At 42.5% G+C, this 144,179-nt stretch overlaps 1 protein-coding gene, 2 long non-coding RNA genes, 1 other non-coding gene and 1 pseudogene across 4 annotated transcripts in view; 3 read left to right on the top strand and 2 right to left on the bottom strand.

Moving 5' to 3' along the window:
- Positions 1-6,759, top strand: part of LOC122451181 — an 8,393-nt gene extending 1,634 nt beyond the window's left edge. The window contains exons 1-4 of the long non-coding RNA XR_006272333.1: positions 1-934; positions 1,119-1,254; positions 3,850-4,126; positions 6,330-6,759. The exon at positions 1-934 is cut by the window's left edge and continues 1,634 nt beyond it. This is a non-coding gene — a long non-coding RNA (uncharacterized LOC122451181). The remainder of the gene's footprint in view (positions 935-1,118; positions 1,255-3,849; positions 4,127-6,329) is intronic.
- A 16,523-nt stretch (positions 6,760-23,282) lies between these two features.
- Positions 23,283-28,648, bottom strand: LOC122451177 (protein LRATD2-like). Its single transcript, XM_043483779.1, is given in 2 exon segments — positions 23,283-27,622; positions 28,239-28,648. A coding segment is annotated over 1 exon segment (939 nt). The 5' UTR covers positions 27,527-27,622; positions 28,239-28,648; the 3' UTR covers positions 23,283-26,587.
- A 16,377-nt stretch (positions 28,649-45,025) lies between these two features.
- LOC122451564 lies at positions 45,026-45,132 on the top strand. The gene has a single exon (XR_006272458.1). It is a non-coding gene; the product is annotated as a U6 spliceosomal RNA (small nuclear RNA).
- Positions 45,133-49,021: 3,889 nt separating this feature from the next.
- On the top strand, positions 49,022-93,812 carry LOC122451183. The gene is made up of 4 exons (XR_006272335.1): positions 49,022-49,237; positions 50,005-50,081; positions 80,958-81,116; positions 93,366-93,812. It is a non-coding gene; the product is annotated as an uncharacterized LOC122451183 (long non-coding RNA).
- A 4,388-nt stretch (positions 93,813-98,200) lies between these two features.
- Positions 98,201-101,052, bottom strand: LOC122451178 (annotated as a pseudogene).
- Positions 101,053-144,179: the final 43,127 nt, after the last annotated feature.

Genomic DNA, 144,179 nt, shown 5'->3' with positions numbered 1-144,179 from the left:
AGAGGGGACTGGGGATCTTTTGGCTGACGTAGAATGCGCAGGGTGAGAAAACTTGGGAACTGTGAGGCTGAGGAAATCGGGGGTTTCTTATTAAGGGACTTTAGGGCTCCGACAGGCAGGACAGTTAGGGTCTTGAGGAGGAAGAGTTTTAAGAGCTCGCAGGCGGAGGGATTCAGGGCTGCGAGGTTGAGGAAATTGGGTCTCTCTGCGGGTGCTATTTTTAGGGTGCCTTAGGCTGAGGGGAACTGGGGTTAATCTAGGTATTTGAGGGTCGCAGCACTAAGGGGTTTGGTGTTTCTGTGGGTGAAGGGACTTGTAATCCCTGAAGCTGACGAGATCAAGCCCCCTTCAGATTAGGACTCAGGTTACTCAAAGTTGACAGGATTTCTGGCCTCCCACCCTGGAATTTGAAGCCATCAGGCTAAGGGTTTATGAGGGCTGCGCAGGGTGCGTTTCCGTCAGCCTCCCCGCTGTCCTGCCACGCTGCCCACCCTGTCCCCAGGAGAGCTAGAGGTTAAGCGAAGTCCAGTCCTTCTGCGCTGAGGTGAAGTGAAGGGCCAGCAGCCGGCCTGTACCCTGTCAGGCACAAGCGACCAATCGGCGTTGTGACTGAGGCAGACTGGCCAATAGGCGCCCGGAGGGTGGGGAGCGCGATGGAGGCCCCGCCCCACCGCTCGGGGATTGGCTGCTCTGTGGGCGTGTCTGTCAAGCCTCCAGCGTGCAGGCGCATCGTGGCTGGTTTGTTTGTTTTCAGGCCTGGCCTCTTAGGCTTGGATCCTCAAGTGGTCGGGTTGTCCTCAGGCTGAATGTTTCTTTCCAGTGCCCTCAACTGGTATATCGGCTCCACCAGACTTTAACCGTGCTCCCGGAGTGTATCCTAGGTCCCCCTGTGCCCTACCTTATCAAATCCAGTTTTGGCAAGAACTCTTATGTGGTGAGTACTGCATTATTCAAGGGAAACTGTGTAATTAACTGCATTCTGATGAGACACAAGATAAACACCGTGTGGTCAAAGATTTAAACACAACGCATGGAATAAGGATGTTAGAAAAAACTTGGAGGATTTTTAACCCTAAAGTAGAAGTGGCACTGATGAGCCATCTGTATATTTAATGTAGGTATGAGAAGCCTTCAGAAATGAGGTATAAATAAAACCTCAAAGCCTTGCAAGTGTTTTCTGTAAGCCGAGGCATCGATCTGGAGGACTGTGGATCCACTGAGCTGAGTTTGCCTGACACCTACTGGCTTCACAAGGTAAAACAGGGACACTGTTCCTGGCCCTTAGGTAGCTTTGCTCACAGAAAAACAATGTGATTTCCATGTATTGGAAGCAAAGCGACTGACTGTAGAATTAGTGTCAAGTGGTGGTTGGGAGTCTGGTTGGAGATGTGTTATAAGAAAAGTGAGTTTACCTCTTGGTGGATGTAGAGCCAGAAGGTACAACCCAGCCAAAGCTCATGGGAAGGAAAAGTGTATTACTTGCAGAACTATGGAGAACACCATGGAGCTTTCCAGAGCAGGGTCTCTGTAAACCACAAAGTTGGGTTAGCTTTAATCTATGAGTACAGGCATGTTCCGGCTTCTGTGGTGACTCAGATGGTAAACAGTCTGTGCATAGCAGAAGACCCGGGTTCAACCCCTAAGTGAGGAAGATCCCAAGAGGAGGGCGGGGCAGTCCACTCCAGTATTCTTGCCTGGAGAATCCCATGGACAGAGGAGGCTGGTGGTCCATGGGGTTGCAAAGAGTCAGACATGAGTGAGTGACTAACACTTTAACTTTACAGGCATGTTCATTAAGGGTCTTGGGCTGTGGGAGACTCCAAGCTTCAGTCGATTAAAGTCTTGAGAGTCAGAACCAGTCACCATCAGCATCCCTTACATTCCAGCTGGTGTGGTATACATATAGATATCTATTCTTGATATAGATATAGATATCTATTCTTCTTCATATTCTTTCCCCTTATCAGTTCAATTCAGTCTCTGAATCACGTCTGACTCTTTGCAGCCCCATGGAGTGTAGCACGCCAGGCCTCCTTGTCTATCAGTAACTCCCGGAGTTTACTCAAACTCGTGTCCATTGATTCAGTGATGCCATCCAACCTTCTCATCCTCTGTCGTCCCCTTCTCCTCCTGCCCTCAATCTTTCTCAGCATCAGGGTCTTTTCAAATGAGTCAACTCTTCACATCAGGTGGCCAAAGCGTTGGAGTTTCAGCTTCAACATGAGTCTTTCCAATGAACACTCAGGTCTAATCTCATTTAGAATGGACTGTTTGGATCCCCTTGCAATCCAAGGGACTCTCGAGTCTTCTCCAACACCACAGTTCAAAAGCGTCCATTCTTCAGCATTCAGTTTTCCTTATAGTCCAACTCTCCCATCCATACATGACCACTGGAAAAACCATAGCCTTGACTAGAGAGACATTTGTTAGCAAAGTAACATCTCTGCTTTTTAATATACTGTCTAGGTTGGTAATAACTTTTCTTCCAAGGAATAAGTGTCTTTTAATTTCATGGCTGCAGTCACCATCTGCAGTGATTTTGGAGCCCCCCGAAATAATGTCAGCCACTGTTTCCCCATCTATTTGCCATGAAGTGATGGGACCAGATGCCATGATCTTAGTTTTCTGAATGTTGTGCTTTAAGCCAACATTTTCAGTCTCGGCTTTCACTTTCATCAGGAGGCTCTTTAGTTCTTCTTCACTTTCTGCCAAAAGGGTTGTGCCATCAGCATTGCTGATATTTCTCCTGGCAATCTTGAATCTAGTTTGTGCTTCATCCATGTGCTACATCATTTCTCATGATGTACTCTGCATAGAAGTTAAATAAGCGGGGTGACTATATATTGCCTTGATATGCTCCTTTCCCGATTTGAAACCAGTCAGTTGTTCCATGTCTGGTTCTGACTGTTGCTTCTTGAACTGCATACAGATTTCTCAAGAGGCAGGTCAGGTGGTCTGGTATTCCAATCTCTTTTAATTTTCCAGTTTATTGTGACCCACACAGTCAAAGGCTTTGGCATAATCTATAAAGCAGAAATAGATATTTTTTCTGGAACTCTCTTGCTTTTTCGATGATCCAGTGGATGTTGGCAATTTGATCTCTGGTTTCTCTGCCTTTTCTAAAACCAGCTTGAAGATCTGGAAGTTCACAGTGCATGTATTGCTCAAGCCTGGCTTGGAGAATTTTGAGCATTATTTTGCTAGTGTATGAGATGAGTGCAATTGTGCAGTAGTTTGAGCAATCTTTGGCATTGCCTTTCTTTGGGATTGGAATGAAAACTGACCTTTTCCAGTCCTGTGGCCACCTCTGAGTTTTCCAAATTTGCTGACAGATTGAGTGCAGCACTTTCACAGCATCATCTTTTAGGATCTGAAATAGCTCAAGTGGAATTCCATCTCCTCTACTAGCTTTGTTTGTAGTGATGTCTCCTAAGGCCCACCTGACTTCACATTCCAGGATGTCTGGCTCTAGATGAGTGATCACACCATCGTGATTATCTGGTTCATGAAGATCTTTTTTGTACAGTTCTTCTGTGTTTTCTTGCCACCCCTTCTTAATATCTTCTTCTTCTGTTAGGTCCATACCATTTCTGTCCTTTACTGAGCCCATCTTTGCGTGAAATGTTCTTATAAGCATAAATTTTAAGGTTGCTATTGCAGGAAATGGCCACAAGGCGTCAGGACTTTATCATGCCCAGTTGTGACTACCTTGAAAGTGAAAACTTTCAAGTTTTAACTCAAGACTGTAATTCAATATGGAATGTACTTGAAGAAACACCCAAAAGCTTGTGTGTTCTTTCTGAACTTTCTTATTTATTTATTGTAATAATTTTTTTAATTTACTGGCAGGTCCATGTGGCATGTGGGATTTTTAGTTCCTTGACCAAGTGTCGAACCCTCGCCCCCTGCATTTGAAGCACAGAATCTTAACCACTGGACTGCAGGGAAGTCCCCCTAAGCATTATTTTTTTAAAGTAACCTTTATTTCATATTGTAGTAACATTGATATATCACGTGTTGTTGGTGGCAGGTGAACCGAATGTATTTTCTATTTTTGTTGTTGTCCGGTTGCAGAGTCAGATCTTTTTGTAGGAGCGTTCCTTTTTCTACAGGCCCTGTTGTACTGGTAAGACATCTATTTGTATATACATAAGTGTACATAAATGTAAATATCTAGGTACATAGATATGTAAATGTCCAGAGAGAGATATAAATGTCTACGTTTATAGATATACAAATGTCTATATGCATAGAAATATACATTCTAGGTACATAGATGTATAAATACCCAGGTTCATAGAGGCATAAATATCTATAAACATAGACATATAAATATACATGTACATATAGACATAACTATCTATGCAAAACAGAAAAAGAGACACAGATGTACAGAACAGACTTTTGGACTCTGTGGGAGAAGGCGAGTGTGGGATGTTTCGAGAGAACAGCATCGAAACATGTATATTATCTAGGGTGAAACAGATCACCAGCCCAGGTTGGATGCATGAGACAAGTGCTCGGGCCTGGTGCACTGGGAAGACCCAGAGGGAGCGGGTAGAGAGGGAGGTAGGAGGGGGGATCGGGATGGGAAATACATGTAAATCCATGGCTGATTCATGTCAATGTATGACAAAAACCACTACAATATTGTAGAGTAATAGCGTCCAACTAATAAAAAAAAAAAAAAAAAAAGAAGTATTCAATTTGTTGTAAACCATGGGCCCCACCCAAACCTAATGAATCAGAAAATTTTGAAGTGGGGCCCTGCAATTCATGTTTTCTAAGCAAGATTTTCAGTTGATTATGATGCACATGAAATTTTAGAACCTCAGTGGCTGTTTTTTAAAGTCACCTTGGAAAGGGAACCCTCTTACACTGTTGGTGGGAATGGAAACTAGTATAGCCGCTATGGAGAACAGTGAGGAGATTTCTTAAAAAACTGGAATTAGAACTGCCATATGACCCAGCAATCCCATGTCTGGGCATACACACTGAGGAAGCCAGATCTGAAAGAGACACGTACACCCCAATGTTCATCACAGCACTGTTTATAATAGCCAGGACATGGAAGCAACCTAGATGCCCATCAGCAGATGAATGGATAAGGAAGCTGTGGTACATATACACCATGGAATATTACTCAGCCATTAAAAAGAATTCATCTGAATCAGTTCTAATGAGATGGATGAAACTGGAGCCCATCATACAGAGTGAAGTAAGCCAGAAAGATAAAGACCAATACAGTATACTAATGCATATATATGGAATTTAGAAAGATGGTAATGATAACCCTATATGAAAAACAGAAAAAGAGACACAGATGTACAGAACAGAATTTTGGACTCTGTGGGAGAAGGCGAGGGTGGGATGTTTTGAGAGCACAGCATCAAAATATGTATATTATCTAGGGTGAAAGAGATCACCAGCCCAGGCTGGATGCATGAGACAAGTGCTCAGGCCTGGTGCATTGGGAAGACCCAGAGGGATTGGGTAGAGAGGGAGGTGGGAGTGGGGATCGGGATGGGGAACACAGGTAAATCCATGGCTAATTCATGTCAATGTATGACAAAACCCACTACAATATTGTAAAGTAATTAGCCTCCAACTAATAAAAATAAGTGGAAAAAAAAAAGAAATATACATTCTAGGTACATAGAGTATAAATACCTAGGTTCATAGAGACATAAATATCTATACAGATAGACATATAAATACATATGTACATATAAACATAACTATCTATGTATATACAGATATAAATATCTATTATAGATACATATAGACATAGATATCTGTATACATAGACATGTAAATATCTGTATACACGGAGGATGGTTACATAGTGGGCAATGAAGGAGACCACCTTATAGACAAAATAAGTGATACAGATAGTGGCATTTATAAGAGCATACTAGGAGAGAGAAACATAAACAATTTCAAACAAAGAGAACACAGCTAAGCCAGATGCATGTGACTAGTTTTAATCTGAGGGCACTAAACCAACAAGTCCACAGGGGGTCAGTAGATGATGGCAAAGTCTGGAAGGGTGAGATAGTGAAAACAAGTTAAATGTTTCACCTTTGTTTACAAAGCATACCTTATACATTTTTGGATTCATACTTGTTACCTCCTTAAGTATGTATCATCCTATATATCCTCATATGCCCACATACAAACTGTTTCAAATAAAATCAATAATAACTCCAACTTCTTGCAACTCTATTTAGTCAACTGTTGCAATTTCATGAAAAAGACACATTGTGATTCTTTTGTATAGACCAGCAATGGTTAGGATTTCTAATGTTTTTTTTTTTTTTTTTTTTTAGGGTCCTTAGAGATCATTTAAAATTTCAACACTTCTCCCTGCTTCACCTTGTTCTGGTTCAATTGACATTGGAAAAGTTATGGAAAGAGTGTTTAATATAATCTGAACTCACCAGGTATCTATTGTTTGGTGTACATAAAGATCTGAGAAGTAGACTTCGATGGATGTAAAAATAAATATTGTGGATATAGAACATAATTAGAAATTGCGAGAGTCATTTGACCAGAGAGCAATCACAATGGATCCACTTCATCTCCCACACCCATGAGGACAAGTTTATCTTGGTTATAATATCAGCAACTGAAGAGTTAAAGTGTTGAAAGGTTGTTGCTGAACCATAAGACGCTGGAATTCTTGGCCTCCGGAGGAGACGAATTCAATCCAGGGTCAGAGAAGAGGCTGGATCGCTCACAGCTTTTGTGTAATAAAGTTTTATTAAAGTATAAAGGAGATAGAAATAGCTTCTGACATAGGTATCAGAAGGGGGCAAAAGAGTACACCCCTCCTTGTCTTTAGCTGTATGTTATATAGTCACTCACAGTCTGTTAATGAAAAGAAAGGAGTGTCATAAAATTTAGAATGGTACCAGATAATTCATCCCTGGCCATAAAACGATTGACTTGAATCTTGTAGAAGGGCAGAATACCAACAAATAGTTTCGTTTACATAGATTAGGGGAATAATACCTGAGTAAGTAGGTTGGGCCATTTGGCAAAACCAGCTTGGAGATAGAATCTGGGGTACATTAACATAGCTTAAGACAACATTTCCATAAGAAAAAGCAATGTATTGATTAACTCAAGGTTTGAGAGTAGTTAGCTTCAGGTGAAATCAGGTGTCATGGCAACACAGCATTTTCAGAGAAACCTCCTTTTAAATTTGTATAGAGAAGAAAAATATCGCTGGTTTTTTTCCTCCTGCCTCTTAAGAGAAATAAAAATATCTGGCACTTGCAGCCTCTTTCCTCCATTTGGAGACCCCTGGCCTTCCTGCCTGTTACCCTCTCAGTGTTATCACTGTGAAAAATTATTATGTAAAGAAATCTATGGAATGTTTTCATAGATAGGATGCAACTTTCCAAGAGGCTTTAAATTTTAGGTGAATGTTTTATTATTTGAAATCTTGAGTGGATTACAGACTCTGCAAATTTTACAGACTGTTCAAAGTTACATTCTATCCCATCCCGGAATGAATCCATTACCTTTTGGTTCATGCACTTGTGACGGACTTAATCAGCTTAGAGGCAATCTGTGTTGGAGAGTGTTCTAAACCAATGTGTGCATACCAGCTGCAGGTCTGTCAAGAAACATTTATTCTCATGTTGTTGTAGTTGCTGTTCTGTTGCTAAGTTGTGTCTGACTCTTTGTGACCCCATGGACTGCAGCACGCCAGGAATCCCTGCGCATCACCAACTCCCGAAGCTTGCTCAAATTCATGACAGTTGAGTCAGTGATGCCATCCAACCATCTCTTCCTCTGTCATCCCCTTCTCCATTTGCCTTCAGTCTTTCCCAGCATCAGGGTCTTTTCCAGTGGGTCGGCTCTTCACATCAGGGGGCCAAAGGATTGGAGCTTTCTTTCAGCGTCAGTTCTTCCTATGAATGTTCAGGACTGATTTCCTTTAGGATTGACTGGTTTGATCTCCTCGCAGACCCAGGGACTCTCAAGAGTCTTCTCTAGCACCACAGGTCAAAAGCATTAGTTCTTCAGTGCTCTGCCTTCTTTGTGGTCCTACTCTCACATCCGTACGTGACTACTGCAAAAACCAGTAGCGTTTACTCTCGCATATGGGATATCAAACTTGTTTTTACATATTGCCTGCTATACTTAGGCTCTTGGTTCATACTTCATGTACCCATGTAGTGTTGTATTTAAATCCAGTTTGAAACAGAGCTTTGTTTGAAGAACGTTATGCCCACCAGCAGTGTTCTATTCTCACCAGCACCTCTTACCTTGGTGTGACATCTCAAAACTCAGAAACTCTTACCTGTTATATGAATATCAATTTCATTTTAGCAGAGTTTAAACAGAGAAGTGACAAAATCAGGGTGCCTATTTTATCAGGTTTCTCCAGGCAGAAAATTGAAGCTTGATGTGGTTCAGTTGCTCAGTCATTTCCAACTGTTTGCAACCCCATAGACTGCAGCATGCTGGGCTTCCCTGTCCTTCACCATCTACCAGAGTTTGCTCAAAGTCCTGTTCATTATGTTGGTGATGCTATCCAACCATCTCGTCCTCTGTCATCCCCTTCTCCTCCTGCCCTCAGTCTTTGAAATTGAAATTGTTAGAAGGCAGAGTTCATACAGCTTATGGGCTCCTTGACTCCATTTTTTCTTGCAAGAATTATCTTAGGTATATTTCAAGTGTGACCTTTCATTCATATAGTAGCAAATAACAGAATTAGAAGAAACCAATTTGAAACAACAGATCGTTTCTCTCCTGACAATCTGAACACAAAGGAACCATTGGGAACCGCAAAGATCTGGGGGCCAAGCTTTTAAGAATATTTTAGGTTGGCAAATACTAACTAGTATGCTTTCCATTTCAACAATTCTTATTCTGATAAAGAGTATCCTTTTCTAGAAGGCTTCCAGTGTGGCTGCCTCCTGCTGGAAGCATGGGAGAAGGAATCAGGGCACTGTCTGTCTGTCTTTACAAGACACTGGACTCAACTCTAAGAAGTCCCTGGATCTTCCCTGGATCCTGACCACCACATGGCGAAAGATACTGGTGACAGTTTTGTTTTGCCTGTTAAAGTGTTTAATGGCAAAGATTCTTTTGGTTTCCTGATGTGGGTGACATGTGGGGCCCAGTGATGGTTTTTTCTTTAAGAAACTTACATGCTAGTTCCCACATGAGGGTGAGGCCCCTGTCCAATGATGAGAGACCCTGCGTGTGCATGACCTGTGCCTCCAGGAGAGCAACTTTACTCTAGTTTAAACCTGGCCAAGTTCTGTCTGCATGGTAGATTTAGACCTCTCTGTCTTGTCTGGGATTTTCCCTGGTGGCTTAGATGGTAAAGAATCTGCATGCAGTGCAGGAGAACTGGGTTCATCTCTGGATTGGGAAGATCCCCTGGAGAAGGGAATGGCAACTGAATCCAGTATTCTTGCCTGCAGAATCCCATGGACAGAGGAGGCTGGAGGGCTACAGTCCATGTGGTCAGAAATAGTCAGACATGTCTGAATGATGAATACTTTGACTTTTCAATCCTGTCTGCACTGACTATGTTTAGACAAGACTTCTTGCTTTCTGCAATGAGAATATTGACACCTGACCATGTTCTGTGTGCACGGGGACGTGGAGACCTGGGTGCGGACTGGGCCTGGCCTCCATCCTGGAAAACTCCGTGCCTGTGTCTGAAAGTCAGTGCTCAGAGGTCTGGGGTCTGGAGCTGAGGGGGGCTTCTCTGGGTAATGTGCCCTCCTCTGAGTGGGGTTCCATGGACCTCCCAATGTCAGTGGTGCAGTAGGGCTCTTAGTCTTTCCTCCTGCCAGACTCCCCTGCCCTGAGGCTCATGGAGACTCCTCAGGTGGGCTACTTGGTAATTATTCCAGTTTTTCAGCGCATTCAGTTTGAGTAGGGAGGCAGGTTCACCTGGCTAATTGATTCCAGGGTACAGGGATCAGGCAAAAAACCATCGGGCAGCAGGTGAGGTTGCTATGTGATCGCCTTCCCGTCGCCTGTCCCTGCTCTGCAAACACTAGACCTGCCCCCCCCCCCGCCCCCGCCATCTTCTAGCCCCGCGCCTGGTGTGTTTTCTCAACACCTCAGTGGGAAAACAAAGAACGGAGCCCTCTGGAACCAAGGCAGTGTGTTCAACATTATCGTGACAGCTGTCAAAACAGTTAGTATCAGACAGAACCGAAGGGCAGGAGAGGGGGACTTCTCTGGGATGAGAGAAGGTTCCAGGAACCCAGTCGTTTCTGCCTTTGGGGCCTAGCCATCAGGGACCTGGTGTCCTAACCAAGAGTCATGCGTCCCCAGAAGCAGGGTTCGGGGACTGTGTGGGTCTCACCCCGTCCACATGTGTCCGAATCCTGTGCCCAGAGACCCCGTGTCTGCTATTCACCTCTGTGTGTCTTGCCCCTTGGTGATTCCCGACATCTGAATTGAGGGTGTTTCCCTGATTAACCTGTGGTCCTTTCTCTTCTCTTCATCTTGGGACATTCACATGAGGTCAGGCACCTTTGAATGGGTTGCTGCTCTGTGTTCTGCTGGGTGAAAACCTTTGGCGGTGTCATATTAACATCATAGTGTATCACAGGCCTAATCTGTAGGGTCGCCACTGTCTGGGGTCCCCTAGATGGATTTTCTGTAATTTAATTTTTATTTTGTATTATAGTCAAGTTGATTTCCATTGTTTTATTAGTTTTAGCTGTACAGGAACTTTATTTGATTTTACATAGAAGTGAATCTATTCTTTTTCCATTTTTTTCCTCATATTGATTATTACAGTCTCTCTAGTAGAGTTCCCTGTTCTTTTCAGTAGGTCCTATTTGCTTATCAGATTGTTAGATCTTAGTGTGTATATAAATCCTAAACTCTTTATCCCTTCTTTCTTTCTTTTGATACTCATAATTTGATTTTCGCAACCTGTGAAGTCCGTTTTGTACATTAGTCATTGGTATGAATTTATAGATTTTGCCCGTAAGTGATATCTCATGATATTTGTCTTTGTGTCTCTGAGTTGCCTCACCTGGTGTGATGATGTCTTAGCACACCCATGCTGCTGACAGCATCCTTGTTTCACTCTGTTTTACGGTTGAGTGGTGTTCCAGTGTAGATGTACCGCCTTGTCCTCACTTTTCTTCCACTGGACCTTTTGGTGGATTCCATGTCTTGCCTATTGAAGGAGTGCTGCCCTGAAAATCAAGGTGCACGTGTCTTTTTGAATGGTGATTTTCTGTGGACCTGCGCTTCCCTTTATAGCTCAGTTGGTAAAGAATCCGCCTGCAATGCAGGAGATCCCAGTTCAATTCCTGGGACAGGAAGATCCACTGGAGACGAGATGGGCTACCCACACCAGTTTGCTTGGGCTTCCTTTGTGGCTCAGCTGGTAAACCATCTGCCTGCAATGCGGGAGACCTGGACTTGATCCCTGGGTTGGTAAGATCCCCTGGAGAAGGGAAAGGTTACCCACTCCAGTATTTTGGCCTAGAGGATTCCATGGACTGTATAGTCCATAGTGTTGCAAAGTGTTGGACACGACTGAGTGACTTTCACTTCACATTCTCTGGACCTAGGCCCATGAGTGGGATTGCAGGGTCATATGGTACCTCTATGTCTTGTATTTCTTGGAAGCTCCATGCTGTTTTCCATAGCACCTTCAACATTTACATTCCCAAAAAGATTGTAGGAGGATTTCATTTTCCGTATATCCTTTGCAGATGTTTTATTTTATTTATTTATTTATTCTTTATGCTTTGTACATCATTTTAATGATGGCCACTGTGACCAGCGTGAGGTGATACCTTATTGTAGTTTTGATTGGCATTGATTTAATAATTATTGGTGTGGACTATCTATCCATGTGCTTTTATTATTTTATACTTTGTGAGTACAATTTATCTCTTGAAACTGGCCTCTTGAAACTTGGCCCTGTTTGGAATTCTTTTCTGATGAAATACCCCAGGACATTTCTTGAGGGCAGATGTCATTTAAAGCCCTGTCAAACTTGTGACTATTTAGAGCCCTTCAGCACCTGTTTTATGGCTTCCCTGCTCACTCGGTGGTAAAAGAATCCACCTGCAATGCAGGAGACTTTCAGGAGACCTGGGCTCGATCCCTGGGTTGGGAAGATTCCCTGAAGAAGGAAATGGCAAGCCACTCCACTATTCTTGCCTGGAGAATCCCATGGACATCCTTTGTCCTGCCAGGCTACACTCCATGGGGTTGCAAAGAGTCGGACATGACTGAGCAACTAAACAACAAAAACCGCACCAGTTTTGACATGTAAATATTGATCTGACCAGCTAATTACTCCCCCCCACCCCTTGCCACCTTTCCATTTTGATAAGGGTAAGTTTCTGAGTCTGTGAATCTGTTTGCATTTTGTAATAACGTTCATTTGTATCCATGTTTAGATTCCACAGAAGTGATTCTCTCTATTATCTTTCCCTTTCTCAGTTATTTCACTTATTTTGATCACCTCTAGTTTCTTCCCTGTAACTGGAAATGGCATAATTTCATCCTTTTTTATGTCTGAGCCATATTGCATTGTGTATATGTACCTCATTTTCTGTATCCATGCGTCTGTCCTTGTACACTTAAGTTGCTCCCCTGTCTTGGCTGTTGTACCTAGTGCTGCCATGATTTTTGGAGCGTCAGTGTCTTTTAAAATTTTGCTTTTTATTCTGGATCTACTCCTAGGTATTGGATTTCTGGGTCACTGGGTACTTCTGTGCTTAGTTTTTAAAAGAACCTCCATATGTTCTACCTAATGGGTGTACCAATTTACATTCCCACCAACAGTGTAGGAGGGTTTCTTTATTTCCACACCCTTTGCAGAATTTATTGTTGTAGGTTTTTGATGTGGCCATTCTGACCAATGTGAAGTGATACCTCATGGTACACTTGATTTGCCTTTCTCAAAAACTAGTGATGCTGAGCATCTTTACATGTGCTTTTATCACCGTCTGTATGACCTCTTTAGAGAAACATGCATTTAGACCTTTGCCTGATTGTTTTTTGTTGAGTTTTTTAATTTAATTGATTTGTACTAAATATTTGTATGTGTTAAAGAGAAAGTTCTTGTGAAATCAACCCTGAATATTCATTGGAAGGACTGAAGCTCCAATCTTTTGGCCACCTGATGCAAAGAGTTGACTCATTGGAAAAGACCTTGATGCTGCAAAAGATTGAGGACAGGAGGAGAAGTGGGCAGCAGAGGATGAGATGGTTGGATGGCTTTACCCACTCAACAGACGTGAGTTTGAGCAAACTCCCAGAGATAGTCAAGGACAGCGAGGCCTGGCGTGCTGCAGTCCATGGGGTCACAAAGAGTCAGACAGGACTTAGCAACTGAACAACTACAAAAACCTGAATCGTCCTGAATATTAACTGCCTAGCAATTCAGATAGCATTTAACATTCAGTTGTCCAGTATGAAAAGACAAAAAGATATGACACTGAAAGATGAATTCCCCTGGTTGGTAGATGCCCAATATGCTACCGGAGAAGAGTGAAGAAATAAATCCAGAAGGAATGAAAAGGCTAAGTCAAAACGGAAATAGTTGTGGGTGTGTATGGTGGTATAAGTAAAGTCTGATGCTGTAAAGAGCAATATTGCATAGGAACGTGGAATGTTAGGTCTATGAATCCAGGTGAATTAGAAGTGGTCAAGAAGAAGAAAGCAAGAGTGAACATTGACATTGAGGAATAAGTGAACTAAGATGTGTGGGTTAGGGTTAGGGTTAGAATGTCGTCAACTGGAGAGGGGAATGGCAAACCGCTTCAGTATTCTTGCCTTGAGAACCCCATAAACAGTGTGAAAAGGCAAAAAGATAAGACACTGAAAGATGAACTCCCCAGGTGGGTAGTTGCCCAATTTGTTACCGAAGATCAGTGGAGAAATACCTCCAGAAATAATGAAGGGATGGAGCCAAAGCAAAAACAACACACAGTTGTGGATGGGACTGGTGATAGAAGCACGGTTCGTTGCTATCAAGAGCAATATTGCAAAGGAACCTGGAATGTTAAGTCCATGAATCAAGGCAAATTGGAAGTGGTCAAACAGGAGATGACAAGAGTCAACATCGACATTATAGGAATCAACAAACTAAGGTGGACTGGAATGGGTGAATTTAACACAGAAGAGCATTTTATCTACTACTGTGGGCAGGAATCCCTTAGAAGAAGTGGAGTAGCCGTCATAGTCAACAAACGAGTCTGAGATGCAGTAACTGGATGCAATCTCAAAAACATCAGAATGATTCCTGTTAGTTTCCAAGGCAAACCATTCAATGTTACAGTAATCCAAGTCTATGGCCAAACCAGTAATGCTGAAGAAGCTGAAGTTGAACAGTTCTTTGAAGACATACAAGACCTTCAAGAACTAACACCCCCAAAAAGATGTCCTTTTCATTAAAGGGGACTGGAATGCAAAAGTAGGAAGTCAAGAAACACCTGGAGTAACAGGCAAATTTGGCCTTGGAGTACAGAATGAAGCAGGGTAAAGGCTAATAGAGTTTTGCCAAGAAAATGAATCGGTCATAGCAAACACCGTCTTCCAACAACACAAGAGAAGACGCTACACATGGACATCAACAGATGGACGACTCCGAAATCAGGTTGATTATATTCTTTGCAGCCAAAGATGGAGAGCCTCTATACAGTCAGCAAAAACAAGACCAGGAGCCAACTATGGCTCAGATCATGAACTCCTTATTGCCAAATTCAGAGTGGAAATAGAAGAAAATAAGGAAAACCACTAGATCATTCAGGTATGACCTAAATCAAATCCCTTATGACTATACAGTGGAAGAGAGAAATAGATTTAAGGGACTAGATCTGATAGAGTGCCTGATGAACTATGGGTGGAGGTTCATGGCACTGTAGAGGAGATAGAAATCAAGACCATCTCCAAAAATACAGAAAAGAAAAAGAAATAAAAAAAATCAAAATGGCTGTCTGAGGAGGCCTTACAAATAGCTGTGAAAAGAGGGAAGTGAACAGGAAAGATATTCCCATTTGAATGCACAGTTCCAAAGAATAGCAAGGAGAGAGAAGAAAGCCTTCCTCAGTGATCACTGCAAAGAAATGGAGGAAAACAATAAAATGGGAAAGACTAGAGATCTCTTCAAGAAAATCAGAGATACCAAGGGAACACTTTATGCAAAGATGGGCTCAATAAAGGACAGAAATGGTAGAGACTTAACAGAAGCAGAAGATATTAAGAAGAGGTGGCAAGAATACACAGAAGAACTGTACAAAAAAGATCTTCATGGCCCAGATAATCATGATATTGTGATCACTCACCTAGAGCCAGATATCCTGGAATGTGAAATCAAGTGGGCCTTAGGAAGCATCACTGTGAACAAAACTAGTGGAGTTATGGAATTCCAGTTGAGCTAGTTAAAATCCTAAAAGATGATGCTGTGAAAGTGCTGCACTCAATATGCCAGCAAATTTGGAAAACTCAGCAGTGGCCACAGGACTGGGAAGGTCAGTTTTCATTCCAATCCCAAAGAAAGACAATGCCAAAGAATGCTCAAACTACCCCACGATTGCACACATCTCACACGGCTAGTAAAGTGATGCTTAAAATTCTCTAAGCCAGGCTCAGGAAGACGTGAACCGTGAACTTCCAGGTGTTCAAACTGGATTTAAAAAGGCAGAGGAAGCAGAGATCAAATTGTCAACATCTGCTGGATCATCAAAAAAGCAAGAGAGTTCCAGAAATAGATCTATTCCTGTTTTATTGAGTATGCCAAAGCCTTTGTGGGTCACAATAAACTGTGGAAAATTCTGAAAGAGATGGGAATACCAGGCCACCTGATCTGTCTCTTGAGAAACCCATATGCAGGTCAGGAAGGAAGAGTTAGAACTGGACATAGAACAACAGGCTGGCTCCAAATAGAAAAAGGAGTACATCAAGGCTGTATATTATCACCCTGCTTATTTACCTTATATGGGGAGTACATTATAAGAAATGCTGGGTTGGAGGAAGCACATGCTGGAATCAAGTTTGCTGGGAGCAATATCAATAACCTCAGATATGCAGATGACACCACCCTTATGGCAGAATGAGAAGAAGAACTAAAGAGCCTCTTGATGAAAGTGAAATAGGAGAGTGAAAATATTGGCTTAAAGCTTAACATTCAGAAAACTAAGATCATGGCATCTGGTCCCATCACTTCATGTTAAATAGATGGGGAAACAGTGGTTGACTTTATTTTTCTAGGCTCCAAAATCACTGCAGATGGTGATTGCAGCCATGAAATTAAAAGACACTTCCTCCTTGGAAGGAACGTTATGAGCAATCTAGACAGCATATTAAAAAGCAGAGACATTACTTTGTCAACAAAAGTCTGTCTAGTCAAGTGTATCCTTTTCCCAGTGGTTAAGCATGAATGTGAGTATTGGGCTATAAAGCAAACTGAGCACAGAAGAATTGATGCTTTTGAACTGTGGTGTTGGAGAAAACTCTTGAGAGTCCCTTGGACTGCAAGGAGATCCATCCAGTCCATCCTAAAGGAGATCAGTCCTGGCTGTTCATTGGAAGGACTGATGCTGAAGCCGAAACTCCAATACTTTGGCCACCTCATGCAAAGAGCTGACTCATTTGAAAAAACCGTGATGCTGGGAGGGATTGAGAGCAGAAGGATAAGGGGACGACAGAAGATGAGATGGTTGGATGGCATCACCGACTTGATGGACACGGGTTTGGGTGGACTCCGGGAGTTGGTGATGGACTGGGAGGTGTGGTGTGCTGCAGTTCACGGGATTGCAAAGAGTCAGACAGGACTGAGTGAACTGAACAGAATTAGTGTTAGAAAAATTGTTTGGTATAGGTGCCCTGGGATCGCATCTGATTTTTGTCCTAGAGAAGTCACAGCTCATGAGCGTAGCACATCTTCTATGGAAATTAACATTCATTTAACTATCGCTATAAGTAAAACAACCCAATCATCTACTTCCAAATACCCTGGCTTTAACTCTGATATTGGAATTATATAGGAGTCAAATTCAAGTCTTCATAAACTGTATATTCATAGCTTCAATATCTTTGGTGACTGATAGTTTATACCATAAGGCATGGAGTGTTAATTTTGTCCATTATGTATAAAATTTATAGGGATAGAAAGGCAATTAAGATGAAAATAATAGCTTGTAATATTGTTCGGATAGTCTACTTCTTGTGTGTCTATAGTGCTAGTGTGTGTGAGTTTTGTTGTCAGAATAAGTGAGATAATGTGAACTACTAGTGAGCTGATTAAGAAAACAATTACTAATGTGTTATCATGAAGTGTAAGAATTCTTGGATGATGGCTGGTGTTGCATCTTGAAAGTCTAGTTGTAGAGGATATGCCATTGATATATACAGATTTTTCACCTATAACTTAACTTCAACAAAGTGATATAATATTTCACTAACATCTCCTAAATAGAGAAAGAAATCATGGTTATGATTTTGGCTTGAAATCAGTAGTTGGGGGTTCGATTCCTTCATTCTTTATTTTAAAATGATGTGCATAGGTTCTTTGAGTGTGTGATATGGTTGGTCTACTGTTAAGACCTCGTCTTGATGCAAATGCTTCTCAGGTAATAAGAATTATTGGTATTACTGTGGTTAAAGAAATGAATGGGCCTATAGATGAAATAGTCTTTCATACTGTGTATGCATCTGGGTAGTCAGAATATTGTTGTGGTATTCCAAACAGGCCTAGAAAGTGGTTTTGAAAAAGGTTATGTTAACGTCTACAAATCCATTTATGAAGTGCATTTTTGTTCATGTAAATTTGAGTATAGCCTGAGAATAATGAGATTCAGTGCAGAATGCCCCCTATAATAGCAAATCTCCCACTGAAAGTTCATAATGCAAGTATGTAACTACATAGTATATATCATGAAGAAAATATCTGAAGGTGAATTAGCCAGGAAAATTCCTGTTAACCCTCTGACTGTGAAAAGAAATACAAAACCTAGGCCTCACATTATAGCTGGGGTCATTTAATGTTACTGTCATGAGGCATTGCTAATCAACTGAACATTTTTACTCTTGTTGGCCTGGTAATAATTATATTGGCTGATGTGAAATAGGCTTGTGTGCCAACATACATCCTTACTGTGAATATACGGTGTTCTCATACAATAAATCCTAAGAATCCAGTTGACACTATAGCTCAGACCATTCCCATGCACCTGAAAGTTTCTTTTCCCCTAAGTAATAGGTTACAATATGTGAAATCATCCTAAATCCTGGCAAAATCAAAAGATATACTTCAGACTGTCAGAAAAATCAGATCAATGTGGATACAGTATTGGATCCTCTCCTCCTTCAGGATCAAAGAAAGCTGTATTTAGAGTTCAGTCTGTTAATAGCACAGTAAAAATACCAGCTGCCAATACAGGTAGTGATAGTAATATGGCTGTGATTAGGACTAATCACATGAATAACAGTGTTTGATATTGGGATATGGCAGGGGTTTATATTAATAGTTGTAGTAATAAAATTGATAACACCTAAGACAGAAGAAACACCTGTGAGGTGTAGAGAACAAATAGTAAAGTCTACTTAAGCTCCAGCATGAGCTAGATTTCTGGCTAAAGGTGTAGACAGCTCAGCCTGTGCCAGTGCCTGCTTCAGCTATTAGTGATGCAAGCAGTAAGAGGAAAGAGGGAGGGAGAGGTCAGAAGCTTATTTATTCAGGGAAAACTATGTCATTAGCTCCAGATATCAGGGAAACTAATCAGTTACCAAAGCCTCCAATCATCATAGGGAGTACTATAATGAAAATTATTACAAATGCATGAGCTGTTACAAGTACATTGTAAATTTGGTCATCTCCAAGTCGAGTTCCAGGTTGGCCCAACCCAGCACAGATTAAGAACCTTGGGGCTGTGCCTACTGTTGCCAGCCAAAATCTTGGCCTTCTTTGCCCACTGACGCTGAACGAAAAATATGGAGACCGGGTTTGGAGGAAACAGAAAGGTGGCTTTTATTCTTAGTTGGCAGAGAGGAGAAACGCAGTAGGCTTATGCCTCGAGAGCTGTGCCCTGCCCCCGAGATGAATCTAGGGGCTTATAGAAGGTGAGAGCTCACAGTCAGGAATCAGTGATGAGGAGCAAAGGGAATAGGATCTTGATTTCTTCCTTTTGCATTGTTTCAAAGACAGTAGGAGACTGACATCAATAACCTAGTAATTGTGTCTGGCACTCGGTGACTCTGTGGCCTTCTTTCTGATACGTAACCTCAAGCGAAAGAGTATTCTGAGGGTAAACAGCAGATGGGGATATATTTAGCGCAGAGTCAAAGGAAAATAGGTGCCAAGTGTAGCTTCTGCAGAGTTTAGGGACAGAAAAGCAAACTTAGTCACAGACATTCAGCGTGAGGAGCAGTTACAGGAAAAAGAAAAGTTAGGAATGTTCAGGCCTGCTCACTCTTCTCTTTATCTTCTTTGTTGTCAGAAAAGAAAGGAGAGAAACTCATTCCTCCTTTTTCCCTTTCACTGCAACACTGCCTTCCCGGCTCAAGCACCAAATCATAAGTATATAGTACCGATATCTTATGGTTAGCTGAAAATAATAGGCAGTTAATGAACATAGGCAGAATGGCTGAGTAAGTTTTAGACTATAAATCTAAAGAGAGGGGTTTAATCCACTTTTTCTTTTTACTAAGTCCTGTGATGAATATTTCACGTTGAATTGCAAATTCAAAGAAGCCAGTTCAATTTGCTGGACTTATACCACTTTTTTTTTTTTTTTTCCTATTTTCCTTTTGCAATAGAAGTAGGTTGAAGTCAGTTGACCAGGGTATTTAGCTGTTAACTAAAAGTTCATGGGGTTATAGCCCACCAATCTAGAGAGGGTTCAGCTTGAGGTGGCTTGTTTGCATTCAATTGATGTAAGATATAATCTTGCAAACCTTATGAACAGGCATTAAGTAAATTATACTTGCTTAGGGCTTTGAAGTATAAGGAACATCCCTGTAGTACAGGAATTTTCCTGTATTTCATACAATAAAGAATCTGCTTGCAATGCAGGTGACCTGAGTTCCATCCGTGGGTCAGGAAGATCCTCTGGAGAAGGGAATGGCAATCCACTCCAGGATTCTTGCCTGGAGAATCCCATGGAGAGAGGAGCCTGGTGGGCTACAGTCTATGGGATCGCAAAGAGTCGGACATGACTGAGCGACTAAGCCCACAAGCCTTAACCACTATTTGATTCTATGGGCCCAAGATCAGACCCTCGGCCTCCAGTTTAGCCTAACAACTGAGAAGACTCAAAGTTGTCAGGTTTAAAAGAATGCGCAGAAAATTGATACTCCAACTTTGGGAGTTAATTACATTGCTGCACTAGTTTCCCAAATGAAAAGGGCAGAGAGCTCATCCTTTGAGTTATTATGGCCACACTAGACAAGGCAAGAGAGACTGTATTATAGTAGTGGCTTGTGTTGGTTTACTATACAGAAGAACCTCTTTCTCAATCATGGCTCCAAGGCTATGACAAGCAGGATGTAAAACCTCTTGCTCCCACTTACCTCTGCTCCCATCTAGCCTGGCCTGGCCACTTCTCCTTTCATTTGCACTATACAAAGGCCCGAATTCAAATTCCACATCACTACCTAACTGGCAGTATGAGCCATCAGTAGTATAAGCAGCACAACCTCTAGTTCTGGGAGGTGGGAGGAGAGTCACATTTGCTCTCCCTTTAATCCATCCTAAAAGCCTCTGCTACTTTACCTCTCCAAAACCACAGTCCTGACATCACCTCTCGATAACAAGGCTTTCCAGTCTAGCACTTCCCAGGGGGCTCAGATGGTAAAGAATCCACCTGCAGTGCAGGCGACTGGCAATGCAGGAGACTGGGGTTTGATCCTTGAGTTGGGAAGGTCCCCTGGAGAAGGAAATGACAACCCACTCCAGTATTCTTGCCTGGGAAATCCCATGGACAGAGTAGCCTGGCGGGCTACAGTCCATGAGGTCACAGAGTTAGATACGACTGAGCAACTAAGTTTTCCAGTCTAGAAAATCACAACCTCCAAATTCATTCACTCACTCAAAACACTGAGTATCTCTGCCTGTTCCTGTGTTAAATGTCAGATACACTGAATTAGACAACAGGTTGCAGAAGGGAACCCCAAGAAGAAATGGCTATCACCGGAGCATGAAGCAAAGACATTTTGAGAGCACTCAATATTCATTTATTCACTCCCCATTCTTCTTCCCTGAAATAATATAATCTGTGTGCACTCCAAAGCACCTGGCTTTCCCCTCTACCTCTTCTAAAGTTCAGCATAAATTCACCTTCAGGAAGCCTTCCTGACTTGATGGAGAGAGATCCTCTCCCAACACCCAGCACATTTTTCACTGCACCTATCATAATTCTAAATTTCCTCTTGTAAAGTGGTTTTTTTTTTTTTTTTGGTAGTAAGTAGTTTTAGAAAGTAAATTACTGGAGGACAGACATCACGGATCTGGTTTATCTTTACATGTTAGGCAATGGAATTTAGGAGACTCCCACTTAAGTGCTGTTGTCATGGTTCAGTCGCTAGGTCATGCCCCACTCTGTGACCCCATGGGCTGTGTAGCGCACCAGGCCTCCCTGTCCTTCACAATCTCCCAGTTTGCTCAAACTCATGTTCATTGAGTCAGGGATGCCATCCAACCATCTCATCCTCTGTTGCCAGTTAAGTACTTCATGAATATTAGTTGTATTAGTTACATCCTTTCCTCTATCATCATTGCACTTTCAGGGCTTTAATCTGACTTCTCCAATTTCTTTGAGCACTCGAGTTACACCTGCACACATCTGCTTTATTTGAATACTGACCAACTGTCAGTGCTTCACAGGGCCACCTTTCATTATATTTGCTCTGTATGTATGAAATTTTATTTCCCCTTAGAAACAAGCTAGATGGCACACCGGTAAAGAATCCACCTGTCAACACAGGAGATGTAGGAGAGGCGGGTTCGATCCCTGAATGGGGAAGGAGGAAATGGCAACCCACTCCAGTATTCTTGCCTGGGAAGTTCCATGGAAAGAGAAGCCTGGTGAGCTAGTCTATGGGGTCGAAAAGAGTCAGACACGACTCGGCACACACGATTACTAGAAACAAGATCAGGGGATTATCTAAGGTTTCGTCTGTAAACTTTTTATGTTCCAGTATTTCATCTGAGGCTCAGCGTCATGGAGCCCTTCATACTTAGTGCCTTGCTGTGATTGCAAACATAGGTACTAACCTTTTTTTGCATCTACTCTGCAGATAAAAGTGCTATATCTGTCTAATAAGTAGTTTTTCCAGGAAATTCAATAAAAGGAAATAGAAGCCCTTTTGCACACTTTCAGGGCCTGTTCCTTTCGGAGGTCCTTTAAAACACCTCCTAACATGTCATTTTCCTACATTAAGCAAACTAAATCCACTTAAGAGAAACATGAACAGCAGCCTCCACCAAAATTACCCCAAAACTGATGCATATTCCACCTTCGGCTCTCCTCCCTTCACTTTCTTGTGCAATAAGAACCTCGATCAATTAAGGACTACTGCTCCAAGGAAAAACAGTCTCACTGCTGTTTCAACTTTCGATAACCTTCACCATTCAATAATCTTCCTATCTAAAACCCTCATGGAAGCCCACTGGTAGAGCCCAGATTTTTGAGCCTCACAGGACTGTGGTAGTGGCTACAGGTGCTGGCCTAAAGATCACCGCTGGTCTCCTGCACGCCAGTCCCAGAGGCCACATCTGCTCCGTATCTACTGCTGACACCTGCATCCTTTATCATGTCTGCCTGTTTTCTGTCATTAAAATCACTCAGCAAACCCATTCTCTGTTTGGGATTCTGAAACCACCTAAGACAAAACACGGTCACTGATTTTATTACTGAACCTTCCCCAATATAGATTACAAAATGTGAGTGTGGTTTCCAGCAAAGTTTGCACTGATTCTGAAAAATCAACGTGTACTGAAAATTTATGTTTATGAGACATTCTTCACGAACAAGGAGCCTAGAAGCAAAGGGTGATTAATTCTCACATGGTAAATGCAGGGAGGGTTTTCAGTCACTAAATGAATTCATCAAAATTATTTACTGAGCAATGCAAGAATTGTAGTTAAGCTGAGGAGCTTGGCTTTGGACCAAAAAAAAAAAAAAATGGCAGGAAAAAAGTACACAAAAAGAAAAAAATAGAAATAAATGCAGTTAACACTAATAGATGGTTTACTGGAAACCCTCAGAGCATTTTTCAAAAGGATTTGACAGGTTTTATTGTAATGAGACATAGTGAGGAAGAAATGGTTTAAAAGATGTCATCAATCTTTTATTTAACTAAGCACTTGCCCTTCATTTTGAAGGAAATGATACAGTTTCAAATTAGAACCTCCTTCTCAAGAAGTGGTATGAGAACGTAACATTGATTTAACATATAATCATCAACAAAAATAAAGTTTACACAATTCACTAGGAAATAAAATGCACGTGGAATTTATCAAGTTAACCGATATAATTCTCCATGGGTTACAGGTATTATCAGTAAGAACAAGACAATATAATGAAGTTGAATAAACCAGTTGTTTAGTTACCTTGATTAAAAAAAAAAAAACAAAACCTCACAAATAAAACATAACTTGCCAAACAAACCCTTTCAATGATCATGATCACAATAGATTTTATTCTAATTTCAAAAAAAAAAGGTTAGACAATCACATCATATCAAGTCTTCAACACAATGGATTCCACTCTAAGGAAAAAAAATATAGGAAACAAGTAGTCCTTAAATTTTCATTATCCATAGTATATGTTGTAGAAAATTAAAGTTTTGCTTCCAAAAATATGTTTCCATGTGGTTGTGGTGTTGTTGACTGGTGCTATTAGGGACAGAAGCACCAAAGATGTGAGAAATGTAACCACTGAAGTATCATTTTTTCATAAAAACTAAAAATTTCCTTAAAGGTCTGGAGTAAAGTCTTCTGCTAGGTGTGTTAGTGCTATAGTCATTTTAAATTAAATGTGGAATAAAAGCTACAAAAAGTTTGAGTTCTTTCAATACAAAAAGTTGTGTAGCTGAAGTTGTGGGCTCCTTTGCTATACATAAGCAGTCTCAATAAAATATTTGCTTAAGAAAATAGAATTTGTCTGATTACATTTAGCATCCGTTCCAGTTGAGTGTCTTGCTTATCCCTGCCAGAGCTTCTGAAGAACATTAGAATCAATATTCCTTGTCTTCAAAGAGCATCCGTAATTCACAGTACAAAACAGTTCTAGAGTCTTAGTCCTAAGGAGAAACAAAAATTAAATATATATATATGTATATTTTAAAGTGCCAGATGTAGCCACTGTCTGGACAGTCAAAACTCTTATCCACATCTTCAAGAAAGATGCCAACAGTTGATTCAATCCCCTTTCTTTGAAACTTTCACTGGTTGGTTGATGCTTTACTTTAACTATGACGACCCTAATAAAACTTCCAACAGAATCACGGTTCCAAAAGCATTATGTACGTACTTCACATCTCTGTTGCTCTGTAAAAACACACGAAAAAGCCGCATCGGAAGATCTCTTAACTCTTCCAGCTCATTTTCAAGTCCTGTTATCAAAAACCTCTTCCTGAGAGGCAGAATTGCTACTGTGGATGTGGATTTTATAGTTCTTCCTTCCAGTTGAGATTTCTCACAAAGCTGTAACAAAGAGTCATTGCTATCCCGGTGCCTGGCGACATTCACTTTCCACTGAAGCTTGAAAGAGGGAGACAGAGATCCGAGAGCGGAAGAGAGAGCTGGCCCAGAGCTGCTAGCCGGTGCTGCTCTGCTCTTCCCTCCTGCTGCCTACACAGTGGTCACTACATTCAACTTTCTCTTGACTGTGTTCGACACAAAAGACAATTCAAATCTAACAGGCTCTCCCAAATGTCTTTACCCACTTTACCTTGCTCCACTTTTCCACGAGCAAAAGAATACAAACACAAAGCTGTGAGATTATTAAAGAAGGAAACTGGATTAACATTTTCAACAGGAGACGGATGTTTCTCTAAAGTCCTGGACTAGAGCTGACTGTGGTTCATCTTTAACAATCAAAGTGATAGGACATGTCTGGGGATTCTTGTGACAACAGGGAACATAGCCTACACCCTTGTAATTAAATGAATTCGTGTTGTGGTGCTATGAAGGTCTAGGCTTTTAAAACTTATGGCCTCGCCTTCCTAAGTTTGAAAAAAAAAAAAAGTAATAACACAAGAAAATCCTTCAAGTTTTGCTGCCTTGATTTAAAGATCTCCAGGCAGGATGCCTGAGGATGGCCATGGCTGTATCACTTAAATATGGATCATTCAAATATGATCCTACTCTAAGGGTAAAAACTGGGTCACAAAATAACTGTATAGTCCACGGGGTCACAAAGTGACTGAGCAACAGCTCAGTGACAGGACTGAGCGACTTTCACTTACATACATATTGTATCAAGCGTGGCTAGCAATACCTTATCATTGAAATATGCCTCAAGCCAAAAATTCGACCTCCAGCAAAACGAGTGAGTGAAGGGGGTGAGACAGTAAAGGGAAAAAAAAAAAAAAAATCACAGGACCACCACCAAAGCCTTAAATTAAGAAAACAAGTTACCTTCACTATATCAGAAGGGGGTCGGCTGGGGGATTGACAGGAAATTGACCTGAGGATGAACATGGCCACGCAGGTTTTAATTAGATCAGAGACACAAAGGGCTCTGCCCTCCTTTGATGACAAACACAGCAGCTCTTAAGTGCCTACAATTGCAGGCTATAAACAAAGGCGGCAAAACAGAACCAGAATAGAATCCTTCCCTTAGCTGGCCTGTGACAACAATTTACTTGAAACCTGGGAACCAGTGGGCCGCTCAGGAGACTCAGCCGGAAGCCAGCTCCAAAAGACACATCGTTGGGGGATGGGGCGGGCTGAGGTAGCCAAGTCTTTGTTTTGCAGCCCAAGTTTACTCAACTATTTGTTATACTTCACAGGGGGTTGTTTGGTTTCAGTCTGCTGATCCCAGATCTGATCCAGGTTTCACCAGCCTTGCACCCCAGGAAAACCATAAAATAAATAAATCACCCCAGCTTCCCAGACCCCTCACACTGCCCCTCGGGGGGTGCCGCGGGGGGGGGGGGCGGTGTGGAAGCACACCACAAACCTCCTCTGGCCTTACTACGGGGCATCCTCCAAGCCCAGGGTAGGAGGGGAAGCGCGGGCAGAAGGCAGCGGCAGGCATTGGCATTCCGAACTTGTCTTCATCCCTAAATTCAGAAGAGCTGATTTTTGGACCCAAGTCCAGCAGGGATTCAAGTGTCTGGCAAGTCCACAGCTTGCCTCACCTCGGGAAAAGAAGGCGGATTGAGCCAGTGGGCAAGAGGCCGAGAAGCGCCCCCGGCCAAAGTGCTCCTACCTGCTCCCTCTTCCTCCTCCGTCCAAGATAACAAACTCAAGCCACAGCTGGCTACGCTTTGCGCCAACTCTCCGTTTTCCAAATGGCCCAGGAGCCCAGATGGGGCCCAGAAGGCGGTGGAGGAGGGAGTGAGAGGAGGGAGCGGGCACGGGCAGCGGCTGCTGCAAACAGCTCCTCTCTCAGCTCCCCCGTCAGTGCACCACCGCCTCTCGGTCCTCCTCCTCCCGGCCCGGCGCGGGGGGGGGGCGCCCGGGAGGCGGCGTAGTCCGCGCAGCGTCGCTGTCGCCCTCGTCCGGCTCGGGGTGCAGGTGCGTGGCCAGCTCCTGCAGGACCGCGGTGCGCCCGATCTGGTCGTTGCGCCGCTTCTCCATGATCAGGTCCTCCAGGCTCTGGAACTCGAGCGTGTGGCTGCGCTGCGCAGAGAGCTGGATTTGCAGTCGGTAGGGCTGCTTGCCGATGCGCAGCTCGCCGCCGATCTTGAACTCGCGCTTGCCGTAGCGGCACCAGGCGGCGAAGCTCTACGAGTTGCGCCAGCTCAGCTCGCGCTCCTTGGCGCCCACGTGCGCCAGCGCGTTGCGCACCACGGCGCTGGGACTCAGCGGCTTGTAGCGGTACAGATCGTTCACCACGCGACCGCGCCGGCCCTGACTTGCGTCCGTCAGGAAGCTGTTGCTCACCTCTAGCCGGTGCAAATGCACCACCTGGAAGTTGCCCACGTAGACGGCCCAGTGTGGGTACTGCGCCTGCGACACGAACTCCACCAGATCGCCAGGCCTGCACTTGTTGAGCAGGTTCTCGGGGGTGTAGGTGCTCAGCGCCGCGGAACCCGGCGAGAAGCTTTTCTGGTAGATGCATTCATCGCGGTAGAACACGGAGCACTCCACCTCGTGCAGTCGAGGGTCATAGGGCTGCGGCCGGGGCAGAGACGGCCCGTCCCCGCCGTCGGGCAAACCCACGCCCCCGCCATTCGGCCCCTGGGGCGGCGGCTGCGGCTCCATGTCCTCGTCGTCATTGGAGAAGATGTAGGAGACCCCGATGCGGGGCCCATCCTCCCGATCCACGCCCGTCGGGTCGGCGGTGGGCACTTCCTTGTAGCTTAGGTGGGTCAGTTTCTCCACCTGGTTGCCCATCACGCTGCGGGCACACGTTCACGCCGCCGGCAGAGGAGAAAGCGAAACCACCACTAGGGTCATTGGCACCGGTCCCCGGACAGGGGTTGAGACCACCTGTTGGGAGAGGAAGGCAAGGAAACCGTGTAGGAGGCGCTCCTCCGTAATATAGGCGATCTGTTCTTAAAGAGGAGGAAGAAACATTGGGGGCCGGGCACCTGGAGTCATTTTACGGGGAAATCTCAGACGCAGCGAGCTTTCTCTCTCACTTATCTGCCTCCAGGGCCATGGTCACAGGAGGCTGGGCAACTCCAGCTCGCCCCTGCCCCCAGCCCTTGACCTCGCCCCGGCAGAAGCCCGTTGCATCAGCGACTCCTACTGCTTCCGCCAGGGCCCTACCTGCCAATGCCAAGCAGGAAGGGGGCAAAGAAACTTTACTCCAATTCCCCTTTCCTATTTCCCCCTCCCCCCTTCATCTCAAGGTCCTAAGTCGGTTCCAGAGACGTCCCCGCCCCCCCTCCATCGCTAAGGAAACCGGCGAGGATCCCGCAGCGCAGCCTGGGCAGGTGAGCCGCCCTACCTGGCTCACCTGCGGCGCTTCCTCCTACCGTCTCGCCCGCCCCTCCCCCCGCGCACCCGCCCTCCGGCTCGGGTTACCTGCGCAAACTCACCCGCCTAGAAGTGGAGGCCGTGAGGAATTGGGAGACCCCCCCCGCCCCCTACCCCGCCGCACCCTGAGACTTCTAGGGCGAGTTTGAAGGTGTGGACTCCGCAGTCTCTTCTCTACGGGCGCCGGCGGCTGCGAAGCTGGGCGGGAGGGAGCAGAGCATGTCTTGCCCCCCGGGGCTACGTAGCGCCTCAAGACTTGAAGGCGGGGAGCGGCGCCTCTTCACGCCGCACCCCTTCCCTCCTGCTGGGGCTGCTTCACCCCCTCAACCGGATCTCGGGGGGGGGCGAAGTGGGGTTCTCTAGAAAAAGAAGGAAGCAGCCTCGGTGCCCGGCGGCGGCAGCTCCCGCTCGGGCCGGGCGAGCAACAAGCGCCGGAGCCGGAGGGACGGGATTGTAGATCCGGCTCCGGGCTCCCAGGGCGGGAGCGCAGCCCCTAGCATTTAAAGAGACAGGCGCTTGTTCCCAGAGCTCCGGTCTTTCTCGCAAGGCGCTGAGCCTCTGGCATCCCCGCCTCCGCCCCGCCCACCCAGGCCGCGGGGCTCCGCCCAGGCCACGCCCCCGCTTCCGAGCGGGTTTAAATCCCGCTGGTAAATAACCGAAGGGCTTGAGTGGGCTGGCAGTCTTCGCGGGCTTGAGTGTACTTAAGTAATGGGGACCTTACTTACCTTCTTAGAATAAGACCTGTAGTGGAGTCCGCGCTGCTTACTCTGGTCATGTTTTTCGGAGCTGTGAGCTTTAAAATGAAGTTGGAAAAAAATAAAAAATAAAAAATAAAATGAAGTTGGAAAAAAAAAAAAATGAAGTTGGAAAGCACTGGCCACCTGCCAGTGTAGAGAGAAGAGAGGGGTGAAGAGTTTGGTGTTCTGCCTCTTCATCCCCAGAGTACCTGGAGAGGTGAGGAACAGTCACTAGAAAGCAAACAGACTTTTGCTTCTTTCTTTTCTTCCCTGGAGTCAATTTCTTGCCAAAGGTCACAGAAAATAATTTTTTGCTAGGACACCTGGAGAAGTACTTCTGTTTAGAGATATTTCCAGAATAAGTCCCATGAAACTTTCCGGTAGGAAAAAAAAAAAAATTCTCAGAAAGGAAACAAAGCAGAACGAAGGCTTGGCTAGGGACTTAATTCCAAGACCTAGGCTGTTACTAATGTCCTTCTAAGTTAGTACAAAGTAGATTTTTCATAACCTCCATTGTTGTTTTGAGAATTACCGGTTCATCCAGTAGATAGTGAAAGAGGGCATTCAGCTCTGGTGGTTTATCTTGAGGATAGAGGATGTAGGAATTGCCTAATTGTCTTTAAATTAAGGACATATTAGCAGAGGCCCTCAGTGAATGTGTTTCCTTCCTGCTAACTTAAAGAAGGAAGTGACAGGAGGCCAGTACTGCCTATTAACCTAGACTCCAGGAGGGTACTTCCTCCCTCTCCCCTCCAGGTTGGTTTTGTTTCTTGTATCTAAGATGAAAGTTACCAAAGTGTTTTGTTTTGTTTTGTTTTTTTAATAATGGATCAGATTGGGTGGTGGAGAGTTGACACTAAACAGACTTTCACTGAAAACCCAGAGTAATTCTTGGTGGAATTAAGAATGCGACTCAAGACCTCCTCTACTCTGCTTTCCATCACTGTTTCTTTTGACTCAGTTTTTTCCAGGTAACGCAATTACTTATTCAGTGTGTATTCCAGCCAGTGGAAACAGGAGTATACTAACACTACTGCTAGCTTTTTTAGTTTGGAGTGTGGAGGAGGAGAAATCAGTCTACTTATGTACTTTTGAACACCACCAGTCAATATTGGCAGGGCTGTGATGGGAGTTAGTCCTTCAGCAAGTCTAAGATCACAGTATCAGTTCGATCAAAAACAGACTTCTGTGTGTCTGCTGTGTAGATTAGGTATGTTTTAATTAGCCTCAGTCATGTGTGACCAGATGAGTCCCCTCCCTGGACTTTTTGATAACACATGCTCTGGGAGGTGCTGTTTTACCTGAATAGTATTTGCCACCACCATAAGTGAAAGTGAAAGTGAAGTCATTCAGTCTTCTCCGACTCTGCGACCCCAGGGACTGTAGCCTACCAGGCTCCTCCGTCCAAGGGGTTTTCCAGGCAAGAATACTGGAGTGGGTTGCCATTTCCTTCTCCAGGAGATCTTCCCAACCTAGGGATTGAACCCAGGTCTCCCGCATTGTAGACAGACGCTTTACCGTTTGAGCCACCAGGGAAGTCACCACCATAAGAGCTCATGTAAATACGCATTTTATAAGGGAGGAGGGAGAGGGAGTGTTAGACTATGAGAACCAATGGACAATCATCTCATGTCTGTTAGACTGTGAAACCTCTGCTACCATCAGCTAGGGTAGGCCACTTTGTCCCTAGGTGGTACTAGGTAGTCTCCAGGATGGAGAATCCATAGAAGGACACAGTAGTATGGTGGTTTGCTACCAGCACCCCAGGGCACAGATCTAATGAGTCACAAGCAATACCTAGTTGTCCAGGTGTCTAGCCTACTACCTTGATGAGCTCTGTTCGCAACAGTGACTCAACAACAGTTCTTCTGTTTTGTTTTGTTTTTTTAAATAATAAAGGGTCCAATTATTGGACTTTACATAAAACATTCTTTAAACCTTAAGGGAAGCAAAACAATATTCTTGACATAACCTGAATACAAAACGTTATCTGCGTTTTAAGATACAATCATCTTGAATACAAGCTTGAAAACTTCAATTGATTTTTTAAAAAGTACTGATAGTTTTATCATCAAAATAGATATTCAATAAATTCCAAAATGCATAGAACCATCACAGTGTAATGAACTGATATTACTGTATTTCAACCATGCATTTCTAGTTTATTTATCTGAGTATAATTGCTTTAAAATGCTGTGCTAGTTTCTGCTGAACAACAAAGTGAACTAGCTGTATGAATATACCCCTGCCTCTTGAACCTCTCTCCCAACCCTCCCATCCCACCCCTCAACAACAGCTCTTGAATTGACCAGCTATAAAGTCTCAGAGGGAACAGGTTCTGAGTTATCTTTATATCCCGATACCTGGCACTCAGTAAGTGCTCTATAAATGCTTGACAGATGCTTGAGGGGAATTCTTGGACATATCAATAGCCTGTTTCCTGTGTAGCTTCTTCCATAAATGCCTGGTTAGGACCTCCATCTGATCCCTGAGGGCTCTTGGTCAGAGGTTGCAGAATGGCTCCCAGACTTGCTTTGCTCATCTCAAATGCTTGTTTAATAAACTTAGATTAATCGATAATTTGGAGACTTGGGAAATCTCACCTAAAAAATTCAGAGTTCCAGTTTCACTTGAAAGTGTCAGTGATATGAGACCACTGGGCCCACATTCCAGGATGGCAACAAAAAGCTAGACCTGAGCAGAAATTGCCTTTGAGATGAGATGTCGCCTCCAGTTGGCCCCAGTCTCTTTCCTGTTCATTTCACATTCCTAGTGCCTTGACTGGCCCTGGGAACCTCTGTGTTGGCCACCACTGGCATCCAGTTTTATGCTATACATTGTGTCACTTGATTATATGTAATTCAGCACTTGAACACATAGCATCTGGTATTATCCTTTAATTCATGTATTTAAAATGTCTTTGCTAACTTAAACTATATTTTTTGAAAATCTGCTAGGTACCTGTTAAACACCATTCATTTATTCTACAAGTACAATAGGCACTGTGTTAGGTTTTGCAGGTATTCATGTCCCTATGAGATACACAGACTCCTTAGAACAATATAAGATGTACTACAGGACAGGAAAGTAGAGGATGCTCAGGGGAAGTTTCAAGGCATGCAGATACAAAGGTGAATGTTAAAGTGTCTGCCATCAGGAGCTTGCACTAGAGAGGGTGACCAGCCCTAAAATCAACAATGGCATCTACCACTGAGTGACCTGTTCATTCTGTTATAGAGGACGATTCAATTTAAAGAAGCTAAGTGACTTCTTCCAGCTGGTAAGTAGGACCATCTCACAAGCCTGCTTGACTTCAAGCCCCATACTCATAACCTCTTTGTTTTAAATAGGGACAAATACATCATTCAATATTTAAAAATATCTGAGTGTCTGGCTTTACTGGGCTCCAGAGAAAAAGCCATGGACACAGTAGACAAAGTCCTTTCTCTTCATGGCTTTTCTATGTTGATGGAAGGAGACAATTGACAAGTTCAAGTAAATGTGTATTCATTTCTGAGAGCGATAAAGGCCATCAAAAAATAGACTAGGGTGATGGGGTTGAGTGTGGCTACAGAGAGGGTGGGGGTTGGGATGGGGAGGTGGGAGGGCCTTTTTTTAAAATGGTCAGAGGTAGGCTTCTGAAGGAATGAAACTTGAGCTGGGACTTAAAGGATGAGAAGGAGGTGGCCTTGGCATTCCCTCCATGAGGAGCGCCAAGAGCAGAGGCTCGAGGTGAGGAATTGGAGCACTCAGGAAAAAAGGTTGCGACTAGAGCATGGTTGTCTTCCCATGTAGCTCAGTGGTAAAGTAGCCACCTGCCAAAGCAGGAGACTTGGGTTCAGTCCTTGGGTCAGGAGGACCCCCTGGAGAAGGAAATGGCAACACACTCTAGTATTCTTGCCTGGGAAATCCCATGGGCGGAGAAGCCTGAACGACAGGAAGAGAGCACCGTCAGCGAGAAGGTCTGTGAGACGGGTGCAGTTAGAGCCGTGGGAAAGCTCTGGGGGTTTTGGGCTGTCACTGGCTGCTCTATGGGAAGTGGACCCTACAGCGATGAGAGGAAGCAGGTCCTGTGTGGAGAGGAGAGGCCTTCCAGCAGATGGAGCCTAGTGAACAGAGGGTGAAGCCCCCGAGGAACCTTCTCTGGGAACAGCCATAAAGTAACTTGAGTTAGATTTCAATTCTCAGCCATCCGGTGGCTTCATCTTCCCTCACCAGTGATCCAAGTATCACATTCCACACACTTGGGAGGAGGAGGAGGAGGAAGCACTCAATAAAAACAAGCTGTGTCAAATGCCAGTTAGTCATTCTCACAGGATTCCTGTCCTGAGCCAAGGGGAATAATTGAGAATTGTTTCTACCTGACAAATTTCCCTGGAGTAGGAAATGGCAACCCACTCCAGTATTCTTGCCTGGGAAATCCTGTAGACAGAGGAGCCTAGTGGGCAACAGTCCATGGGGTCACAAAGAGTTGGACACGACCGAGGCAACTAAACAGCCACCTGACAAGGCTCAGCCTCCCTGACTCTGCACGTGTAGTGGTTGGTATCGATTTAAACAGCCCAATCCAAGAAGGCACAAAACAAGCGCACAAGGGCAATCATCTGACGGGGCAGTCTGGAACTCTGTTGCGAGGGCTGAGCCCCAGGTTCCTGGCAGGCGCAGATAGCTGAAAGAGTTTGCTGGAAAACAGGTTCCTCCACACCTTCCTTGTGTTGGAAAGCTTCCAGACTTCCCTGTGCCTCTGACCCTCTGCTGGGGTTTTGTTGAGACATAGGAGGTGAGAGGCAGCAGAGTGAAAACATATGATCTGGGTTGACGTGCTGTTTGCTAGGTTCTCTCACCTGCTCTCGGCCTCCTCTTCTGATCTCTAAAGTGGGGCTCATGTTACTGTTTTCCCTCAACTGGGAATCCTCATATGAGACAGTGTATGTGGAAGTGCCTGGAAAATCCTAAAGGCCATGTAGATGCCACATGTTATTTAAAGCCACCAAACCCTAGATTAGAGGCATGTTAGGGCCAGATGATTTTAATATGGGGAGCCAAAGGATAGATAGCCATTTGTTATGGATATCAACTTACCAAATCTCCAGTGTGTGCTTATTCGCTCAGTCGTGTCCGACTCTTTGTGACCCCATGGACTGTAGCCCACCAGGCTCCTCTGTCCATGGGGATTCTCCAGGCAAGAATACTGGAATAGGTTGTCATGCCCTCCTCTAGGGGATCTTCCCAACCCAGGGAGAGAACCCAGGTCTCCCTCATGGAAGGCAGAGCCACCAGGGAAGCCCAAATCTCCAATGCCAGTACTAAATCCCCATACCAATGCTGCTTTTTACCAGTCCTCTTCTTTTACAGATAGCAAGTCAATGAAGGGGCTTCCCAGATGGCACTAGTGGTAAAGAATCCATCTGCCAATGCAGGAGACCAAGAGACATAAATTGGATCCCTGGGTTGGGAAGACCCCCTGAAGAAGGAAATGGCAACCCACTCCAGTATTCTTGCCTGGGAAATCCCATGGACAGATGAGCCTGGTGGGCTACAGTCCACGGGGTCATAGAGTCGGACACGACTGAGCGCACGCAGCACAGCAGATCGAAATATAAAGGCCCAGGGCTAGGAGTACTATGGATTGTGAGTGGGAGAAGCTGGATACAAATCCAAATCTGGCTGGCTTCAAGCCCATAGTTTTCACACCACACCAAGTTGCCTAAGGAGGACCAGCATATGTGTTGTTCATCCAGATGCTGGCTAGTGTGAGGACCAGGGGGCTGATATATCTTCCAGGTGTAGAGTGACCACCTTGTCCTAGTTTGTCCTGGATTAGCACCGAAAGCCCCACATGCTCGGCAGACTGGGCTGCTTAGCTGCTCTACCTGGGTGGCCCCATATCTTAGTCATTGCTTTCTGTGCACCAGAGGGGAGGCAGAAGTGTTCAGGGGGATCAAGGAAGGAAGAGGGGGGAAAGGAGAGTCAGGTGTTTTAGTCCAGACCTCACTCTGAGGGCCGCCATCCCCAAGAAGGTTATACATACAGCATTAGCTGTGCAAACTGGGGCATCCTATAAAAGAGACGATAAATGTGACAACCTGCTTTGGGCATTCATTATTTTTCTTCTTTTTTTTACTTGGATTCTTTCCAAGAGGTGAGGACAGGGCCTGTCTTCCCTTTAAGAGGACTGGCCTTCAGCCATTCCCTCTTTCTTCACCACTGTCCCCCCAGCCTGCCTGACTTAGACTTTAAAACCTGCAGAAAGAGTTTTGCACATTGGCTGCATGATTCCTCCATCTTTAGAGTAAAGAAGGGAGCTCAGAGGCTGCTGAGTGTCATCCTTTATCTTGACTTCTGCACTTTATTGCCTTTCCCCCTTTGTATCCCCAAGACAGGCTGTGTCTAGCAGGCTGGGTCAGAGCTAGTCTGCCCTGTGGGTTAGGGTGTGGAGGAGATGCCCTGAGAAGGGGTCAGGGACTGTTACCCACCCCAAACCATCAGCTCTCCCTGCATTAATTCTGTGCCTAAATGGTGAGAAAGCTTTTAACCCTTTCCTGGAAGATGGCTCAGGAGTTGGAAAAACACCAAGGCTTGTGCCTCCTGGAAGCTGGCTGTTTTAGGATGCCCCTGATATCATACGGTTGATGTTGAATCGGAGTTTGATTTGTGCTCGGGAGTCTGAGCTGGAAGCTGGGCTCCTGCAGAAGCCTCATGAAAGATGCATTTCAACCAGGCAGTTCCAGGGGAGAAACCAGCTTAAATTACAGCTCTACAAATCCAAATATTGGCATATCTGCAAATCCAAATGTAGGGAATTAAAAAAAAAAATCTAAAGTCTAAGAATCTTATTTTGCACTTCCTGTGCAAGAAGGAAAGGATGAGCTATTCAGAGAAGAGGCAAGGCTGTCAATAACAAGAGAAGCTTCAGCAGAGCAAACCCCACCTTCTTTTCTCTCTTTGGCCATTTTTCAAGTGGCTCAGATAGTAAAGAATCTGCCTGCAATGCAGGAGACCTGAGTTCGATCCCTGGGTTAGGAAGATCCCCTGGAGGAGGGCATGGCAACCCACTCCAGTATTCTTGCCTGGAGAACCCCCTTGGACAGAGGTGCCTGGTAGGCTACAGTCCATGTGGTCACAAAGAGGCACGGCTGAGAATGAGCAGCTAAGCACAGCACATGCTTCCAGGGAAGAAGAGCCTCAATGAGAGAGGAAGACAGTGTTTGTTCAGCACAGTTTTCTGCAGGACGGTCTAAAGAGACCACCCCACCCAGTAATTGGGATGTTGGGCTCACCGAATCTGGTTGGTCTATTTCTGTCTACTTTCCTCAAATCACTTCTAGGCCTGGGGCCAAGGGATTCGCATTGAGGACTGACCTCCCCATAGTCTGTTCACAACACAGCAGCCCCCAGCAGTCTTGTGAGACTGGGAACCTAGCCATGTCACTCTTCTGCTCAAAACTCTCTCATGGCTCCCCATTTCCCTTGGAGGAAAGCCAAAGTCCTAAAGCTGAACCTGGCCTCTGTACTCTAATACCCAGTTAAATCTCAGAGACAGATTTGGGGTGAAGTAGAAAAGAATGGCTTTATTGCTTTGCCAAGCAAAGGGGGCCATGGCAGACTAATGCCCGGGGTAGCGAGGAGTTTTATAGCAGTGGTTCAAAGAGCACATGATCAGCTGGTGGACAGTCTTCTGATTGGTGGGGTGGAGGTAAGTGAGAGTCAGCATCATCAACCTTCTAGTTCCAACCAGTCTGGGTTCTGTGTGCTTGCGGATAGCACACTGTCACTTCAGTGTCTCCAAAACAGCTCAAAGATGTGTGTATCCCTTGATGGAGAATGAGGACCCTGCCCCGTTGTTTCTCTTGACTGCTGGTTCTTCCCTTGCTTCTGCATCTCTTCTTTTCCTTAATTAGCTTCTGCTTGAATCTTCCCATTGGAACTCACGGAAGATCATGGAGGCTGAATGAAGCCTATTTCCTGTAATCAAAGAAATGGGGGACACAGAAAGGTTTTTGTGCCCGGGAGCCCCACAGGGTCTTGCTTAGTTTGAGTCCCTGAAATAGCCCCACAGTCCTGCCTGCCTCCCTCATTACCTCTCTGATGCCCCCTTGCTCACACCTGCAGACACACTGTCCCCTTGCTGTTCCTCCCCCATTGGCTGGCATGCTTTTCCCCCATGTCCTCAGCATACGCTGTTCCTTCTGCCTGGAACAGTCTTCCCTCAGAAAACTTCATGGCATGCTCTTCAGTCTTGACTCGGGTGTTAGCTTCTTGGTGAGCTTTCCCTGACAGCCCTATTTAAAATTCCAAACGTCCTTTTATACATACTGTCCCCTGGAAAAAAAAAAAAAGGTACAACCTAAAAGTTGAGAATTAGGTTTTATTCCACAGACTTGCTGAGGACTTAAGCCTGGGAGACAACTTCTCATATAGCTCTGAGGGATGGTTACAAAAATGATAAAAGTGGAGCCAAACTAGATAGGAACTTTTGCAACAAAACCTAGGTAGTCAAAAACCAAAAGATTACTGTTAATTAAAGAAAAACTGAACATCTCAAGTTAATGAATTTCACATTTTTCTATTTATGGGAAGATGCAAGAGCCTGGGCTCATTGAGATCCTTCCTTTAATATGCACCTTAACTATGTAGGGACAATATCTCATTTTTGGGGGGTTTGTTTTTTGTTTTCATTCCTGAATCCCCTCAGGGTGCAGAGCAGAGCAGCTGCAGTGGCTGATGGCTTGATCACTGCAATATCCTTTGTTTACTGATATGGCAGGAGACATTTTTCATCCACAATACCCTTTTCTCCTTTCCTTCTCTCTCTCTCTCTCACTTATTCAACTCACTTATCACCTTTTAGTATTTTATATATTCTATCTATTTTGGGATTTCTGAACCTTCATGCTTGAGGATCTGGGCTCAAGTTCAGAGAATTCATGGGGGTGTTACTAAACAAACGGGATAGCACTAGCTAATATTTACTCAGTGCTTACTGTATCTAGTACCATCCTGATAGCTTTATATGCATTCACTCATCTAATCCTCACCTATGAGGTAGGCATTTTAGGAATCATATTTTAAGAATCAGTGAACTAAAATGGACAAGAATGGGCAAATTTAATTCAGATGACATTATATCTACTACTCTGGGCAAGAATCCCTTAGAAGAAATGGAGTAGCCCTCAAGAGTCAACAAAAGAGTCCAAAATTCAGTACTTGGATGCAGCCTCAAAAACAACCGAATGATCTCAGTTTGTTTCCAAGGCAAACCATCGAATATCGCAGTAATCCAAGTCTATGCCCCAACCACTAATGCTGAAGAAGATGAAGTTCAATGGTTGTAAGAGCAACATTTTACAGAATCAAAAGCAGAGAAATAGTCACTTTAAGCATCTTGTAGATGGCAAGACCACTAGTGATTTGCAGAGCCAAAATTCAGGTATAGGACAGTGCCCTGGGAGGGTAACCTCCCACTACCACCTTGCCCGAGATAGCAACCCTTATGGCTGAGTTCCCCTCTCTTCATGCTCCACACTTCTCTTGGTCCCATCTGTGGGTGATGAAGCCATTGCCTTTGCATTCATTCACAAGTCTGATTTTCATCATCCATCTGGCCTTATTTTCTGCCAGTTTCCCAATCACCCTCTATATCTTAGCCACTCCAGTCCTTGGTTTATCTCACTCTTTACAAAGATAAATTTCTCTCATTCTTTCTGCATCCAATTAAGTCTTCAGAGCAGTGGTACCCAAACTTTTTGGCACTGGGGACCAGTTTCATGGAAGAAAATTTCTCCACAGACTGGAGTTGGGGGTAGGGATGGTTACAGAATGATTCAAGTACGTTACATTTATTGTGCACTTCATTATTACTATTACATCAGCTCCATCTCAGATCATCAGACATTAGATTCTAGAGGTTGGGAACCCCTCCTTTAGAGAGAGCTTTGCTAACCAGCCTGCTACCCATCTCACTCTTCTTCAGCCTCTTCTTGTTTCCTATACAGGCCTATTACAGTACCAATAGTGAGTGCTTAGTCGCTCAGTCATGTCCAACTCTGTGTGACCCTGTGTACTGTGGCCCGCCAGCCTCCTCTGTCCATGGAATTTCCCAGGCAAGAATACTGGAGTGGGTTGCCATTTCCTCCTCCAGGGGATCTTCCTGACCCAGGGATCGAACCCCGCTCTCTTGTGTCTTGTGCAATGGCAGGCGGGTTCTTCAGCACTTTGTACCACCTGGGAAGCCCATCAGAGTAGTGATGCTGTTTGCTTATTCGCTCATCATTGCCTGTTTCTCCAGGAACGCAGACTTTGACATGTCACTGTCACACCCTCAGGGTCCAATGTCATGTCCTGCACACAGTAGAGACTTAACAAATATGTACTGAATAAATGAATTCTTCTTTGGGTTAGCCTGATATTCTCATCCTGTATGTTTCAAGAGAAATATTTCTTCAAAAAGTGATTTTGAGTTTCAGGGATGTGCTCAGGTTTGCAAAACTAAGGTGTTAAGTAGAACCAGGAGGAAGCTTGATGGAGTAAAGTGGGTCAAGGAAGAGAAATTAAAAAAAAAAAAAAGAGGAAGAGGAAAGCAATAAGGGCCTATTAACAAGAACAAAGAAAAGAATTTGCTAAAGTTCATTGCATGAGGCGTTGATACCAGTTGACTAAATGAGTTATTTGACTGCCTTCAATTCAAAATAATCCTTGTACCAAAGTGGCCTATTTGGGGGTAGTGTATTCTGTCACTCTTCATTATGAACTAGCAAAAAGATGAGGTTCTATTCTCCAAGATGGCAGGGGGATTTATTCTGTGCCAGATACCGTGCTAACTACTTGTAATCATTACCTGGCCGACATTCCTCACAACTTCACAGGGTGGGTTCTATTATCACCCTAACTCCCATTTTAGAGCTGGGGAAGGTGACACGTCAGAGGTGACTTGTGCCTACCACAGAGCTGGCAAGTTAATGCAAATTCATAGGTCTGATGCACAGTGAGGTCAAACAAACCGAAACATCCAAAATTGGAGCAGAGAAAGGTTTATTGCAGGGCCAGGCAAGGAGATGGCTCATATTCTAAAAAGCCTCATATGACAGTTCTATTTCCAGTTTTTTAGCCAGCAATCCCACTCCTGGGCATACACACCGAGGAAACCAGATCTGAAAGAGACATGTGCACCCCAATGTTCATCACAGCACTGTTTATAATTGCCAGGACATGGAAGCAACCTAGATGTCCATCAGCAGACAAATGGATAAGGAAGCTATGGTACATATACACAATGGAATATTACTCAGCCATTAAAAAGAATTCATTTGAATCAGTTCCAATGAGAAGGATGAAACTGGAGCCCATTATACAGAGTGAAGTAAGCCAGAAAGATAAAGACCAATACAGTATACTAATGCATATATATGGAATTTAAAAAGATGGTAATGATAACCCTATATGCAAAACAGAAAAAGAGACACAGATGTACAGAACAGACTTTGGGACTCGGTGGGAGAAGGCGAGGGTGGGGTGTTCTGAGAGAACAGCACTGAAACAAGTATACTATCAAGGGTGAAACAGATCACCAGCCCAGGTTGGGTGCATGAGACGGGTGCTCAGGGCTGGTGCACTGGGAAGACCCAGAGGGATGGGATGGGGAGGGAGGCAGGAGGGGGGATCAGGGTGGGGAACACATGTAAATCCATGGCTGATTCATGTCAATGTATGGCAAAAACCACTACAGTATTGTAAAGTAATTAGCCTGCAACTAATAAAAATAAATGGAAAATAAAATAAAATAAAATAAGAAGCCTCCAGCTCCCCCAAAGGGTTTTGGCAAAGCATTTTCAAAAGCCAGGTGAGGGAGGGATGGTCACAGGGTACCAGAAATGATTGTGCACAATTCTCTGATTGGCTGATAAGGAAATGGGGTGGTGTCACAGAGGTGAACTTTATCAGTCCTTAGGCTACAGGAGGCCTGGAGCTATCAAGTAGTTAACATCTTCCATTTGGTGGGGGTTTTAAAATGTGCAAAACAACTCAGGAAATTTGCATCAAATACTATTATTATCAGGGCTTCCCAGGTGGTGCAGTGGTAAAGAATCCAGTTTTGATCCCTGGGTCAGGATGAATCCCCTGGGGTTAGGAAATGGCAACCCACTCCAATATTCATGCCTGGAAAAGTCCCTAGCCAGAGGAGCCTGGCAGACTATCATAGTCCACGGGTTGCAAAGAGTGGAAGATGACAGAGCACAGATACATACACACTATTATTATCGAGGTACTCGAGAGGAGTTAAAATGGAGGATATGGGGGAAGCCCTGTCCTAGGAAGGCCCCGTAAGGTCCCACTTGGTTACAAATATGGACCCGCATGTCTGTATCCAAGCCCCACTAGACATGTCCTCTTTGCACTCCAACCACTGCATGTCCCATTGACACACACAATAGGACAGAGCTTCTTGGTGAAACAAAATGCAGCCATTAACTCAGTGTTTCCTTTTCCTCTTCCTCCTCCTTGAACTGGGCCATGATTCCCCCAGAGCAGTTAAGTCCAAGGGTTTCAGACAGGTTTCTGAGAATTTAGCCCATGCATACTGATTGCAGAAACAAACTGATGGAAGATGGCCCCACTAGGAAAAGCAACCTGAACTTTCCATATAAAGATGGCCCAGGGAGAGGGAGAAAAAACAACCTCAGGACCCTGACTAATTTGACAAATGAATGTACTACCATGGGAGGGTCTGAGTCATTAGAGCTTTGGGGATGTGCCAACTAAGATAAATAAATCGGATTTCAGCATGTTGTACTGAATCACTACATCCCTGCAGGCACTTAAACACAACACTAACCTGAGCATGTCTGCCATTTTGGCAAGGTCAAAAAGATTTCTTTCCCACCAGGGGAATTTTCCCTCACCTAGCAATTTACAAAGTTCTGTTCCCATGGTGAAGGACTAGATCAACACTGACCAATACTGTCCTCAGGCTCTCAGTCCTTTTTCTTCCTCATCCTCAAGCCCCAGGGCCTTCTGCCTCCTGAGTTATTATGTAAATGACTTACAGGGGGAATCTAAAATCATAGACCAGGGACCCTCCCACCTTGACAATCTCTAGTGAACTGGATTTCTGCTTAACCAAAGGTTAAATAAAGCCTCCTTGTTTCAGGCCTTGTTAATGAAAATCTTTCTAAACTGTGTTAGTTCACTCACCTGCCTAAGTTTCTGGAGGAGAAAGAAAATAATTACATTTTTGCTTGATGATCAGACATCTTGCAGTGCCTTGGGGCACTATTCTTCGTAACGGTTAAGATTAAAATTTCACTGTAGTTGTCGACTTTTGTGAGAAATGGGGCCCTTAACTGTTCTACGTTGAAGAAGAAATTTTAATTTAATTTTGTTGAGAGGAGCATCTTGCTTTCCCTGTGCTTAGCAGAGTATCAAGGCATTTCCTCAAAAATGCTGATAAGTCAATGAAAGTCTGATATGAATTTATTTATTGCTGTTGGGTTTTTTTTCCCCCCTAATAATAATTGTATCTGCTTGGTTGATCGCTAGGGATGGTTCCAGGTGTTGTGCTAAGCACTTTACATGCTTTATGTCACTGTATCCCTGCCATGCAGTGCGTGGGCCTTGTGCTGTGGGTATTCGGCTATGTCCAACTCTGGTGGCCCCATAAATGGTAGCCCCTATGCTCCTCTGTCCATGGAATTTTCCAGGGAAGAATACTGGAGTGGGTTGCTATTTACCCTGCAGATAAGCCACAGAGAGGTTGAGTGACTTGGCCAAGGTTCCAAAACTAGGAAGGTGCAAACTAGAATCCATGTTACTTGAGGAGCTTTATGGAAGGTAGTCTCCATCTGCATATGAAGCTATATAGAAAGGAATGACCCTAAAACATAAGGAAATGGAAACTACATGAAATGAGAATTGAGGTGGGGCAGACAGACAGAGATGCACAGGTACCTCTACCCACACCCACAGCCCATACACACACACAGACCCACAAGCACCCTGGTCCTAGACTCCCAAGTCAGTATAGCAGTTTAGAGATGCAATTTTTAAATGACCTGCAAGAAAAAAAGGCCAGGTTGTTTTGTTGTTTGTTTTATAACTTCAGACTTTTTGTGAACTGATAGACTTGTAAAATAACATAGATATAAATCATTAGAACAATGAAGTAAGAATATAATAAAATGACCTTCAAGACCAATTTGTAAAATAATTATTAGCTTTAGCATACATAAAATAAAAGTCAAATAGTTATAAAATTTCTACCAGCTCACTCTCGATTTCTTTTCTCCTTTCTTTATGGACAGAAGTTGGTGGATCTACAGAGGTACTCACATTTTCACTTTGCAGGGCTAGGTCAGACCGACTTTTGCTTCTCCAAAAGTGATTACCAACAGGCAGTACGGGCCTCACCTGGGAGCTGAGCATGCTGGTAAATGCAGGATCTCAAGCCCCACCCCTGATTGGCTGAACCAGGATCTGCATTTCAACAAGATCACCACTCCAGTACTTTTTCAGGGGAAATTCCATGGACAGAGGAACCTGGCAGACTACAGTCCATGGGGCTGCAAAGAGTCGGACACAACTTAGCATCTAAACAACAACAACAACAGCAGGTGATGCTGGTGAGTGTTAAGTCTTGGGAAGCAGTGATTTAGAACAAAGACTCAGAAGTCTGACCACATGTTCTAATTGAGATCCATATCTCTCATATCTATGTGACCTCAGGCAAATTACTTAACAGTTCTGTGCTTCAATTCCCTAGTTTTAACAGTACACCCCTCTCTGGGCTATTGTAAACTCTGCAAGGTAATGGGCCTGGCAGGTAAAGGGCAAATGAGAGAGTGCCCAGTGGAGCCTAGCACTCTATAAGGTAAGGATGCCAAAGCATCTGTTGTTATTGCTAATGATTTTTTAAAAAACATTTTTTTTAGTCCATCCTGTTGTCTTTGAGACAGACGCACTCAAGCTAAAGACATTTACTTGGATGTTTGATGTTTAATTAGCTGTAGGCCCTTATGGAGGGCTTCCCCTCCCACTTCCTCATCTGGGTCTTTTGGCTTGGGCCTGCTGGGTCTACGTAGGCCCACTTGGACAGGTTCCTCACCTCGCTCAGCATCATCTATTGGTACCAACCGTCCTGAACAAGGTGAGTCTACAGGAGTCACGGGGTGAAAGCTGATGAGTTCTGATGTTCCAGGCTGTCAAGGACAGAGCTCACTAGGGCCTGGTAGAGATTTCAGGCCCTGGTCAAGGGGGGAGGAGCAATTCAGCTGAGAGAGGAGACTTGCCCTGGGTGGTGGGGTTTCTGTGACAGCAGGGATGCTGGTTGCTCCCATCTTCTGTCTTTTGTTCCTTCTACAGATAAAAGTCAGTGTGTCCTCTAGTGAGATGGATGCTTCTGTGAGCCTGGAGCTAGGAAAAGGCAGCAAATAGAAGTGAACAGTCAGTGTTTCCTGAAGATTTATGCAGAAACCTACCCACAGAAGCAGGAATGCTGGATTTATAATAGGGGTAAGATAAGGGTAAACAAATCTCATGCTGTGATATAAGTCCCTATCTGTAGAAGCCAGGAAAGATTCCCTGCCCTGTTGCTGAGTTGTGTGCTTGACAGGTTATCCTCAGAGGCTTGTTTTAGGACACTTCATCTGGAGGTCACATCGGGCCCCGCATGTGAAAGGTGGAAGGACATGTCTGGGTGCAGAGGAGGGCAAATCCTCTGTCCCTGCTCATCTGGAAGCTCAGAAATGGAAGCAGCTGCGGCAGAGGCTAGAGTATTTGAACAATCCTGGAGAGGAACTGGGTGGGAAATTAAGTGACCCTGTAAGCCTGGGCCTGATCAAGGAAATATGCCAGGAAACCTGTGTTTCCATTCTTGACCTTGGTCCAGCAGTCACACCCACCCTAGACCCACCTCTGCCTTTTATTTTGTCAACAGCAGGTAGATAAATGCTCTCAAGTTTCCAGTTTTTCATCTCACCTCCAGAGAAGGAAGCCTACACTGACCTGCAGGAACTGGCCGGCTGTCTCCACCATATCTTCTGCCTCTGGAGGACAAAGGCAGTGTCTTGATCATCTCTGTATCCCTTATTTGTAAGCTTTCTACATGTACTAGTAAAGTTTACAGAAAAAGAAAGAAAGCCAGAGCTCTGAGGGTGAATCTCTTTTAGAAATACTGGAATGAGTGCTCTCTTCGGCAGCACATATACTAAAATTGGAACGATACAGAGAAGATTAGCATGGCCCCTGCACAAGGATGACACGCAAATTCGTGAAGTGTTCCATATTTTTAGGTATCTACCAGGATTATTTTTGTAATCTGGTCCATTAATAAACAATTGAAACAGATTGAAAAAAAAAAAAAGAAATACAGGAATGTAACTTAAAATTTGGAAAAATTATCTTTCACCTATAATATCTGGGGTTCCCAGGTGGTTCAGTGGTAAAGAATCTGCCTGCCAATGCAGGAGACCTGGGTTTGATTCCTGGCTGGGGAAGAGCTGCTGGAGAAGGAAATGGCTACCCTCTCCAGTATTCTTGCCTGGGAAATCCCATGGGCAGAGGAGACTGGTGGGCTACAGTCCATGGGGTCACAAAGAGTTGGACATGACTGAGCGACTAAACAACAACAATGTATAATATTTACTCTTTGGTGTTCTGTCTTTTTAAAAATAATTCTAATCAATTTATATGTAATTATTATTATCCCACTTTCCAGATATTGCAACTGAGCCTCCAGAACCAAGAAAACAGAGCTCTCATGTAATGAAGCCAGGATTCAAATTCTACTAATGTAGACATCCAACCCTGCTTTGCCTAAGCTGATTCTAGAGACACCATCCCGGGTCCTCTGGGATGTGTTCCTTTGGGAATTTCCCTGAGCCTAGGCTTGGGCCCCATGTTCCCTCCCCCGTTTTTTTTTGGGGGGGGGGCAGAAATCAGTCTTTTTAAAAAAAATTATTTATTTTTTAAATTGAAAGATAATTGCTTTACAGAATTTTGTTGGTTTCTTCACATTTGTTAAACTGCAGGAGGAATGGACTAAGACCCCACAGGACATTTGTCCACTGGGTGTGAGAAGTGCAGAAGAAGGTGGACAGCAGGGAGACTGGGCTTTAAAGCTTGAGCAGTGTCAAGTATGAGTCTCCAGTAAATTGTGTTGTTGCCACAAGACTTGGGCATGAGAAGAATTAACAGAGAGCCAGATACCATCTCAAGGCCCTCCAGGGGTAGTTCAACCCAGGGACCAGAAGTCAGGACTGATGAGTGACCAGGCTAGTGTGATAGAAACCAAGTTGATCCCCAAAGATGTGTATGTATAGCCACAGTTGTGTGCAGAGTAAAGGAGACATACGTGCACGTACATGAGCGCACACACACACAGATACAGCCATCAGGAGAGCAACTGCGTGCAGTCAGAGACACACAGACAGGATAAGGTTCCTTTATATTGCAGAAAATATCATTCAGATTATCAGGCTTGCCCTATGTCAAACTTTGCAGATTATCAAGATTTCTTGTTAGTGTTATTAGTCATGTTTTCCATATTCCTGGTACAAGCTGTGTATAATATACTACATCTTGTGGAAAACAAAGGATGAGATACATAGACACACACATACACACAATGCTTTTTCCCATGATTTTTTCACATTTAGACTATATCTGTAAGTTTACCTAAAAAGCTCATAAGCATGGTTGCCTCTGAGTAGGAACCCAAGGACTGGAGGTGAAAAGAGAATCACTTTGCATTACCTTCTTTCTTTAATATTTAAACCTTTTAATTATGGATGTGGGTTCCTTATTCAAAACAAAAACACTATTTTAAAAAAAAGCAAACAGAAAAACAGACTATATTCTCATGTCTATCTTACACTCCGATGTTTCTGAATTGGTTCCTGTGAGTGAATGGTTGTTTTTGAATGTGATTAACTCTGAGAGCATTTATGATAGGTTGGAGGCTGTTTATGGTTCAATGTAGAGAAGCAGATTGATGGAACACCCTTGGAGGTGAGGAGGATGGAAATGCTTTAGGGGAGGTAAATTCCTCCAGCCTCAGCCACGAAAGGCCAGATTAACCACTAGGGAGTGATGAGTGTCAGTAAATTCCAATAAATCAGGTAAGAAATAAGATAGATTCTTCATCTTGATACCTGGCTGAATTGGAATATCTAGGAGTCTTAGGAGATTTGAACTGAATTTAGGGAATTTTTTTGTTGTTGTTGTTAAGATAAGATGACTGTGTACACCAGACATTTGCTTCCGTGGCCACATAACTGAGATACAGACTTTAAATGGACTAGCTGACTTTGTTCAGTACCTGCATGTAGCAGAACAGTGAGTAGTCATTTTGCTGGTCTCATCACATTTAACCTGTAAACAATCATACCACGTAATATCCCATTTTACTTGTACAGAAATTAGGACCCAAAGAGTTAGGGGTTGATCAACTGACCCAAGATGTCACAGATGATATGGCAGGGTCACAGTATGACACTAAGGACTCTGACTCCAAACCCTTGGCTCTACCCAACACTGACTGGAAGAAAAGGAGCCAGGGCTTAATTATCCACAAGAAACTGGCAAATAATTATCCTAAGGTAGTGTCTGTCAGACCCTGGCTACATCAGAATCTCCTACAAAGCTTGAAAAATACCCTACCCCCATGGTTTGGATTCAGTAGGTTTGGGCTAGGGCCTGGGAATTTGCATTTCTAACTAGTTCTCAGAAGATGCTGATGCTCTGGTCTGTGGGCTCCACTTTGAGAACTAATAAAGTGAAGAGCTTAGAATAGGGGCTCTTAAATCTTATTTGGTGTCTTTAGGGTCCAATATGGGAACAACACAATTACTTGCTATTTATTTCCAGTATGTGTGTTTAATTTTCATTTTTTTAGATTTTGGTAAAATACTTTTTGGAAACATCCACTATCTCATTTATTTTCAGGGAGAAAACAGAAATGACTTTGTATTTACAGGCAAATCAGAGAGTAAGGGGATCAGGCACCTTAAGGTGTGGAGTTCAGAAGTAGCCAGAGGACTCCCCAGATGAAAGGCCCAGTCACTAGTCAGGACTCTTCTGGTCACAAATGACAAAAATCTAACTTAAATCATTTAAGATTTTATTTGGCTGTGTGTAATAGAAGCTCACTTTATACAGGTGTCTTGGAACCAAGTTTCTGATTTTGTTGTACAATAACCCTTTTGGAGTTAGATGGTCACTGTTAGAAGCTCGATAGTATAAAGTCTGACATCTCTTTCTTATTTTAGTTTTTACTCATGGCTCATTCACTTTTTTATTTTTTTCTTATTCACTCAAAGTGGCTGCTATGGCCCCAGTCATCACATCTGTGTTCTAGTAAGAAAGAAGCTAGATAGTGGAAAAGGTATGGTCCATTTTACTAATTGTTCATATCTTTCTTTAAGGTTTCAACTGTGTCACATGACCATATATAGCTGCAAGAGAAATGGACAGAGTGAGTAGTTAGTTGCATACATTGCATCCCTACACAAAATGAGAAACTTGTAGTCAAAGGAAAAGGAGTGATTGGTTATTAGGAAGAAACTTAATCCTACACAGCAAATTGGACAAAATGGGGAACATATTGCCATTATGAGAAAAACAAGGATAGAGTACCTTCAAGAAGGCTGTATGAGCCAGCTTTGTCTTCATAACAAGCCACTTCAAAACCTAGTGACTTTTAGTTTAAATTCAGACAAATATTTACTTGATGATGAATCTGTGGATTGGTGACTTGGGCTGGGTTCGTCTGGGAAACTCATCTCTGCTCCATGTGGTGTCACCTGGGCGTAGTATTACTGCTGTGACCTTAGCTAGATGGCTGGGATGTTTGGGATACCTGGGCTTTTCTTTTACCTTCCATCATGGCGTGACTGGGACCAAATGGTTTATGATGATCTTTTTCATGTCTGGCAACTGTTGCTGACTTTTGGCTGGGTCATCTATCTCCAGCAGGCCGGAGACCAAGTTCTGAAAGCAGCAAGAGAGAGTGTAGGTACCAGTGTACAAGTACTTTACAAGCCTGTGCTTGCATTGCATTTACTGATGTCCTCTGGCCAAAGAAAATCACTTGGCCAAGACCTGACCAAATTAATGTGGAAGGGGACTGTCAAAGTCGCGTGTCTCAGGAGGCACGACTTTTGGGGGGCCATTACGGCTGCGACGGACCGCGCGGAAGCGCGGCTGTGAGGAGCTACCCCTAGCACAAGCTCAGGGGCAGCGACTGAGAGCCAGGTTGCAACCGGTGCTGGAGCGGCGAAAGGAGCTACCCCCACGTCCGAAGTCAGGGGAGGCAGAGGAGAGGAGCAACCCTACGTCCAAGGAGCGGCAGCTGCGTGGGTGCAGGAGGGCCGAGAGGAGCTACTCCACGTTCAAGGTGAGGAGATACCCCTCGTCCAAGGTAAGGAGCAGCGGCTGCGCTTTGCTGGAGCAGCCGTAAAGAGATACCCCACGACCAAGGTAAGAGAAACCCAAGTAAGATGGTAGGTGTTGCAAGAGGGCATCAGAGGGCAGACACACTGAAACCGTAATCACAGGAAACTAGCCAGTCTGATCACAGGACCACAGCCTTATCTAACTCAGTGAAACTAAGGCATGCCATGTGGGGCCACCCAAGATGGATGGGTCATGGTAGAGGGGCCTGACAATGTGGTCCACTGGAGAAGGGAATGGCAAACCACTTCAGTATTCTTGCCTTGAGAACCCCATGAATGTTGGGGAAGACTCTTGAGAGTCCGTTGGACTGCCAGGAGATCCAACCAGTCCATCCTAAAGGAGATCAGTCCTGGGTGTTCTTTGGAAGGACTGACACTGAAGCTGAAACTCCAATACTTTGGCCACCTCATGTGAAGAGTTGACTCATTGGAAAAGACCCTGATGCTGGGAGGGATTGGGGGCAGGAGGAGAAGGGGACAACAGAGGATGAGATGGCTGGATGGCATCACCACCTCGATGGACATGAGTTTGAGTAAACTCCGGGAGTTGGTGATGGACAGGGAGGCCTGGCATGCTGTGATTCATGGGGTCGCAAAGAGTCGGACACGACTGAGTGACTGAACTGAACTGAACTGTATCAATCTACCAAATATACCCTAGACCAAGGACCAGAATGTCTCCTTATTATGTCTTTGCCTTTCTCTGCAGGTCACCTTCATTCCTTTACACAAAGCACTTGCCCATATCTGGAACCCAGGATCACTTCTTCAGCTTCCCACCCAAAGGTAACAGATGTTTCTTCTTTAATTGTATTCTGAAAATCACTGGGAAGAACTTTGATTGGCCTGCTGTGGGTTAGATGCTAAACCCAGGGTTAACCAACTGGGATATGATCATTGATGGTTCCCAAAGGACCCTCATATTTGGCCAGAGGTTGCAGTAGGGGCAATTTTAAGAGATGCCATTCTAAAAGTGAATTGAGATCCCTTTAGGAATAATGGAGATATATTGGCCAGAAAAGACAAATAGATGTGCAGTGTTGGGAACCATTGAACAGAAAACCTCACAGACTCTCTTTTTGGATTTTTTTTTTTAATATTTATTTGTTTTGTTAGTTGGTTGGGAGAGTCTGGATTTAGTAAAAAACTTAAGCTAATTAAAAACTTAGTTTCTATTGTTTTCCAAAACATTAGCTTATTAAACCAATCTACACATTTTCTTTATTTTCTTTGAAAAAAATGCAGATCAGCATCCACCACTGGCCCCCATGGGAAGATTTATGAGTGTTCTTTGTGGCAAACATACAACAGAGATTAAATTACTTGTCACTCACCTCCTCCTGCGATTGTGTTGGGAAAACAACACAAAAAGTGAAAGAAGAAAGACTTGCGTCCTTAATTGGCATATTGGTCACATCAATGAGGGTCTATTTTTTCCCTCCAATCCTGTTAGGAATTTAAGAGCATGCTAACAAAGTTCCATATCTGGATTTGTGAATATACGGGATTTCTGGCAAAGTGAAAAGGCTGGGATCATCTCTCCAGCAGGGTGTCTGATGGAGGCATTCCAGATGAGTGTCACCAAGGGTCTCAAGCATGAGTGGAGTGTAAGGGCGCCCTCTTGCTTTTCAACTGGAGTGAGGGACGGTTAAGAGAGGCAACCACCGGAAGTGTTGGAGAGCAGAGGGATGCTGGCCTTTGGGGAATGCTCCCACAAATAGTGAGATTCCTGAAAGGCTTTGAGAGAGGCTTTGCTTGTAGCCATGGCGATGCTGGGTTTCTCATGCCCCCAGTGCCAGAGAGTGAGTTTTTTCCCAGTTCCCAGGGGCCTTAGCTGGTGCAGCCGTGGCTTTTTTCAGAAACCTTCTAGACAGAACTCCTGCTCAGAAGCACTTCGTTAATTGGTGGAACTTGCTCCTCACTGTCTCAGTGCCCTGCAGCGTTTCATAGGCACCCCCCTTCTGCCCAGCAAACATTTGTCAGTAATTGTGGCGTCACTACTTTTAGTTAACATGCTCTGGTTTGCCTTCAAGGGGTTGTTCAGTGCTCCTTTGGATTCTTTGTTGGCACTTAGGGTGTGTTTATCAGCAGGATTGCTGAGAAGTCTCTGGGCTGTGACTTTGAATATGAAAACTGTCTGGTATCATGTATACCCTGTTCAAAATTCATGCTCCTTTCTCTTTGCATTCCTTAGTCTGATCTCCCTTACCACTGGTCCTGAATGGGAATTTACGAAAGAAACTTGGGCCCTAACAGGGATTTCTCACTGAAGGCAGTAGACAAGCCATTAAGAGAAAAGCTTCAATCAGGGAAACTGTGCAGAGATCCATGAGAAACTGCAAGAAGACTCCAACTTGAAGGCTAGGCCACAGAGCCAGGAGCCAGCTTAAACTGTGCAGGGCACATTCATGGTGCCAGGAGTGAGAGTGAGAGCTGGGGGCAGTAGGAAAAACAGGAGAAAGTTTTCAAATGACTGCCTAGAACAAAAGGAATTTTTTCATAGTGCAGGAGAGCAAGAGTTAATGAAGCTTTATTTCTCATTTGCTATATCTCTATTACCATTTTTTTCCTGCAAAACATGTTTTGAGCAGTCATGATGCTCAAACATAGGAGGTACAAAATTAAATGAAATACGGTGTCTGCCTTTGTGTATAATGCTGATGAGTTAATATATAATTGGCTAATACTCTGATGACAGTCCTTGCAGGATGCTTGGGGGGCATCCATGTGTCTCTTCATCTCACAATATTTATTGAGTACCTGCTGTGTTCCAGGTGTTGTGGTGGGCTGGGGACACAGAGATGAAAGAGGCGCATGGTCTGCCTACAAGGACCTCACTTTCTGGCGCAGGGGTGACCTGTAAACACAACTCAGTGCAGCGAGGGCTGAGATGCAGACAAGTGGTAATTTTACAGAACTCCTTGGAAGAAAACATACTTGAGAGTCTTCACTTAAACTTTGTTTGTTTGTTGTGCTTTAGGCAGAGGAACTAGATATCTTATTTTATCATAAAACACTTTATGGAAATGTGTATACATAACTATCTAACTTTAAAAATTCTCTCCATTTAATCTGAAGTCTGAGATGATGAATCGCTCCCCCTGCAGAAGAAGTCTCAGTGATGCAGCGTTGAATAAAGATCTTTGAGCTTCCCTAGGTGGAAGACAGAAGCCAGCACCCAGAGGGCTGTCCTGCTTAGGTGCAAGGGTCATCCTCAGTGAGTTCTCCCTATGCATTCTCCTGGGGTCTAGTGAATGAATCAGATGTTCAAGGGCAAAAGGGGCCCTGTTTTTCCTTTTGGATAAAGATTCAATTATTGCCTGTCCTGGTCTGGTTGACTGTTTTGAATAAGCCTCTGCCCCTCGGGAAGCTTTTCATGGTTCAGCTGGGATGGTTAAAGAAAGGCCAGAGGAGCCCTGGAGTGGGACTCCCAGTCAGAATTTGAATGTAAGTGAGATATGACAGCCCTTCCATGCCTCTCTGCACCAGGAGATGTTTTCTGCCCAGTATCGTAGGGTGATTCTAGGTCGAGGAGTCCCAAGGAGGATGTTCATCTTTCATCCCAAATTCACGTGCCTTAGCTCCCTGCATGATAAAGAGGTTGACTGATAAGCAAACTGCCTGTACTGTGTAATTCCACCCGCTATGTGGTTCCATCAGGAGTTGCTCCATGCTGCATCTCCCAGGCTTCCCAGCTTACCTGCCTTGTCCAGAACTGTTTGTCCCTGCTACAGTGCAGCAGTTAGGAATGTGGGCTCTGGATTTAGACAGGTTTGGTTATGAAATCCAGTTCTGCCACTGACTAGCTGTGAGGCCTTGGATGAGTTGCTTTACCCCTCTAGACCATTCTGTAAAATGAGTATAATAATAGCTATGCATCAGGATCCCAACAGGAAATAGGTGCTGCCGTATTCAGGTGAGCATCATTCAAACAGGCCTTGTTCACAAAAGGAGAAATTACAGGTGTGTGAAAGGTTTTAGAAACCACCCTGGCTCATAAGGGAACCCAGGTTAATAGTACAGAGCTGCGGCCACTCCTAAGCCAGTAGGAAAGTTGGGAGAAAGAAGGAACAGGAACCAAAATGGGGAAGAGGTTGTTGAAAAAGGTCTCTGAGAAAAGTCATGACCTTAGTCCACCAGAAATGACTTTATGGAAGGCAGGAGGCAAACTGACTTTCCCTCCTGTCTCCAAATTCCTGCTCTTCTGAGGCTCCCTGTTGTTGCAACCCAACTAGAAACTGGAGGGCATGAGAGGAGGTAGCATAATCTGTCAGACCAGCCTCCCAGGGCAGGGCACAAAGTGGAGGAGGCTGGGGATGGCTGTATGGCACAAACATCCGGCAGGAACATGTTCATGGTCTGGCTAAGCTGATCAAATGATGAAATGGCATTAAGGGCTAACACAGTTCTTGGCACCAAGTTTTCAAAGAAAGTTAGCTAAGATTATTAGCATTTCTCTGTTCTAGGTCAAAAGTGAAAGAGTTGTCAGTGATTTCGGGCTGAGCCCATGAAGTAGGGCCTGTCATAAGTAATGGAGGGTTAGGGAATGATGAGTCTTTGATATAAAAGGAAAATTAAGTTTTGTTTCTCCTTTCCTGAGGAATGTTCAGATACTTCTTGCAGCCTGTCCCTATCAGCTTTTCTCTGACATTTTTAGTAGCATGTGAACATGCTATTTTGAAGACAATGTGATTTAAACTACTAGTCACTTTAATAATGGTTCTTGAAAGAATAAAGAGTTTTTTGGGTTATTGGAGGGGAGGAAATGAGGCCTCCACTTGCCAAGGTGCTCCCAGTTAGGCTGTGTCTCTTCTGCAGGTGGCATCCAAGATTTAATACCAGCAAACACTTGCAAAAAATTCCTGGATTCCAGATATTGTTTTTTTTAATTCATCCTACTTGCATCTTAAATCCTCATAGCTGCCTTATGAAGCATTGTTAGCCCCACTTTACAGATGAAGAAACTGAGGCACCAAAAGTTTCAACTTTTTAACCTATAGTTCTCAAAGTTTCAAATGGCAGAGCCAGAATTTGAATCCAGTCTGACTGCAGAGTCTCTGTTCTTCTCCACCCTGGCTGTGTTGGCATTCCTAGCTCTGAGTGTAACATCTGCTCCATAATATGTGTTCAGGAAGTGCTTACTGAATTAATTGGAGTAAACACACAGAACTACACTTTAAAAGTTTTAACTCCTAGAACTATAGCCCCTTATTTGAAGGAAGGGCCGGCATAATGAATTTATATCCATGAGGCACAGGAAAAAGTCAGATTTAACACATTAAAAAAAAAAAACACCTTTATTTTATATTGGAGTATAGCTGATTGACAACACCGTGATAGTTTCAAGTGGACAGAAAAGGCACTCAGCTAAGCATACACATGTATCCATTCTCCCCCAAACTCCCCTCCCATCCAGCTTGCCACGTAACATTGATCAGCATTCCCTCTGCTGTGTAGTGGTATGTATGTACATGTCCATCCCAAACTCCCTAACTCTCCCTTCAGATTTAACACTTTAAAGTCAAACTGTTCTTATATACAAACTAGTTTATATAGGGTCCATTTTTGCTTACGGGCTATTAGCTAACATGGTATAAAAAGACTCACACACAACCTACTCACACCATACCTTTCCCAGGTAGCGACAAGCTGGGATAACTTAAGAGAATAAGATTCCAACAGATTTTCTTTGTGTCCTTGTAAGAAAATTCCAGCAGCTCACATTTCAGAATGTTGTCTTTGGTGGGAAGCAGCTCATGGCTACACAGAAAGACGAATGTTATCAAGGCCTTTGGAATTGACTGTAGTTTAACCTCAAGGTCACTGGGAGGCCAGAGCTGAATGACTGGAAAGAATGTTGGCCCCTGAGCCAGCCGAGCCTCTGGGCACACTGGCCTCCCTCTGCAGGCCTGCCCGTCAGCGCTGTGACAGTCTGTACCAGCCCTTAGCAACGCAGCAGCTGCGTTCTCCCCACAGGAAGGGGACCCCCCCTCAGGCAGGAAAGAAGGGCACCTCCTTGGCTGATCTGCCTTCCTTCTTGCCCACACAGCCCATCTCCCTGCTCACACAAAAGACTCTTTCAGCAACCAGTTACCTAGATTTGAACTTTTCAACAAGGCTTTTTGTTTTGATTTAGTTTTTTTATCTTTTTTTCCCTTTAAGCTCCACAGCTAAAATACCAGATCCTGCTGTTGCTAAGATTAAGGATTTTCTCCTCATTTTCTCCCTCAGCTCAGTTTCTGTTGACTGAGAAGGACCAAGAGATGGATTACTGTTCCCTTGCCAAATGCGGAGAGGGTACTTGAGCTCTGGGGGTGCTTACACTGGGATTCAACATTACTCAGCTTTGTGCTAATCATTCTTAGTTACTCCTCAATGCTCTCCTGAAAGTCAGAGGCGTTTGTGTCGGTAACTAAGGCCTCCTGAAACCACTCAGCCCTAAGTGTACACAGGAGAACCATGGAGTTGGAGGAAAAGGTAATCTAACATGAATATTTATATACTGTACAGAGCGTGTGCCATTATTCACTCAGCTTATTTTCATTTTGTGCATTTTCTTCCCATTTGCAGTCTTTATTTATTGCGAAGTTGAGGCTGTTAGCAAAATAATACTTTGGGGTGGGTTTTATTTTTCCTTTAGACATATTTTTTTTTTCCCCGCTTTCTACTTTATCTCTGGGACAGTATGCCAATTTAACAGCAAAACTGGTCACTGCTGCAAACCCAGAGAGACTGATGGGGTATTGTTCTGAGCCAGGGCTTTTCCACTGAGGCCTGAGCACAGTGATGTGTGAGCCCTGTGGTCACTGAGCTGTGACAGCGCCCATCAGTCACCATCTGGGGACAGGAATCACCCAACCCTCTGATTTTTGATGTGAGGTTGCAGGTGCCAAGAGGGCTCTACTCCAATATGTGGTCACTGAGCTGTGACAGCTCCCATCAAAGTCACCATCTGGGGACAGGAATCACCCAACCCTCTGATTTTTGATGTGAGGTTGCAGGTGCCAAGAGGGCTCTACTCCAATATGACAGGTGTCCTTGTAAGAAGACACACAGACAAATACAGAGGAGATGGCCATGTGGCAATGGAGGCAGGGGTTGAATTGCTACAGCAAGCAGTCATGAACCACCCAAAGTTGCCAGAAAACCACCAGAAGCTTCCAAGAGTCAAGGAAGGATCCCCCCTACACAAGACTTCAGAGACAGCATGGCCCTCCCACCATCTTGATTTCAGACTCTAGACTCCAGAACTAGGAGATAATATATTTCTGTTGTTGTAAGATACCCAGTGTGTGGTGCTTTGTCGTGGCAGCCTTAGGAAACAAATGTACTCTTTATGGCCAGCCCAACTCTCAGAAATGGTCAAAGCTGACCGAGCTGTCAAAACAACAGAGAACCTACAGTATTCTAATCCCTTACACCGACCAGGGGGTAAGCAGCTGGTCAGGTTGGAGCCCTGATTTAAAGGGTTTCCTTTAGATTAAAATCAGAATGGACCAAGGATGGAAAATTGCAAGCTTTATGACTTAACATGGACTCCATCCAGGGTTATGAGGGAAAGAAAGAGATCAATGGTATCTGAAAGATCTTCTTGGCAACTCCAGACCCTATATATTATCCTTTTTCTGGGACAAAACCCCTCCCACATTTTACTCAGCTATCCTGATAAGGTGAAGTTAACTAGACACATGTCAGCACCCATAGATTCACCAGTTACTTCATTTGCATGCACTTTTCTCATTTAAATATCATTACAGTAAGGTGGGGACCCTATTGCCAGGGCAACTGTAACAGAAAAAGGAGCAGTGTCATTTTGATAGAGACTCTTGCTCCACTTTGACGGATTCCTACTGTGTCCCGGGTACCCTCTTATTTGCTGTTATAAAGATTCAGCCATTTTCCTCACCTTATTTCTGCCTTTTCCTCACCTCACTTTGCTTTTCTCTTTGCCAAAGTTCTCATGGCTTCCCCTGAAGTTTGACCTGAACTTCAGACTTTCTACTGAAGTTGCTACTTTAGCTCCTTCCATTCTTCCAAGTGAATTTGATGATATTTCCCCTTCTGTTCCAGAGCCTCACCTTCTGATTAACATGCCACTCACCGGTTTCCATGACTGCGTTCTCAGGTCCTGACACCCAGTCTTAGGACCTACATTATAACCTGTCCTGAGTGTCAACCCCAGCTGGGCTGTCAACCAGCTCCCATGACCGTGTGATAAGTTCTTCAATAATTCGTGGCAGCAGGTTCCTCATCTGTAAAATGAGACGTTCTACTTTGTGAGAATTAAATAAGATAATGTATATGAAGCCTGATGCGTATAGGCTTTGTATTAACTATCTAATGCGGTGTAACTTCATGGCTTAGAGCAGCAATAATTATTATCCTTCACCGTTTCCATTTCTTAGGAATGCAGGGACAGCTTGGCTGGGCTTTTCTGGCTTGGGGTTTCTCCTGAGGTTGCAATATGATGCTGCCTGGAGCTGCCGTCATGTAAAGGCTTGGCTATGGCAGGAGAAGCCACTTCAAAGATGATTATCTTACATGGGCCTCTTACCTAAGTGCTGGCTACTGATCACTCCCTCTCCATGTGGGGGTCTTCACAGGGCTGCTTGAAAAGCCTATTGGTATGGCGGCTGTCATCCCCCAATCAGAACAATAGGGGTGGAGGGCCCTAGGGTATATAGTTTTTATGATCTAACCTCTGAAATAGCATCACCTACACCACATTTTTCCAGTAGTCATGTACAGATGTGAGAGTTGCACTATAAAGAAAGCTGAGCACTGAAGAACTGATGTTTTTGAATTGTACTGTTGGCGAAGACTCTAACTGCAAGGAGATCAAACCAGTCAATCATAAAGGAAATCAGTCCTGAATATTCTTTGGAAGGACTGATGCTGAAACTGAAGCTCCAATACTTTGGCCACCTGATGCAAAGAAAACTGACTCATTGGAAAAGACCCTGATGCTGGGAAAGATTGAAGGCAGGAGGAGAAGGGGACAACAGAGGATGAGATGGTTGGATGGCATCACCGACTTGATGGACATGAGTTTGAGCAAGCTCTGGGAGTTGGTGATAGACAGGGAAGCCTGGCATGCTGTAGTCTATGGGGTGCAAAGAGTCAGACACGACTGAGCAACTGAACTGAACTGATACGGATACACCACATTTATTTGTTGAAAACAAGTCACTAAGTCCAGCCCATATTCAAGATGAAGGAATTTAGACTCCGCTGTTTGAATGGAAGAGTGCTAGTGAACTTACATATTTTAAATACATGACAGACTTGTAATGAATGTCAACTTCTATTATAATTTTAATTATATTTATGTTTCTTTTATGGGCTTCCATGGTGGCTCCATAGTAAAGAATTCCCCTGCACTGCAGGAGATGTGGGTTCGATCCCTGAGTGGGGAAGATTCCCTGGAGGAGGAAATAGCAACCCACTGTGTTCTTCCCTGAGAAATCCCATGGACAGATGAGCCTGTCAGGCTACAGTCCATAGGGCTGCAAAAGATTCGGACACAGCTTAGCAACTGAACAATAACAACAACATATTTCAACAACAAATATTTTTATTCATACAAACTATGATCACATGCTACTTTCTCATCCTTGTGAGAAGATCTCCACCCCTGGTCTTCAAAATCTTAACTTTATAGAGAGGTTTTAACAATTCAAAGGGTCTCAACATCACCACACGCTCTCAAAACTGCCTCCTTGAAAATGGCTCCCACTGTGGGAAGGGCCTGTGGGTGTATATTTCAAGGCCAGAGGAGGGCAAGGAGCCTCATTGTCTGGTCCAGCCCCAGGGCCAACTTTCAGTCATGCCCTTCAGATGTTCCCAAGAAATTGACAGTCTACACGGGATCTATATCATTTCTGCTGGGGTTTTGCTGTGTCCTCTGGCCCCTGGCCACAGGTTATTCCCTCCGTGATGTGGACTATGATAATAGTCCCTGTCACAAATTGTTCTTTACTGTCTGGTTTTCCACTCGGGTCCTCAAAGACCCGCCAGACTGTGGACCGGACCAAGGCCTCTGGAGCACTTCCCAAGGACCTTCTTGCTTGGAAAATTAGTAGCTTCTTCCCAAGCATCACTCTCAACTTGCTAAACACTTTGAAACAGTCCCAGCAGGACGGGTCTCCCTCAGATCCCAGGGTAGGTAGGTGCTTCTGCGGATCCAGCCCTTCTGCTCCAGATCGTGTGGTCCTCACCCACCTGGCATGTACTGTGTGTATTACCTATATTTGTGTGCATATGTGTGTATATGTGTATGTGCATATCTATGTTTATATGTCTGTGGTTAAAAAAAAAACATGTTGTTCCTAGAATTTACCTCAACTACTGGTGTGTGTGTGTACCTGCAAAAGTCATAGGTTGAAATCCTAACTGTATATTTTATATATATATATATATATATATATATATATATATATATATATGTGTGTGTGTGTGTGTGTGTGTGTATTTACATGAAAGTGAAAGTTACTCAGTCGTGTCCACCTCTTTGCAACCCCAGGGACTGTAGCCTGCCAGTCTCCTTTGTCCATGGAATTCTCTAGGCAAGAATACTAGACTGGGTGCCTATTGTTTTCTCCAGGTGATCTTCCGAACCCAGGGATTGGACCCAGGTCTCTCATATTGCAGGCAGATTCTTTACCATCTGAGCCACCAGGGAAGCCCATATATACACATATTGCATATATTATAGTGACGGACAGGAAGCTTGGCATGCTGTAGTCCACAGGGTTGCAAAGAGTCAGATAGGACTTAGCGACTGAACAACAACAATGCATATGTATGTGTGTGTATGTATATAGGCATATATATATTTATATATCTGCAGTTAAAAAAAAATTTTTTTCTAACATTCACCATATAGTTGATGCCTGTGGCTCCTCAAACCCTTATTGAAATCTAACTGCACATAATATATATGTATATATGCATAAATATATTTATATATTTGTGATTTTAAAAGTGTTTCTAGAATTTACCATAACTACTGATGCTTGTGCCCCCCCAGATTCATATGTTGAAATCCTAATGGGCCTGGTGATAGTTTTAGGAGGTGGGGCCTTTGGGAAGTGATTAGGTCATGATGGCAGGGCCCTCATGAATGGATTAGTCTGTTATAAACAGACCCCAGAAACCTCCCTCATCCCTTCCACCAGGGGAGGATGCAGTGAGGTGTCTTCTGAGCATCAGGAACCAGGCTTTCAGCAGATACTGGATCTTCCGGAGCCATAGCATGGACTTCCCAGCCTCTAGAACTGTGAGAGATGTGTTTCAGCTGTTTAGAAGCCACCCAGTCTATGGTATCCTGTGGTAACAGCCTGAACTGGCTGAAACAGCTGGGGTAGAGTTGTCCAACTAAACTTTTGTGATTGAAAAGATCAATCTCTTTCCTTTTGGAACAGTCTCCTCAACCTCTTTCAGATAAATAAGCCCTGAACTGAAAGCTCAAACTCCCTTCAGGTCTGGTGGTATCCCTCTTAGGCAGTCTCTGCTTTCTTCCTGGAGAACCCATACCCACTCACCTTGTTTGGATCTGCTCTTCCGCCTGACTCTTTACCTACCTACATCTTAGTCTTAGCTTGGCTCTCATCCCTCATCTTCTTCTTTGTCTTCTGAGTTGGAGTTATCTTTCATTGTCCAGTAATGCAAAATGGAAACACAAAATATGTTTTCCCCTAAAACTATTGACCACCATCTTTTCAGTTCAGTTCAGTTCAGTCACTCAGTCGTGTATGACTCTTTGCGACCCCATGAATCGCAGCACGCCAGGCCTCCATGTCCATCATCAACTCCTGGAGTTTACTCAAACTCATGTCCATCGAGGTGGTGATGCCATCCAGCCATCTCATCCTCTGGGTCCCCTTCTCCTCCTGCCCCCAATCCCTCCCAGCATCAGGGTCTTTTCCAATGAGTCAACTCTTCACATGAGGTGGCCAAAGTATTAGAGTTTCAGCTTCAGCATCAGTCCTTCCGATGAACACCCAGGACTGATCTCCTTTAGGATGGACTGGTTGGATCTCCTTACAGTCCAAGGGACGCTTAAGAGTTTTCGCCAACACAGTTCAAAAGCAACAATTTTTCAGCGCTCAGCTTTCTTCACAGTCTAACTCTCACATCCATACATGACCACTGGAAAAACCATAGCCTTGACTAGATGGACCTTTGTTGGCAATGTTTGGCCCCAGGTAAATATCAGGGAGGGAACACAGCCCCACCCATCAACAGAAAATTGGATTAAAGATTTGCTGAGCATGGCCCCGCCCATCAGAAAGTGTAGTGAAAGTGAAAGTCTCTCAGTCCCAGTCTTTGTGACCCTATGAACTGTAAGTCCATGGAATTCTCCAGGCCAGAATCCTGGAGTGGAGAGCGCTTCCCTTCTGCAGGGGATCTTCCCAACCCAGGGATCGATCCCAGGTTGCCCAAATTGCAGACCCATTTTTTATCAGCTGAGCCACATACTGAATGTGGCCCCACTCATCAGAACAAGACCCAAGTTCCCCCTCAGTCAGTCTCTCCCATCAGGAAGCTTCCATAAGCCTCTTATCCTTCTCCATCAGAGGGCAGACAAACTGAAAACCACAATCACAGAAAACTAACCAATCTGATCCCATGGACCACAGCCTTGTCTAACTCAGTGAAACTAAGCCATGCCGTGTGGGGCCACCCAAGATGGGCAGGTCATGGTGGAAAGTTCTGACAAAACGTGGTCCACTGGAAAAGGGAATGACAAACCACTTCAGTATTCTTGCCTTGAGAACCCCATGAACAGTATGAAAAGGTAAAAAGATAGGACACTGAAAGATGAACTCCCCAGGTCAGTACGTGCCCAATATGCTACTGGAGATCAGTGCAGAAATAACTCCAGAAAGAATGAAGAGATGGAGCCAAAGCAAAAACAACACCTAGTTGTGAATGTGACTGGTGATGGAAGTAAAGTCCGATGCTGTAAAGAGCAATATTGCATAGGAACGTGGAATGGTTAGGTCCATGAATCAAGGCAAATTGGAAGTGGTCAAATAGGAGATGGCAAGAGTGAACATTGACATTTTAGGAATCAGTGAACTAAAATGGACTGGAATGGGTGAGTTTAATTCAGATGACCATCATATCTACTACTGTGGGCAAGAATCCCTTAGAAGAAATGGAGTAGCCATCATAGTCAACAAAAGAGTCCAAAATGCAGTACTTGGATGAAATCTCAAAAAAGACAGAATGATCTCTGTTTATTTCCAAGGCAAACCATTCACTATCACAGTAGTCCAAGTTGATGCACCTACCAGTAATGCTGAAGAAACTGAAGTTGAATAGTTCTATGAAGACCTACAAGACCTTCTAGAACTGACACCAAAAAAAAAAAAAAAAAGATGTCCTTTTCAGTGTAGAGAACTGGAATGCAAAAGTAGGAAGTCAAGAAATACCTGGAGTGACAAGCAAATTTGGCCTTGGAGTACAGAATAAAGCGGGGCAAAGGCTAATAGAGTTTTGCCAAGAGAACGTACTGGCCATAGCAAACACCCTCTTCCAACAACACAAGAGAAGACTCTACACATGGACATCATCAAATGGTCAATAACAAAATCAGATTGATTATATTCTTTTCAGCCAAAGATGGAGAAGCTCTATACAGTCATCAAAAACAAGACTGGGAGCTGACTGTGGCTCAGACCATGAACTCCTTATTGCCAAATTCAGACTTAAATTGAAGAAAGTAGGGAAAACCACTAGACCATTCAGGTATGACCTTAATCAAATCCCTTGTGACAAATACAGTGGAAGTGACAAATAGATTCAAGGGATTAAATCTGATAGACAGAGTGCCTGAAGAACTATGAACAGAGGTTCTTGACATTGTACAAAAGGCAGGGATCAAGACCATTTCCAAGGAAAAGAAATGCAAAAAAGGCCAAATGGTTGTCTGAGGAGGCTTTACAAATAGCTGAGAATAGAAAAGAAGTGAAAGGCAAAGGAGAAAAGGAAAGATATACCCATTTGAATGCAGAGTTCCAAAGAAGAGCAAGGATAGATAAGAAAGCCTTTGTCAGTGATCAATGTAAAGAAATAGAGGAAAACAATAGAATGGGAAAGACTAGCAATCTCTTCAAGAAAATTACAGATTCCAAGGGAACATTTCATGCAAAGATGGGCACAATAAAGGACAGAAACGGTATGGACCTAACAGAAGGAGAAGGTATTAAGAAGAGGTGGCAAGAATACACAGAAGAACTGTACAAAAAAGATCTTCATGACCCAGATAACCACAATGGTGTGATCACTCAACTAGAGCCAGACATCCTGTAATGCAAAGTCAAGTGGTCCTTAGGAAGCATCACTACAAACAAAGCTAGTGGAGGTGATGGAATTCCAGTTGAGCTATCTCAGATCCTACAAGATGATGCTGTGAATGTGCTGCACTCAGTATGCCAGCAAATTTGGAAAACTCTGCAGTGGCTACAGGACTGGAAAAGGTCAGTTTTCATTCCACTCCCAAAGAAAGGCAATGCCAAAGAATGCTTAAATTACTGCACAATTGCACTCATCTCACATGCTAGTAAACTAATGCTTAAAATTCTCCAAGTACTTCTGGAGAATTCATGTACTGCTTCAACAGTACATGAACTGAGAATTTCCAGATGTTCAAGCTGAATTTAGAAAAGGCAGAGGAACCAGAGATCAAATTGTCAACATCCGCTGGATCATCGAAAAGGCAAGAGAGTTCTAGAAAAGCATTTACTTCTGCTTTATTGACTATGCCTAAACCTTTGACTGTGTGGATCACAACAAACTGTGGAAAATTTCTCAAGAGATGGGAATACCAGACCACCTGACCTGCCTCCTGAGAAATCTGTATGCAGGTGAGGAAGCAACAATTAGACCTGGACATGAATAAACAGATTGGTTCCAAATAGGGAAACAAGTATGTCAAGGCTGTATATTGTCATCCTGCTTATTTAACTTATATGCAGAGTATTTCATCAGAAACGCTGAGCTGGATGAAGCACAAGCTGGAATCAAGATTGCCAGGAGAAATACCAATAATCTCAGATATGCAGATCACACCACCCTTATGGCAAAAAACGATGAACTAAAGAGCCTCCTGATGAAAGAGGAGAGTGAAAAAGTTGGCTTAAAACTCCGCATTCAGAAAACTCAGATCATGGCATCTGGTCCTATCTCATGGCAAAGAGATGGGGAAACAGTGGAAACAGTGACAAATTTTATTATTTTGGGCTACAAAACCACTGCAGGTGGTGACTGCAGCCATGAAATTAAAAGATGCTTGCTTCTTAGAAGAAAAGTTATGATCAACTTAGACAGCATATTAAAAAGCAGAGACGTTATTTTGCCAATAAAGGTCTGTCTAGTCAAAGCTATGGTTTTTCCAGTAGTCATGTATGAATGTGAGAGTTGGACTATAAAGAAAGCTGAGCACTGAAGAATTGATGCTTTTGAACTGCAGTATTGGAGAAGACTCTTGATAGTCCCTTGGACAGCAAGGAGATCCAACCAGACCATCCTAAAGGAAATCAGTCCTGGATATTCGTTGGAAGGACTGATGATGAAGCTGAAACTCCAATACTTTGGCCACCTGATGCCAAGAGCTGACTCATTGGAAAAGACCCTAATGCTGGGTTGAAGATTGAATGCAGGGGGAGAAAGGAATGACAGAGGATGAGATGGTTGGATGGCATTACCAACTCAACGGACATAAGTTTGAGTAAACTCCGGGAGTTGGTGATACAAGGACGCCTGGCATGCTGCAGTCCAGCTGCAAAGAGTCATACATGACTGAGTGACTGAATTGAAAACTATTGAGATAAGCTGTATTTAGATTTCTAGGCTAGTTGTCAAAGGCTCATTTTTTCCAACAATGTAACTGATAACTTGCAATGTAAATTTTGGAAAAGTGATGTTACTAAATGAATAACCAAATAAAACAAAAGAATATTTATGCATGGTTTATGTAACCACTTCCACAATCAGGATACAGAATGGTTACAGTGCCCCCAAAATTGCTTTGTGATATCCCTTTGAAACAACAACCCCTCCCTAACCCTGATAACCACTGATCTATTTTATTCTTTATCACTGTTAATTTTGTCACTTCGAGATTGTTATATAAATGGCATCTTTTGTTTTTGTTTGTTTTTGAGATCTATCCATGTTGTTGCTTGTATCAATACTTTGTTTCTTTTTAATTTTATGTAGTATTTCATTGTGTCAATATGCTATAATTTGTTTATCCAACTGCCAGTTGAAAGGCACTTGGGTTGTTTCCAGTTTTGGGCAATTGAGAATTAGTATTCAGGTATAATTTTTCTGTAAACACAAGTTATTATTTCTCAAGGGGAAATACCCAGGAGTGGACCTACTGAGTCAGATGATACATATATGCTTAACTTTATGAGAAACTGCCAAACTGCTTTCCAGAGTGTATGTACGTTTTTCCGTCCTTCCAGCAATATGCAAGAGTTTCAGTTGCTCCACATACTCACAAGCACTTAGTATTATCAGTATTTTTTAAAAAATTATTTTAGTCATTCTAATAGGTTTGGAGTGGCATTTTATACTTTAAATTTGCATTTCTCTATTGGCTATGTTGAACATCTTCATATGCGTATTTGCCACACCTGTATCTTTAAGGAAGTATCTGCTCTTTTGTCCAGTTTTTTAAATTGTGTTTTTATTTATTGTTGATTTTTTAAGAGAGTTCTTTATGTCTATATACCTCTTGTCAGATATCTAATTTGAAAATACTTTCTTCTAGTTTGTAGCTTCTCTCTTCAATCACTGAATAATGTCTTTTGCAGAGCAAAAGTTTTCAATTTTAATGAAGTTCAGCTTATAATACTTTAATGAGTCATGTTTTTGGTATCATTTCTAAGAACTCCTGTTCTATGTTCTATGGTTTCTGATGAGAAATCTGTCATTTGAATTGTTCTCCTGTAGGTAAGACATTAGGCATTATTTCTCTCTGGCTGCATTAAAGATTTTTTGTTTGTTTGTTTTTAAAAGTTTGATTATGATGTGCCTCTGTGTGGGTTTCTTTGAGTTTCTCCTGTAAGAGACTTGCTTAGTTTCTTGAATCTGTAGGTTTAAGTCTTTTGTTAAACTTGGGGATTTTTAGACCATTATTTCCCCCAATTTTTTTTTAGCACTGTTCTCCTTCTCTTCTATTTTTGGGACTCAAGTGACCTTAATTTTAGGATTTTTAATTTTTTTTTTTTAACTTTTGCCTTCCAGGTTCCTGTGACTCTGTTAACTTTTGTTCAATCACTTTTCTTTTTGTTGTTTAGACTGGATGAGTTCTGTTGACCTGTTTTTAGGTTCACTGATTTATTTTCCCTGTCATCTCAGTGTCCATCTAGTGAGTATATATATATATATATATATATATATATATTTGTTTATTGTACTTTATATTTCTAAAATTTCTATTCCATTCCTTTTTATTCCTTTGCTGAGATTTCCTATGTTTCAAGTCATTTCTAGAATCTTTGCTATTGTTTGTTGTGACATTTTTAAAATAGCTGTTTCTTTTTTTTAACAGTCTTCAGCCAGAAAATTACAATCAGTGTGTGTTGCTTTGCTTAGTTATCCTAACAAAATAGCATAGACTGGGTGGTTTAAACAACAGAGATTAATTTTCTCACAGTTCTGGATGCTGGAAGTCTAAGGTTAAGGCACTAGCTAGCAGGTTGAGTGTCTCCTTGGCTTGCAGACAGCTGCTTTCTTACTGTGTCTCACATGGTCTTTCTCTGTACATAGGCATCCCTTGTGTCTCTCTGTGTGTCTGAATTTTCTCTTCCTTTTAAGGACACCAAGTAGATTGAATTAGAGCCAACCCCAATGGCCTTATTTTAACTTAATCTCCTTTTTGAAGACTCGGTCTCCAAACAGGGCTTCCCAAGTAGCTCAGTTGGTAAAAAATCTGCCTGTAATGCAGGAGACCTGGGTTCTACCCCTGGGTCGGGAAGAACCCCTGGAGAAGGGCATGGCAACCTACTCCAGTATTCTTTCCTGGGAAATCCCATGGACAGAGGAGCCTGGAGGGCTATATACCCCAAATGGAGTCACATCTGGAGGTACTGGAGGTTGGGACTTCAGTGCATGAGTTTTGGGGGCACAGCTCATAACCCTGTGTCATCTTGAGGTTGCTGCCTGTTGATGGTCTTTTCTTAGTTGATTGAGGATTTCCTGGGTCTTCATATGCTGAGTAATCTTGAATTGTACAATATCCTGCACATTTCATATGTTACATTGGGAGACTTCTCTTTTCACTCCTTGAGGCAGATCTAAGGGCTTCTTCTGGAGTTCTCTATTCATGCTGATTCTAATTTCTGGGTTTCCGGCTGCACTATATTCAGGCTGGGTGATACTGGAGGAAAAAAGAATGAATAAATTGCCACGTGGTAATTTTTGGCTTGGTGTTACTTCAAATTTTCTTTGCCAATCTTCCCATTACTATTTATTTCTCAGGGTACTCAAGTAGCTGTTTCACACATTCTGTCCAGGTTTTACAGCTGCGTTTAGTTTAGAGAGGAAGAGTGGATTGTGCTTACTCCATCTTGCCAGGAACTGGAATACACAGAAACAGAATGAAATCAAAGTTGAATAGGAAAAAGATGGAAACACATCTCTTGAAAGTTAATGTTTAAGGCAAACAGATACCAATTAGGAGAAGATGAAAAAGTGGGTAGAAGTATAAAGGAAAATGAGAAATTCTGAAGGAGCCATTTAAAAATCTACAAAAGCTTTTGAAATTGAGAATAGTGGTATTTACTGTTTACTTTTGGGGTTTCTCCGGTGGCTCAGATGATAAATAATCCACCTCTACTGTCCTTCTTGAGAGGGGAAGATTCCCTTGAAGAAGGAAATGACAACCTACTGCAGTATTCTTGCCTGGAGTATTCCATGGAGATGAGCCTGGCAGGCTACAGTCCATGGGGTCACAAAGAGCCAGAAACGACTAGGCGACTAACACATTCATTTTCACTTTTCATTGTGTAATTTTAGATGAAAATGGATAGTGTCTATCTCTGGCATATGACTAATGACTATCTTTATGCTTATGAGGAATGATTAATTTTTCAGTTCAGTTCAGACGCTCAGCCATGTCCTACTCTTTGCGGCTCCATGGACTACAGCATGCCAGGTTTCCGTGTTCATCACCAACTCCTGGAGCTTGCTCAGACTCATGTCCATCGAGTTGGTGATGATATCCAACCATTTCATCCAATGTTGTTCCCTTCTCTTCCTGCCTTCAGTCTTTCTCAGCATCAGGTCTTTTCTAATGAATCAGTTCTTCCCATCAGGTGGCCAAATTATCGGAGTTTCAGTTTCAGCATCAGTCCTTCCAATGAATAGTCAGTACTGCTTTCATTTAGGATTGACTGGTTGGATCTCTTTGCAGCCCAAGGCACTCTCAAGAGTCTTCTCCAACACCACAGTTCAAAAGCATCAATTCTTCGATGCTCAGCTTTCCTTATGGTCCAACTCTCACATCCATACATGACTACTGGAAAAACCATAGCTTTGACTAGATGAACTATTGTTGGCAAAGTAATGATTCTGCTTTTTAACTAGCTAGCTATGTTGGTCATAGATTTTCTTCCAAGGACCAAACATCTTTTAATTTCAGGGCTGCAGTCACCATCTGTAATGATTTTTGGAGCCCATAAATGAAGTCTCTCACTGTTTCCATTGTTTCCCATCTCTTTGCCATGAAGTGATGGGACCAGTTGCCATGACCGTAGTTTTATGAATGTTGAGATTTAAGCCAGCTTTTTCACTGTCCTCTTTCACTTTCATCAAGAGGCTCTTTAGCTCCTCTGATTTCTGCCATTAGAGTGGTATCATCTGCATATCTGAGGTTATTGATATTTCTCCTACCTATCTTGATTCCAGCTTGTGCTTCATCCAGCCCTGCATTTCACAAGATGTACTCTGCATATAAGTTAGATAAGCAAGGTGACAATATGCAGCCTTGGCATACTCCTTTCCCAATTTGGAACCAGTCTGTTGTTTCATGTCAGGTCTAACTGTTTCTTCTTGATGTGCATACAGATTTATCAGGAGGCAGGTCAGGTGGTTTGGTATTCCCACCTCTTGAAGAATTTTCCACAGTTTGTTGTGATCCACACACTCAAAGGCCTTGGCATAGTCAATAAAGTGGAAGTAGATGTTTTTCTGGAATTCTCTTGCTTTTGCTATGATCCAATGGATGTTGGAAATTTGATCTCTGGTTCCTCTGCCTTTTCTAAACCCAGCTTGAAATCTGGAAGTTCTCAGTTCAAGTACTGTTGAAGCATGGTTTGGAGAATTTTGAGCCTTGCTTTGCTACCATGTGAGATGAGTGCACTTCTGCCATAGTTTGAACATTTTTTGGCATTGCCTTTCTTTGGGATGGGAATGAAAACTGACCTTTTCCCAGTCCTGTGGCCACTCTGATTTTTCCAAATTGCTGGCATATTGAGTGCAGCACTTTCACAGCATCACCTTTTAGGGTTTGAAATAGCTCAACTGGAATTCTATCACCTCTACTAGTTTTGTTCATAGTGATGCTTCCTAAGACCCACTTGACTTCACGTTCCAGGATGTCTGGCTCTAGGTGAGTGATCACACCATCGTGGTGTTCTGGGTCATTAAGACCTTTTCAGTATAATTTTTCTGTGTATTCTTGCCACCTCTTCTTAATATCTTTTCCTTCTGTTAGGTCCATACCATTTCTGTCCTTTATTGACCCCATCTTCACATGAAATGTTCCTTGGTATCTCTAATTTTCTTGAAGAGATCTCTAGTCTTTCCCATTCTATTGTTTTCCTTTATTTCTTTGCATTGATCACTAAGGCAGGCTTTCTTATCTCTCCTTGCTATTCTTTGGAACTCTGCATTCAAGTGGGAATATCTTTCCTTTTTTCCTTTGCCTTTCGCTTCTCTTCTTTGCTCAGCTATTTGTAAGACCTCCTCAGACAAACATTTTGCCTTTTTGCATTTCTTTTTCTTGAGGATAGTCTTGATCACTGCCTCCTGTACAATGTTATGAACCTCTGTCTGTAGTTCTTCAAGTACTCTGTCTATTGGATCTAATCCCTTGAATCTATTTGTCACTTCCACTGCAAAATTGTAAGGGATTTGATTTAGGTCATACCTGAATGGTCTAGTGGTTTTCCCTACTTTTTTCAATTTAAGTCTGAATTTGGCAATAAGGAGTTCATGGTCTGAGCCACAGTCAGCTCCCAGTCTTGTTTTGCTGACTGTATAGAGCTTCTCCATCTTTGGGTGAAAAAAAATATTATCAACCTGATTTTGTTATTGACCATTTGGTGATGTCTCTGTGTAGAGCTGTCTATTGTGCTGTTGGAAGATGGTGTTTACCAGTGCATTCTCTTGGCAAAACTCTATAAGCCTTTGCCCTGCTTCATTTTGAACTCCAAGGCCAAACTTGCCTGTTACTCCAGGCATTCCCAGTTCATGAAAACTGAGAGAATTCCCTACCACTCGACCTTCCTGAGCAGGGAGTCCTTCAGGCTGGAATGAAAGACCCTCGACAGTGAGTCCAAGCTTTATGAAGAGATGAAGATCTCTGGTAAAAGGAGGTAAATGGATGATTAGAAAAGCTAGTGCTACATTGCTGTAATTAAAATGGATAACCAGCAAGGACCTACTGTATAGCACAAGGAATTCCACTCAATGATATGTGGCAGCCTGGATGGGAGGGGCGTTTGGGGGAGAACGGATACACATGTATGTATGGCTGAATCCCTTTTCTGTACACCTGCAATTATCACAGTATTGTCAATCAGCTATGTTATTGTTGTTCAGTCACCTCATCATGTCCCACTCTGCAGCCCCATGGACTGCAGCACACCAGGCCTCCCTGTCCATTACCAACTCCCGGAGTTTACTTAAACTCATGTCCATTGTGTCGGTGGTGCCATGCAACCATCACGTCCTCTGATGCCCTCTTCTCCTCCTGCCCTCAATCTTTCCTAGCATCAGCGACTTTTCTAATGAGTTGGCTGTTTGCATCAGGTGACCAAAATACTGGAGCTTCAGCTTCAGCATCAGTCCTTCCAACGAATATTCAGGGTTGATTTTCCTTAAGATTGAATAGTTTGCTCTCCTGGCTGTCCATAGGACTCTCAGGAGTCTTCTCCAGCACCATGGTTCAAGGACATCAATTATTTGGCACTCTTCCTTCTTTCAGTCCAGGTCTCACAACCTTTGGGAAGAGCAGAACCTTTGCTATACTGACCTTTGGTGTCAGAGTAACGTCTCTGCTTTTCAACACACTGTCTAGACAAAAAGACATGACACTAAAAGATGAGTGTAAAATTAGCAGCTTAGAAAAAAGAAATTGAAAAGCTAGTATTATTGTAATTTTGATTTGTAGCCCCACTTTTTGTTTTTAATTTGATTTGAGACTAATATGTAGCAAACATTTCTAATACTTTTTTTTCCATTTAATTTGGGGGAGAAATCAGATTGGTCTCTAAAATGAATGTATGTGTCTGACCTCAAGGATAGCATTTGGAAATCTTTGTCCTCCAATATGAAGGTAAACCAGGGTCAGGTCCCTTTGAATGCAGCAGCTAAATAACAGAAGCTACAAAATAAACTCATGTGAGGCAATAACAATAAGAGCAGGCTTCAAGAAAAGGAACCGAGGAACAGTAATAGGTGCAGAAAAGTCTCAGAACCTGTGTTCCAGATACTGCCTTGAATAATATTATAGTAAAAAATATCTGGGAAAAAATTTTAAGAAATGTGTAGGACCTTGTATTAGTAAATCTGTGTGCATATGTGCCAAGTCGCTTCAGTCATGTCCAACTCTGTAACACTTTGGACTGTAGCCCGCCAGGCTCCTCTATCCATGGGATTCTGCAGGCAAGAATACTGGAGTAGCTTGCCATGCCCTGCTCCAGGGGATCGTCCCAGCCCAGGAATTGAACCAGCATCTCTTGTGTCTCCTGCCTTGGCAGGTGGGTTCTTTACCACTAGCGCCACCTAGTAAGCCCTAATAGTCTGCAGGGTGCCATAGCAGAAAAGCACACCCTGTGTGCCTTAAACGGCAGAAATTTATATTTTTTCACAGTTCTAGAGACTTAAGTCCAAAATCAAGGTGTTGTCAGGGTTGGTTTGGATCAGACTTCTCTTACTGGCTTGTACACAGCCGCCTTCTATTGTTGTTGTTGTTTAGTTGCTAATCATGTCCAACTCTTCTGCAACCCCATGGACAGGACTGTAGCCTACCAGGCTCCTCTGTCACGTCCCCACATAACCTCTTCTCTGTGTACACACAAAGACAGACAGTTCTGGTGTCTCTTCCTCTCCTTATAAGGACACTTCCTGTTGGATTAAGGCCCCACCCTTTGGCCTCATTTAACCACTAACCTCCTTACAGACCCTATCTGCAAATACAGTCACATTAGTGGTTAGGGCTTCAGTATATACATTTTGAGTGGAAACAGTTTGGCCTATACATTCCATCTTTTGCACCCCCCGCCCAAATTCATGTTATTTTCATGTGCTATTAAAATACACTCACCTCATTTCCACATCCCTAGAAGTCTTAAGCCATTCCAACATTGATTCCAAGTCCAAAGTCTCATTAAGATGTCACTTGATCAGGTATGGGTGAGAAGTGATGCATAAAATTAACCCTCACAGAACCCATAAGGAAAAATATAACACATTGTTGAAACACAAATAACAGAAAAGTTGAACAAGTAAGGGTACTTTCAGTGCTGTAAAGGAGTCCAGTCCCTTAAATGAACTGGAACATACCTCCAATTCAGATTGCTGTAGAATTCTTTCTTTCAGAACTTAAGATAATTTTGACATTCATATGGGAGAACGAGTGAGGACAAGAGATTTTGAGAAAAAGAAATTATTAGCAGTATAGAAAGCCTTTCCTTATCTGATGTCAAAGTGTCCTGCAAAGCTGTGGTAAGTAAAATAGTGCAGCATCAATGCAGAATAGACACAGGTCGTGGAGTATAATTAGAGTACAGAAACAGACCCAGGTTAAATGAGTAAAGTTCAAAAGCAGTTAATCATAGAGGGAAGAAGAGTTTTAAAAAATGAACAGTATTAAACTAGAGAAAGCTTTTTATAGACATTAAAGAAGACTTAAATAAACGAAAAGGCATCATATATTGATAGATCACAAACTTAGTATTATTCATATGACAGCAAATTGATCTACAGATTCAATACAATCCCAGCATCTTTGCAGAAATTGGTGAGCTGATCCTAACATTCTTATGGAAATATAGAGACCCAGGATAGCCAGAACAATTTAGAAAGAGAACAAATTTGGAGGACTCAGGCTTCTCAATTTCAAAATACACTACGAAGCCGTCAAAACCAGGACAGTATGGTACTGACATGGGCTTCCCTGGTGGCTCAGCAGGAGAGAGCCCAGCTGCCAATGCAGGAGATGTGGGTTTGATCCCTGGGTTGGGAAGATTCTTGGAGAAGAAAATGGCAACCCACTTCAGTATTCTCCAACCTGGGAAACTGCATGGACAGAGGAGCCTGGTGGGCTACAGTCCATGGGGTTGCAAAGAGTTGGACATGACTTGGCGATTAAACCACCACAACCTAGTAGTTATCTTATCAAATGTCCCCAAGTCTGGGTTTGTCGGATTAGATGGGATAAAATATTTTTGGCAAGATCACTACTGAAGTGATGCTGTGACCTTTGTCCTTCTCCGTGCATCATTTCAGAAGGTGCGTGCGTGCAGTCTCTGCTGCTAATGGTATCGACTTTGATTACTTGGTTAAGGTGCTGAATGATACAATTATCCACTGTAAAAGTGTTTTCACATTTGCAGTGAATAAATATCTTGTGGGGAGACACTTTGAGACTATTCAAATGTCTTGTTTCTCATCTCACTTTTGCCCATTAACTTGAGCATCCTTCAATGGTTACTTCTCTGCAACAATGTTCACTGTGGTGTTTACTAATGGTCATTTTTAATTTTCATCATTCCTTATAAAATTATTAATTGAATTCTACTGTAAGGAAGAGCAAGTCTTTCATCTCCACTTATTATTCATTTATTTTTTGTATCAGTACAGATTCATGGATATTTATTTTAGTCTATGGGTTATAATCCATTACTATACTTTTATTTATTTTGTTGCTCAAACTGTCCCAGATTTAGTCAGTAGGAGCTTATTCAATTTAGTCCATGTGTCTTTTTCAACACGTTCACATCATTTGTTGAACACTTCCTTCTTATTTTTTGGTTCCATAAATATTTCAGGCTCATCTTATACATATAATTTTTAATGCTTCTGTCCTCCAATTTCCTATATCTTTAAGGACCTGCATTTCCTTTTATCAAATAATGATACTTATAAACCAAAAGATGAGCACTAGGTATAGTTATTACTACTGAGATGTTACTACTTCTAGGATCTCTTAGGAAAGATAGCTATGAAATGATATATTTACTTACTAATGCAAAATATGCATATATATTCATTTCTGTATCTATTTATGCACACACACATATTAAAACTATAAGTTCAGACTAATAGTTCTACTCCCAGTCCCACATCACTAGATTTATTGTCATTTTCTTCCTTTCCTTATTTATAGCTCCTTTCTCTGACCGGGAGAAGCTTGGCCCTCATTTTTCACCACATATTCACTTACTATAATCCAAGTATACACATAAACTAGTTTCCAAATTTCTAACTCACACCCTTACATCAAAAACAAATTTACTAATGTTAAAAAATAATCAAAGATGTGTGTTAAAGATGGTAAGGCAGACTTTGTTCAGGACCATCATGGTAGGTGGAGGATAACATACTCTACAGAAAACAGTTTAGACAGCTCTTATTCACTTAAAAATCACATCATTAAAGTCATTCCATACCAATTCAGGGAAATTGTCTCCCTGACCCCCCACCTCTCTTTTTTAATGGCTACCTAGCATCCAGTGTATGGATGGACCATAGTTTATTCAATAACTCTTCAATGTATGGACATTTAGGTTGTTTCCAGTATTTTGCATATGCAAGCAATGCTGAAGAAGTGTTCACATTTATTTTCATATTTTTGAAGGTGTAGCTGCTGGATAAATTACTAGAAGTGAAACTGCTGAGTCAAAATGTTGGTGTGTATGAAATTTTGTTAACTATCTCCAAATTCCCTTCCAGATGGAGCACACCAATTTTCATTTCCACCAGCAATGTATGAAAGAAACTATTTCCTTTGGGGATTTATTTAATGGTCAGAGACAAGGCCACATAAACTTCTGGGATACAGACATTTTAAAATTCAATTTAATATTTGTTGAAATACTTCCTTGCTTTGCTCCTCCGTATGTGTAAGCCAGCAGTTTGTTAACTATGACATTGGGCAAGATACTTAAACAATAAAACTTGGTTTTATTGTTTATAAATATATAAAATAATAAAACTTGCTTTTAAAAACTTTTTTAAGATAGTAAATGAGATTACGTATGTAGGGAGTGTATTACAGTGCCTGGCAATAAATGAGAATTTGGGATGAGTGAAGTGCTTCATAAATACATAGTGAAATAAAGTATTTAATTTTCTCCTGGCAGCTTTGCACAGCACAAATGCCTGAATAAAATGGCTCTTCTTCACAGTAGTTCACCTGTGTCTGTGCTGGGGGATATTAGGGCCCGTCCTTTCCGTTAATTGTTGGGCCCTCAATTGTAGCACAGCATCATGGTCAAATATTTATTCAGGAATGTGGTACATCTCGATTTAGCTATTTGTCCAAAATATCTACCAAACCCACCATCTCTTCTCTATCCCTAAAGACACTGCCCTAATCCAGGGCCCCATCTGTGACCTGGTCTCGGGTCTTCTAACAGCTCTCGCTGACTCTGGACTTGCTCCTCCAACTCCTTCTCTACCCCGTTCTGGAGGATTCCACTGTAATCTCTTTTGGGTAATTTCCATAGTTAAAAGCCTTTCTTTGATTCCACATGACTTAGGGATTTTAAAGCCCATAGGTATATTTGCCTTTTCCTTGATAATCCTTGGGCTTTCCCACCAGTAGGCTTTTGGGCATGTTATTCCATTGGCCTGGAATTCCCTGCCTGATCTTTCAGCCTGGTGAAATCCTTGTGAAATTTTTGTTTTGTGGGGTCCCTGACTGCTTGCTACTGCCAATGGCACTTGGAATGAAATCTCCACCCTAGCTCTTAACAGCTGTTCTGGCCCCCTGCTTAGACCTTAAGTACAAAATCTAGGTTTTGTTTATCCTTGCTTCATGTACCGGGTTATATTGCCTTAATCTTCCTTGTTCTCTAACAGTCTCCTTAGTCAGACTTCAGTTGCTTGAGAGCAACAGTGATGGTTTAATCACCTTACCATCTGTAAGACCTCACAAAGAACCTGGTCTAGAGTGAGGGGTCAATAACGCATGTTGCTGAGTGTGTTTGCTGTGGACCGTGGGGTCAGGGAAGAGAGACTCCAGTTTTCAAAAGCAGAAGAAGAAGTCTGTTCTCCACACTGATGGGACACGCATGACTCGCTCCCACCTATTTTCTTTCTTTCCTCCTATGGGAGGCCAAGGCTCCCAAGACCAGGCTGCTTGTACTGAAAACTGCTCTGCTCTTTTATGCACTGCCTTAAGGAGAGCTTATCCCCGCCTCTTTAACATGAAGTGGTGAAGTTATTTTAATCTTGTTAATCGTAGTTTATTTTGGGTAGTCAGGTGAACACTGATACATGTGTCTTAAACCAGTGGTTCTCATTTTTTTTTCTCCCAATGCCTTGTCCCAGAGTATACTTGAGGATTTGTCAGACTAGAGTGTGAAGGAATGAAAAAGGGTTCAGAAGTCTTTAGAGGTCAGTAACAGAGCCCCCTGTCTTCCTCTTAGCCAATGAACTCACTCTGTAGAAGGAGTGAGATACTCAGAACTGTATTAGAGAAAGTCTAACCCTCACTGTACACATGTGCCTAACCGCCAGTGATTCCCAACCGCCAGCTATCCTGAACGGTGTCTAAGGTCAGTGCATGCGCCAAACCGCAGGCAATGTCTGAGGCGGTGCCTAACGTCAGCGCATGCGCCCAACCACCAGTGAGTCCCAAGGGCAGGAGATCCTGAAGGGTGTCTAACGTCAGCGCATGCGCCCAACCGCCAGTGCGTCCACACCGTCCACACCGCCAGAGATCCTGAAGGGTGTCTAACGTCAGCGCATACGCCAAACCTCAAGAGCTGTCTGAGGAGGTGTCTAATGTCCGCGCATCTGCCCAGCAGCAGGTGATGTTTGAAGGGTGTCTAATGCTAGTTAGCACATGCTCCGAGCCACAAGTGGAATTTGTTGTTTGAAAGTGTGGAAGAATTATCTGTCTCAGACATGCATGCACCCACTTCGTGGTTTTGGATTGTATGTGCTCTCGTCTTGTCTCTTCACTAAACTGTGAGTTTCCTGAGGGCAGGGTATAGATCAGAGTCTTTCCTGTCTGTCCCTCCCTCTCGCCTGGTGAATGTCTAGTGCAGTAACAAATCCACACTAGATAATCAATGTTAATAGATCTATAGAGCCGGTAACAGACAAAAGTCATCAAGTTAACTCCTAGAGCAAACTGTTCAGCATGTAGTAGGGCCTGAAGAATTTAGGGGTTACTGACTGGAGAGGAAGAGGAGGGGGAGGAATATATTTTAGCTATTAATTCTTGCCTTGGTATTTTTAGTCTTGTTTTGAAAGATTAAAAGAAAGAAAAAAAATAGAAGCTCTATTGACAGTTAAAAGCGGACATCTATTATCTTCACCAAGTAGGTGCTCAGTCTTTTCAGGAGGAACTTAATTCATCTTTAAATTTTTTTTCAACATCCCTATAATTATTTTTCCTTTAAGAAATTTTCCATTTTCATGAGAAAATTCAGTTTCAGAGAAGCTAATGAATTTGCCCGAGTAATTGGCAGAGCTCTCTAGACCCTAAGGTTTTGCTTCTGGTTGTCTTCTACTCTGCCTCCTCCTGGAGCCTGAGAGCACTTGTGAAAACAAGGCAGCCAGGGGGATGGTCAGCAGCTTCAGGAGATGCTTGAGCTCAGGTCGTGTTGCTTAGAGTTTGAAAAATACAGAAGTTAATAGTGCAACTACTGTTCAAAGTTAGCAGATTTAACTCTTCTCCATTTGTTTCTCTTTAAAGAGAGAATGAGAGGGAAAGAGCTCAGGAGTCACCTCCTTTCCTTAATTTTTCACCCTTTAACTAACCATTGGGCTTCCCTGGTGGCACTAGTGGTTAAGAACCCACCTGCCAATACAGGTGACAAAAGAGACGGGAGTTCGATCCCTGGGTCGGGAAGATCCCCAGGAGGAGGAAATGGCAACCCACCCCAGTATTCTTGCCTGGAGAATCCCATGGACAGAGGAGCCTGGTGAGCTATGGTCCATGGGGTCATAAGGAGTCAGACACAGCTGAAGCCACTTCGCACAGCACACAACCAGCTGTTAACCCATCTTTAGAAAAGTGAGTAATGAAAAAGCAGTGCCTCAGCAGTGCAGAAAACTAAAGGAAAGTAAGCTATGTAGCTTTTTTTTTTTTTTAATGAAAATAGGGAATCATGCTATAAGATTCTCTTCTTAGCATGAGCTTATTTGGCCTGAGAAACCATATGAATGCTCTGAAGAGACTTGTCCTGATTTCTGGAGTATTAATCAGTGAGGAAAGGAGCCTGCACTGGGAGTCAGGCCCCAGGTCTGACTGCCACTGTTCTGGTGGGCAAGACTGAGTCAGAAATATCATCTCTTCAGTTCTCCGTTTTTTCATTATTCAAAAGGATACAGTGGATTAAAACAGAGATTCTCAGCCTCAGCAGGGTTGATCCTTTGAGAAATTCTTTGTTATGGAGCCTGTCCTGTGTATCCTAGGGTTTTACCAGTATCCCTGACCTCTACCAGGTAGACCACATTACCACTCCTCTCCATCCTTCCTCATGAGATGTGATGACAAAAATCCCAGACACTGTCCAATGTCCCTTAGGGGACAAAAATACCTTCATCTGCACCACTGGCTAGAAGCAGATTTTGCATCCACTGGATATTTATTGAGAATGCCTGACAGGAAAGGCTCTGAGCTATGCACTGGGGACATGACAGTGAAGAGAGTCAACGCTCTTCTGTCTTCATGGAGCTTCTGTCTGGTGGGGAAGGGAAGTCTCCAGGCTGTGGGGGAGACACTGGAATGGGTGTTGTACTTATGTCCTGGCAGGAATCAGGGGTCCTCTGGACCTATTACTCTGAGGACAAGTAAAACCCTGGAAGGACCCAATCACTTTTCAGTACATCATGTTATCTTGACCTGTTGGTCCCTCAGATGAGTGGGGAAAATGAGTACTTCCACTTGGGGATAGAGAGCTTCTGCAGCACAGGCTCATAAGGAGTTGGAGAAATGAAGAGTTGAGTGTAAAATGGGCCCCAGAGCAGAATAAAATAATTCTTCGTGCTTACATACCATATACCTCTGGGATAACGATTTGGGCATGTTTATTTTCCTCTTGGTTACCATATTCATGAGTAGAATGCCGCAGGGTGAGCCAAACATGGTGCCTGGAGTTACCTTTCTTAGCACTTGATTTGCTTTTGCAGTTCAACTTTCTATTTTAATAAAATCAGAATACACACAGCACCTGCAGTGCTATTAGCACTCAATGTTTTCACATCTCTCTGAGGTGTTTATATTTTAGTGGGATTATGAGGACATTCTCAACCCAGTTTGAGAGGGGTAAAAAAAGGAAGAAAGTAGCTCTTTCCTTAAAAAGAATGCATTGATAGGATATTAACTTGCTAGGCACTATAGCCTAGAGGGTCCAGGTTAATAGGGTGGACTGTTTGGGTTCATAGTTATTGCTCAGCTACTTTTTAGCTGTGCAACTTCAAGAAAGTCACTTGATCTCTCTACTTTTTTCTTTTTCACAAGTAAAATCAAAATAGTGATAGTATTTACCTCCCCAGTTTCTTGTGAGGATTAAAGGATTTTGAACAGAAACTGGCATATGGAAATCCCTTATTAAGTTTTGAAATAGTATCTGGGAATCACTAGGTTACTTGGATAAGGTCCTGGCTTATCCAAGTCATGAGCATAATTTTGCCAAGCACTATGTTTAATGGACCCGGTGTTCTTGCCTGGGGACGGAGGAGCCTGGTGGACTACAGTCCATGTGGTCACAAAAGAGGCACAGCTTAGCAACTAAGCAGCAACAGGATTTCAACTGCACATATTTTTATTTATACAAATGATGATCACATGCTACTTGTGAGTAGATCTCTACCCCTGCTCTTCAAAATCTCAACTTTATAGAAAAGTTTTAACAATTCAAAGGGCCTCAACATCACCCCAATATCTCAAAACAACCTCCTTGAAAATGGCTCCCTTCCACAGGGAAGGACCTATGGGCATACATTTTAAAGCTAGAGGAAGGCGAGGAGCCTCATTGTCTGGACCAGCTCCAGGGTCAACCTGTGGTCACACCCTCTGGATGTTCAGGCTGTATTGATGGTCTGCATGGGATCTACACCATTTCCACTGGGGTTTTGCTGTGTCTTTGGCAAAGCTGTGGGCTGTTGCCTCGGTGACTTGGACTGAGACAACAGCCCCTGTCACAAATCACTCTTTACAGTCTGATTTTCCACTAGGACTCTCAAAGACCCGCCAGACTGGACCAAGGCCTCTGGAGCACTTCCCAAGAAGCTTCTTGCTTGGAAGATTAGCAGTTTCTCCCCAAGCATCGCTCTCAACTTGCTGAACACCTGGCAATAGTTCCAGCAGGACGTCTCCCTCAGATCCCAGGACAGGTAGGCGCTTGTGCACATCTAGCGCTTCTGCTCACAGCCACGTGGTCCTTCCCACCTGGCACTTACTGTGTATATTACTTACATATGTGTGCATACGCAAGTGTGTATATGTGCTATGCTTAGTTGCTCAGTCGTGTCTGACTCTTTGTGACCCCTTGTACTGTAGCCTGCCAGGCTCATCTGTCCATGGGATTTCCCAGTGCTATTTCCTTCTCCTGGGGATCTTGACTGCCCAGGGATCGAACTAGGATCTCCTGCATCAGCAGGAGGATACTGTACACTGAGCCACCAGATATTAGAACTCTAATTTCTATTTAGATTTTACCTTGAGAAAACAGATACACACTACACTTTGCTAGTATTGAATGTCTGACTGATACTGGCTCCATCACTCATCACTTAGGTAGAGGACTCTGCATCGCATGGTCTGCAAGAGGAATGGGAGCTCCGTAACTCAGGGTTGGTGGCAGCTACCTCATTCTGAACTTACAGTGATGTGTTGTAGTTTTCATGTTCTTGGTGAAATGGATTTATACACTATATTACTGATTATGATAAATTAACAGTCTTAAAATGTACAAGTGACTTAAAATATTTTCTGCAAAGAAACTGCTGGTCAAGATGGTCCTAATAATTCAAGTCAATAATAACAGAAGGAAAATGGAAAAACAGCATGCCTCATCCTAGTTTGAACTTTTTCTCAGCCATATTGTGAGCTAAAAACAATACCTATTGGTGATATGTTATCTAGCAGCATTTTTTTTGAGAAAATATACCCACTTAATCAGCCTTTTTGAAATAAAAGTGATTATTTTTTATAATACATGAGAAAATAATGGCCTTTGAAGAAAACTCACGGTTGGGGGAAAGAATTTTGAAAGTTCATGTTTAAAGATATTTTCATCACTATGTGATTTTTGTTCCTGATATTAAGACTGATTTATTTTACCTGTAAAACACTTATATTTCAATATTAATAATGCTTTGAAAGTGAATTTTCTAATTTCTTAAAAAAAACTGTCCAAATGAAGCCTTTAGGTAGGTTTTAAGATCATCTGTAAAAATATAAATATTACATACCTTCATTTAATTTGTAAACAAAGAGATTAACATTATAGAAGATGGAAATTTGTTGATCAAACATAAGACTTGTATATGAATATGGTTTCCCATAAGCACCTGTGTTACTTTGTGACGTGTATTTTTCAACTAGGCAACTATTAAAATGAAAAACCAAAGTAAGTTTAGAACCAGGCCATCAAATCAGTTCAGTTCAGTCTCTCAGTTATGTCCGACTCTTTGTGACCCCATGAACTGCAGCACACCAGGCCTCCCTGTCCATCACCAACTCCCGGAGCCTACCCAAACTCATGTCCATTGAGTCGGTGATGCCATCCAACCATCTCACCCTCTGTCGTGCCCTTCTCCTCTTGCCCTCAATCTTTCCCAGCATCAGGGTCTCTTCAGATGAGTCAGCTCTTCACATCAGGTGGCCAAAGTTTTGGAGTTTCAGCTTCAACATCAGTCCTTCCAATGAACACCCAGGACTGATCTCCTTTAGGATGGACTGGTTGGATCTCCTTGCAGTCCAAGGGACTCTCAAGAGTCTTCTCCAACACCACAGTTCAAAAGCATCAATTCTTCGGTGCTCAGCTTTCTTTATAGTCCAACTCTCACATCCATACATGACTACTGGAAAAACCATAGCCTTGACTAGACAGACCTTTGTTGACATAGTAATGTCTCTTCTTTTTAATATGCTGTCTAGGTTGGTCATAACTTTCCTTCCAAGGAGTAAGCATCTTTTAATTTCATGGCTGTAATCACCATCTGCAGTGATATTGGAGCCCAGAAAGATAAAGTCAGCCACTGTTTCCACAGTTTCCCCATCTATTTGCTATGAAGTGATGGGACTGGATGCCATGATCTTAGTTTTCTGGATGTTGAGCTTTAAGCCAACTTTTTCACTCTCCTCTTTCACTTTCATCAAGAGGCTCTTTAGTTCTTCTTCACTTTCTGCCATAAGGCTGGTGTCATCTGCATATCTGAGGTTATTGATATTTCTCCCTGCAATCTTGACTCCAGCTTGTGCTTCCTCTAGCCCAGTGTTTCTCATGATGTACTCTGCATATAAGTTAAATAAGCAAGGTGACAATCTACAGCCTTGACGGACTCCTTTTCCTATTTGGAACCATTCTGTTGCTCCATGTCCAGTTCTAACTGTTGCTTCCTGACCTGCATACAGGTTTCTCAAGAGGCAGGTCAGGTGGTCTGGTATTCCCATCTCTTTCAGAATTTTCCACAGTTTATTGTGATCCACACAGTCAAAGGCTTTGGCATAGTCAATAAAGCACAAATAGATGGTTTTTTTTTTTTTTAACTCTCTTGCTTTTTCGATGATCCAGCAGATGTTGGCAATTTGATCTCTGGTTCCTCTGCCTTTTCTAAAACCAGCTTGAACATCTGGAAGTTCACGGTTCCTGTATTGTTGAATCCTGGCTTGGAGAATTTTGAGCATTACTTTACTAGCGTGTGGTGCTGCTGCTGCTGCTACTAAGTCACTTCAGTCGTGTCCGACTCTGTGCGACCCCATAGACGGCAGCCCACCAGGCTCCCTGGGATTCTCCAGGCAAGAACCCTGGAGTGGGTTGCCAGTTCCTTCTCCAATGCATGAAAGTGAAAAGGGAAAGTGAAGTCGCTCAGTCATGTCTGACTCTTAGCGACCCCATGGACTGCAGCCTACCAGGCTCCTCCGTCCGTGTGTGTAATTAGTGCAGTTGTGCAGTAGTTCGAACATTCTTTGGCATTTCCTTTCTTTGGGATTGGAATGAAAAATGAGCACATTAGTCATTATTATACAATTTTTAAAGTATCCTGGTATGTTACTTCTGGGTTTACATGTGTGGAAAATTGCCTTCTGAAAGATGTAAGCAAAAATGTGTTCCACACTTAGTCTTGCACTCATAAGAAAGGCAGCTTTGGGGTCTGAATAGGATTTGGAAAGGTAGAAAACATGAGGAGGTAATGATGTAAAAACCAAGAGATAGGAAAAGAAAAGCAAGTTTGTGGAAGAATGAATATAGTGTTTTGGCTGAAGCAGAGCTGCATTAAAAGACTTATAGTGTTGGGGACTTACCTGGTGGTCCAGTGGTTAAGACTCTGAGCTTCCAATGCAAAGGGCATGTGTTCTATCCTTGGTCAGGGAACTGAGATCCCTGTGTGGATGACTATGTGTCATTGCCAAAAAACAAAAACATCCACATAAACAACAATAATGAAAAAGATTAACAGAGATATATTTGGGTAGAATTAGAACAGGAAAAAATTGAACAAGTGAGGAGGCAAAAGAGAAGTTTATTGTGCTCACCTAGACATGAGAGGTAAGGGCCAGAAGGAGTGAAACTTGGAGGGAAGAAAAAGGGAGTGCAGATGAAAGACAGCCTTCAAAAGACAAGTCAGCAGGGCTTGGACACATTAAATGACAGGTGAGCAAATGGAAGAAGACAGAATGACACCAGTATTTTCATTTAAGTTGGTGTGGTGTGTACGTTGACATCAAGAAGAGCAAAAGTAATATTTAGAAGGGCAATGACAGGTTTGACTTTTTCATGTTGAATATGAATTAACAGAGAAACATTTGAAGTAAAATGTCCAGGGGCATTTGGGAAACTTACATTGCTCTGACCCGCAGATGGAGTTGGAAGTCATCTGCATGGAGGACAGAACTGAAAGAGGTCTTTATTATACAAAGATTTATAGTGGAAAGGTCATTTAAATAACTTCATACAGAACAACAGCACTACATACCTTTAAATAGTGGAAAAATTTAATAGGAAAAAAGTAATTACAGTTATTTGTATGTTATATTTAAAGCAATTTCTATTCTAATTCCAACTGGCCACTAATTCCTAGAATGAGCAAAGAATTAATTTCTTTTTGTTGCTGTTTTACATACCCAGTGAATCTGTGCACGAGTCTCTGGGAATCTACACTCTGTGTTACTTTCTAAAAAATTGTGTAAATGTACATTTATTTTCTAATCTTTTTGTAATCACAAAGTTTTTCTTTTTTTAAACAAAAATTATTGGTATATTGATTTGAGTTTTGTCTGGTCTTTTATGCACAAATACCACACATAGTAAAAAAGTCAGTCTTGGACTCCCTAACATGTAGTGAAACTTTAAAGACCCTTTTAGCAAGCAATCTGAATGCAAGATCCTTTGATATTTTTATTATTGTTTGCCTTGAACTAGCTTTTTGATATATTTTTTAAAAATTGTGGTAAAAGACACGTAATATAAAATGTATTAATACCATCTAAAACTTTTCAAGTGTGCAGTTCAGTAGTGTTAAGTATGTTTACATTGTTATGCAACCGATCTTCAGAAATCTTTAGTCCTGAAAAACTGAAATTCCATAACCATTAAACAACAGTTCTCCATGTCTCCTTCCCCTTAGGTCCTAGAAACCACCATTGTGACATTTTCTTTTCTTTTTTAACTTTTTAACCACACTACAAGGCACGTGGGATCTTAGTTCCCTGACCAGGGGTTGAACCTGTGCTCCCTGCAGTGCAAGGGCAGAGTCTTAACCATTGGACTAATAGGGAAGTCCCCATTGTATTATATTTTCTGTTTCACTGAGTTTGAGTACCTAGATACTGCTGCTGCTAAGTTGCTTCAGTCGTGTCTGACTCTGTGCGACCCCATAGATGTCAACCCACCAGGCTCCCCTGACCCTGGGATTCTCCAGGCAAGGATACTGGAGTGGGTTGCCATTTCCTTCTCCAATACATGAAAGTGAAAAGGGAAAGTGAAGTCGCTCAGTTGTGTCCCACTCTTAGCGACCCCATGGACTGCAGCCTACCAGGCTTCTCTGTCCGTGAAATTGTCCAGGCAAGAGTACTGGAGTGGGTAGCCATTTCCTTCTCTGTGTTACTGGATTATTTTAGTTTTATGTCCTTTTGGTTTGTACAGGTTATAGCACATGTCAGAATTTTCTTTTTTATGGCTGAATACTATTCTGTTATATGTATACATCACATTTTGTTTATCCATTCATCTATCAGTGGACCTTTGAGTTGCTTCCACCATTGGGCTTTTGTGAGTAGTGCTGCTCGGAACATGGGTGTACAAATATCTCTTCAAGACCATGCTTTCAATTCTTCTGAGCATGTTCCAAATGTAGAGTTGGTGGACCATACAGAAATTTGATTTTTAATTTTTTGAGAAGCCACCATACTCTCTCATGGTGACTACACTATTTTACATTCCTATTAATAGTTGCAAAAGGGGAGTTCTCTGGTGGTCCAGTGGTTAAGACTCTGCTTGCCAGTGTAGGGGGCACAGGTTCGCTCCCTGGCCTGGGGAGATTTCAGATGCTGTGGGGTAGTGAAGCCTGTGGGCCACAGTTACTGAGCCTGTGTGTTCTAGAGCCCGTAGGCTGCAAATGCTGAGCTCACACACTGCATCTAGAGAGTTTCCTCCATTTGTGGCAGCTAGAGAAAGCCCGTATCCAGCAACAAAGACCCCGTGCCACCGTAAATAAATAAACGTAAAAGTGGTGCACAGAGATTTCATTTTTTTAGCATCCTTGTCAACAGTTGTTCCCTTTTATTTTTTTCTTTTTGTAGTAGATACTTCAATGGGTATGAACTGGATGTCTCACTGAGGTTTGGATTTGCATTTCCCTATTGACTAGAGATGTGGTACATCTTTTCATGTGCCTATTGGCCATTCGTATATCTTATTTGGAGAAATTTCTTTCAAATTCTTTACTCACTTTTTATCACGTTCTTTTTGTTTCTGTTGTTGTTAAATCTTAGAACTTGCCCTTATATTCTTTATTTTAACTCATTGTCAGATATATGGTTTGCAGATATTTCCTTCCATTCCACGGGTTGTCTTTTCACTATTGATTCTGTCCTTGATGCACAGAAGTTTTACATTTTGGTGTAATCCAATTTATCTCTTTTAACTTTGTCTATGTTTTCAGTGTCATATCTTACGCAGTTCAGATCATGCTACACTAAAATATGACACCTTGGCATATTTTATATTTTAAGGTGAAAGATTTTAAGAAAACAGCAGAAGTAGGAAGGTTACTTTGACCCTCTGCTCACCCTTCACCCCTGAAGTAGGTCATAATAATACTCTTAAGTGAAAAGTGCTTTCCCTATAGAAGCAAAGGCGCATCCTCATCTCCAAAGACAAAAGGATGCCAGAAAGACTCCAAATAGGCCTTGCTAAATTTTTCCCAGTATACTACACTCACCTCATGCTCCTTGGCCTGTTATATTTCTTCACGACTCTCCACTCTTCATCAAATCTGGTGTGAAGATACTCAGGTTTCACTGTTTCTTCAGATCTTGATTTTCTTATGAAGGATCCATGTTTCTCAAGACTTACATTAAATAAATTTATATGCTTTCTCCCATTACTCTGTCTTGGTCAATTTAATTTTCCGAGTTAGCCAAGGATCCCAAGAAGGTGGAATAAAAATAAAGTTTCCCCCAAATTTCTAAGAAATTACAATGAAATATGTCATGAAACTTTTCTTCTGTGTTTTCTTCTAAGATTTTTATAGATTGAGGTCTTCCATTTAGATCTTTGATCCATTTTCAGTTCCTTTTTGTGTATGGTGTAAGGTAAGGGTACAACTTGTTCCTTTGCATGTGGATATCTAGTTTTCCCACAACTGTTTGTTGAAAATGTTTTTTTTTCCCATTGAATAGTCTTGGCTTCCTTATCAGGAATCATTTGACTATGATTGTGAGGGTTTATTTCTGGGCTGTCTATTCTCTTCCATTGTTCTGTCTGTATTTATACAAATACCACACTGTTTTGATTACAATAGCATTGTGATGAGCTTGAAATCAGAAAGTGTGAGACATTTAACTTTTTTCTTTTTCAAGATTGTTTTGGCTATTGAAGCTCTCAGCTTTACTGTTATGGCACAGTTATAAAGAGGGCAAAATTTGCAAACCATGTGTGAGGATTCATTTTTTTTCTAAGTCTCCTAATTTTTTGATATTCAAGTCATTTTCTGTGAAGTCTTTGAAGGCACCATTCTGTCATCAGCCTTGTAAATTTATCTTCATTTGTTCACTAGAGTAACTTTTCCATATGAGTGCCTTTCTAAGTGTCTGAACTGTGTTTTGACATCATGAAATCCTACATCTTTTGCAAGAAGTGCAGTTCTGTCCTGAAATAGATTTGCTCTTGTATTTCATGGTGAAAATAGTCGTTTATATGTACTAACCAGTGAATGGTACCTCACTTGTCTCAATGCATTAGGAGATCTTTGTGTTAAAGTAGGGAGGGATGTGAAACGGAGACTAATTTTGATAAATTTTCAGTTGTGTAGTGAATATTTTTTACAGAATGAAACTGTGAATTTGAGGTTTCTGATGGTAAATACTCAGATAAAGATAAGTTGTCATTGTTAAGTCCATCAGAATAGATATGTTCTTCAGAGTAAAGTGCTTTGAGAGAGCTGGAAAGAAAACCAAAATACACATTAGGCCCCTGACTTTGAGAGTTGAAGACAAAAATATTGAACGTTCCTGGGTGGGAGAATGAATTTTCAAAGAATTATGACAAGAATTTGACTAATTAAATGAAAACAGGTATTAAATAAAGATTTTCAGCTTAGTTTCTCAGGAAGACTGATTACCGAGGAGAGAGAAGTGTGGGATGTGATGTAACTCTGTAAGAAAGAAAGAGGACAAGAGGCTGATAGATGGAAAGGGACCTTGGGTTTCAATTTCTTTTAAAATAAAATGAGAGGTAAGAGATGTGTCTCCCACTGGGATCACACTGTCACACGTGTTCTTATTTTTGTGCACAGATTTTTTGCAGAGAGACAATTAGAGACCATGGAAAGCCTCTCATTTTTGAATTTATCTTGAACACTGTCGCATCTCCGTGCTTCCTGTCCCGTGAACTACTCCTGCAGGGCTTTTGTCAGAGCTGGCTTCCACCCACCCTGATGTTAGTCACTAACAGCTGAGAGTATTTCCCCTGGAACTACCTGCTTTTTAATAAGGGATTCTAGACATTTAATAGAAGCATATAAAAAAAAAAAGGTATAAAATATATAATGGTGGCATTTCAAGCATATCTATAAAGTCATATTGTTTTATTCATTCTTTACCCATTTCTATTAAAGGTGTTTACTGAGTTATGTGCTAGTCACAGTGTTACACTTAGAACACAAAAATAAACAAGTCCTTAGAAGAAGTTTGCTATCTAAGTAGTCCTCAACCAGGAGGAACAAGAGTACTGTCTCCATGTTTGAACATATCTGGGGGAGGTTTGGTTTGTTCCAATGACCTGGGGGACATTACTGGTATTTAGTGGGCAGGAACACTCTGGAAAGATTTGCCTGAAGAAGAATTATCCAGCCCTAAGCAGCGGTGTCTCCATTGATAAACAAACGCTAGAAAAAGAATAATACTAGTAGCAGTGATTTATTATATACCATACTGTCTTAAGCACCTTTCCTGCATTGCTTAATTTAAGCTCACCTTGACACTTTGAAGTAAATACTATCTCTACTTTCATGAATGGCTAAAAGGAGAAAGTCTTTCAAGGTTATTCTGCTAAGTAAATGGCAGGACCAGTTTTTAAACAGTGTCCTAGATTAGACCCCAGAACCTATGATTTTAATAACTGGACCACAGAGCTTCTTAAGCTGAAGATAAAACAGAACCTGGAGATCATGCTCAAGCAAGAGAGAGGGCACCTACTATGATTTAGTCATCTGTCTTCCTTAAACCTAGTACAAGGACTGCCAAAATGCCTTTCCTTTATCTGTCATTTTATTTAATTTAATCCTTCTCATCTTTATGGATAAAGAAAAGTGAAGTTCAGCAAGGTTAAGTCCTTCTAATATGTGACAGAGCTGAGATTAGAATCCAAGGAAAGTGGTCTAGCCATTATGGAAAACAGTTATGATGACTACTCAAAAAGTGAAAGATAAAAACTCCCATATGATCTGGCATCCCCACTTCTGGGAAATAAGCCAAAGGAAATGAAATCAGTATTTTGAAGAACTCTCTGTACTGCAGTGTTCAGTGCAGCATTATTTGAAACGGCCAAGAAATAGAAGAATCTGTGTCAATTGACAGATGAATAAAGATGGATAACAAAATGTGTGTATATATATATTCATATGTGTTCTATACCTATATGTGTGGTGGCATAGTATTCAGCCACGAGAAAGAAGGAAATCCGTCCATTTGTAACAACATGGATGAAGCTTGAGGGCATGTGCTAAATGAGATAATTCATATAGAGAAAGACAAGTATTATACGATCTCACTTGTATGTGGAATCTGAAAGTGCCAAACCTTGGAGGAATGTTTGTTGCTTGGGGTGGGGAGGGGGCTGGGGAGGTATTGGTCAAAGGACATAAACATAAGATGACTAAGTTCTAGGGGCCTAATATATACCATGGTGACTATAATACCTTATGGTATTGTAATGTATACTTGAGAGTTGTTAAAAGAGTAGATCTTAAATGTTTTGGCCACATAAAGAAAGAAAAGGGTAATTATATGAGGTGGAAGATGTGTTAACTAACCTTATTATGGAAATTCTTTTATAGCGTACTTTGTTGTTGTTATTTAGTTGCTCAGTCGTGTCTGACTCTTTTGAGACCCCCATGGACTATCTCGCCCATCAGGCCCCTCTGCCCATGGGATTTTCCAGGCAACTGGAGTGGGTTGCCATTTTCTTCTCCAGGAGATCTTACTGACCCACGATCAAACCCGTGTCTCCTGCATTGGCAGGCTGATTCTTTACCACTGAGCCATCTGGGAAGTTTCTAGTATATACATGTATCAAATAATCACATTGTATGCCTTAAACTTACACAATATTATATATCAATTACATTTCAGTAAATCTGAAAAAAATACAGAGTGCATCCACCACTTTAAAAAAAAGAAAGCAAAGAAGGGATTTGACAATTTGGCAGGAGCAAACTGCTCTACCTGCCTATCTCTCTTAGTTTACTCACTTTCCTAGTCCCTCAGTCCCTGATATCTGTTTACATCAGGTGTTGGCAAACTTTTTTCCAACAAAGGCCAGGTAGTGAATATTTTAGGCTTTATAGGTTATATGGTTTCTGTCATAACTGCTCTCTGCAGTTTTAACAAGAAAGTAGCAAAAAATTTTTTAAAAATTAAAGAAAGAAACTGTAGATAATTTGTAAACAAATAAACATGGTTGTGTTCCGATAAAACTTTATCTGTAAGAATAGTTGGTGAGTCAGATTTGACCCATGAATCATACTTGCTGTTCCTTGGTCTATTTCCAGTGGTAGACATTGTGCTTTTTAGATCAGCTTATACTTGAATCATCATTGATACCTTGGAATAAGACTGGTAAACATTTAGAACAATATTCTTCAAACTGGTAGTTCACTGGAAGACTTGAGAACTGTGTTAAGAATGTAGATTCCTTAGTCCTGCTCCTAAAGATTCTAATACAGAATGTCTGGGAAAGAGCCTCAGCATCTGTACTTGTGGTCCCTGGCTCTATATACATGCAACAAGAGTTTGAAAACTGTAAGTTTATGGCTTTAATAGATAACTTTGCAAAGACATAATATGAAATAAATCTCTGTGTAATTTGTTTCACCCACAATCCTAGCTCCATGCCAGAACCTCTGGTTTAATGAACAGACTATCCATCCATTCCATCTCCAAACCTCATGTCATTGCACCCTTTCCTGTTTTATTTAGAGGCAGACACGTTTAAGTGAAAATAATCACCATCAGAATACTAATGTGCTATAAGCTGATGTCAGGATATTTATTCAGCAGAATGCAATTACCAGTAAAATTTTATGTTCTTAATGGCGTGACTATAATCCAGTGTAGGCTTTTTAATCCCTGGTGATTTTTGTTTCATTTGATTTGTGATGAGTGGAAACCAGGCATGGTTGCTGGGGGCTGGCAAAGCAAGAATAAAGGGGAAATACCCCCATGGTCACTCTAGGCAGTTTTCAACTACAATATGTCACTAAATCTCCATCACCACTGGGTGGCTCTACATGATCCTGTTGTTAATTGAATTTTTCCCCAAGTAGAATGAGGGCTTATTTTGCATCAGCACAATTCCATTGTCTGATGACTGTTGTTGGTAAAGTCAGCTAAATTTAAGATATTTCAGTATCCACCTCCACAGGCACCGTTGCTATGACTTTGGAGTGAGAGTGATCAAATGTACAGAAAGGACAGCATACGGAGGAGACGGCACTGTGCTCACTACACGGGTGTGGACGAGGTGTTTGGGAAGGTCTCTGCACTGGTCCTGTGCTCACTACACGGGTGTGGGCGAGATGGTTGGGAAGGTCTCTGCACAGAAATGATGGTATCCCCTTCCCAGTGCGTCAAATCCAAAGGTACATGAGGTTGTTGTTTAGTTGCTCAGTCGTGTCCAACTCCTTTGCAGCGCCACGGACTGTAGCCTGCCAGGCTTCTTGGTCCATGGGACTTTCTAGGCAAGAACACTGGAATATGTTGCCATTTCCTTCTCCAGGAGACCTTGAACCCAGGGATTGAACACTCAGACCCCTGTCTCCTGCATTGGCAGGAGGATTCTTTATGGCTGAGCCACCAGGGAAGCGCCAAAAAGGTACACGAGGCTGACACATTTTGTTACTAGTGAGGTAGACTTTGATCATGTGTTTAAGGTGGTGTCTGTGAGGTTTCTCCAATGTAGATTTAAATTTTAACTTTGTAATTAGTAAGTGTCTTGTAGGGACATACTCCCAATGCTTTGTAAATTAGTGAGCTGGTTTTCAGGAAATATCCAAAATGAACACATTTAACTCTGTGCGTATGAATGATGTATATCAGAGAAATTGATGGCTGAAAGTGGTCATACTGTGAATGAATCTTAAAGTCTCTCATTTGAGAGAGAAGGGTTCACCTAAAAGCCAGCTGAGAATGTCATCTCAGATGTGGGATGACCAGCAGCCCAGCCCGTCTCCTCACCTCAGATTGCTTTATTCCTTCCTGACCGCTGTTAGGGTGTACCCTGTGTCCAGAGTTTGTTGTTCTCTGATTACATTTGTGTTATAGTAGAGGAAGAATCCATTCAAATCTTCCTCTTCTTCCTGCCCATTTAAAATAATTGTTGTTTGGTCTGTCAATGTCTCTCTTTCTCCCCCTCTGCAGTGAGAGATCTGTTTTCACTAACTTAGCCCATGGATTTTTTTTTTTTTTTTCTGATATAGAACTGAGAGACAGTAATGAAGAAATGAGAAGAAAGGGGAAGGATCCTTGTATACTGTGCCAGTTCCTAGGCTCCCGTTTGCTGGAGAATCCAGGTGAAGAGAAGAAAAAAAAAAGAATGTCAGTGACACTGTTGATATAAAAGAGAAAGAGCTAAGAGCTGAGGAGAAAGCAGAAAGAGCCTGATGGACTTAGAACCTTGTAGACCATTTTGTGACTGCCCTGGGAGGGGGCTCACGAGCGAGTGGCCAGAGTGCTCTGCGTGTCGTGGTGAAGACATGTGCGTCAGCAAGTCGCATGGAAGCACAGGAGAGCCAATGGAACGGTGCAGCTGGTGCCTCTGAGAGCATGTGCCCCCAGAGTGTGTGTCCCCAGAGACAGGCCTCTGGAAGAAGACCCTGTTCCAGTCACCCATGTGTTCAGTGGCTCCTTGAACCAGGGAACCAGGGAATGCTGACAAATCTAGTGTTTCTGATAATCAGCCAGTCCCTGTAGTCAAACCCACACATCAAAAAAATTAAGGTAAAAAAGGGACTTTCCTGCTGGTCTAGTAGTTAAGACTTCGCCTTCCAGTGCAGGGGGTTGCAGGTTCAATCCCTGGTTGTGGAGCAAAGATTCCACATGCTTCCAGGCCAAAAAACCAGAATATAAAACAGAAGCAATATTGTAACATTTAAAAATGTTCCACATAATGATCCACATCAATTTTTAAAACCCTGATGCATCAGGGCCCCTCCCCATGGGGTAAGGAGAGAACCCAACTCCTGCAGGACATTCAAGAAACTCATCTGCCTGGGGACCTGACCACACCGCACACTGGCTGGTTCACAGGACTTATTAGCCTATCCCAGACGTCCCAGTTCTATTAACACTGGCTTCAGGGAATCAAAGTTCCCTTTGACCCTTCTGAAAATATTAGGTAATGTCAGTGCAGGGGGATAATGAACTCTTTCTGCATGTTTGCCCTGCAGTGCAGCAATTGTTGCCCTTGGGAATGATTGTGCTAATTCTTAAATCATTAATGCCAAGTACTACATGACTACATACTACTCTAACCAGAGAGAATGCAAAACAGAGTGTGATACGTCTTTCTGGAGCATGAAGTTTATTAAGACTATGAAGAAACAAGAAAGGAGTTGGCAAGAATTATCCCCTCCCCCTACCACATGGAAGACAGAAGTGTGGGGGATGGGGACATGCCCCAGGGGACAGTCCAGTCTCTGAAGTTTCACCCAGCAGGGGAGGAGGGGCAGCCAGGCCAGGGTGGTGCCTCTTCTGGTCGCCCAGGCCCCTCCAGAGCATCCTCTGCGCTGGCCAGGGTTTTGGACAAGAGGCTTCCTGAAGGGGTGGAGGTGCTGGCTTTGAGCCCCATCATCCAGGTGGGAACATGCCCAGGTCCCAGAGGGCCTGGCAGGTCATCCACTGGGTGTTTCTGGGGTCACTTTATTATTACCCCTCTTGCTGGGCAGCCCACAGCAAAGATATTTAAATATGTATCTCCAGATTCTCCCAGACACCTCCTTCTTTTTCTGGGTGAGGCCAGGGGGAGTGACTGTGGACATATTCTTGGGCTGCCCAACAAGGGTGGAGCTTCCCGCATTAGGCACATCTGGGGGGCAGTGGGTTCCTTCAGGGGTTTTACCGCTGATGTCACGGGTGTTGCAGATGTCACAGGTGAGCCTGGTCCCGCACGTGTCGTGGCGGTCACTAGCGTGATTGGTGGCTGGGGCGCTGCGGCCATCACGGGTGTTGCCAGTGGAGGGGGCTGAGCTGGGGGTGACGGTCCTCGCCTCCGGGCAGGGTGAGGGAGTGGCAGGCTCTCTGGTCTTCTCCTTGACTCCTGGTTCTCCTGCTGCTGAATGGTCTCCCAAAGCCAGTCGGGAATAAGCATGGACACTTCAGGGCTGACGGGAGGCGTATGTTCTTGGCTGCTGAGGTCGGAGGAAACAGCCGGCCTCACAAAGATGGTGCGGGCCCCCACCTTGGGTTTGTTCGTGTCAGTGCCACTGCTTGTAAGCCAGCCCTGGATCTGGTCCCTCCACCAGCCCAGCATCATCCCCACTGTCACCCCAGGGTGCTCTTCACAGGCTAGCGGGAGTGGCTCCTCCTGGCCCATGTTCACCCATGGATGTTGCCAAACCTCATCCAAAGTCCCTCTGTTGGTAGGGTTGAGTGTTAGCATACTCTGTATTAAATGTGTTATTTCATTTCATAGATATTTGGGCACATAGTATTGCCCTCTAAGGATGCGCCGCAGCTCCCAGAAATCTTGTCCCCTGAAGGCGAGGGATCCAGTTACTACGGTGTACGCTGAGGTGTACTATGGATGACGCTGAGGCTCCACACATCCACCTCTGGGCCTGTGTAAGGCAGCCCCAGGAAGAGTTCTGGGGCCGTGAACATGGGGCTGCCGCAGAAAGTGTCTAGCTTCTTTCCTGGGTGCCAGTGTTTGCTAAGGCTGAAGTCTGAGATCTTGATGTTGTTGGCATCTAGGAGAATGTTGCCCAGCTTCACGTCCCGGTGCACCACGCCCCGCAGTGCCGCAGAGCCGAGACCAGCTGGCGGAACGCGCCTCGGGCCTCCCCCTCCGTCAGGCGGCCTTGGGTCTCCAAGTAGGTGGATAAGTCTCCCCCACTGAGGTACTCCATTACTATAAACAGAGTCTCCTCTGTATCTATAACCTCCAGGAGTTTGACGATGTTCGGGTGGTTCATGATTCTCATAGCGTTAACCTCTTGAAACAGTTGCTGGAGGCTGGTGAACGTCTGATGTGTCTTCTCAATGATCTTGATGGCTACCACTCCCTTGGTCAGAACATGCCGGGCCAATTTCACTTTGGCGAATTGGCCTTCACCAATTGTGTGAAGGATCTCATAATTTTTGATACGAGCCATCTTGTTAGTGGAGATGGCTATGAAGTCCTGCATCCCTAACCCTCACTAAGAAAGAACCCTACCAGCCCTCACTAAGAAAGAATGCTAACTATACTAACAATGATTACTATGCTAACACTATTACAGAACTGTCAGGTTGGTTTATTTCTTTTCCTCGGTTCTTGTCGCAACAAAAATTTGGAGTGATGGGCCAAAGTTGTGGAACAGCAGAAAAGTTACAGCTCAGTTCAACTCAAGGACTCCCAAAGGAGTCCTCCTCACTGTGTCAGTCCCTCTTGGCTTCCCCTTTTTCCACTTCCTTTTGATTATGCCCAGGTCAATTAGGGCTTGTACCCACCACCAGTCAATGAAAGGGAATGCAAATAGGCATACGCCCAAGGCTGATTGACAATTATAAACTGTCTAACAGCTGGCTGTGCTGTTTGTCTTCCCATAATTCTGTTAGATGTAGGATATTCATGAGTGCTTAATGGTCTCCTAACTGCCTGAGGTTACTAGGAGAAGCCCCTGTGGTCCTTTGGTATCCTCGGTGTGCCTAGGGCCATGTGCAGGAGTTGAAAAGTCTCTAGTTATTTTGTAGTATATCTGTGAACTCTCCTGGGTGTGTCTGGGATGGAGTTTAGAGATCAGTTTACATCCCTTTTCAGCCAGGCCTCCCTTCAAGTTGCTCATGTTTAACTTCCTACCTGACAGTCCCCCCTCAAGTTGTATGGACCCCAATTCGTTGGGGAAATGGGTGTCATTCATTCTGGCTACTTCCTGCTGAGTTGGGGCAGTGAGGGGCCTTGGGTGTCCATCACTTGGTAGCTGTGAATGAGAGAGGCCAGTAAGGGCTGCTGCTGTCTGTCCAAGGGGGAGTGGCTTGAGGAAGTCATCAGAGGGGTCAGGGGTTGATACCTATGCTGTATCAGAAGCTGACCTGAGAAGTAAACTAAGTAAGTTGAGGAAAGAGGGAGCCAACAGAGTTATAGGCCAGATGCACGGTAGGGCCGCATCCTTGACTGGCTGGAACCAGGTTGCTGTGGTGACCTTGTCCAGGATTTGATTAGTTTTGAATACGTTTTTGGTGCTCAGTCCTGACCTATTGATATAAGTCAGCTTTTTAGAACATACCACAGCTAGTCTTATTGAGTGTGTTCATGGTTTCTGTGGCGGCTGGACTTCAGGAGTGTGTATAAGAGTGACAGCCCCAGAGATACATGAGCCACATTGGGGTGTCCTGAGTATGGTCTTATGGGAACCGATAGCAAACATGAAAAGGATAGGATCTCCCTGACTAACACAAACCAAGAGAGAGGCAACGAGGTAGCCCAGACTGAATGCAAGCGCCATCCCAAGAAAGCTTATCCCCAGGAGTTTAACCTTTTGGATATTCATCAGAATGACCCTCACCTGTAGTCCTGAATAGATATTGGAGGTCTTCCAGAGGCTCTCAGGTACATCGGGTATCTTCTGTTTTATTCCATGACTTTACTTGAGAGTGGTGAATCCAGGTGTCATGCCTTGGCAACTTGGCTGCTGTGGAGTTCAAGAGTATTATGGGGTAAGGCCCTTCCGTGTGGGCTGGAGTTGAGCTTTTGGGGACGCATCTTTCTAAACCGTAATGAGTAGGTAGAGGTATATAGTGGAGGTCCCTCAGATTCTTTTGGGTCCTGGTTGACACCCCACAATCACATTTCTCATTGGAATTGCCCAATGACCATAGTGTAATTTCTTTTTTTTTTTAATTAAAATACTTTTATTCTTTTCTTTTAATATAAACATGAGGAAGAAAAACCACACAAGTTGTAGCATCCTTTTCAAAACTGCAATCGATACTTGAATCTCCAAGCTCCATAAACAACATTTTTTGAGGTGGTAGACTGTAATATTTTATATCCATTATTTATCATTTATGTCTCTGTCCTTTAAAAATGATGGAACCTGTGGCACTCAATATAATGTGAAGCCTTGCTATAAAGAGAGAAAGTATTTCTAGCCCAGAAATGCTTTGTTTACAGGCAAAATTCCTAGGATTATGTTTGAGAAGGTAGGAGAAAGATTTTACATAGTTGAGAACACTTTTTTTTTTTAATGTTTCACGTTTAGGTGACATCATTACCAATTTCCTAAAAGACTGATTACTGGACCTCCCTGTCTTTTAATGGGCTTCCTGGTGGCTAAGTGGTACCCTGTGTTTTAAAAAGCCTGAGGTAAGGGTTCCTAAGATTTATCTTTCCTCAAGTAACAACTTGAACTGACACACCTACAGCCAGGTTAACACGCAGAACAGAAAAGCTGTTTCATGTCGCTTACTTCCCTGTCACTACTACTAGGGTCCAGTTCCTTTCAGTTTATTATCGATAACTAATGCTATTGTTCGTAATTCCTTTACCAAACCTATAAAAAAGAAACTTCCGGGCTCAAGCAGATCAACAGCCCAGCCAGGCAAAGGACTATTTTAAAAAGAGGAGGCCAGGTCTATAAAGATACAAGATATCCTCCTGAAGTCTTTGTGCAATTTGAAGCCTCCACACTTGTAGAAATATAAATGCCACAAACTTACAAAACATCACCCGAGAGTTCACTTGAATCTCTTCCAAACTCATTTAGCCTTGCAAATCCCAAACATCAAGCTCTCAATTTTAATCTTTTGCTTCAGCCTATTGTTTGCCATCTTCAAGAGGGACTGAAACAAAAAATTCAAATCAAAAGCCCAGCATCTAAGATTCACAAAACCAAATGAGTTTAGAAGAAACCCAAGCAAACTTCCAAGTCACATCTTGCGTCTGTAGCATTTATACTTCCACGGCAGTGTCCTGGAGTGTCCAAGCACACTGTATCAAAGCTTAAAATTGCACCAAGACTTTTGGGACACCTTCTATTTCACTATCTGCTTATTCCTGGACTAACAGGTTGGCTGCAATTATGAAAATATCCTTTAATACAAGTATTTAACAAAGAGGAAAATCATCAGAAAATGAGAAGCACCATTAGAGTTAACAAGAAACGCAGCAGGGACCCAATAGAAGCAGGTAACAACATACTTTCTCTGCTTATGATCCCAAACATGCTAATATGCTAATAAGTAGTGCTTGCAAAAAAACTGAATGACAAGTGTTATTCAGCAGCTTTTTGGTTTAAACTGATTGCCAAAAATGACTAGCAGCTTCAATGAAATAGGGAGGAAGAATCCTTCAAAACCTAACAGTGCTACAGCAGTCTGTTCCTAAGTGGCTATATGAGTTGTCAGGAGTCCCGTGTTTGAACGGCAATACTGCACTGATTCTAAAGGAATATGCAGCAATATGGGTGAGAAAAATAGGAAAAAGTAAAAGTTATACAGTTAGTGTCTTTAAAGTCTAAAAATTTAAACTATTAAAAAAACCTCACATAGTTCACAGTTATCGGCCTACACAGTAAGCAAATATCTGTGGGTGGGTTGGGAGCTTTTAGCTTTGGAGTGGTTTTTGTAACTCTGTTTACATTAAAAAGGACAGAAGAGTGTGTTGTCTTGACAAGGTCCAGTTTTTTCCTATGACCATAACCTTTGCTGTCTGCAAGTCTCTTGAATTCAGTGTCTTTCTTCTGGGTGAAAATACTAACTTTCTGAGCAGGAGAGGTGGTATTTCTCCAGTCCTTGTTACGAGGGGTTCATGATGTTACAACCCCTCACCTCTCTCTGTTCATGAGAGGATGGCATTGGAGCGCTGAATACCAATGAAATGATCAGCGCTGAAAGACCTTCTCACAGCAACTCTGCCCAAGTCTTTGTATTTGTCTTCACACAGTCTGGAGATGGCCTCTAGGCTCTGTGCTCTTTCTGTGCTAAGAGGAGCAATTGGAAAACTCAGGTTGTCGTCCTCTGCTAAGGAGCAAAGGTCAAAGTAGTATCTGGCATAAACACTGGTGGAAACATTAATATTGAACTGGAGGAGCTCCACAAAGTGCCATTCCGTCTCATTCCAAAGTCACTATTGCACATTTAATAGTAGTCAGCTGGGCGGCACTGAAAAGAGTATAAACAAATCTATAAATGAATCTGTGTTCAGGATCATGCTCAAAGTACTCCTCTGGAACCCTTTCTCGTGTGAGTGGATGTGATCTCTCATCGAAAATGTCCAAGGACCTATTGGCATCTCTGTTCTTTATGCAGTAATATATTAAGCTCACCCATTTTATTGTGGTTCTAAGATTAGGCTGGCTGACTGTGCTGTCATCTGGAAATATGGTTGGGCATGAGCTATACTTTTTAGTAAGCTGCCCTGGAGATACCGTCCGTTTCAGATTTGCTCAGGAAAATTGTGCTTGCCCTTGGGTGGTCAAAAGGGTTTGATTCCAAAGCTAAGTCTTCGGGCATCTCCCGGTCGCTGATGTGCTGCAGGTGGTGGCCTTCACCCGCTCGGAAATCCAACTCGGTGGGTTCCACGGCAGCCGGCGCCGGTGCTACGGCCCCCGGGTCTCCGGCCGCCGCCTCGTAGACCTCAGACTCGGAGTCTGGCGCAGGCCCCACGCGCCGGTTGGCACTGAGGCACACGCAACAGCTCAACGTGTTCCCCATGGGGCGCCTCCGCTCGGCCCCGGACTCCGCCAAGCTCAGAGACCGCCCCCTCCCCCAACAATGGCGCGGCGGGCACCGGCAGACCCGGGCTATGCCGGGGCTGCGCCGCACAGGTAGACGCGGCCTCGCCTGCCTCTCTCCTGTCCGCCACGCCGCCGGGGCCGGAGCAGGGCTCCGGCCCGGCCGCACCCCCGCTGTCTCGCCGCCGCCGCCTCCCCGGAGTCAGCTAGTCAGTCCATAGTGTAATTTCTAAGGGTTTGAGTCTCTGGATCTAAAAAGAGGTCATCAACATAAACAAATGGTCTCTGATATAATCTCTCATAAGCGCTAAAGCCAGCCTGTTCTTTTGGAGCAATGCGAGTATGAAAGGGGCTATTGGTAAAGCCTCCTTCCATACAAGGGAGGTCTCCTGGATTATCTGAGTGCCAACTTTAAGAACTGGTCGGCTACATTTTAGCTGTGCCGTTTCAAGAAATGTACTTGACCTCTCTGTATTTTTTTTTCCACTAGTAAAATCAAAATGCTGATTGTATTTACTTCACCAGCTTGTTGTGAGGATTAAAGTGTTTTGAACAGAAACTGGCTTATAGAAATAAGTTATTAAGTTTTTGAAATAAATTCTGACGAGTCTGGGAATCACTGGGTCACTTGGATAAGGTCCTAGCTTATCTGAGTCATGAGCATAGTTTTGCCAAGCACTGTGTTTAGTGGACCAGGTTATGCTCTTTTCAGGTCCTTCACACCTTTCTCACAGAATCTCAGTCCTGGAACTAGCTTGTGTTATCTATAAAATGGGGGAAATTAAGCGTTATCCAAAGTCAAGCATTTGAATGAGAAGGTTTCTGGAATATCCATCCCATCTCCAAAACCTCTGATATTTTGAATCATTCTGGATTCTTACAAACTCATTGTAGCTTCTTTGGCTCTATAAAATATGAAAAATTGATTCCATCCCCATTGTATTACTCAAATATTAGGTGAGGATTTAAGAAAGATGCTTCATCTTTGAAGAAGGAGTACTTTGTAAGTCAGGATAAAAATATACCTTGATTGATTGGTTAAACACTCGTGGACTCACTTTTCTTTCTCCCTTAAGATTTTTCTCTCCTTTTACCTGTTCTCCTGTATGTCCCTTCCTCCGCTATTTTCTCAAGTCCCAGTCAATATCCTTCAGAATACAGGCTTCTGATAATTCTTCTCTGTCAGAAGCAGGGCATTTAATCTCAGTGCATACTTGCCTGCAGTGTCTAGGGTGGCAGTTATCAGAGAAGCAGAATGGGGGTCTTGTAGAGCTGTCCATCACGCTTCTCCTTAACTAGTATAGACAGCCTGTGTCTGTTGATTGTTGACTTGAGACTTCAACATGGCAGGATATCTGCAACTTCCTGAGTTTCCTTATGCATCTTATGGTTACTTAATCCTCTTTGAACCCAGGTGAAGGAACTCAGAATTCCCATGGTGGGTGTGAGCAATATATTCACAAATTGATTCTGAAAGAGAAATTTCTTAAGGGTCAGGAAACTAGCATCCTGCGCAACCATAGTTCCCATTCTCCTGTATTAATGAATGAGGCTTCCCTGAGCACTGTGCCAGGCTCTGTGCTAGGTGCCAGGGATGTGAGTGAGCAAAACAAGTCCAAGTCTCTGTGATCATAACACTGGTTTTCTGGAGGAGACTTATTGGGTAAGGAATTACACAGTTCAGTTCAGTTCAGTCGCTCGATCATGTCTGACTCTTTGTGACCCCTGGACTGCAGCATGCCAGGCCACACAAAGTATTTATCAAATTACAGTGGTGTTAGGTGCTATCAGAGAAAAGTTGCACAAATAATTATTTACTCCTATTGATGTGGAGTGCTAAAGAAGATTACAGGGTGATTGGTTCATCCTGTAGTTGTACTAACCCCAAGTCCTCACACACACCCAGGTGACAAAGTTTCAATGTTGCTTCTTGGTTCAGGAATTTTTGCAAAGAAGAAACTTCAGATCATGGGTCTAGATGAAATGGGGTTTGAGGTTTCAATAAGGAAAGAACCTGGGAACAAGGGGTAGAATCTTCTACCATGAGCTGATGCCTCTAGGTGATTGGCTTAGCTCTGGGGACTGGAGAAACACAGAACTTGGGTGGTGACTGACATCTGGACTCATCAGATTCACACAGGGACCCTGAGGAAAGCTTTGAAGTTTGTGCAGGGGAATCCCAGTAAAAAGTATCCTCTTGACTGAGGAGCTGACATATAGCTAGGATGGGTATTCTCTCATACCTGGCTTGCAGCTTTCAGATGGACATTTAAGGAGTCGAGGTGGGGGGGTGGCTTATCAGGTGTACCTTTCCAGGGAGCCACACAAGGCATCTCAAGATCTGTAGGCTGACCGATGTTGCAGCCTTCTCACCTGGCTGACTCACCATTAGGAACAGAAACGTGTTTGGGGTGATTCAAGTGAGTGGTTCTCATACCTGGAACTGGAATCACCCTGAACTTATAAAAATAGAGAAACCCAGGGCAGAGACTTACTGGGACAGAGTTAGGATGATCTCAAGAGATAAGGGTTAGGAATCTGTATATTTTTATATGTTCAGACTAAATGCCAAGTAAGGGGAGTCTGTGGGCAAGCATGAGCCCTGATGGCTCAGATGGTAAAGAATCTGCCTGCAACGCAGGAGACCTTGATTCGATCCATGGGTGTGAAAATCCCCTGGAGAAGGGAATGGCAACCCACTCCAGTATTCTTACCTGGGGAATTCCATGGACAGAGGAGCCTGTTGGGCTACAGTCCATTGCATTGCAAAGAGTTGGACATGACTGAGTGACTAACACATTATTCTGTTCATTAATTTTAAATATAGTTATCACTACTGGAATATTACTTAGGAAATCACAATTTAAATCTTTGCATAAATGTATGATTCTCAGAACCAGATCAGAATACTTTTAATACTATTTCTCTTTGGGAAACTAAATGCCTCTTCCTAATCCTGAGGATGAATTTTTAGTTAAGGTGCTCACTATTTCTGTGGGGAAAGTGTGTGTGAGTGTGTGTGTGTGTGTGTGTGTAAGCATGCTCACAGAATGTTTTCAGTAGTTGTTTCCAAAGAGCAGGTGAGGTGAGCCCTGTCATTTCAGATGTCATTTGATATGGCCCAGTGTGGGTTCTCTCAGCTCCACCTGGATTGCACAGATGAGAGGCAGAGCAGCATATAAGTGAGCTGCTTTCTTCAGTGTTAAAGGCTATTGTCTGTATTTGCTCAGTCATGTCCGATTCTTTGCTACCCCCATGGCCTTTAGCCCGGGGTAGTCTACCAGGCTCCTTTGTCCATGGAAATTTCCAGGCAAGAATACTGGAGTAGGTTTCCATTTGCAGGTTTCCATTTCCTTCTCCAGGGATCTTCCCTACCCAGGGCTCAAACCCATGTCTTTGCGTCTCTTGCATTGGTAGGTGTATTCTCTGCCACTGGCCCCACCTGGGAAGCCCCTTAAGGCGATTATTGTTGACCTAAAAAGGACACTATTTGCCATCATAACTATTGTAAAAGGCATTCATCTATTCCATCAACAGTTAACAAATAGTTAGCCCAGGTCACATGCCAGATAACTATTTCTGTTCTAGGGATTCAGAGATAATCAAGGCCTGGACTTCAGTCATATGGGACCACCAAGGTTTTGAGTTTAGTTGGGGAAGTATATTTAGGTTAAAAGGTTGTTGCTCCGCTGCAGTGTGGCTAGGTGTTTGTACTTAATTCTCTAGCCCCACTGCTTACAAAGTGTTCACTGAATGCAAAGAATACACTGAGAGTAAAGTGGACCGAGCACTGGGAGGTCCAGCACCTTTTTCAAGCCCTCTGTTCCCCACGGGCACTTTGGGGAACTAATTCATTCTCCACTAGTAACCCAGTCTCTATGGCTCCTGTAGAGCAGGGCTGGGAGCTTCTAATTCAGACACACACATGCTGTTTTCATAGTTATATGATCAGAGTGACTAATTTATCAAAAGTAAGTTTCTAAAGCCTGGTGGAATAGTATCTATGAGCTGATACACACTTCCTTTAAAATTGATATATTTTTTCTATTAAAAAGTACCAAAAATAATCTGGGAGGTCTTTAGAAGTCATTCAGTTTATTCCCATTTATTCCATTGCTATGCATGAGGAATGCGCTAAGAGTTTTACATAGGTGATTTTAATTTACAACAATTTTGTGAGATTTTTATTATCTCCAGATGGGGAAATAGAAGCATAGATCGCTGAACTAATTTGCCCAAAAGACAAAGAGAAAATAACAGATTCAAATTTAAGTGTGTCTAATTCTAAAGTCCACAGTTTAAAAAAGAAAACTTCTCTACGCTGTCTATTTGATTATATATACACACATATGTATGTAGTATTAAAAGCTGTCATTCATCATCTGAATTTAGGACCACTTAAAGAATATCTGATCTTGAGTCTAAAATATAAACCCTGTCTACAAAGATTTTGATTTGTCTTCAGACATATAGCAAGCATCTACTGAGCAAGTATTTGACATTGTGTGTACATACATGCATGCTCATGTGCACACGCATATGGATACAGCCATCAAAAGAGCAACTGTGCAGCCAGAGACACAAAAGACAGGATAAGATTTTTTTGTATTGCAGAAATATCATCCAGATTATCAGGCATCCCCTATGTTGTACTTTGCAGATTATCAAGATTTCTTGTTAGTCTTATTGGTCATGCTTTCCATGTTCCACAAACAGTGTGTATAATATTCTACATTTTGTGGAAAACAAAGGATGAGATACACAGACACACATACACACATATGTAATTTTTTTCCCATGGTTTTTGCACATATAGACTATCTGTAAGTTTACTTAAAAAACTCATAAGCATGGTTGCCTCTGCGTAGGAAGCTAAGTGCCAAAGGTGGGAAAGAGAATAACCATGCATTACGTTCTCTTTTCTAATATTTAAACCTTTTAATCACAGATATGGATTCTTTATTCAAAACAATAAACTATTAAACATAGAAACAAACAAAGATAAAAACAAACTATGTTCCTGTGTCCATTTTACCCTTTGATGTTTCTATATTGATTCCTGTGAGTGAAAGGTTGATTCTGAATGTGATTTACTCTGAGAGCATTTATGATATGGTTGGAGGCTGTTTATAGTTCAGGGGAGAGAAGCAGATTGATGGAAGACCATTGGAGGTGGGGAGGATGGAAATACTCCAGAGGAGGAAAATTCCTCCAGCCTCAGCCAGGAAAGGCCTGGGAGTGATGTGTCAGTAATTCCAATAAATTGGTTAAGAAATAAACTGGACTCTTCATCTTGATACCTGACTGAAGTGGGAGTATCTAGGAGTATTAGGAGATTTGAACTCAATTTAGAGAACTTTCTTTTTTTTTTTTAAGATAAGATGACTATACACTCCAGAAATTTGTCTCTGGACTGACCCATGGACATATGACTGAGATGCAGACTTTAAAAGGACTAGCTGACTTTGTTCAGTACTTGCATGTAGCAGGACAGCTGAGTTGTCATTTTGCTGGTCTCATCTCATTTAACCTTTAAATAATCATATCAAGTAATATCCCATTTTACCTGTGCAGAAATTAGGACCCCAGAGTTAGGGGTTGATCAGTTGGCCCAAGATGTCACAGATGATATGCTGAGGTCACAATATGGCACCAAGGACTCTGATTCCAAACCCGGGGCTCTACCTAATGCTGCCTGGAAGAAAAGAAGCCAGGGCTGGCTTAGTCACAAGAAACTGGCAAATAATTATTCTAAGGTAGTGGCTGTCAGACAATGGCTACATCAGAATCTCCTGCAGAGCTTTTTAAAGCACTTATTGCTAACCCCCATGTTAGGGAAGTGAAGCAGATAGTCCTGTTTAGGCTTCAGAGACAAAGCAAAACAGGCCTCTGAACTTGCTTCTAACCTGCCTGGACACTGCCCTGACTGTGAGTGACTGCTTGCTGTGAGCGCAAGACTTGCAGCCGCATAGATAAGATGGGGGATGAATCTTGAGATTGTTGAGCCCCTGGAGGGGGGCTGGCCAACCAAGCCCCAGTCTTGACAACATTCGAAGTTGTACAAGACAAACAGCATTAACATGAACCCAGGCTTACAATTTGCTCACAGATTGATGATATCAGTTTGGGTCCTGGGATCATAAGCAGGAACCCCTGAACTACAGTCTTGGAAGTCTCACCCACTGAGCAGGCTCGCTGCCTGGGACCTTTTCCCAATTGGTACTCCAAATGTGCTGTGACACAGGACTTCCCAGCGCTGTTTAAGTCTGGATGTCGAAACCAATTTGGTGATGTATCCTCGGCTGTTTCTATTTCTATCTTCTTTTAATGTTAGTATATTGAAAGTAAGCTCTATAATTCTCTAATAAATATTTGTATTATTTATTTGTATAGAATGAGTGGCTTATTTTGTTAACAAATCCTTTGAACCTGAGAAGAAAGTGAAAACTTTTGGCAAAATACCCCACCACCATGGTTTGGATTCAGTAGGTTTGGGCCGGCCTGGGAATTCACATTTCTAACAAGTTCTCCAGAGATACTGATGCTTTGGTCTGGGCCTCCACTTTGAGAGCTAGTGCCATAAAGTAAAGAGATTAGGGGCTTTTGAGCTTTTTTTGGCGGTTTTAGGATCACGTATGGGAACACGGCAATTACACGCTCTTTGTGTTTCTTGTATGTGTGTTTTATTTATTTATTTGGACTTTAATAAAATACTTTTTGGAAGCATCCACTATCTCATGTATTTTAAGAAGGAAAATGAAAATGACTTTGTGTCTGCCGGCAAATCAGAGAGTAAAGGGGGGTCAGGCACCTTAAGGTGTGGAGTTCAGAAGCAGCCAGAGGACTCCCCAGAGGAAAAGCCCAATCACTAGTCAGGACGCTTCTGGCCACAAGTGACAAAAGTCTAACTTAAATCACTGTGTTTGGCTTTGTATAACTGAAACTCACTCTACACAGTGGTCTTGGAACCAAGTTTCTGATTATGTTGTACAGTAATGAAACCATTTACCACAGATTGGGACTTGAACCCATATCCTGGGACTTGAAGCCAGCCAAAACCCAGTTTTGAACTCGAACCCACATGGCTGGAACTCAAATCCAGTCACAACCCATGGTACTTGGTTTCTGGATCTAATGAAGCTCAGGTTCTTGATGTCTCATCACAGAAAGAATTCAGTGAGAGACAAAGTGATAGGTAAGAAGTGGATTTATTCAGATTTAGAGAGAAACACACTCCACAGACAGAATGGTTTTTATAGGCTGGGTAATTTCACATGGTAATGAGTGGGAGGATTATTCCAACTGTTTTTGGGAAGGTGTGGAGATTTCCAGGATTTGGGCCACCACCCACCCTTTGGTCTTTTAACACTGCCTTGGAACTGTCAGGGCACCTCTGGATGTGTCATTTCACTTGCTGATTGAGGATCAAGGTCTAGTCTTGCCTGCCGTCTTGGTTCAATTTAATTCTAGTTGGTTTATGTTGTGCCCCTGGTGTGTCATTCTTTGAGAAACTGTGCTCTGCCACTTTCCCTCCTGTTACAGTAACACTTTTGGAGTTAGATGGTCACTGGCGTTGTTTTAGAAGCTCAATAATGTCAGATCTGATGTCTCTTTTATATTTTACTCATGGCTCATTTACTCATTTTCCCCCCTTCATTCAATCAAAGTGGCTGCTGCAACCCCAGTCATCACTTCTGTGTACTAGTAAGAAAGAAGGGAGAAAGTGGAAGAGGTATGGTCTGTCTCATTGTTCATATCCTTCTCTAAGGCTTCAACTGTGTCATGTGATCATATCTACAGAAAGAGAAGTGGATGGAGTGAGTAGTTACTTAGGTACATTGCTTCCCTACACAAAATGAAGATTTTGTAGTCAAAGGAAAAGGAGTGATTGGCCATTAGGAAGGCACTTATTCCTACACAGCAAATTGGACAAAATGGGGAATATATTGCCTTTATGAGAAAGGCAAGGATAGAGTACCTTCAAGAAGGCTGTATGAGCCAGCTTTGTCTTCATAACAAGCCACTTCAAAACCTAGTGACTTTTAGTTTAAATTCAGACAAATATTTACTTGATGATGAATCTGTGGATTGGTGACTTGGGCTGGGTTCGTCTGGGAAACTCGTCTCTGCTCCATGTGGTATCACCTGGGCGTAGTATTACTGCTGTGACCTTAGCTAGATGGCTGGGATGTTTGGGATACCTGGGCTTTTTCTTTTGCCTTCCATCATGGCGTGACTGGGACCAAATGGTTTATGATGATCTTTTTCATGTCTGGCAACTGTTGCTGCCTTTTGGCTGGGTCATCTATCTCCCCAGGCTGGAGACCAAGTTCTGAAAGCAGCGAGAGAAAGTGTAGGTCCCAGTGTGCGAGTGCTTTTCAAACCTGTGCTTGCATTGCGTTTGCTGATGGCCTATGGCCAAAGCAAGTCACTTGGCCAAGACCCAAATAAGTTAATGCAGAAAGGGACTGTGCAAGGCTGTGTGTCCCAGGAGGCATGGCTTATTGGGGGCCATTATGTATCAATCTACCAAATATACCCTAGACCAAGGACCAGAATGTCTCCTTATCGTGTCTTTGCCTTTCTCTGCAGGTCACCTTCATTCCTTTACACAAAGCACTTGCCCATATCTGGAGTCCAGGGATCACTTCCTCAGCTTCCCACTCAAAGGGAACAGATGTTTCCTCTTTAATTATATTCTGAAAATCACTGGAAGAACTTTGATTGGCCTGCTATGGGTCAGATGCTAACCCCGGGGTTAAGCAATTGGGATATGATCACTGGTGGTTCCCAACGGAGCCTCATATTTGGCCAGAGGTTGCAGAAGGGGCAATTTTAAGAGACATCATTCTAAAAGTGAATTGAGATCCTTTCTGGAATAATGGAGATATACTGACCAGAAAAGACAAATAGATGTGCAATGTTGGGAGGAACCATCGAACAGAAAACCTCACATGCTCTCTTTCTGGATTTTTTTTTAAAATATTTGTTTTGTTAGTTGATTGAGAGAGTCTGGATTTATAATAAGAACTTAAGCTAATTTAAAAATCAATTTCTATTATTCTCCAAAACTTTAGCTTATTAAACCAATCTACATGTTTTCCTTATTTTCTTTGGAAAAATTCAGATTAACATCCACCATTGGCCCCCACAGGAAGCTTTCTGAGTGTTCTTTGTGGCCAACATACAACAGAGATTACATTATTTGTCACTCACCTCTGTTTGCAGTTGTGTTGGGAAAAGAACACAGAAAGCTAAAGAATAAAGGCTTGCGTCCTTTAACTGGTACATCGGTCACATCACTGAGGATCTATTTTTTTCCCTCCAATCGTGTAAGGAATTTAAGAGCATGCTAACAAGGTTCCAGATCGGGATCTGTGAATATACGGATTTCTGGCAAAGTGAAAATGCTGGTATCACCTTTCCAGCAGGGTGTCTGATGGAGGCATTCCAGATGAGTGTCACCAAGGGTCTCAAGCATGAGTGGAGTGTAAGCGCGCCCTCTTGCTTTTCAACTGGAGTGAGGGACGGTTAAGAGAGGCAACCACCGGAAGTGTTGGAGAGCAGAGGGATGCTGGCCTTTGGGGAATGCTCCCCAGTTTCCACAAATAGTAGAGATTCCTGAAAGGCTTTGAGAGAGGCTCTTGCTGGTAGCCATGGCGATGCTGGGTTTCTCGTGTCCCCACTGCGAGAGAGAGAGTTTGTTCCCAGTTCCCAGGGGCCTTAGCTGGTGCAGCCATGGCTTTTTTCAGAAACCTTCTAGGCAAAACTCCTGCTCAGAAGCACTTCATTAATCGGTGGAACTTGCTCCTCACTGTCTCGATGCCCTGCGGCGTTTCACAGGCACCCCCCTTCTGCCCAGCAAACCTTTGCCTGTAATTGTGGTGTCACTACTTTTAGTTAACATGCTCTGCTTTGCCTTCAAGGGGTTGTTCAGTTCTTTGGATTCTTTGCTGGCACTTAGGGTGTGTTTATCAGCAGGACTGCTGAGGAGTCTCCGGGCTGTGACTCTGAATATGAAAACAGTCTGGCTTCACATATACCCAGTTCAAAATTCATGCTCCCTTCTGTCTGTATTCCTTAGCCCTCTGGTCTCCACTACCCACTGGCCTATGTGTGGATTTCTTTGAGTTTCCCCTGTAAGAGTTTTGCTTAATTTCTTGAATCTGTAGGTTTAAGTATTTTGCTAAAGACTTGGGGATTTTTTAAGCCATTATTTCCCCCAGTATTTTTAGCACCATCCTCCTTCTCTTCTAATTTTGGGACTCAAGTGACCTTAATTTTAGGATTTTTACTTTTTACTTTTATTTTTGCCTCACAGGTCCCTGTGACTTGGTTAACTTTTGTTCAATCTCCTTTCTCTTTGTTGTTTAGAGTGGATGAGTTCTGTTGATCTATTTTTAGGTTCACTGACTATTTTCTCTGTCATCTCAGTGTCCATCTGGTGTGTATATATCTATATATACATATATGTATATATGGTTATTATACCTTGTATTTCTAAAATTTCCATTCCGGTCTTTTTTATTTCTCTGCTGAGATTTCCTATTTTTCCAGTCTTTTTAAGAATATTTCCTATTGCTTGTTGTGGCATTTTTAAAAAGTCTTTGCCAGAAAATTATATCAGTGTGTGTTACTTTGCTCAGTTTGCCCTAACAGAGTACTGTAGACTGGGTGGTTTAAACAATAGAACTTAATTTTCTCGAACTTCTGGTTGCTGGACGTCCAAGGTTAAGGCACTAGCTGGAAGGTTTGGTGTCTCCCTGACTTACAGACAGCTGCTTTCCTGCTGTCTTACGTGGTCTTTCACATGGTACATGGGCATCCCTGGTGTCTCTGTGTGTGTGTGAATTTTCTCTTCTTATAAGGACACTGAGTAGATTGAATTAGAGCCAACCCCAATGGCTTATTTTAACTTAATCTCCTTTTTAAGGACTCTATCTCCAAATGTAGTCACATCCAGAGGTCCTGGTTGTTGGGGTTTCAATGCATGAATTTGGGGGGCACCCAATGTAGCTCATAACCCTGTGTCATCTTGAGGTCGCTGTCTGTTGATGGTCTTTTCTTAGTGGATTGAAGATTTCCTGGGTCTTCATATGCTGAGTAATCTTGAATTGTACAATATCCTGCACATTTCGTATGTTACATTGGGAGACTCTCGACCTCAAAACATAAATATTCTTGTTTTATCAGACAAGTGACCTAGTTAGGTTCAGGCTACAAGTTCCAATCTGATAATTAGGGTAGTGAAGAACAGAAAGAAGAAAGCTGTGAATGCTTGAGTCTCCTTAATGGGAAGAATAGAGGTCTGAGAAAAAACATAAATCGTATTATTCCTTGGTGACCATGTGGTGGCACTGGTGGCATGAGACAGCTTAGTGCTGTCATGTCCAAAATAGGGTGTGTACATTCTAAGAATGTGCGAGATTGTCCCTTAAGGTGCCTGAAGAAAACATTTCGTTGTTGTTGTTCAGTTGCTGTCATGTCTGACTCTTTGTGACCCTGTGCACTCTAGGCTGCCAGGCTCCTCTGTCCATGGGATTTCCCAGGCAAGAACATTGGAGTGGGTTGCCATTTTCTTCTCCAGGGGCTCTTGCCCACCAAAGGATTGAACTAGTGTCTCCTGTATTGGCACACGGATTATTTTTTACCACTGAGCCACCAGGTATTAGAACTCCAATTTCTATTTAGTTTCTATCTTGAGAAAATAGAAGTACACTATACTTTGCTAGTATTGAATATATGATTGATACTGGCTCCATCACTCAATAGCTAGGATGGATGATTCTGTGTCACTGGTCTGCAAGAGAAGTGGGAGCTCTGTAACTCAGAGTTGGCGATGGCGATCTCATTCTGAACATACAGTGACATGTTGTCATTTACATGTTCTTGGTGAGATGAATCTATACACTATATTATTGATTATGATAAATGAACACTCTTTAAAATGTACGAGTGACTTAAAATATTTTCTGCAAAGAATCTACTGGTCAAGATGATCCTAATAATTTAAGTCAATAATAACAAGAATGAAAAAATGGAAGAAAAGCATGGCCCCTCTGGGTCTGAACTCTTTCTCAGACACATTGTGAGCTGAAAACAATAGCTATTGGTGATATGTTATCTAGCAGCAATTTTTTTGGACAAAATATGCCCGCTAAACCAATCTTTTTGAAATGAAAGTGACATTTTTCACAATAAATGAGAAAATAATGGCTTTTGAAAAAAAAAAAAAACTCATGCTTTGGAGAAAGAATTTTGAAAGCATATGTAAAGAAATATTTTCATCACTATGGGACTTTTGTTCCTGATTAAGACTGATTCATTTTACCTGTAAAACTCTCATATTTCAATGTTAATAATGTTTTGAAAGTGAATTTTCTAATTTCTTAAAAATTGTCCAAATGAATACTTCAGGTAGGTGTTAAGATCATCTGTAAAAATATAAATATTAAATACTTTCTTTTAATTTGTAAAAAAAAGAGATTAACATTATAGAGGATGGAAATTTATTGATCAAACATAAGACTTCTGTGAAAATGGAAGTTGCTCAATCGTGTCTGACTCTTTGTGACCCCATGGACTATACAGTCCATGGAATCTTCCAGGCCAAAATACTGGAGTGGGTAGCCTTTCCCTTCTCCAGGGCATCTTCCCAACCCAGGAATCAAACCCGGGTCTCCCATATTGCAGGTGGATTCTTTACCAGCTGAGTCACAAGGGAAATCCAAGAATACTGGAGTGGGTAGCCTATCCCTTCTCCAGGGGATCTTCCCTACCGAGGAATTGAACTGGGGTCTCCTGCATTGCAGGTGGATTCTTTACCAACTGAGCTATCAGGGAAGCCCCAAGACTTGTATATGAATATACTTTCCCATAAGGACCTGTGTTTCTTTGTGAAGTATATTTTTCAACTAGACAGCCATTAAAAAACTAAAATAAATTTAGAACCAAGCCATCAAATCACTGTTTCACAAAGTTTTATACCCAGGCTTTAAAAAGCAGTGGCACATGTTCAATTATACTTTCTTGCTAAAATTAATTTTATTAGTAATAATTTTAGTTAAGACAGAAAAGTTTATATCATTAATCAGTACACTAAAATAAAACTTATTTAGCTCATATTTCTCATTTTATTTGAAGTTTATTTTTGTATATTTTCTTATAGACACAATCATAGTTAATTTTGGTGTTTTATACACTTTCTTGTGTACCAGATACTGTTACAAATGCTCTACTTATATTAATTAGTTTAACTCTCACAGCACCTAATATATATATATATATACTATTGTCCCCATTTAAAGAATTAGGAAGCTGAAGAACAGATAGGACTAACTAAGATCCCACATACTGTGTGGCATTGCCAAAAAACGAAATCAAAATCACCCACATAAACAACAACAGCAACAAAAAGGTTAATAGGGATGAATTTGGGTAGAATTAGAACAGGAAAAATTGAAGAAGTGAGGAGACAAAAGAGAAGTTTGTTGTGCTCACCTAGGCATGAGAGGTAAGGGTCAGAATGAGGGAAACTTGAGGGAAGGAAAAAGGGAGTGCAGATGAAAGACAGCCTTCAAAAGAGAAGTCAGCAGGGCTTGGACACATTAAATGACAGGTGAGCGAATGGAAGAAGACAGAATGACACCAGTATTTTCATTTACGTTGGTGTGGTGTGTACGATGACATTGAGAAATGGGAAAGTAATATTTAGAAGGGCAATGACAGGTTTGACATTTTTATGTTGAATTTGAATTAATAGAGAAACATATTTAAGTAAAAATGTCTAGGGGCATTTGGAAATCTTCGATTGCTCTGGCCCAAAGATAGAGTTGAAAGTCATCTGCATGGAGGACAGAACTGAAGGAGGTCTTTATTATCCAGAGATATATAGTAAAAAGATCATTTAAATAGCTTTATACAGAGCACCACTATATACCAGTATATAGTGGAAAAACATAAAAAGAAAAAAGTGATTACAGTTATTTGTATCCTATATTTAAAACAATTTATATCCCAATTCCAACTGGCCATTAATCCTTAGAATGAACAAAGAATTTCTTGTTGTCGCTGTTTCCACATACCCAGTAAATCTGTGCACTAGTCTCTGAGAATCTACACTCCGTCTTACTTTCTAAAAAACTGTATAAATGCAGACTTATTTTCTCGTCTTTTTGTCATCACCAAGTGTTTTTATTTAAAGAAATCACTGGTATATTGATTTGAGTTTTGTCTGGTCTTTTATGCACAAATCTCACACATAGTGAAAAAGTCAGTCTTGGACTCTTCGACATGGAGTGAAACTTCAAAGACTTTTGGTAACCTATCTGAATACAAGATCCTTTTAGATTTTTATCATTGTTTCCCTTGAGCTATCTTCTTGATATTTTTAAAAAATTGTGGTAGAAGACACATAATATAAAATACATTCATACCATCTCAGTCATTTTCAACGGTGCAGTTCAGCAGTGTTAAGTACATTCACATTGTTATGCAAACAATATCCAGAAAGTTTTAGTCTTGCAAACTGAAACTCCATAAGCATTCTCCTTGCCCTTAGCACCTAGAAACCACATTGTGACATTTTCTTTTCTTTTTTTTCCTCACTTTTTGACCACACATGTGGGATCTTAGTTACCTGACTAGGGTTTGAACCTGGGCTCTCTGTGGTGTGAGTGCAGAGTCTTAACCACTGGACTGCTAGGGAAGTCCTCATTGCATTATATTTTCTGTTCTCAGAGTCTGAGTACCTAGATACTTGCTGCAAGTGTAATCAATCACACAGTATTTGTCTCTTTGTTACTGGATTATTTTAGTATAATGCCTTTTAGGTTTATGCAGGTTATAGCACATGTCAGAATTTCCTTTTTTATGGCTGAATACTATTCTTTTGTATGCATGCATCACGTTTTGTTTATCCATTCATATAATCAGTGGACATTTGAGTTGCTTTCACCTTTAGGCTTTTGTGGGTAGTGCTGTTAGGAACATGGGTTTACAGATATCTCTTCATGACCATGCTTTCAACTCTTTTGAGAGTATACTCTAATTGGTGAACCAATCAGAAATTTAATTTTTAATTTTTTGAGGAACACCATACTCTTCCATTGTGACTGCACTATTTTACATCCTATTAATAGTCCCAAAGGCACCTTCCTGATGGTCCAATGGTTAAGAATCTGCCTGCCAATTCAGGGGACAAGGGTGCCACAAGGGTTCCCTGGTCCGAGAAGATTCCACATACTGCAGGGCAACTAAGCCCATGGGCCACAGTGAAGACTCAGTTCAGTCATAAATAAATAAATATAAAATAGTGCACAAAGATTCCAATTTTTTTACATTCTCGTCAACAGTTGTTCCCTTTTTTTCTGTCTTTTTATAATAGCCACTTTAATGTGTTTTTGATTTGCATTTCCCTAATGACTAGAGATATACATCTTTTCATGTGTTTATTGGCCATTCATATATCTTATTTGGAGAAATGTTTATTCAAATTCTTTACTCATTTTTGAATCAGATTTTTTTTGTTTCTGTTGTTGTTGAAACCTAGAAGTTTTCTGTATATTCTGGATTTTAACTCATTGTCAGATATATGGTTTGCAAATATTTCCTTCCATTCCATGGGTTGTCTTTTTACTCTGTTGATTATGTCATTGATGGACAAAAGTTTTCATTGGTGTAATCCAATTTATCTCTTTTAACTTTGTCTATGCTTTTGGTGTCCATGCTCCACTAAAATATGTTATCTTGGCATATTTTATACTCAATAAATGCCAGCAAATTTGGAAAACTCAACAGTGGCCACAGGACTGGAAAAGGTCCGTTTTCATTCCAATCCCAGAGAAAGGCAATGCCCAAGAATGCTTGAACTACCGCACAATTGCACTCATCTCACATGCTAGTAAAATAATGCTCAAAATTCTCCAAGCCAGGCTTCAGCAATACGTGAACTGTGAACTTCGAGATGTTCAAGCTGGATTTAGAAAAGGCAGAGGAACCAGAGATCAAATTGCCAACATCCGCTGGATCATTGAAAAAGCAAGAGAGTTCCAGAAAAACATCTATTTCTGCTTTATTGACTATGCCAAAGGCTTGGACTGTGTAGATCACAATAAACTGTGGAAAATTCTTAAAGAGGGGAATACCAGGCCATCTGACCTGCCTCTTGAGAAACCTGTATGCAGGTCAGGAAGCAACAGTTAGAACTGGACATGGAGCAACAGAATGGTTCCACATAGGAAAAGGAGTCCGTCAAGGCTGTATATTGTCACCCTGCTTATTTAACTTATCTGTAGAGTACGTCATGAGAAACACTGGGCTAGAGGAAGCACAAGCTAGAATCAAGATTGCCGGGAGAAATATCAATAACCTCACATATGCAGATGACACCACCCTTATGGCAGAAAGTGGAGAGGAACTAAAAAGCCTCTTGATGAAAGTGAAGGAGGAGAGTGAAAAATTTGGCTTAAAGCTCAACATTCAGAAAACTAAGATCATGGCATCCAGTCCCATCACTTCATGGAAATAGATTGGGGAAACAGTGGAAACAGTGCTGACTTTATTTTTGGGCTCCAAAATCACTGCAGATGGTGATTACAGCCATGAAATTAAAAGATGCTTACTCCTTGGAAGAAAGTTATGACCAACCTAGACAGCATATTAAAAAGAAGAGACATTACTTTGCCAACAAAGGTCCGTCTAGTCAAGGCTATGTTTTTTCCAGTGGTCATGTATAGATGTGAGAGTTGGACTATAAAGAAAGCTGAGCACTGAAGAATTGATGCTTTTGAACTGTGGTGTTGGAGAAGACTCTTGAGGGTCCCTTGGACTGCAAGAAGATGCAACCAGTCCATCGTAAAGGAGATCAGTCCTGGGTGTTCATTGGAAGGACTGATGTTGAAGCTGAAAACTCCAATCCTTTGGCCACCTCATGACTCATTGGAAAAGACCCTGATGCTGGGAAAGATTGAGGGCAGGAGGAGAAGGGGATGACAGAGGATGAGATGGCTGGATGGCATCACTGACTCGATGGACATGGGTTTGGGTAGACTCTGGGAGTTGGTGATGAACAGGGAGGCCTGGCGTGCTGTGAGTCATGGGGTTGCAAAGAGTTGGACGCAACTGAGTGAATGAACTGAACTGAAGTTGAAAGAATTTGAGAAAACAGCAGAAGCTTATTTTGACCCTCTGGTCACCTTTCACCCTGAAGTAGGTCATAGTACTCTTAAGTGAGAAGTGCTTTCCCTGTAGAAACAAAGGTGCATCCTCACCTCCAAAGACAAAATGATGCCAGAAAGACTCCAAATAGGCCTTGCTAAGTTTCCCCCAGCATACTACACTCAGCTCATGCTCCTCGGCCTGTTATATTATATCTCCATGAGTATCCACTCTTCATCAAATCTAGTGTGAAAATTACTCAGGTTTCACTGTTTCTTCAGATCTTGATTTTTTTATGAAGACTAATGTTTCTTAAGACTTACTTTAAGTAAATTTACATGTTTTCTCCTACTACTCTATCTTGGTCAATTGAATTTTCAAAGCCAGCCAGGGATCCCAAGAAGGTGGAGTAAAAAAAAAAAAAAAAAATTCCCCTAAATTTCTAAGAAATTACAATGAAATATGTCCTGAAGCTTTTCTTTGGTCTTTTCTTTTAAGACTCATAGATTTAGGTCTTGCATTTAGGTCTTTGATCCATCTTCAGTTAATTTTTGTATATGGTATAAGGTAAGAGTACAATTTATTCTTTTGCATGTAGATATCTAGTTTTCCCACAACCATTTGTTGAAAATGTCTTTTTTTCTATGGAATGGTCTTGGCTTCCTTATCAGGAATCATTTGACTATGATTGTGAGAGTTTATTTCTGGGCTCTCTATTCTATTCCATTGTTCTGTCTGCATTCATGAAAATACCACACTTTTGATTACAGTGTGAAAGCATGATAGTCACTCAGTTTTGTCTGACTCTTTGCTACCCATAGACTGTAGCCCTCCAGGCTCCTCTCTTCATGGGATTTCCCAGGCAAGAATACTGGAGTGGGTAGCCATTCCATTCTCTAGGGGATCTTCCCGACCAAGGGACTGAACCATGGTCTCCTGCATTGCAGGCACATTCTTTACTGTCTGAGCCACCATGGAAGCTTTGCAAGAAGCTTGAAATCAGAAAGTGTGATATCTTTAAGCTTGTTCTTCTTTTTCAGAATTGTTTGGCTATTCAAGCTCTCCAGGTTTACTGTTATGACACAGTTATAAAGAGGACGAAATTTGTAAAACATTTGTGAGGGTTCATCAGTTTTTTTCTAAGAATCTTTCTTAAGTTTTTGATACTCAAATCAATGTGAAGTCTTTGAAGTATCTGTCGTGTCATCCTCCCTGTAAATTTATCTTCATTTGTTCACTGGAGTAACTCTTCTATATGAGTGCCTTTCTAAGTGTCTGAACTGTGCTTTGATATCATGAAATCCTGCATCTTTTACAAGATGTAAAGTTCTTTTTTGAAATAGATTTGCTCTTATATTTTGTGGTGCTAATAGATGTATACCTGTGCTAACCAGTGTGTGCTGCCTCAGTTGTCTCAATACATTAGCAGATCTTTTGTTAAGTAGGGAGGGATCTTAAATGTAGACTAATTGTTCTAAATTGTCTCTTGTGTAGTGAATATTTTTTTACAGAATTAAATTTTGTGAGTTTGGGGTTTCTGATGGTAAGTACTCAAATTAAGGATAAGTTGTCATTGTTGAGGCTATGAGAATGGATATGTTCCTGATGAGGACCTCGGAGCTCCAGCACTTTACAGTGTGGAGACAGCACCTGCCAGGAACCTCCCCTCCCAGGAGGCCTCAAGCGAGGCCTAGGCCCAGGGGAAAGGCGCCAGTGGGGATCAGCATGGAGAGGCGCGCGGGCATGTGTTGACACAGTCCCCGCAGCCTGCCCCTTGGTGGGAAGGAACAAACACCTTTGGAATGTCTCTTTACCCCAGTCTCGCACATTATTTCAATTTTGTGAAGTTTAAGACAGAGGGAGGCCACAAACCAGCCACTGGCAGGCTGGGACCAGGCTTACAGACAAGATGTGTTGGTTCGCATAGGATTCCCACATTCAGTTTGAATGAACTGCTAGCCCTTTAAAAAATTACACTTTACGTAGATCCCCAGATTTCAGGTTTTGATTGAAAAACCCAGCAGCACTGTGTTCCCACTTCCACCTGGCAACAAGGGAGTTTTTTTGTTTGCTTGTTGTTTTTGTTTTTTTAACTGAGTGGTTGCTTTTACAGTTTGCCAAAGACCACACCCAGCCAGGAGTTCTTGCTCCTAGTCTAGTAACTCTCCGTAGTATCTAAATCTGCACACTTGCCCTGTGGCATCAGTTGACTACAAAGGCTGCACAAATATTCAACGGACATTGGTGTTTACACTTTAACTTCTCTTCCAGCCTCTTCTGAATTCTGGACAAACACTCCTCTATTTATCTTTTCTTGGAGAGGTACAAGGCCCATACTTTAATAGAGGCCACATAGCTTTGGCAATTTATCACACACTGGACTTTCGATGAAAATGCAAAGTGTGAAGGGGAAAAAAAAAAAATGTGTCCTCTCTATTGAATGGGGTAGCATTGATCAAAAGGTGGCAGGCCCCAAAGGGGTGATTTGTAGTCAACTGCACCAGAAAAAAACACTTCTTGAAGATGCCAGGGTACAGACACCAAATTGATTTCAAAACCCAAAAGGCCAATTAAATCATGTGGAAATTAATGAGCAAAATAAGAGGCAAGGAACAATAATGGCAATGTAATCATCGCAATACATCTAAAATTAAAATTAGGATTTTTTTTTCTCATTTGATATGGGAAGATGATACCCACTGACATTTAGCAAAAAGTGTGAGGGGGCTCCTTTCAAAGTCAGGTCTTCTGGCCCCATCCTCAAAGTATTAGTGATTCCCTGACAGGCATCAGGTAGTGTTAGATATCAGACATCAAAAGAGGCAGAACCTGTTTGAACATCCTTTGTCCCTGAATCCTGAACTCTGTCTGGTTAGCCTTGTTCCTAAACACGGAATTCATTATTTTAGTTGGAAGACTTAGAATTCCACTTTCTTATTTTTCAACAAAAGAACTGAGACCCAGGATTACATGGAGACTTCCTGTGATGGCTAATGTTATGGGTCAGTTTGACTGAGCTATGGTACCCAGATACATAGCCAAACATTATTCTGGAAGTTTCTGAGAGGTGCTTTTGGGTGAAATTAACATTAAATCTGTGGACTTTGAGAAAGCAAACTGACCTCCATAATGTAAGTGGGCCTCATCCAATCAGCTGAAGGTCTGATCAAGCAACAGGCTTACCTCTCCCAAGCAAGAAGGAAGACTGCAGCAGACAACCTTGGACTTGATTTGTATCAGCTCATCCCTTGTTTCCAGCCTGCTGGCCTACTTTGCAGATTTTGTACTTCCCATCCTTCAAAACTACATGAGCCATTTCCTTATAAGAAATCGAACTGTGGTATTGGAGAAGACTCTTGGGAGTCCCTTAGACTGCAAGGAGATCAAACCCATCAACCCTAAAGGAAATCAACCCTAAATATTCATTGGAAGATCTGATGCTAAAGCTGAAGCCCCAATACTTTGGCCAACTGATGCAAAGAGCCGACTAATTGGAAAAGACCCTGATGCTAGGAAAGATTGAAGGTAGGGGGTAAAGAAGGCAACAGAGGATGAAATGGTTGGATGGCATCACTGACATGGGTTTGAGCAATCTCAGGGAGATGGTGAAGGACAGGGAAGCCTGACATGCTGCAGTCCATGGAGTTTCAAAGAGTCAGACATGACTTAGCAACTGAAGAACAACAACAGTATATGCACATCCTATTGGTTCCTTTCTCTGGAGAACTCTGACTACCGCACTGTCCAAGGAGAAGGTTTTAGACTAGGATGTGGGTCCTGAGCCTTCATATCTAGTGTCCTTTCAACAAATAATGACCTGACTGCAAATGCCACTAAGTGCATTTGTTAAGTAGGCAAACATCACTTGTGTGTATTGCACAGCTCCAGGAGCTTGAACATCTCCAGATCTCACACCCTGAGGAGAAGAGGGAGATAATCAGACTTAGACCATAGCCAAATGGCAAGAGCAAATACCTGTTCCAGGAAATCAGGGTGCTGAGGCAGGGGGTGCTCTCCCGAGATGAGGGAAGATGCCAAGATGATACAAACAGATGGATCAAACCACAGGAAAGAGCACTGAGGTGTAAACTGACAAGAAACAAACCGAGATGAGAGTCACGTCCTAGGGATACAGAGAGGGGTATTAAGGTACAGAGCCAAGAATTCAAACCAAACCACTCAAAGCAGGTACAGATACAGACGACGCTAAGAGGGAGAATCAGTGATTCATCCAGCAAATATTTACTATGCATCTGCCACATGTCAGGCACTCTTCCAAATACCACAACGAGGATGAGATGGTAAGCAGAGGCAGCATGGTCTCTGCCCTCAAGGAATCTGGAGCTTGCCTTTAGCCGTCACCTGGAATAGTGATTTTCAATCAGTAAAGCAGAGGGCATTCCTTGCCATGAACCTGTTTTATGTCGTTAAGGAAACAGGGAAGAGACACTTGCATATTTTTTAAAAAGCACATTCCAAATGATCTTATACATTCTTATTGGACAACTGCTGACAAAATCCATTATTTTCATAACATAAACTACAGAAAGTAAAGCATGGGGTACTCTTCATGCAGAAAAGGCAGTCTGAGGAGTATTTGCCAAGAATACTAATGAGCATTTGCAGCTTGCTTTTGTAAACTGGCAGGGTTGGGGAGAAGAAGCTTGTTGACTTGCATCAAGGGGCCAGAATTAACAGATACGGCTTCTCAGATCACTTACATGTACTCCACCTCCCAAGTCCCTACTTCCCACCCCATGTGCATAGATGCACAACATATACATACATACACATGCTGTGGGAACAGGATGTTTTAGTCATTGCTTTATTCAGCAAGACTTGACTGAGTGGCAGACTCAGTGCTGGGTATTAAGAATGAGACCCCTGCCCACATGGAGTGTACCATCCGCTGAAAGAGAAAAGCAGTAAGCAAACATTTGCACCGACAACGTACATTGAAAACTGGATATACCGCCAGGAAGGAAAGGTACGCAGGACCGTGAGCACACGGTGGAGAGAGACCAGCCTGGCCCTGGGTGTCAGGAGGAAGGTGCCATCACACAACTTGACAGTTTTAGGTAAGAGACACGTTCCTTTTTTCAGAACCATGGAAACATCTTATTATTCTTTTCCATCCTGTTTTTTATCAGTGTATCAGACAAGAAGGTAGCAAGAAGAGGGTGGAGGCCATTAAACTCAGTGTCAGAGTGATTGATAGAAGGGCCATAATCTTCTGAAAGTGTTACCTGAATATCACGCACTCTATGAGTGTGCCTCTCCCACAGTCCTTTAAAATTTTCATAAATCCTACTTGTAAGAAAGAGCGCTTCTAACACTACCAACACAGAGGTTATTTGCAGCCTTTTGATTTTCACCAGGTGATGTGCCATCATTACTAATGCAGTCAAATAGCTCAGCTTCTAGAAGTCATTGGCCCCAGGAGTCTGAAAAACCAGAAACCAAAAACATATATTCTGGGCTTTGTCCATGACCCCAAAGCCAAATTCTTGACATTTACTGATGTTTCTTCACAAGATTTCCTTAGGGAACCCATATGCTTGTTACATTTTAGCCTCCTGCTTTTTAGATAAGTAAGAAGACAATTAGGTTGATCCTATATCTCAGAAGCATTTATGTATCAATGAGTGTTTGACTACCTACTATGAACAAGGCCCTCAAGTTGTTGACAGTCTCGCAGGGAGGCAGAGAGGCAAATAAATAAAAACAATAAGTCAGGGGAAGTGTGAAAACAGAAGCAGAGACTGATCGCCTGAGAGAGGAGAGGTGAGGAATTGTTCCATGGGGAAGATGCTATTTTAGCTGCAAAGGAAGATGGAGAGGAATTTGCTAGGCAGGAAAGGGAGAGGAAGGTGGGAAGGAGGAAGAGAGTCTCAAGCAGAGGAAACTGCTCATGTTCAAAGGCACAGAGGTGATGAACAGCGTAGCCTGTTCATGAGCAGGGAGCTGTCCAGTACGTCCTGCAATCACAAGGCCTTGCGGTGTGTGGGGCAGGGGGCAGGCACAGTGAGCTATGAGAATGGTGATGGGGGCCTTGTAGCTTTGAATGTGCTGTAAAGAAGTTTGAGCTTTTCCTGAAGGCAAAAGGAATCTCTGAAGAATTTTAAGCAGAAATGATGCTGCAGTAGGATTTGAGTTTCAGCAGTATCACCCTGGTAACAATATGAAGGATAAACTAGGATGGAGAGATCCAAAGTAGCTCGATACACCAAGAGGCCAGAGCAACACGGATCTGGGCTGAGAAAGGCTGTTTCATCTGGTTTTATCGCTTCCAGAGCCTTTTCAGCCCCTGCTTCATAAATGTGCTTTTAGCCTGTAATTTGTGTGTTTATTTCAAACTTCTCTCCCAAGATCCAGCACGGTGTATATTAAAATGGGTGAGGGATGAGAGGAAGGCATGCTTGAAAAAGCAAATATTTCAGATTCCTTCTTGTGCTTCCTCCATAGCTCCAGCCCCAGAGAACATGATGCCTGACCACTGACAATCCTTGGTTTAGATTTTGAACCTTTGTTAGTCTCTGAATACTTTCATTTAATACCATGAAAACTTGTACTGGAAGATATATGGCATCTAATTCTCATACTCCACTTTACAGATGAAACAGAAGCCCAGGTAAGAGAAGTGACTTGGCCTAGGTCATCACATGTAGTTAGTGGCAGGGTCTAAACCATTATAGCCACAGCATAATGGCTTATCATGATCAATAGTGAGCTTTTCAAAAAGCAATGTATTGCCAATATTTGTGGCTATCTTGTGTTCTCAAGTGTATTCTTGAGTTGGTGAAAAATGAATCAAGATGCCAGGAAAGAGATCAGGCATAGCCAGTCCTAAGGGGCTAGTGGTACAGTTAGCATCTATATTATCAGAATACTTGGTGACTAGTGACAGAAACTTAACTTTAGGTAGGTTTATGTTTAACACAAAGGACAACTGATTGCAAACTCCATTTAAGTGCATGAAGGGCTGAGCTTCAGCAGGTCTCAGGAATAATTAGAAGCCAAGCCACCATCCATTTCTCATTTCTGCTTCTCTCTCCTGGAATAGAATCAGGTTTAGCCTCTCATACTGGCTTTATCTTTTTGGTGGAGGCAAAATATAGATGAAATATGGTGGCTGGATACTCTCAGACTTCACCCCTTGTAACTTGACCCAAAATGAATGACCACTTTCCCTCTCTTGGGGAGTCAAAATACTCTCAGAGGAAAATTTAGATTGACCTAGCCTCCCTAGTGGCTCAGCAGTAAAGAATCCACCTGCAATGCAGGAAATGCAGGAGATGTGGGTTCAGTCCCTGGGTTGGGAAGATCCCCTGGAGGAGAGCACGGCAACCCACTCCAGTATTCTGGCCTGGAGAACCCCACGGACAGAGGAGCCTGGCGGGCTCAGTCCACGGGGCTGCCAAGAGTCAGACACGACTGAGCCTCTGAGCACACACAGTGCAGTTGACCACACACCCCCAGCCCCGCTAGCCAGCTCAGGTGCTGTCACCACAGACCACCACTGCAACCCCACGGCTGTGGTGAGACCCAAGAAGAATGGCCCAGGAGGTAGCTGCTTCTGCCTTAAAGGGTTTCGCCGCTGTGGAAAAGACAGATAACCGTGAAACTTGATTCTCTTGCCAGTATTTGTTTAAGTTTTTTCATTGTAAGAATGGCAATGTTTTCTTTGTATGAATATCATCTATCATAGGCTTCTCTTCACTGTTTGTACTGATTTCTAATCAATATATGCAAAGACTTTTCCCTAAATGAAACTGTAAACTGAAAGAAAATGGTAACTTGGAGGCACATTGTCTTTATTCCCCCTCAGGTCCTAGCAGTCATTCACTGCATGTGGCAAGCACCTGAGCTCTGCCAATCCCAGTGTTAGGCATGACTATGCTGAGAGGGATGAGATGAGAGAGCTTACTGAAGGGAGGAGAGGACACACTACTGGGGTGAAATCTGACCCATGGGGACTAATCCGCAGCCCGTCAGTCAGACTCCTTCTCTGGAGAATATGCAAGCAAATGACTGGGGACTATTTTTGACTAAATGACTAGAATGACTGGGTGCATGTGGGTTTCTCAGGTAGTAAAGGCGGGCAGGCAGAAATGTCAAAGAGAACTGGCATATGCAGAGAGAAAGCTCATGGAAGCATATGTCACGTGCGCTTGGAAAGACAACTGTCATTGTAAGGAAAACAAACCTACTTAATCTATCCAAACCAAAAGAAAAAAAAAAAAAAAGAAGGAAGGGAAAGAGGGGAAGAGAAGAAAAAGATAGAAGTGAAAGAGAGGGAAGATCAGGGGGAGGGAGAGTAGGGGAGGAAAAAGAGAGTCTGAAAGTGTAGAGTCTGACTCCCAGGCCTCCAGGGGGCTATACACACAAGGGGAGTGTGGCCATTTTCACTGTCTCTAATACACAAGTGGCAGTCTCCACTCACTTCTCTTTTATGTCATCTCTGTCTTTTTACATGTGTCTTCTCTGTTCTAGTTTTGTTATTGTTCCACTTACTCATCAGTTGCACATGGTTTAAAATGGCCACCTACACCCAACCCTAGATCTCTTACTCCATACAAACTTTCTCTTCTCAAAACTCTCTAGGGAAAACAAACAAACAGTCTGTTTCATTCTGCAAACTTCAAAAAGAAATCTAATTTGTTGTTGCTCACCCCATGCTTTGTTTCCCTTAGACTGGGATGTATCCTTTGTCTCTTTAGTGGAGCCCTTGAAAGAGGACTGTCCTGGCATCCTTAAAGCAGAAGGGATAGTAACCTGATGGGTGAGTTAAAACAACACACTTGGTGAATGGTGAGAAGTATGGGACAGCTAGGACACCGAACAGCTTCACTCACCGTGTTGAAGGACTAAGGAATCAAACAACCACTGAGCAACATCAGTACCAGCATCTAAAAGACAGCAATGGGACCAGTTCTCCATCCAAGTAGCAATGTCACTGTGGACAGTCAAGGACAACATGAAAGAATAAAAGAAGATGCCAAAATCCAAGCAAGGGTGATGCCAAAGCTGGAGGAGTAAGTACCACTCAATTCAGCCAGGTAATCAATGACAATGTGACTACTGGGTATTTACCCTGAATGATGTCTGCCTCATCTGAGGTCACCCTGAATGGCAGAGAGAACATAAGTCATTTAATGCTTCAGAACCTGTTCCAGATTCGAGGTAGAAATTCATTACCATAGCCTAAATGCCATCACTGATCACTTCAATACTTTGTGACACTCTTCCAAATGACCATGGTCATGCTCAAGTTTCATCTCATGATACAAGACAGTGTCCTCTCCTTCCGTATTGTGAGCTGATAGTTTCTAGGGAAACAGCCAAGAGGGTAAATCTTCTTTTAAAATGTATAGAGGCAGAAATAGGGATTTTGTGTAAGAAAAATACAGTGATCTTTAGAATATGTTCTCTTGGGAACCAGAAAGCTTTAGGCATCAGCTTGCCCTGAAGCTGCAAAACTCACTCTCCTCTCTCACATTTCCTAGCATTCAAAGCTGGAAGACAAAAGAAGAGAAGACAGTCAGAATATGAGCATCCTTAACTCTGGAACTTAGAGAATGTTTTTCTGACCTTTGCAGGGAGTTGGATTTAAAGTAAGGCTTTGCTTTATTAATTTGTAGTAGTAGTAGTAGTAGTAGTGTTAGTCCCTCAGTTGTGTCTGACGCTGGATCCCATGGACTGTATCCTGCCAGGCTTCTCTGTCCATGGAATTCTTCAGGCAAGAATACTGGAGTGGGTTGCCATTTCCTTCTCCAGGGAAACTTCCCAACCCAGGGATCGAACCCAGGTCTCCTGCATTGCAGGTAGATTCTTTGCCATCTGAACCACTTACTAATTTGAGGGCTGGATATTTGTTTATTTTAAGGCAGAGGTGAAAACAGAACTGGGAAAAAGAAAAAAAACAAAAACAAAAACATGTAAGTCTCTCTTCAGTACTTTTTCTGATGCAGGAGCTAGACAGCAGCTCTGTTAGATTGGAGGCTGTTAGCAGCACATTAACTTTTAACAAGTTTAAATGCAGTCAATATCTTTCTATTCCAGAGTAAGAACCATCTCTTTCTAGCCAATTGTTTGAATCAGGGTTCATTTTTTAGTTATTTTGGCCATATTTAGTTATGACCAAATCTTAGATTACAGAAAATGGACTTGTGTCACCCTTTTCTAAGGATGAGAAGAAGTAATAAGAGATCCAACATCATTAAAATCATCATCATCGTCACTGTTACCATTATCTTTGCTTCTGAGCTCCCTCTGTACACTGGGCCCTCATGCAAGCTTCTCACGTGCATTGCCTCACAAGAGGCATAACTACTCTAAAGGGTAACACTATATGTGTATGTATGTTAGTCGCTAAGTCATGTCTGACTCTTTGCAACCCCATGGACTGTTGCCCACCAGGCTCCTCTGTCCATGGAATTCTCCAGGCACAAATACTGTAGTGGGTTGCCATTCCCTTCTCCAGGGGATCGTCCCAACCCAGGTCCCCTGCACTGCAGGCAGATACTTTACCATCTGAGCCACAAGGGAAGCCTGTGTGGGTAACATTATAACTGTCTCTATTTTGTAAACAAGTAAATTGAGGCTCTCACTAACAGAAGAGTGCAAATTACCTAAAGTCACTGAGATGTTCAGTAGGGGAGTTTGGACTGAAATTTAGGTCTTTCTGATTCCAAATTGTGACTTCTCACCCAGGATGTGCACTTGGGTCTGAATCATGGGACTATTAACTTCTGAACAGAAAATCAACTCTTAGAGAAAGCATTGGGCTAAGAGATCTAAGATCTATGTTGCAGACCAGCTAATCAATAAATAATCATTTGGACTTGACAAGGTTCCTTACCACCTGGGCTTCAGTTTCCCCATTTGTATCATGAGGGGGTTGAACAGGTTGATCTCAGTCCTGACATTCTGAGATGTGGTCATTTTAGGGACTACCCATAAATACTAGATTTCTTCCAAGAAAAGAATAAGTGGTCTCAGTTTTCTCATCAGTAAATGAAAAGATCAAAATATTAATATTAGGTCTTTATTGCATGCTAAATCACTTCAGTCATGTCTGACTCTTTGTGACCCTATGGACTGTAACTCATCAAGCTCCTCTGTCCATGGGATTCTCCAGGCAAGAAAACTGAAGTGGGTTGCCGTGCGTGCCTCCAGGAGATATTCCTGATCCAGGGATTGAACCCGTGTTATCTCTTATGCCTCCTGCACTGGCCTGCAGGTTCTTTGTTACAGGAGATGAAAATTCTGTCTGGTTTGATTACAATGCACCACTTAGGCTAATGATCAAAGCTGTGTTTAAGCTTATCCCAGGTCTAATAAGAACTGCTATCCCCACACCCCCACAACCACAAGCAGGCACACTCACCCCACCCCAAGGCTCTGCAGACTCTAAAAGCCTGGAGATGCAAAAGGATAAGCAATGCTTACTTTTATAATCACATTCTTCACTTCATGAAAAGATCTACTAAATGGATCCTTTAAATAGCAATCTCTTTTAGAACTTTTAAAAGTAATTCAATTTACTCCTTGAGAAACACATTTACTATACCAAGCAATGCCCACCTCAGTCTCCATCCAAAGTTTTCGATAGTTACCGGTCTAATGGAAGCAAAGGCATTTTGTGCTTATAAGGGAAAATATATGCACTCGCCGACTGAAAGTATATTCATTGCCAGCCTATTGACTGAGCACTAAATGCTGGGCTAGGCTCTTGGAAAATAAGTGTGAGTCAGATTTGTGTGGTAACTTTCCACACAGAATTTTCGAGTCCAGTGTGTTGGTAGATAATCTTTAAAGTACCAGCTTAAAACAGAATAAGTGCTATCATAGGAGTACAGGTTTCATGGATACTTCAAACATAAGCATGTCATGAGAGATTTCCTAGAAAAAGTGAACCTTGCACTAACACCTGAGGAAACAAAAGTGAATGAGTATGACTTCCCTGGCGGTGCAGTGGATAAGAATCGGCCTGCCAGTGCAGGGGACACAGGTTCGATCCCTGGTTTGGGAAGACTCCACATGCCGCAGAGCGACTAAGCCCCTGTACCACGAGTACTGAGCCCATGCTCGAGAGCCCGCGAGCCGCAACTACTGAGCGCCTGTGCTGCAACTACTGAAGCCTTCGCGCCTAAAGCTTGTGCTCTGCAACAAGAGAAGCCACCAGAATGAGAAGGCTGTGCACCGCAACCCAGAATAGTCCCCACTCACCACAACTGGAGAAAGCCTGCACAAAGCGGCAAAGACCCAGTGCAGTCACAAATAATTAGTAATTAATTAACCAACTGTATACCTAAACTTCCATAATGTTATCTGTGAACCATGTCAACGTTATATGTAAACACTTAAATATGAAGAAATAAAATTTACATATACAAAAATGTGTAACAATTGTAAATATATGTATACAAAAATTTATAATTATGACCTAGACTCTGATACTGCACACCGTCACTTCTTTTCATGCCATGGAATGAACAGGACACAAAATGCATAAACTACAAAAGATTTTACAATTGCCGACATCATAAAATCCTTAATTTCCACATATAGAATATATCACAGTTTAAATAAACCAAGTCTCAGACAAGCTATACATTTATTTAAGAAAACATTAGTATATAAAATATGTAAATAACTCTCATCAATCAATCCAAAAAATGGATGTGACCAAAGGCAAAAAATGGGCAATATATAAATAAATGTCACAGATAAAGAAATGTAACTAGCCAAGAAACACAGAATGAATGATTAAATAAGAACTATAACTTAGATTCAAAGGAAGTAAGGAAGAAAGAGGGGGTAAAAAGAAGCCTTATAATATAAAAGGCTTGTAAGGATGAGGAAAAATAAGACTTAACATGTACATCAGATGGAAGCATAAATTAGCACAACCATATTGGAAACTATTTTGATAATAACTAGAAAGTTAAAGATGAATATGTTCCCTAGGGAAATCTTATATGTGGAATTAAGGATTCATCTACAAGAATGGCAACACAGTGGTATTAATAAGAGTGAAAAATTGAAAATCATCTAAATGCCTTCACAGGAGAACAAATAAATAAGTATGGCATAGCCACAGAATGAATACTGGACACCAGTTAGAATGAATGCTCTAGTACTACATATGTCAACATAGACATTAATGAATTTGAATAAACTTAATAATGCTGCACTCACAAGAAAGTAATCTGTAGAAAGATATGATTACTTCTGGGGAGGTAAGGAGGAGAATGGGATTAATGAAAGCCTTGAATTATATACCAGGAATATTTCATAAAATTTCTTCAAATAGAAGGAAGACAGATTCAACTTCTGTGTTGAGTGCCACGTTGATACAAATAAAATGAAGACTCAAAAGTATCCATAGGATTCAGCAACATGGATGTCATTAGTGGTCTAATGAGCAAGTATACATTACTTTGCTCACAAAGGTCCTTATAATCAATCGAAGCTATAGCTTTTTCCAATAGTCATGTATGGATGTGAGAGTTGGACCATAAAGAAGGCTGAGCATCGAAGAATTGATGCTTTTGAATTATGGTGCTGGAGAAGACTCCTGAAAGTCCCTCAGATTGCAAAGAGATCAAACCAGCCGATCCTAAAGGAAATCAACCCTAAATATTCATTGGAAAGACTGGTGCTGAAGCTGGTGCTCTAATTTTTGCCCACCTGATGTGAAGAGCCAACTCATTGGAAAAGACCCTGATGCTGGGAAAGGTTGAAGGCAAAAGGAGAAGAGGGCAGCAGCAGATGAGATGGTTGGATGGCATCACCGACTCAATGGACATGAACTTGGGTGAACTCTAGGGCATGATGAGGGACAGGGAGGCCTGGCGACAGTCCAGGGGTCACAGAGAGTTGGACACAACTTAGTGGCTGAATAACAACAACAATACATGAATATTGGATATTGGTAATCCATTGCTGTATAGCAAAATACGTCTGCATTTTATAGCTTAAAATTGTTGATTAAAACCATCCCAAAGAAAAAGAAATGTAAGAAGGTAAAGTGGTTGTCTGAGAAGGTTTTACAAATAGCTGAGAAAAGCAGAGAAATGTAAGGCAAAAGAGAAAGGGAAAGATATACCCAACTGAACGCAGAGTTGCAGAGAATAGTTTAAAATAACAAACACTTACTCTCTCAACACTTTCTGAGTGTCAGAAATCCAGGAATGACTTAACTGAGTGGTCTGGCTTAGAATTGTTTATGAGATTGTAGTCAAAAATATCAGTTCAGGCACCATCATCTGAAAGCCTGAGTGGAACTGGAAGAATTGCTTCCAATGTGGCCCCCTCACACCAATGGAAAATTAGTCTGATGGTTGGTAGGAGCCCACGGTTTCTGTTTTGGCCTCTGTAGCCTGCTTGAGTGTCCTTGTGACATAGTCACTGCTTTCTCCCTGAGGTAGAGACTTAGAAGACAACAAGCAATTGGCCACAATGTCTTTTAGTACCTAGTCTCTGATACTGCACACCATCACTTCAGCTTTATTCTGTTTAATAGAAGCAAGTGGCAAAGTACAGCCCATATGCGAGGGTAAGGGTATGAGGCATCACCTCTTGAAATTAGGTGGGTCAAAGAATTTTAACTGCTTAAAAGCATCAGAATGTGTTACAAGCTTTGTGCTATAAGGCATAGAAACATAAGATTAGGTGTGATTTCTGCTGTCCAGAGTATGATCCTCTAAAGCAATTAAGTCACATGCAAGGCAGTTCACATCCAAGACTGATCAGAAATAGTTTCAGTGAATGGAGATGGAAACAATCTTACCCAAGTGGTCAGAAGGCTTTGTGGAGGGAACGGGGCCAGATGAAGATTCTGGCATACAAGTAGAATGATAAAGATGTTTCAGGCAAGGAACAGCATCAGTGAAGGCCTGTGATAATAGAAATTATGCATTTGAAGTGTATTTTGTATGCCATTATTACAGAAGACACCAGAAGAACAGTTGCTTATGGAGATTTTCCCCAGATAGATTGAAATTCATATACTATCTGCACAGCCTCTGTGTTCCCCAAGGGACAAGATTGTGCATTTTTCATTTCTGTGTCTTCAGGAGTTAATGCTATGCCTGGCACAGAATAAATTGTCCAAAATAGTTTATTGAGTAAAATATGTGCTGAAAAATAGAATGAACACGTAAGTAAATGAATGATCAAGAGAATAAATGAACCCTCTACTATTGAACTTGTAACCCAGAGTACTTATCTGGGTGGAAGGAAACAACATGGAAACATGGGACGTGCAGGGCATTGTGATTTCTTCATCTATGCAAAGACCAAAGCATAGCTATTAATAGAATAAATGCCAGCCTCTACTACCTCAGGGACTGAAGCCAGTGCATTTAGTCTTCCAAATTTCCCAACACAGAGGGACCGAAAGCCAACCAACTGTTAACCTTCTGTCTCTGGATAAACAGACAAGCAGAACTATGAGCTGCATCCTCCCCCTGCACCCCTGCTCATCTCTAATGTTCATCTTCTAGGCATCTTCCCAAGTTTTCCTGGCTCTCAACAAATACTCCATGAAAGGCTGTATCTCATCCAACTCTGACTACGCAGCTGACAATCCAACCATGAGCAAAGTCATATGAACACATGTGTATCTCACCCATTCAATACTTGTAGAGGTGTCGCTATTAAAGAATATTTCCTTTTTCCTTATAAAATATTTAAAAGGTCCATGCTGAGCTTCCTAAGTGGCTTCACCATCTTCTTCAATGTTCTACATTCCAGAAGGGCCCCAGGAAATCCTATTTAACTGATTAATCTCCACTCGAAGTATAATTAAAAATAAGACAGCCCCCACTGGAGCAGCTCTCAACTGATCAGGAATTCACACACACATACACTGACGTCACAATGTTAGGTGGACCTTCAGAAAAATATCAAAACCCTTCTCCTTCATTTCACAAAAAGCAACTGAACATCAAATGAATCTAGGTTGATAGGCAGTTCTGAAATGGCATGTGGTAATGAGCTTGCTAATTATTATGCACCATCCCTTGCTAGTCATCTTATCTGGCTACCTGGAGGATATCTTCTGTCTCACCTTGGGAGTCTCCAGTGTCTCATCTCCAGATAAAGACTGCCAAGCTGGTAACCTGAAAAACTCTCCCCGCGACCTTCAGATGTCTAAGCTAATAAAGAAAGTGAATGTAAAATATTAATTTCCCTCACTGAATATAAACTTTTGACTGTGTTAAAGCCCTCACCAGCCTTTTCCACATGGTCCCTGCTTTCTCTATTTTATTGTTATTGTTATTGATGGTATTCAGCCGGAATTTAGACTGCCCTCTGAAAGCACTGTTACTCCCCTCAGAAAGTCATTTATGTGCATCTATGGCCTTAAAGATGATTAAAAGATGATTTCTATTCCCCTTTAGTCATTTGTCATTTTGCTTTGGAACATAAAAGTCTAGGGTAAGTTTCCAGGGAGATTTAATCAAGTGACTAGAGTGGAATTTTATAAGACATCTCTCCAAAGGTAAGGGGGTAGAAAAAGATGAGACTGAGTTATACTGATTGGAGTTCCCACCATTCCCTGGGTATGTGATCCTAATCAAGTATCTTTACCTCTGCACTTTGGTCACCTCATCTGTCAAATGCTATGAATAATGAGCTGATATTTATAAACACACAGCATGTGCTCCACAAACGAGATTTTCCTTTCCTCCTCATTTCTGAGCAAGGCTCAGAGTACTATCATTGCAAGAGTGATTGTATTCCAGGTGGGGAGGGTCTGGTACCTGCGGAAACAGAGCTATCCATACTAGTAAGATCATGGCATGCCTGCATGCATGCTCAGTAGTATCCGACTCTTTGCAACCCCATGGACAATAGCCTGCCAGGCTCCTTGGTCCATGGGATTTCCCAGGTAAGAATACTGGAGTGGGTTGCCAATTCCTTCTCCAGGGGATTTTCCTGACCCAGGGATCGAACCTGCATGTCCCGCAGCTCCTGTATTGACAGGAGAAGTCTTTACCACTGAGCCACCAGGGAAGCCCCAGGATGACAGCAGATCTTTCCAAATCTCTCTGGGGGATGATGGTGAATGTGCACTGCATGGGAATCTATATCCAGGTGGGATACAGGGTCCTCCCCTGCCTCTTGGAATTGTCTATTTCCTAAAGCCCCCAATTTCTGGAGTCACTGCAATATGAAATGGCCAACCTAGATCAAGCCCTGGCCAGCATCCCTCCGGCCCATTGTTCTGAAACCAACCATAAGCTTAAGGGACCGTTTCTGGAAAGAAAAGGACACCCTTGTTGGTTATAATACTGCAAGATGGGAGGCAACTAGCATTGTGAGTAGTCGTTCTTTGAGGGGCTGGGAAACGGCAAGATGAATGAGACACGTCTGTCACTATGCAGAGGGGCTGTCCCAAGACTGCGTGTGTTACGTTATGAACGTGTACAAAGAGGAATACCTTCCACCAGGAGTACAGGGTAGGGAAGGCCTGTGAACAGTGTGACTTCAGGTTAGGCCTTGAGGAAGGTACAAGGGTTCACTAGATGGAAAAGCTGCCTAGATTGAGGGGAGAGGATGAGCAAGAACTCAAAGGCACAAGGTGAGGGGTGGGGGAGGAGTAGGCCCGGAAAGATGATTTGGGTCTCACCTACAATGCCAAGGTTACCCTTGAAGAATTCTCAAGCAGAGAGTGACACGATCAGATCAGTTTGTCTGTCCTGAAGGCCCACTTTTCCTCATATTTCTGAATTTGATTAACAAGTTTATGTTCTTAGGAGAACTTTCACGAAATATGTATATTATTCTTCAGAATAATACAAAATAATACAAAATAAATTACTTTCCCATAAATTATTATATTCTTATTTAATGAGTAATATTTAATATATCTCATTTATATGCATATATAATGTAATTAAATAATATATTACTTAGTGAATAATAATGTAACACAATGATGAATCAAGTAGACCCTTTGAGTGGAAATGTGTATGTGTGTGTGTATCAGGTCACAGTGTAAAATAATTGGCTTAAATTGAAAAAAAAAAGGCTGTTTAATAAGATGACCTAGGAAGATTTGGTGCTTTAATCAAATTCTTACCCCCAGTAGATACATGCCCAGTACAGGGGAGAATTAGGTGTCCTATGGCCCCTTAATGAATATTAATTGCTAGTCATGGAATGAGTGATGGAAATCACCAATTGAGAGACTAAAACATTCCTAGGAATTAATGTCCTGATGAGAAGGATTGATATCCTAGTAAATAGCTGAGGTTTTTTAGCACCAGCTCAGCCGCATCTCTGAGGAATGTCTAAATCAGAAGTCATCATTATACTCTCAAGAACTGCAAATGAAGATTCATAAGCCCATAAATTTCCTTTTCTATGGGCCCCTGACTTGCATTACTCAGTTAAAAGGCAGGTTCAAGAATAAATGCTCCATTTAGTAAATCCAGAGGTTAGGGGCAAAACACTTATTTTATAATTCTCTTTGAACCAGCCAGTTTAGAAATACCACAGAAATACCTCTCAGGAAATTATCTTTGAAGAAATTTCAGTTTGCTTATTTGGAATTGAATTATATGATCTTTAAGTTTTTATTCAATTTAAATTTCTATAAACTGGAGTGAACAATTTCTATCAATAGAATCCAATAGTGAATCTTGACAAGAGAACACAGTGATTTCAGAGCCACAACTTTGATTCATTAATTCATCTGATTATAGTATTTTAAACTAAAGTATATTGTATTTCCACTATGTTTTGGTACCAGCTAAATTAAGAAGATGGGGTGAACAAAACAGACACATTGAGCACAAGCATATTATTTGTAAAGTTAGGATGCTACAGGCAGTAACGGCAGTGCACACAGTATGCGCACAGTATGCACACAGTAACGGCAGTGCACACAGTATGCACACAGTAACGGCAGTGCACACAGTATGCACACAGTGACGGCAGTGCACACAGTATGCGCCATATTGTCTGGTCTGAGGGTTCATGGGAGACCCTTTGAAAAAAGTAACACTTAAATTAAGACCTAATGGAAGGATGATTAGGGACTAGTTTGATAAAATATCAGAGTGGATGGATGTTCTAGTTAGAGGGGTACCAAATCTGAAAGCCCAAAGAAAGAATGAGAGAAAAAATCAGGGAAGGAAAGAGAAACAGAGAGACTAAGAGATTACAGGAGGAATAAAAATGAGAGGGACTGAGTAAGAGGTGAAGCTGGAGAGGAAGTTACCAGGCAAGGAATTTATCCTAAGAGCAATGAAGAGCCACGTGAAACAACGTAAATAGTGTTTTGACAAAGCTAGTGGCTGATACATAGGCATCGAACAGAACTAACACACTTAAGAGTCTATTTTTAGTCTATGATGGATGAAGCAGCAAGGGAAATTTTGGTGATCCTCAACAATAACCCTGATTTAAAGATACCTTCACTACAGGAGAAATGGCTGGCCACTGGGACAATTATGAGGCCAAAAATATTGGTCTTTCATGGAGTACTCTACTAGACTTTCTCTTCTCCACCTTAATTCTTGATTCCCAAAACGGCTGTGTAACAACTATTCCAAAACTAGAGGCTTCAATAATAATTATTAAACTCATTTAACCAATTGCAGGTCATCAAGAGTTGGCTAACCTAGGCAGGGTTCATCTAGATGGTTCCACCTTAAACTGTAGATACAGATATCCTGGCTCCTAGCTGAGGCATGGATTCAGTTCTGCTCCATGCATGCTTAGTCATTCTAGGGCTCAGCCTGAAAGGGCATCCCAATGGCTATGTTCTGGCTTTGGCTCAGAACAGCAAGTAGAAGCACAGGCGCCCTCGTGAAGTCTAGGGTCAGCCCTGCACCCTATCACTTCTCCCCGTCTGTGGTGGTGGTTGTTGTTCAGTTGCTCGGTTGTGTCCAACTCTTTGCCACCCATGAACAGCAGCACGCCAGGCCTCCCTGTCTGCCACTATCTCCCAGAGCACACTCAAACTCATGCCCACTGAGTCAGTGATGCCATCCAATCATCTCATCTTCTGTCGTCCCCTTCTCCTCCTGCCTTCAATCTATCCCAGCATCCAGGGTCTTTTCCAATTAGTTGGCTCTTCACATCAGGTGGTCAAAGTATTGGAGCTTCAGTTTCAGCATCAGTCCTTCCAATGAATACCACTTCCTCCTCTTCTATGGCTAGTCCCACCTCTTGTTGCGGCAAAATATACATAATATATACATATTACATACTATATACATATATGTATATAACATGTGTGTATACATATATATGTGTGTGTTATGTATATTTTTCTTGCGGCTCAGATGGTAAAGAATCTATCTGCAATGTATGAGACCCACCCAGTTTCAATCCCTGGGTTGGGAAGATCCCCTGGAGAAGGAAATGGCTACCCACTCCAGTATTCTTGCCTAGAGAATTCCAGGGTCAGAAGAGTCTGGCTTGCAGGGTCAGACTGCAGCCTTGCAGTCCATGGGGTCACAAAGAGTCAGACATGACTGAGCAATTTCACTTTCTTTCTTTCTTATACATAACATAAAATTTTACCTTTTTAAGTGCATAGTACTGTGACTGACTTATCTCACCATGTCTTCAAGGTTCATTCATGTTTGGCATGTATCAGATTTTCTTTCATTTATAAAGTTGAATAATATTCCATTCTTTGTTTACACCACATTTTGTTTATCCATTTATCCATCAACTAACACTTTGGTTGCTTCTGCCTTCTGTCAATTGTGAACTGAATGCTATAGAAATGAGTGTACAAGTATCTGAATCCGTGTTTTCAATTTTGGTGTACATAGTTAAAAGAACTGCTGAATCATATGGTAGTTCAATTTAATTTTTTTGAGGAACTGCCATTTTTCAGTTCCTCAAAGTGGCTATAACAGTACATTCCTACCAGCACATCATAAAAGTTCCAATTTCTCCATATCCTAACAGTTGCTATTTTATGTTTTTTTAATAATAACGATCCCAATGGGTATTAAGTGGTAGCTCATTGTGGATTTGATTTGCATTTCCCTAATGATTAGTGATTCTGAGCATCTTTCTGGCTATTTGTACATCTTCTTTGGAAAAAATGTCAGTTCAAGTCTCATGTTCATTTTTTAATAGGGATGTTTGCTTTGTTGTTGTTTTGGGTTGTAGGAGTTGTTTAAATATTCTGTATAATAATCTCATCTGTTGTTGTTTAGTCGCCAAGTCATGTCCAACTTGTGACCCCCACAGACTGTAGCCTGCCAGGCTCCTCTGTCCATGGAATTTACAGACAAGAATACTGGAGTGGGTTGACATTGCCTTCTCCAATTAATCTCTTATCATGTATCTAATTCGAAAATATTTTCTCCCACTCTATGGGTTGCCTTCCACTCTGTCTAAACTATTCTTTTTGTCTAAGGTTATATCACCCTGAATGTGCCTGATCTTATCATATTCTTTGATACAACAAAAGTTTTTTTAATCTTGATGAAGTTAATTTATGTTTTTTCCTTTGTTGCCTGAACTTTTATTGCCATATCTAATAAACTGTAGCCCAAACCACTGTCATGAAACTTTTCCTCTGGAGTTATTTGGTCACTCAGTTGTGTCCGACTCTGCAACCCCGTGGACTACAGCACACCAAAGTCCTTGTCCTTCACTATGTCCCGGAGTTTGCTCAGATTCATGTCCATTGAGTTGGTGACGCTATCTGATCATCTTATCCTCCACTGCCCTCTTCTCCTGCCTTCAATCTTTTCCAACATCAGGGTCTTTTCCAATGAGTCGGCTCTTCTCATCAGGTGGCCAAAATGTTGAAGTTTGAGTCCTAATATCAGTCCTTCCAATGAACATTCAGGGTTGATTTCCTTTAGGATTGACTGCTTGATCTCCTTGCAGACCCCCTGACCCTATCCTTTTAAGGGAAAAACTACTATGTTACATGGCAAAGAGTAAGGATATAAGGAGCAGAGAAGTACTGGCACACACACAGAAATCAATCTGAACACCTCCCTTCACTCTTTTAACTGCTCACTGTACTAACACCCTCCCCAGGCTTTGCTCATATCCTTTTGTTCTTAGGACAGAACCCCATCACTCTGAGCTGATAGTGACTAAAACTTGACGTTTTGGTCATTTTTGAGCATGGGATAGAAAACTTCTCAACACCTGAAGAAATGAATCAGAAAACTTGCTCAGTGCTCAAGTTGCCACCATTTCTGGTTTTTCAGCCCTTACCATCAAACTGCTTTGTTAATAGAAATTACTAGGATTTCACCACAAACAGGATATGATGAGGGGTAACTCATTAACCAAACAGACCCAACAAGTGAAACAAATGGATAAACACAATCCTTATACACTCTCTCAAAGTGTTTATCCCTTCATCAAGGCAGTGTGACCCTTCCCTCGGGTAATGGCAGATAACTACTTTTCTTTCTTGTCCAGTTTTTCCAAATCATATTTATATTGTGTAATTCATTTCATAAAATGAAAAAAGAAGACATTTTCCTGGAGTTTTCTCCAGGTCTTATCAAATTTTGTTTACATTGTGTAATATAGATAATAAAACCAGGTTTTTACTAGGGAGGCTGTATCTTCTAAATGTAAAATCACAATGCTAAATATGGCCTTCAATGTATACTCCCTTACTACAGATTCTGATTTTATTTTTTCAACATCATCCTAAGATACCCCCCCACCCCCACACACACACTCAGTCACAAATCATTGATTCAAAAAGCAAAGGAACCGGAAGGGTTTGTTGCTATAATTATTTGTATTTAGTTTTGTGTTGTTTCTGTCGTAGAGAGTGCAGAGACTAATCAAGGTTTGTGTTTGTGTGATGGACAGAGAAGCAAGGGATTACAGAGGAGAGCTAGCTGTGTGAAGACACTAGGGATATGAAAGGGATGGAGGTTTGGGGAAGGCAGAGTTCATTGCTGACACAAGCTCAGGGAGCAGGTGGGGGGAAAGGACAAGACTGGGAAGATGAGGTTCTATCCACTCCTCAGCTGCATGCCTTAGTAAGCCCATTTCAGTCCACCTATTGATGGCCACAGTGGACACACAAATGCAGGCAAAAAAGATGAATGGTCTCTCCTGTGGCCTTTATGATAAAAATCCTGAAGAGGCTTAGGGATAATGCAGAGAGGCAAAGAAAAATACGCATGAGTGAGGTTAGAGGAAAAGCTTTCTATGCTTAACGTGTTTCAGAAATTATTCAAGAATAAGTCAAGTGTGAAAAATGGCCATTGAGACCCTGCCAAGGTTAGAATGAGCCATGAGGATCTGGTGAGCAAATTCTAGCTATGTAATCAAAAACTGCTTGGTTGAAGCTTTAACTTAAGTACCAATTTTCCTCGCCCCCAGTTTCACTAAGGTGGTGCTATGGGGGGTGCCCATGCTGCAGGTATTTGTGCTGAGCTGAATAAAATGGTTCCTGGACTCTCTGTTACAGAAGCATTTTTTTCATTCCCTTTACTTCCTCTCTCCCTCAAGACCTAGATTTTCACCTCAGAATCCTACACAAAAATGACAGAGAAACGCTCCTTTTGCTGAGGTTTTACCAGAAACCTATCTGATGGTCTCTTTTTCATTCAAATTGGCCAGTTCTTGGCTAGATACTAGGACAGAGATAAGGGCTAAACAAAGCCTGGAAAACAGGAATAACGAGGAGGGAGGAGTATCATGGGCTCACAGGGGCCATGATTAATTGGTGTCACCAGAAGAAAACCCTCTTTGATAACTCAGTGAATATTCTAGCAAGGGCATATTTCACATCATCTCCAAATTTATAATTATGCTCACTATACTCCAATGGAAATCTCTCCCCAGATTTTACTCTCTAATGGCCATGTAATAAAAGGCAATATATATTCTTATGCTAAGCCATAAATAGGGAGCACTCAGCAGCACTGTCTTTCTGAGGAAATCTCGGGTCTTTGGGGATGCATATTCGTTCACACAATAAGGAGACACAAATCAACATGGTGGCCAAGCAGGCATGGGTGAATGATGGCTTCGGCTGTTAATGAAACCAAACCATGAAAGGCATTAGAAAGATTGATTGGTGTTAAGTTAGCTGCCAGTGTTAGCTGGGGTACCCCAGGCTGTAATGAAACTGCCAGGGGTTATTTATGGAGATACAGGGTTTAGGATGTAACTTATGTCCAGCAGGCTGGTGTTTCAGACACACACACTTGAACCTCCACAGTGAACAGAGCAATAGACACCCATTTCCATGTGACTCCTTGGAATGTATGAGAATGGCATTCTTTCCTAAACCTTGCACCAGGCTGAAAAAGGACAGGTTGCCAACCAGACGGAAAATGGGCCAGGGTTAGATATAGTTTGAAAATATTGACTTGAGGTAGGACAAGAGAAGATGTCAAAACAATTCCTGCTGAAAGGAAACCAAACACATGTATTCACATGCAAAAACAATGCCATTGTCTAAGCCAGTGGATAAGATACAGGCCTATTTTCAATGTTTGGGAATCCTCTTCTACCCATGGCTCCTTTCATGAGAGCCAGAAAGATGGGAGAAAGAAGGAAAACCAATATTAATTCTGATAATTCAGTCATGTGCTCAGGCTCTGGGGACACAGAGCAGGGGACAAGAGTGGAGGGTGGATCTGGGCAGAGGAGCAGAATAACCAGCATGTTGCCACCTTCCTCAACCCAAGTCTGCTCTGTAGTGTTTGACTTTATGGGAATGTGGGGAAAAAGATGGGAGAAAGTTGACAAATAGAACTTCTCAAGAGTCACTAAGAATACACAAATTGTAGCAGGGCCAAGAGGCTGGAAATGTCACCCAATCAGAGAGGATCTTTAGTTTTCTGCCTGACTGGCTCCAACAGAGGGAAAAGGGGAAATGGGGCATGAACTTTGTGCTACAGGCATGATTCCTCAAAAGCCATCTGTCTCTTAGCCTTTTACCTCCAATTCTAAAGAGATATCTATAAAATGATCTCTTACTTTCTGGTGGCTCTGGCAGTCTTTGGTGTTCTTTGGCCTGCAGACATATTACTTCAATCTCTGCCTCCTTCAGCACAAGGTATTCTCTTCTCCCCTCCATGTATGCTTCTGTGTCTTTTTCCTCTTCTTATGAGGACACCAGTCACTAGATTAGGGCCCACCCTAGCCCAGTATGACATCATCATTACTACTTACATCTGCCAAGATCCTACTTAAAATACAGCTATGTTCTACAGTTCCAGGTGGCCATGATGCTTGGTGGGGATACTGTTAAACCCAGTATATCTTCCAAAAGACATCCATGTTGTATCTCTGGAACCTGGGAATATTACCTTCTACACCAAAGGAATGGATAATATGTTAGATGGTCAAAGATGTAATTAAATTAAGGATTTTGAGAGATGGAAGAGAGAGGTGGGCTTCCCTGGTGGCTCAGTGGTAAAGAATCCGCCTGCCCATGCAGGAGACGTGGGTTCCATCCCTACAGGGAAGAGCCCCATGCAGTGGAGCAACTAAGCCCATGCACCACAACTATGGAACCTGTGCTCTAGAGCCTGGAGCCGCAACTGCTGATGGCCGCACACCCTAGAGCCTTTCCCCACAACTATGGAGTTCCACAACTACGGAGGCTCTGCTGTAGAGCCCAGGAGCTGCAGCTACTGACGCCCGCACGCCCCAGAACCTTTGCTCCGCAACAAGAGAAGCCATTTCAAGGAGGAGCTCTGCTATTGCACCGCAAGTTACGGTAGCCCCTGCTCACCGCAACTAGAGAAAAGCCCACACAGCAAGGAAGACCCAGCACAGCCAAAAATAAATGAAATCATTTTTTTAAAAAGGGAGAGAGGCAAAGAGACACACTCAGTCATGGAGGAGAAGCTGACCTGATGATGGAACAGAGGGAGGTACAACCACAGGCTAGAGAAAGCCAGCACTCAAAGAGGAGAGGGTTCGCCCTTAAGGCCTCTGTAAGGGGTGTGGCCCTGTCAATCATAGGCTTTAGACTTCTGGCCTCCAGAACTCTGAAAGAATAGATTTCTGTTGTTTTAAGTCTGGGGCAGTTTGTTTTATAGCCTCAAGAAACTATTATAAGGGACGGCCTAAAAACCCATTAATTTGACTACTCTAGTGTCAGTTTATCCCTATTCCAGTGAAAACACCCTTCTTGGTGCAATAAATAACATCAAACAACTGTCTCTTCAATATTTACTTAGAAATCACCACCTAGCTTTGGCCACAGATCCT

The sequence above is a fragment of the Cervus canadensis genome, chromosome 12 (genome assembly GCF_019320065.1).
Source record: "Cervus canadensis isolate Bull #8, Minnesota chromosome 12, ASM1932006v1, whole genome shotgun sequence".
NCBI classification, from domain to species: domain Eukaryota; kingdom Metazoa; phylum Chordata; class Mammalia; order Artiodactyla; family Cervidae; genus Cervus; species Cervus canadensis.
Note: the sequence above shows the minus strand (reverse complement) of the source record. Positions and strands in the feature narration are given on the sequence as shown.